General features: G+C 42.0%; 5 protein-coding genes and 1 long non-coding RNA gene across 16 annotated transcripts; 3 read left to right on the plus strand and 3 right to left on the minus strand.

Moving 5' to 3' along the window:
* The first annotated feature begins 3,892 nt into the window (after positions 1 to 3,892).
* Positions 3,893 to 78,278, plus strand: LOC118387924 (tyrosine-protein kinase JAK2-like). Of its 2 annotated transcripts, none has more exons than XM_035776754.2 (24): positions 3,893 to 4,269; positions 21,945 to 22,185; positions 38,295 to 38,418; positions 40,039 to 40,156; positions 47,402 to 47,547; positions 50,312 to 50,603; positions 50,855 to 50,974; positions 59,797 to 59,954; positions 60,037 to 60,148; positions 60,378 to 60,567; positions 61,489 to 61,610; positions 61,853 to 61,987; positions 64,157 to 64,244; positions 66,991 to 67,118; positions 67,497 to 67,635; positions 68,165 to 68,316; positions 68,793 to 68,943; positions 69,211 to 69,344; positions 73,431 to 73,620; positions 73,849 to 73,973; positions 74,249 to 74,421; positions 74,769 to 74,886; positions 75,208 to 75,321; positions 75,902 to 78,278. In XM_035776754.2, exons 2-24 carry the CDS (start codon positions 21,969 to 21,971, stop codon positions 76,007 to 76,009), a joined length of 3,354 nt encoding a protein of 1,117 aa, XP_035632647.1. In that variant the 5' UTR covers positions 3,893 to 4,269; positions 21,945 to 21,968; the 3' UTR covers positions 76,010 to 78,278. The 2 variants fall into 2 exon arrangements, with proteins under 2 accessions (XP_035632647.1, XP_035632648.1); XM_035776755.2 differs by having other exon boundaries at positions 60,381 to 60,567.
* On the plus strand, positions 69,574 to 72,554 carry LOC127931870 (piggyBac transposable element-derived protein 4-like). Of its 3 annotated transcripts, none has more exons than XM_052526007.1 (3): positions 69,574 to 69,771; positions 69,815 to 71,007; positions 71,094 to 72,554. In XM_052526007.1, exon 3 carries the CDS (start codon positions 71,132 to 71,134, stop codon positions 71,828 to 71,830), a length of 699 nt encoding a protein of 232 aa, XP_052381967.1. In that variant the 5' UTR covers positions 69,574 to 69,771; positions 69,815 to 71,007; positions 71,094 to 71,131; the 3' UTR covers positions 71,831 to 72,554. The 3 variants fall into 3 exon arrangements, with proteins under 3 accessions (XP_052381967.1, XP_052381966.1, XP_052381965.1); XM_052526006.1 differs by having other exon boundaries at positions 69,815 to 70,748; positions 70,830 to 72,554; XM_052526005.1 differs by having other exon boundaries at positions 69,815 to 72,554.
* Positions 78,279 to 78,404: 126 nt separating the features above from the next.
* LOC127905950 (relaxin-3-like) lies at positions 78,405 to 84,383 on the minus strand. Its single transcript, XM_052526004.1, has 2 exons — positions 83,520 to 84,383; positions 78,405 to 79,317 (listed from the first exon to the last, which is right to left on the minus strand). Exons 1-2 carry the CDS (start codon positions 83,944 to 83,946, stop codon positions 78,953 to 78,955), a joined length of 792 nt encoding a protein of 263 aa, XP_052381964.1. The 5' UTR covers positions 83,947 to 84,383; the 3' UTR covers positions 78,405 to 78,952.
* A 124-nt stretch (positions 84,384 to 84,507) lies between these two features.
* LOC118387926 (plasminogen receptor (KT)-like) lies at positions 84,508 to 104,679 on the minus strand. 3 transcript variants are annotated; one of them, XM_035776766.2, is made up of 5 exons: positions 104,521 to 104,679; positions 103,971 to 104,085; positions 97,415 to 97,545; positions 85,829 to 85,938; positions 84,508 to 85,143 (listed from the first exon to the last, which is right to left on the minus strand). In XM_035776766.2, the coding sequence occupies exons 2-5, from the start codon at positions 104,049 to 104,051 to the stop codon at positions 85,016 to 85,018; spliced, it is 450 nt and encodes a 149-aa protein (XP_035632659.1). In that variant the 5' UTR covers positions 104,052 to 104,085; positions 104,521 to 104,679; the 3' UTR covers positions 84,508 to 85,015. The 3 variants fall into 3 exon arrangements, with proteins under 3 accessions (XP_035632659.1, XP_035632660.1, XP_035632661.1); XM_035776767.2 differs by having other exon boundaries at positions 103,971 to 104,055; positions 104,521 to 104,663; XM_035776768.2 differs by having other exon boundaries at positions 103,971 to 104,059; positions 104,521 to 104,662.
* A 29-nt stretch (positions 104,680 to 104,708) lies between these two features.
* Positions 104,709 to 117,739, plus strand: LOC118387925 (programmed cell death 1 ligand 1-like). Of its 6 annotated transcripts, none has more exons than XM_035776758.2 (6): positions 104,709 to 104,854; positions 112,445 to 112,504; positions 112,646 to 112,996; positions 113,207 to 113,485; positions 114,206 to 114,334; positions 114,948 to 117,739. In XM_035776758.2, exons 1-6 carry the CDS (start codon positions 104,809 to 104,811, stop codon positions 115,022 to 115,024), a joined length of 942 nt encoding a protein of 313 aa, XP_035632651.1. In that variant the 5' UTR covers positions 104,709 to 104,808; the 3' UTR covers positions 115,025 to 117,739. The 6 variants fall into 6 exon arrangements, with proteins under 6 accessions (XP_035632651.1, XP_035632650.1, XP_035632654.1 ...); XM_035776757.2 differs by having other exon boundaries at positions 104,724 to 104,854; positions 112,449 to 112,504; XM_035776761.2 differs by lacking the exon at positions 104,709 to 104,854 and adding an exon at positions 110,133 to 110,274.
* Positions 117,740 to 129,142: 11,403 nt separating this feature from the next.
* Positions 129,143 to 131,849, minus strand: LOC127931907 (uncharacterized). The gene is made up of 3 exons (XR_008143397.1): positions 131,774 to 131,849; positions 130,839 to 131,283; positions 129,143 to 129,283 (listed from the first exon to the last, which is right to left on the minus strand). It is a non-coding gene; the product is annotated as an uncharacterized LOC127931907 (long non-coding RNA).
* Between the last annotated feature and the right edge of the window lie 12,330 nt (positions 131,850 to 144,179).

Consider the following 144,179-nt stretch of genomic DNA (forward strand, 5'->3'; position numbering starts at 1 on the left):
GTTACAAATATCAGCGTTTTTTTGAAAATCAAATGCCAATCTAAAAGCAATGGGAGATAATGTCAAGATGCTTTTTACAGTGTAGATCTAGTATATAAATTACTTGACTGAGCTGATGAGATCGTGGAATGAGCAGTCAGATAGAACAGAGTAAATAGCATTGGAGGCTGCTGAGGGGAGGACGGCTCATAATAGAGACTGGAACGTTGAGAATGGAATTGCATCAAACCATGTGTTTGATGTATTTGATACCCTTCCACCTTGTGGATTTACCTTTTTTGTCTTGGAGGATTACCTTTGTTCTTGTAGGATTCCTTTTGAGGTTATGTTTTCCTGAAGAACTTCACTTTTTACTTCATTAAATACACCGTCTCAAGTACTGCTGTGTCTGCCTCATCTTCTGGGTTCTGCCGACTATTCGTGGCTCAGTTGGTTAAGTGACTGTTTCTCACTCCGGAGACCCGGGTTCGTAACCGGGTCCTGACAGAGATAGAAGCTGTTTTTCAGTCTCTCGGTCCCAGCTTTGATGTACCTGTACTGACCTCGCCTTCTGGATGATAGCGGGGTGAACAGGCAGTGGCTCGGGTGGTTGTTGTCCTTGATGATCTTTTTTGGCCTTCCTGTGACATCGGGTGATGTAGGTGTCCTGGAGGGCAGGTAGTTTGCCCCCGGTGATGCGTTGTGCAGACCTCACTACCCTCTGGAGAGCCTTATGGTTGTGGGCAGAGCAGTTGCCAGGCGGTTACCACAGGTGCTTTTGATTGTGCAACTGTAAAAGTTTGTGAGTGCTTTTGGTGACAAGCCAAATTTCTTCAGCCTCCTGAGGTTGAAGAGGCGCTGTTGCGCCTTCTTCACCACGCTGTCTGTGTGGGTGGACCAATTAAGTTTGTCCGTGATGTGTATGCCGAGGAACATAAAACTTTCCACCTTCTCCACTGCTGCCCCATCGATGTAGATAGGGGGTGCTCCCTCTGCTGTTTCCTGAAGTCCACGATCATCTCCTTTGTTTTGTTGACGTTGAATGTGGGGTTGTTTCCCTGACACCACACTCCGAGGGCCCTCACCTCCTCCCTGTAGGCCGTCTCGTCATTGTTGGTAATCAAGCCTACCACTGTAGTGTCGTCTGCAAACTTGATGATTGTCATGGGTGAACAGGGAGTAAAGGAGAGGGCTGAGAACGCACCCTTGTGGGGTCCCAGTGTTGAGGATCAGTGGGGTGGAGATGTTGTTTCCTACCCTCACCACCAGGGGCGGCCCGTCAAAGTCCAGAACCCAGTTGCACCGGACAGGGTCGAGACCCAGGGTCTCGAGCTTAATGACGAGTTTGGAGGGTACTATGGTGTTAAATGCTGAGCTGTAGTCGATGAACAGCATTGTTACATAGGTATTCCTCTTGTCCAGATGGGTTAGGACAGTGTGTGGACCTATTGGGGCGGTAATCAATTTGGAGTGGGTCTAGGGTGTCAGGTATGTTGGAGGTGATATGATCATTGACTAGTCTCTCAAAGCACTTCATGATAACGGAAGTGAGTGCTAGTCGCTTAGCTCAGTTACCATAGCTTTCTTGGAAATGGAACAATGGTGGCCCTCTTGAAGCATGTGGGAACAGCAGACTGGGATAGGGATTGATTGAATATGTCCATAAACACACCAGCCAGCTGGCCTGCGCATGCTCTGAGGACGCGGCTAGGGATGTCGTCTGGGCCGGCAGACTTGCAAGGGTTAACACATTTAAATGTTTTACATTTATAGGAGAGTCCGCAGGTTTTGGTTGTGGGCCGTGTCGGTGGCACTGTATTGTCCTCAAAGCGAGTGAAGAAGTTGTTTTGTTTGTCTGGGAGCAAGACATCGGTTCCGCGACGGGGCTGGTTTTCTTTTTGTAGTCCGTGATTGACTGTAGACCCTGCCACATACCTCTTGTGGCTGAGCCATTGAATTGCAACTCTACTTTGTCTCTATACTGACACTTAGCTTGTTTGATTGCCTTGCGGATGGAATAGCTACACTTTTTGTATTCGGTCATGGTTCCGGTCGACCTTGCCCTGATTAAAAATGCTCTTTCAGTTTTGCTCGAATGATGCCATCAATCCACACTTTCAGGTTGGGGAAGGTTTTAATAGTCACCGATACACTTGCTAATAAACTCGCTCACCGAATCAGCGTATACATCAACATCAACAGTTCAGAGGAGACTGCATGAATCAGGCCTTTGTGGTCGAATTGCTGCTAAGAAACCACTACTAAAGGACACCAATAATAAGAAGAAACTTGCTTTGGCCAACAAACACAAGCAATGGACATTAGACCTGTTGTGAGATTAGTCCAAATGTGAGGTTTTTGGTTCCAACCACCGTGTCTTTGTGAGACGCAGAGTAGGTGAATGGATGATCAGACAAGATTCTCTGGTCTGATGAAACCAAGATTGAACTCTGGTCTGAATGCCAAGCGTCACGTCCGGAGGAAACCTGGCACCATCCCTATGGTGAAGCATGGTGGTGGCAGCATCTTGCTGTGGGGATGTTTTTCAGAGGTAGGGACTGGGAGACTAGTCAGGGACGAGGAAAAGATGAACGGAGCAAAGTACAGAAACATCCTTGATGAAAACCTGCTCCAGAGACCTCAGGACCTCAGACTGGGGTCACTTTCACCCTCCAATAGTAGAACAATCCTAAGCACACAGCCAAGACAACACAGGAGTGGCTTCGGGACAAGTCTATGAATGTCCTTGAGTGGCCCAGCCAGATCGCGGACTTGAACCCAATGTAACATCTCTTGAGAGACCTGAAAATAGCTGTGCAGCGATGCTCCCCATTCAATCTGAAAAAGTAGGAGTACTGTATCTGCAGAGAAGAATGGGAGAAACTCCCCAAATATAGGGGTGCCAAGCTTGTAGCGTACCCAAAAAGACTTGAGGCTCTAATTTCTGCCCAAGGTGCCTCAACAAAGTACTGAGTAAAGGGTCTGAATACTTATGTAAATGTGATATTTCGTTTCAAAAAATTGTTTTCATACATTTGGTAAAATTTCGAAAAACCTATTTTTGCTTTGTCATTATAGGGTAATGTGTGTAGATTGATGAGAAAGAAAAACAATTTAATACATTTTAGAATTAGGCTATAATGTAACAAAAGGTGGAAAAAGTCAAGGTGTCTGAATACTTTCTGAATTCTTATTTACAATGTTACATATAACTAACTTTAGGTTGTAGTTTCATATACCAAACCACTGTATCAGTGGCGATTTTGGCATGTAAATCTCAACAATTGCACTATAACGGTGCCAAACGGTGCCCACAAACTGTTATGGCCTACATAAAGCTGTCCCGACAGATGAGCTTAGCTTTCAGCACCATGGAGTGAATCCTTACCACACCTGGCTATCAGTAGAGCCTCGTCTGGCAGCGAAACAGTTCATTCAGCCCCATTGACTGACTTTTTAAAACCTTAGCTGATACGGCTGACTTTCTTAAACAAATGTGGTGCCTACTCACTCCTTGTGGATTTGTGTAAGTTGATAAGAACCCCACTGTCCTTCAACAATAAAGAACACAAACATGAGTTTTGACTTTTGAACCATACACAAACATGATTACATTTTCTGTTCAGAAAATTCATAATGTTTGTTCTCATATCATTATCTATAAGCAAGTGCAAGCAAACGAGCTGCAACCAGGTAGGCCTATTCCTAGCACTTTCAAAATGGATACAGACAGAAATTCAGATCGACTCTTTTTTACATTTTCTCTGAAGGGGCATTTAAAAATGTGGAGCTGAAGTTGTAAACCGTGATTGACCACACACTCCAGTACAGTAGGTGGCGGCTTGCACCTTTAACGTTTGTTTGAGGACTGCCATTACATAATAATAGAAGAAGTCGTGTGTCTCTCTCTCTCTCCCCCGACTGTATTACAGACTACAGTGGCTTGAAATTACACTTTGCTTGGTTTAGTCACGGTCCAGCCATGAGTAACATACTACATATGTCAACGCGTGCGTGCTAATTTATAAACTATAGAGTGAAAACTTTGTGCAAGATAAAGTTTTCTAGAAATCGATTTGGATTGCTGTCAAATGTCAAACTAGCGTTCTACACGGAGTTATCTCGCACCCAGAATGAATCGGAACAACAACCAGACACGAAGGAGACGAAATTAATGGGGAAGCACGCGGACTGCAACGTTAATGTTTTTGACTTCTGCAACAGTCATAACTGTCATTCGGAAAATTGTACTTCCCGGTAGCTACAACATTCAGAACGGACAACGTCCAGGTAAATTACTTTATGCTGTCAATCATTTAGAAGACCAGTTTAGCCATATTGCTGTTTTCCGTGTTATAACCGATACGCTATAAAGGCCCGGGGAAGTTGTGTAGTAATTCATAATTCAAAACCAGAGACGAACTTCAAAATAGATCAAATTGTTAGATGCAGATTACCTAAATATATTTGCACGCTCCTGCCTCTCTCCCTCGCTCTGTCTCTGCCTGCAAGTCTTCTGCGTGTAGAATATGCTGGCACAGTTGTCTTCGGGACAGTCTTTTATTTGTATTCGTATTTAACCAAGATTGCTAAGAACAAGTTCTTATTTACAATGACGGTTTTCAGGGGAACAGTGTAACTGCTTTGTTCAGGGACAGAACGACCCCTCGGTTACTAGTCCAACGCTCTAACCACTAGGCTACCTGCCGCACCGTTTTACTGGCAGGTTGTCTTTTTCTTGCCTCATGAAATTACAGTAGGCTACCGGGAGCCTGTACGTTTTTCAGATGGAAATGAATGTTCCCCCTGCTACGGAATGTTTGTTTGTCTGTTAGGGTAGGCTACACTATGTTTAAAAATAAATCGGACTCGAAACCTCCGGTGATATGAACGGACATCTTACTTGTCTGTAAAGCATTGCCGTTTCTGAAACGGGACTAAAATCCATCACAAGGCTATCAGAACTGTAAATCAAATAATGTCGAGCTGCTGCGGGCAGGCTGCTTGTCTGCTGCCTGCGCGCAGACCACTCTCTCCTAAAACATTACTTTAAAGTTAGTTAAATACCGTGATTTCCCAAGACATTTAGTAGAAATTAAACACATCTAGCTACCATATCATAAACAACGGCATAAAAAACAACACAGCAGCACATAAATCAGCTACGTTTATTATATACTTTAAAAAAAATGCTGAGTATAATTCTACGGTATGAAATGGTACAGACCTAATGCACTTTTATTTCCTGAGAATTGATCAGCTGCATTCTCTCTGTAGAGGGTTGCGGTAGATATAACTTAACTGCCCGGTCCTAGCGGTTATACATATAAGGCCAATATTTGGCATTGTAAATTGACATGGAATTGTATGAATTTTCTTAGAATTTGAACTGAAAACCGTAAAAAAAAATGGTAGCTTAAACATTAAGCAAATTGTCAGTTTGTCTCATCCCTAGTACCCACTGTGCCACCATCAGGACACATTCTATACATTGGCCTAAAATAAGCTACCTCTGTACAGTTTACAACGCTTGCCAAATATCAGAACTCAAAATCAATATAATATGCTTTTGATGTATTTTGGACCATTTGAAGTTGACTACTTTATAAACAAACGTCTTCTCCAGAACCGCTGGACCGATGTTGTGCATTCAGATGATATATACACATCTTAAAACCCAATATTTTCCAAGACTAGCTGAAACAATATGGCCAATGAGTTTGCAATAATGGTTTTTTCCTGTCCCAACAGCGCCACAATGTGGTCAAACACAACCATACGTTTACAGGTTAGCGAGACTCATCCTTGAGCATGTGTGCCAAATTTCATAACTCTGAGTCAAACCGACCAAGAGAGATACAAATGTGGCAGTTGTAACGCCACTGTGTGGTCTATGAAGTGTATACTCTTAACATAGTCTATTAGCTAGAAAGGTAAAGGTACACTGTATTTTGGTACCGTAAAGGAAAGTTTGCTGTTGTAAATCAAACTTTTCCAATGCTTCGTTCCTCTTTTCTTTTTTAGATTCTCCATGACTGTGTAGCTTTTATTTGATTGTTATTTCTCAAAGATTGTATTATTTTTTAATAATGTATGTAGTTTTCTATCTGGTTTTGTTCATTTAAGGTTACACCGAAACTGTTTTTCCATCCCAAAAATTACCGCTTCGACTGACTAAGAATTTTCTATACAGGAAAATCCCAGTAATAGCTCTAATTTCCTCCAGATTAAAAGGATAGTTTGAGTCATTGTGCTAACGCTAGTTAGCATTGGCTTGTGAAATTACCTCTAACTGCCTACCTACTGAACACAGAGAAATAAAAATGGTATCTGCAATGGTATTGTTTTCCATCAAATTATATTCATAAAAAAAAAATTCACCCAAAATTTCCCCCAAAACGTATTTTAAAAAGTGTGGCCCCCTGCAGTACCCCGGGACACCAGTTTTAAAACACCTACCCTAGTTCATTCAATAATGAACCTAGTCTGATTTAATCAAGCTGTAATACACAAATAATTGGTAGATACAGCCTGAGACGTGTGTGCAAAATCATGTTCCTTACAAGCCAGAATGTTGAATAAAATTCAATTTAAACTTACTCTACCGGTTCTCTGTGCTCAAAATTTGTCCCAAACATTTTTACAGAGCCGATAGGTACCAAGGTAAAGTTAGTTTCATATTGGACGTGGATTGTTCTCCTCATCCTCCATTGATTCAGAATATAACATTTTCATTGTCATGGCATGCTTGGTTCAATAGATAATGACGTGAAAAAATATCCAATATAAAACTAACCGGCTCTCTTAAAAAGTTGGGTAAACAATCTTTAGTACCGTTACATCCCTACTATTCAGTAGCCTATATCCCCTGTATAGCCCCCATCTCCCCTAATCTGCATAGCATGTGCTCCTAAATTCGCCGCTATACTCAGAGAATGGTCAAACAATAATACTGCGTGACCCTGGTTCTTTTTCTGTGTTTGTTCCGGACTGCGTTCTCCCCTGCAGCGAACCGCACCACCTTGTTTGAGCTAACCAAGGTGTGTTGTTCAGTGCTCTCCCAAGTGTGGATTGTGTTCACACCATTCCAAATGAACCACACTAAGGGGGTAAACACACCAGAGTTTGGAAAAAACGCTCCAAAATAATTTGGTGTGAAAGCCCCCTAAGGGTGTTTTCACATAAAGTCCTCTTTAAAATTAATTCTGTGTTAAAAATAAGCTAAATAACTATTCTCTTTGTATTCACAATGCCCTAAAAAAGGGAACTGGACCACAGACTTCAAGCGAATCGAACTCACGAGACGGTCTCAGTTCAGTTCGCTTTGGGGGCGGGGGGTGAGTTCTGAGTTCCTTTGGAATGTTCACACTGCACAAAAATGTAAGCGAACTGCACTTGAGTTCACGAAAATGTAATGTTGGGTAAGCAGCATGCTCACAGTAGCTTTACGCAAGCTTTGCGACTTAGACATCCTGCTCATGAATATCACTGTCCATTGGTAGAGCTGTTGTAGAACTCTAGTGTGAATATGCCGCATGCTAGCTGCATGATGTCCCTTTTGACATGGTCAGTTCAGAGGTCAGGAGTGTTTTTAGGAGTTGCAGACCCAGTAGAGTAGATGGAGCAAGCCTTGTGACATTAAGGCAGAGTAGACCGTACAGGACAGCCTACAGGATACAGTCTGGCTGCAGTGATAGTGGTTCTCCCCCAAAGCCCTGATAAGCCGGCATGGACAAACCAGGGTTATGTACGTAGTTCTGTGTGTGTGTGGTTGCGCCAGTGAGGGTGTGTTTGTGTGATCTAGAGTTAGAGCGGTGGCTGAGCAGGGTTTAGGGGATTGTTCGGGAGTGCTCCAGCCCTGCGTGTTTTTAGAGTTTCACCAAAACAGAGACAGCTGAAAGAATACTGAGCTAGGCTAATTGATATCAGCATGGAATGAGTCTGGCTGTGTCCCAAATGGCACCCTATCAACAAGCTCTGTCTCATTGCAGAATGAAATATTTATCCACTTTTCTACAAACCACAGTATGTATGCGAGTGGATTTGAGCTGTCGGCAATCTTGCTCATGGAGCAGTGCTTATGCACCACTCCAGTGCTCCACATCCCTTCCAACCACTCTGCGCTCACGGGGGGGACGACGACGACATGAGCTCCAAATTTGCTCCATTCATTAAAATCACAATTTAACCAACATCTATTTTTTTTTTTGACAACCGGGACCTACCATTTGGTTTTGAAGTATTGAAACCAAACCATATGATTGGAATGAAAAGTATTTTAATCAACATGAGAACGTGAATGTAAGAGGTGCTTATTTCAAGTAGGCTACATGTCATATTAAACAGTATATACGGTGCATTGACATTTTCCACATTTTGTTACGTTACAGCCTTATTCTAAAATCTATTCAATTCTTTTCCCCCCGCAATCTACACGCAGTACCCCATAATGACAAAGCAAAATGTAGCTAATTTATTACAATATAAAAACAAAAATAGTATTCAGACTAGAGGTCGGTCGATTTAATCGGAATGGCCGATTTCAAGTTTTCTTAACAATCGATAATCGGCATTTTTGGACACCAATCATGGCCAATTACATTGCACTCCACGTGGAGACTGCGTGGCAGGCTGACTACCTGTTATGTGAGTGCAGCAAGGAGCCAAGGTATGGTGCTAGCAAGCATTAAATGTTTTTTATAAAGATACGATCTTAACATAATCACTAGTTGACTACACATGACTAATTTATCTAGCTTGTCCTGCATTGCATATAATCGTTGCGGTGCCTGTTAATTTATCTTTGAATCATAGCCTACTTCGCCAAACGGGTGATTTAACGAGCGCATTCGCGAAAAAATCCCTGTCGTTGCACCAATGTGTACCTAACCATAAACATCAACGCCTTTTCTTAAAATCAATACACAAGTATATATTTTTAAACGTGCATATTTAGTTAATATTGCCTGCTAACATGAATTTCTTTTAACTAGGGAAATTGTGTCACTTCTCTTGCGCTCTGTGCAACAGAGTCAGGGTATATGCAGCAGTTTGGGCCGCCTGGCTCGTTGTGAACTGTGTGAAGACTATTTGTTCCTTACAAAGACAGCCAACTTCGCCAAACGGGGAATGATTTAACAAAATCAATTGTGAAAAAAATCACAATCTTTGCACGAATGCACCTAACCATAAACATCAATGCCTTTCTTAAAATCAATACACAGAAGTATATATTTTTAAACCTGCATATTTAGTTAAAAAACAACCAGGTTTGCAGGCAATATTAAACTAGGGAAATTGTCACTTCTCTTGCGCTCTATGCAACAGAGTCCGGGTATATGCAACAGTTTGGGCCGCCTGGCTCTTTGCGAACTAATTTGCCAGAATTATATGTTATTATGACATAATATTGAAGGTTGTGCAATGTAACAGGAATACTTAGACTTATGGATGCCACCCATTAGATAAAATACGGAACGGTTCCGTACTTCACTGAAATAATAAACGTTTTGTTTTCGAAATGATAGTTTCCGGATTTGACCATATTAATGACCTAAGGCTCGTATTTCTGTGTGTTATTATGTTATAATTAAGTCTATAATTTGATAGAGCAGTCTGAATGAGCGGTGGTAGGCAGCAGCAGGCTCATAAGCATTCATTCAAACAGCACTTTCGTGTGTTTGCCAGCAGCTCTTCGCTGTGCTTCAAGCATTGAGCTGTTTATGACTTTAAGCCTATCAACTCCCGAGATTAGACTGGTGTAACCGATGTGAAATGGCTAGCTAGTTAACAGGGTGCGCGCTAATAGTGTTTCAATTGGAGACATCACTCGCTCTGAGACCTTGAAGTAGTTGTTCCCCTTGCTCTGCAAGGGCTGCGGCTTTTGTGGAGCGATGGGTAACGATGCTTCGAGGGTGGCTGTTGTCGATGTATTCCTGGTTCAAGCCCAGGTAGGGGCGAGGAGATGGAAAGAAGCTATACTGTTACACTGGCAATACTAAAGTGCCTATAAGAACATCCAATAGTCGAAGGTATAGGAAATACAAATGGTATAGAGAGAAATAGTCCTATATTTCCTATAATAACTACAACCTAAAACTTCTTAACTGGGAATATTGAAGAACTGGGAATATTGAACCACCAGCTTTCATATGTTCTGAGCAAGGAACTTAAACGTAAGCTTTTTTACATGGCACATATTGCACTTTTACTTTCTTCTCTAACACTTTGTTTTTGCATTATTGCAACTAAATTGAACATGTATCATTGTTTATTTGAGGCTAAATTGATTTTATTGATGCATTATATTCAGTTAAAGTAAGTGTTCATTCAGTATTGTTGTAATTGTCATTATTATAAATAAATAAACTGTCCGGTTAATCGGTAGTGGCTTTTTTTGGGGGGTTCTCCAATAATCGGTATCGGCGTTGAAAACAATCATAATCGGTTGACCTCTAATTCAGACCCTTTATAATGGGACTTGAAATTGAGCTCAGGTGAATCCTTTCCATTTATCATCCTTGAAATGTTTCTTCAATTTCATTGGAGTCAACCTGTGGTAAATTCAATTGATTGGACATTATTTGGGAAGGTGCACACACCTGTCTATATAAGGTCCCACAGTGCATGTCAGAGAAAAAACCAAGCCATGTGGTTGACAGAATTGTCCCTTGCGCTCCGAGACAGGATTGTGTCGAGGCACAGATCTGGGGAAGGGTACCAAAATAATTCTGCAGCATTGAAGGTCCCAAGAACACTGTGTCCTCCATTATTCTTAAATGTAAGAAACTTTGAACCACCAAGACTCTAACTAGAGCTGGACACCCGGCCAAACCGAGCAATTCGGGGGAGACGGGCCTTGGTCAGGGAGTTGACAAAGAACCCGATGGTCACGCTGAAAGAGCTCCAGAGTTCCTCTGTGGAGATGGGAGACCCTTCCAGAAGGACAACCATCTATACAGCTCTCTACCAATCAGGCCTTTATGGTAGTGAGACCAGACGGAAGCCACTCTTCAGTAAAACACAGCCCGCTTGGAGTTTGCCCAATGGCACCGAAAGGACTCTGACCATGAGAACCAAGATTCTCTGGTCTGATGAAACCAAGATTGAATTATTTGGCCAGAATGCCAAGTGTCACATCTGGAGGAAACCAGGCACCATCCCTACGGTGATGTATGGTGGTGGTGGTAGCATCATGCTGTGGGGATGTTTTTCAGTGGCAGGGATGGGTGACTAGTCACATGAATGGAGCCAAGTATAGAGATCCTTGATGAAAACCTGCACAGGACCTCAGACTGGGGCCAAGGTTCACCTTCCAACAGGATAATGACCCTAAGCACACAACCAAGACATCGCAGGAATGGCTTCGGGACAAGTCTCTGAATGTCCTTGAGTGGCCCAGCCAGAGGCAGAGCTCCCCATCCAACCTGACAGAGCTTTGGAGAATCTGCAGAGAAGAATGGGAGAAACTCCCCAAATACAGGTGTGCCAAGCTTGTAGCGTAATACCAAGAAGACTCAAGGCTGTAATTGCTGCCAAAGATTCTTCAACAAAGTACTGAGTACTGACATCAAAAAAATGAAATAACATGCATGGAATCATCTACTAACCAAATAATTTATTAAACAAATAAAAATATATTTTAGGTTTCTTCAAAGTAGCCATCCGTTTCCTTGATGACAGCTTTGTACACTCTTGGCATTCTCTCAACCAGCTTCGTCTGCAATGCTTTTCCAACAGTCTTGAAGGATTTTCCACATGCTGAGCACTTGTTGGCTGCTTTTCCTTCACTCTGCGGTCCAACTCATCCCAAACCATCTCAATTGGGTTGAGGTCGGGTGATTGTGGAGGCCAGGTCATCTGATGCAGCACTCCATCACTTCTTACACACTCTGGAGGTGCTTTGGGTCATTGTCCTGTTGAAAAACAATTGGTAGTCTGTCATGGAAATTCAGTACTGAGAGAGACTTGGTCAGTTCTTCAAAAAATCATTATTTAATATCGATGAATATTTAATATTATGAATTATTGCAGTGATGAGACCGTCAGCCCAACATTCTTGTTCTGAATGTTAGGCTGAGAGCCTTTACAGACGATGCACAGTTTTTATATTGCGCATACCAAGATTGCTTAGTCAGTCATTTCTAACCTTCCCAAAAGCCACCTTGGTTTTCTACGTAGGATGGTGTTTGACTTAGTTACCCAGATGCCAGGAATATGAGACAATGAAGCATTGTTCTACTCCTCTGTAACCCAGTTACAATCACCCTACATTCTGTCACTGGAATGCCATCTGTAGGTTTTATCACCAGGTCAATCAATTGCCAGCTCCAGCTATCTCTAGTAAAACCCATGTCCACGACACCCAGACTAGCTGCAGGAAGCTAGAGTGGACACCATAAAACTCAGCATTAGCAGGACCGAACTATCTTACTCTTTGTTAAGTAAATAATTGTTACATATCCAACAAATAAGGTGAATACATAATTTTCCCCTCAAGTCCCACTATGCCTTGAATTCTAAATAAATCAGTGTCACCAGCAAAACACCACCACCTCCATGCTTCACGGTGGGAACCACACATGCGGAGTAAATCCGTTCACTTACTGTGCGTCTCACAAAGACACGGAGGGTGGAACCAAAAATCTCAAATTTGGACTCATCAGCCCAAAGGTCAGATTTCCACCGATCTAATGTCCAATGCTTGTGTTTCTTGGCCCAAACAAGTCTCTAATTTATTATTAATGTCCTTTAGTAGTGGTTTCTTTGCAACAAATCGACCATGAATGCCTGATTCACGCAGTCTCCTCTGAACAGTTGATTTTACAATGTTTGTTACTTGAACTCTGAATTTATTTGAGCTGCAATTTCTAAGGCTGGTAATTCTAATGAACTTATCCTCTGCAGCAGAGGTAACTCTGAGTCTTCTTTTCCTGTAGCGGTCCTCGTGAGAGCCAGTTTCATCATAATGCTTGATGATTTTTGCGATTGCACTTGAAGAAACTTTCAAAGTTCTTGAAATGTTCCATATTGATTAACCTTCATGTCTTACAGCAATGATAGACTGTCATTTCTCTTTGAATATTTGAGCTGTTCTTGCCATAATATGGACTTGGTCTTTTACCAAATAGGGCTATCTTCTGTATACCACCCCTACCTTGTCACAACACAACTGATTGATTGGTTAAAATGCATTAAGAAGGAGGGAAACTCCACAAATTAAATTTTAACAAGGGACGCCTGTTAATTGAAATGCATTCCAGATGACAACCTCATGAAGCTGGTTGAGAGTGCCAAGAGGGTGCAAAGCTGTCAAGGCAAAGGGTGGCTGGCTACTTTGCAGAATCTAAAATATATATTTTAACTTCTTTTTTGTTTACTACATGATTCTGTATGTGTTATTTCATTGTTTTGATGTCTTCATTATTATTCTATATCTATTATTTATATGTAGAAAATAGTAAAAATAAAGAAAAACCCTTGAAAGTGTTGATGTGTCCTAACCATTGACTGGTACTGTATGTAAATGTGATATTTCATAAAACAAAAACAAATTGTAAACCTGTTTTTGCTTCATCATTATGGGGTATTGAGTGTAGATTGAGGGGGGACATTTGAATACATTTTAGATTAAGGCTGTAATGTCACAATTTTGAAAAAGTCAAAGGGGTCTGAATTTTCCGAATGCACTGTAAACATTCTAAATGTTTCCGTAGCTAGACAGGGAGCCTAAGAAGGAACCAAAATGAATTATTTAGGCAGTATTATTTCAAGTCTATAGTGTACAAAGAAATACATTGTGAAGCGTTTGCGGGTGTGACGGACGAGGTTGGTAAGGAGTCGGGACATTAGGCACTCAGCTTTTTAAAGTTTTTTGGTTGAATTTTTACCCCCCTTTTTTCTCTCCAATTTCGTGGTATTCAATTGTTTAGTAGCTACCATCTTGTCTCATTGCTACAACTCCCGTACGGGCTCGGGAGAGACGAAGGTCGAAAGTCATGCGTCCTCCGATACACAACCCAACCAAGCTGCACTGCTTCTTAACACAGCGCCATCCAATCCGGAAGCCAGCCGCACCAACGTGTCGGCGGAAACACCGTGCACCTGGTGACCTTGGTTAGCGCGCACTGCCTAGGTAAATAAATAAAGGTTAAGAACAAATTCTTATTGACATTGACGGCCTACCAAAAGGCCTCCTGCGGGGACTGGCTGGGATTAAAAATATTGAACTAAACACGCAACACTACATAAAGAGAGACCTAAGACGACAACCTATTAAGTCGGCAACACATGACTACAACATAACATGGTGGCACCACATAGTAGAAACATTATTGGGCACAGACAACAGCACAAAGGGAAGGAAGGTAGAGACAACCATACGTCACGCAATGCAGCCACAACTGCCAGTAAGAGTGTCCATTATTGAGACTTTGAATGAAGAGATTGAGAACTGTCCAGTTTGAGTGTTTCTTGCAGCTCGTTCCAGTCGCTAGCTGCAGCAAACTGGAAACGACCCAAAGATGTGAGTGCTTTGGGGACCTTTAACAGCATGTGACTGGCAGAACGGGTGTTGTATGGGGAGGATGAGGGCTGCAAGTAGATAACTCAGATGGGGGAAGTGAGTCCTAAGAGGGTTCTATAGGTAGGCTTAGGTTTTTAGGCAAAAATAACCCCACTTTAAAAGTGAAAGCTCCTTGAAAGTTGGAATATGCCAGGTCTATTTGGCCAAAGTCAATTATGGCCTATTGTATAGATAATTTAACAAAAATTAAATGAATGCTACAATAACACTTAATTAGCTACCCGCCTCGTTCCTTTCTTTTAGCTTGTAAGTATCCTACACCGTCATGCTTTGGGGATATGTGTCTTTTCAGATTCCAAAATGATTCTTTAGTTGTGGACACTACATCCACGCATTCCCTCTATTGCTCTTGCTCTTGGTCAAATCAAGTAACCTTGAATTTGCAGTTTGTTTCTTTATTAAAATATTTAGCGAACTCCATGGCAGTAGCTATAAAGCAAGGGGCAGCACACAAGTAGACTACAAATTCATGCTGGGCCGGGTACTCCCTGAGCTCGTGAAGTGAGCGCTACTGCAGCGCTATTGGAGTGGGCGAGAAGGCCAAAGCTCCAGCCTTTGCGAATCTCGCTTCACACTCCAGTCAAATTGGGCACGCTCCGCTCCAGCTCCGCTCACATACTCCGCTCCAAACATCAAATTTCAAAGTGTTTTTGATACGCTGGGTTGCTCCTGCTTCTCTGTATCGTTCCATTTCTCCAAATTTCGGCGTTTAGTTCAAGCCCTCATTCCGAATTGTTAAAGGTGCTAGACAGGGGATGCTTTTTTTTATTTTTGTGATTTCAATAAATATCCATAATATAGTGGGGCAAAAAAAGTATTTAGTCAGCCACCAATTGTGCAAGTTCTCTCACTTGAACAGATGAGAGGCCTGTAATTTTCATCATAGGTACACTTCAACTATGACAGACAAAATTAGAAGAAAAAAAATCCAGAAAATCACATTGTAGGATTTTTAATGAATTTATTTGCAAATTATGGTGGAAAATAAGTATTTGGTCAATAACAAAAGTTTATCTCAATACTTTGTTATATACCCTTTGTTGGCAATGACAGAGGTCAAACGTCAAAGTCTTAACAAGGTTTTCACACACTGTTGCTGGTATTTTGGCCCATTCCTCCATGCAGATCTCCTCTAGAGCAGTGATGTTTTAGGGCTGTTGCTGGGCAACACGGACTTTCATCTCCCTCCAAAGCTTTTCTATGGGGTTGAGATCTGGAGACTGGCTCGGCCACTCCAGGACCTTAATGCTTCTTACGAAGCCACTCCTTCGTTGCCCGGGCGGTGTGTTTGGGATCATTGTCATGCTGAAAGACCCAGCCATGTTTCATCTTCAATGCCCTTGCTGATGGAAGGAGGTTTTCACTCAAAATCTCACGATACATGGCCCCATTCATTCTTTCCTTTACACGAATCAGTCGTCCTGGTCCCTTTGCAGAAAAACAGCCCCAAAGCATGATATTTCCACCCCCATGCTTCATAGTAGGTATGGTGTTCTTTGGATGTAACTCAGCATTCTTTGTCCTCCAAACACGACGAGTTGAGTTTTTACCAAAAAGTTATATTTTGGTTTCATCTGACCATATGACATTCTCCCAATCTTCTTCTGGATCATCCAAATGCTCTCTAGCAAACTTCAGACGGGCCTGGACATGTACTGACTTAAGCAGGGGGACACGTCTGGCACTGCAGGATTTGAGTCCCTGGCGGCGTAGTGTGTCACTGATGGTAGGCTTTGTTACTTTGGTCCCAGCTCTCTGCAGGTCATTCACTAGGTCCCCCCATGTGGTTCTGGGATTTTTGCTCACCGTTCTTGTGATCATTTTGACCCCAAGGGGTGAGACCTTGCGTGTAGCCCCAGATCGAGGGAGATTATCAGTGGTCTTGTATGTCTTCCATTTCCTAATAATTGCTCCCACAGTTGATTTCTTCAAACCAAGCTGCTTACCTATTGCAGAATCAGTCTTCCCAGCCTGGTGCAGGTCTACAATTTTGTTTCTGGTGTCCTTTGACAGCTCTTTGGTCTTGTCCATAGTGGAGTTTGGAGTGTGACTGTTTGAGGTTGTGGACTGGTGTCTTTTATACTGATAACAAGTTCAAACAGGTGCCATTAATACAGGTAACAAGTGGAGGACAGAGGAGCCTCTTAAAGAAGTTACAAGTCTGTGAGAGCCAGAAATCTTGCTTGTTTGTAGGGGACCAAATACTTATTTTCCACTGAACAGGCAGTTAACCCACTGTTCCCAGGCCGTCATTGAAAATAAGAATTTGTTCTTAACTGACTTACCTGGTTAAATAAAGGTAAACATTTAAAAAAAAAAAAAAAAAAATCATAAAAAATCCTACAATGTGATTTTCTGGATTTCATTTTCTCATTTTGTCTGTCATAGTTGAAGTGTACCTATGATGAAAATTACAGGCCTCATCTTTTTAAGTGGCAGAACTTGCACAATTGGTGGCTGACAATACTTCTTTGCCCCACTGTATCTGCAGTAATAGTGAAATGATAGTGTTTCACAGGGAGATATGAATGCAGCCTAGTGCAAAACTAATCTTCCCCGCATCCCATTTCCCTTTAACATAGCAGATTTGCGCTAGAGTCTTTTACTTTCAGGTTTTGATCCATCAGCTACAAACGGCTGTAAATCAAAAATGTAAAAACATGATTTAAAAAAAATTGAAAATATTTTGCAGAGATTTAGATGGTATACACACGATTCATTGCTTGTTTTCTCACAAACTTAAATTGAGCGAACAGTGTAGAATTTTAGCAACCAGGAAATAACAGAGCAATTTCCACAATATATCACGGTCAGAATAAATAGCTTTGACTACAGATACCACTCCGGCGGGAGAAATGAATAGGCGAGTCACAGCCAGTCACAACACTGGTGGGCAAGTAATACTGTGAAACACTATCATTCCACTATTAATACAGATATATTATGGACACCATTCCTGTCCACAACACCCTAGCAAACCCAAGCGTTCTTGATGGTAATAACGCTCACTTTTACACCTAGTGGCCTGTTTTGAAGGCATTTCCCGAGGTCCTCAGTACACGGATAAACTTCCAATTTCGAAGTCGATCTCCCTGACCCTATTCCCCTTAGTGCTCTGGTCAAAAAGTAGTGCACTATTAACGGAATGGGGTGTCATTTGGGATGCACCTGTGACTTAACTTTTCCCACCTGTTTGAGTTCAAACAGCTGTAGAAATGAATTTAGCCCATGACAATTGTTCACGTGTGAGACCGAGCAACCACATGTGATGTAGAGTTTAGTAGCCTACATCAGTTGACCACCGCTACTTTTGCTTCTCTTGTCATTTTCAGCTCTGCCTGGGCTACTACCTACGTGATAGGACGTGTACGTGTATGCTGAAAATTCTAGAGAAATGCAAGAATTCTAACAGAGGAAGTGTTTCACATCTAGCAATCTGTGTAAATGGTCACAGTTAGGCCGAAGCTATACGTTACGTGTCGACCTACTTTTATGTTCACTTCCTTTTTCCTGGTATCGGTCTGCAGGGACTCCCCAAATGACACATTGAAGAACTGAAGCACAATAGCAATCCATTGTGTGACGCAATGATAGCTTGAAACATGTTTTGTTTTAACTGCTGGTTAATATGGACCTTGTTAAGCCTACGTTTTGGTTTGCACTTTAATTTCCATCATTATTACTGATGACATGTGATGTACTAGCGTAATGGCAGTGCCCGAGTGCTTTTCAGAAGTCGGCTACAAGTGTAGACTATTCTCACGTCACCAATTCTAGTGCTTCCCATAGGATTCTTGTTCAACAGCGGTGGCAAAGTTAGCTTGGAGTAGTGCGCGTGGCCAATGGCGCCATATTTTCGACCAACACTTTTAGAGGCCTTCCTTTTGGCCGCAGAGATAATGTTGCTGTATTCCCAATCGTGAAATCCATAGATTACGGGGTAAGACTTCCTCAGGCGGAGATGTCAATAAGGAAAACATTACGAGAGAGATCTAAATATCTGACCAAGGCCAGGGAATGTTTTAGCTACTAAAAATGTAGCCTAATTATGGTGTGCTTGTTTTTTTAGCCTCTTGTTTTATATTCTGTATTGATTTCATACATAATGGTATCTGATCAGATTCGCTGTAGAATGCCAACAATTATCTGCCGGCAGGTAGGTAGGCAGGTAGAGTCAGTGACATCTACAGCCACCGTCCTCAGGTTCAGCCCTGATTCATAGGGAAGCTGTAGGGCTGGCACAGTAATTGTGTAATCGTGTAACCGCCTATTATGTGTGAAGTCCGTCATGAAAATGAAATGACCGTCGACAAACTTCACCCAAAAAGCTGCAAAGTAAAAGTAAGCCGAGTTGACATATAACAGCTGATGGTCATTTGACTGACATAAGTCACCCAGAAATCCATTAGTCACAGCCCCAGGAAGCAGTTGTCGGCCCAAAGCTGAGGGTTGGAAAATTACTACGGGATTTCCATGTAGGATGAGTAAACAGATTCAGTGGGAAAGTCTAATCATGTCAAACGGTAGGCTTGTATCTTTTCTCTGCTACAGTTTGTGGATCGTTAACTCTCTGCCTCATCGCCGCACTCACGTGGATTGCTATTTTATCATTGTTTAACAATAAATCTTACCATAAACTGTTATTACGGTTATAGTAAATTATGGTTCTCATAATTGTTGAGGTGATCAGTGTCTGAAATTATGTTTTTGCAACTTTGTTTCATCATGTGAAATATCTCAATGGTCACTGCAACCGTAAAAAATGTGCAACATTTTACTAGTCTGTAACCTCTTTGTTCACAACAGATACTCTATTGTCACAGGTCTACTCGTTATGACATGGGAATAGAGCTGAGTATACAGTAGTTAATACATTGTAGTTAGATACCGTAATAACACATGACCCTTTTCATACGTAAAACACCATTTATTGTAACATTTTGCTACCGACAATTGATAACCTTAAGCGATGATAAGTCATACAGAGCATTCGGAAAGTATTCAGACCCCTTGACTTTTTCCAAATGTTTTACGTTACAGCCTTATTCTAAAATTGATTCAATTGCTTTTTTCCCCTCATCAATTTACACACAGTACCCCATAATGACAAAGCAAAAACCGGTTTTTGATATTTTAGTAAAGGTAGAAAAAAATGAAATCACATTTCCATAAGTATTCAGATCCTTTACTCAGTACTTTTCAAGCACTTTTGGCAGCTATTACAGCCTCAAGTCTTCTTGGGAATGACGCTGCAAGCTTGGCTCACTTGTATATTGGGGAGTGTCTCCCATTCTTTCCTGCAGATCCTCTCAAGCTCTGTCAGGTTGGATGGGGAGCATTGTTGCACAGCTATTTTCAGGTCTCTCCAGAGTTGTTCAATTGTGTTCAAGTCCAGGCTTTGGCTGGGCCACTCAAGGACATTAAGAGACTTATCCCGAAGCCACTTCTGCGTTGTCTTAGCTGTGTGCTTAGGGTCATTGTCCTGTTGGAAGGGGAACCTTCGACCCAGTCAGGTCCTGACCGCTCTGGAGCAGATTTTCATCAAGGATTTCTCTGTACTTTGCTCCGTTCATCTTTCCCTCGATCCAAACTAGTCTCACAGTCCCTGCCGCTGAAAAAATCCCCACAGCATGATGCTGCCACCACCGTGCTTCACCGTAGGGATGGTGCCAGGATTCCTCCAGATGTGACGCTTGGCATTCAGGCCAAAGATGTAAAACTTGGTTTCATCAGACCAGAGAATCTTGTTTCTCAGTCTTAAGGTAACTTTTGGCAAACACCAAGCGGGCTTTCATGTGCCTTTTACTGAGGAGTGGCTTCCATCTGGTCCCTCTACCATAAAGGCCTGATTGGTGGAGTGCTGGTTGTCCTTCTGGAAGGTTCTCCCATCTCCACAGAGGTACTCTGGAACTCTGTCAGAGTGACCATTAGGTTCTTGGTCAACTCCCTGACTAAGGTCCTTCTCCCGATTACTCAGTTTGGCTCCTGTCTCGCTCTACGGACAATTCCTTCAACCGCATGGCTTGGTTTTTGCTCTGATATGCACTGTTAACTGTGGTACCTTTTATATAGACAGGTGTGTGCCTTTCCAAATCATACCCATATTATTGATATTTTAGTCAAGGTAGAAAAATTGACAATAGGTGGACTTCAATCAAGTTGTAGAAACATCTCAAGGAGGATCCATGGAAACAGGATGCACCTGAGCGCAATTTCGAGTCTCATAGCAAAGGGTCTAAATACTTCTGTAGATAAGGTATTTCTTAAAAAAAAAAATCTATAATAAATTACTAAACCTGTTTTGGCATTGTCATTATAGGGTCTTGTGTGTAGTTTGAGGCAAAATTATTTTTTATCCATTTTAGAAAAAGGCTAACGTAACAAAATGTGAAAAAAGGTAAGGGGTCTGAATACTTTCCAAGTGCACTGTATTCTATAGAATTCTCAAACGCTCCAGGAAACCGAAACAGGGTAATGAATTTCAAATGTGAAAACTCCCTTAATTAAATATGGTACATAAACACACTGTACGTGGTTAACCCATTTCCTTTCCCCCAAGGGAATGCATCTGCCAGCGTCTAGTCTCTTGTAGACACAACGAGATGCGGGAGGTAACGAGCAGCATTATTTCCTGAGCTCACGATTTCGCCTGTGTTTGCATCTCTCTAATTTTGTGAGGGGACATTTGGCACATTGAAATCACTTGGCATGTATGTGTTGCCACCCTAGGGTCACACCTACTCATTAAGTCAATTTTGAACTTTTATTATTAAAAAACATAAGTGTCTAACTGTAATTAATTTTTAAAAATGTTAAATAATGTGATATATTTTGGACATATGGCCCAGCCCTAACTGACAGGCATTCACACTTGGAAGTGTATGGTAAGCTTGGTTAGTTATTCTATTCTCAGAAACAGCTATTTATTTTAAATGTTTTATTTTACCTTTATTTAACTAGGCAAGTCAGTTAAGATCAAATTCTTATTGTCAATGACAGCCTAGGAACAGTGGGTTAACTGCCTTGTTCAGGGGCAGAGCGACAGATTTTTACCTTGTCAGCTCGGGGATTCGATCTTGCAAGCTTTCGGGTTACTAGTCCAACGCTCTAACCACTAGGCTACCTGCCGCCCCACTGCTATAGCATAACTGTAAACTAAGCAGAGCAGATAAAGTCAACTGTGCTAACTGACTCCCCTCTGCCCCCCTCCATCTTCCCCTTTCTTTCTTTCTTTCTTTCTTTTGCTCTTTCCCCCCTATTTCTCTCTGCTCTTGCTGTCTTCTCCCCTCGTCTCTAACTCTCCTCACGGTCTTCTTTCTATCTCCTACACTCTGTCTCCTCTCTCCTTCTTGTCTCTTTCTCCTCCATTCTCTCCCTTTAGGTGGATGTATCTGCTGAGCCACACATGGACATGGAGTGTCCAGTATGTCCCTCGTCCAATCAGAATGGCTGTGTCCTAGACCCACTTCATGTCTCCGAGCCCAAACAGGTAGTAGCCCCTCCCTGTCTGACGGTACACCTGTACCACCTGGGCAGGGGCGGGACCGATAGCCCAGACCTCACCTATCCTTCAGGGAACTATGTGGCTGAGGAGCTGTGCATCGATGCGGCCATGGCATGCGGTGAGTGAGACGGTGCATAGAAAAAAAACTGAATGTCTGCTCAATGTTTTTCTGTTCCCAAAGATGATTATTTAATAAAGCTTACAGGGATACTTTGGGATTTTCCCCAAGGCTTTCCTTTTATCTACTTCCTCAGAGTCTGATGAACTTGTGGATACCATTTGTATGTCTCTGTGTCCAGTATGGAGGAAGTTAGGAGTTAGTGTTGCGAACTAGAGATACCAATATCATAGACTGCCATCAGAACCTACACAGGCTCCAAACACGGGTCTAGTGTCTGACCCACAGACAGTCAGTCGCCTGCCCTACAGGGCCTACAGTACCTGATGTCCGCTTTTATTGCCCCTAAAACAAGCATTAAAGAGATACTTTGGGATTTTTGACAATTATGCTCTTGATCTACTTCCCCAGAGGGAGATGTACTCGTCTCTGTGTCCAGTATGAAGGAAGTTGGAGGTAGTTTTGTGAGCCAATGCTAACTTGGCGTCAACGCAATGACTGGCAAGGCCGTTAAGATTAAGGGCATCATTACGTGTTCCACAAACAAGGATAGCAGAACACCAGAGTAATATCAGGATATTTGAGAGAAATCCTGTGGCTGCGCATTTCATGGCGGCTCTTCACAACATTAGCTCTCCTGGGACACATTGATATAGAACGTGTTACGACTCCTAGGAGGGGGGAGATCTATTATTGACAAGGGAATTTAATTGAATTCACCGTTTGTGTACCGTGTCTCCATGAAGGTCTGAACCAGGAGTTTGACATCAGACCATTTCTTACACGAATGTGTCACATTCATTTGTCCTCCCTTCCAGGTCTCCTACTTGGTCATTTGGTACATATATTAGATTCTGTAACTGGAATTATATCTACGACCACCACGCCTAGTGCGCGTAATGGTCATGGAGGCAGGTATTCCAAAAGTTTCCAACAAACTTTTTTTTAACGGTTGCCTATGTTTAAAAAAAACTTGAACCCATTTGTATGTGTATAATTATTTCTGACCATATGTGTTTCTGTGATTTCAATGATGTTTTTTATGCACAAAAGTGAATTGAATGGTTTCCAAACCCCGTCATGTGGGTAATGGTCATGCGAGGTGAAATGTGTATATTTTGGGAAGTGAGCACTCAGTTTGTTTGTTTGACCTGACGAAGATCCGTTTCGGATTGAATCGTAGTCAATGAAGGGATGAATTGGGAGCTTTGAGTGTGCGGGCCTTATTCTTGATTAGCCCAGCACCTATGTTTTTAAGGATGTATGTATGACCACAAACTTTTCTATGGAAGACTTTCAGTCATTATGCTAATGCTAGTTAGCAATTGCTCTAGCGCTAGTTAGCAACTTCCTTCAAACTTCACGCAGAGACAAAAAAATGGTATCCACGAGTTCATCTGACTCTGGGGAAGTCGATAACGGGCCTCATTTCCAAAATACCGAAGTGTCCCTTAATGCTTGTTTTAGGGGCAATAAGAGCAAATGAGATGTACTGTAGGCCCTGTAGGGCAAGCCCATGCCCCTGACAGTTGATGATTTCATCTTTCAGCGCAGACAGCAGCACAGACAGAACCAGACTTTCTCACTGTGAGGAGGAAGTGTAAAAAAAAAAGAAGAAAATATATCTATCCACACACATCTCTCCTCTGCCTTATTTTTCACTAGCACCGAGTCTGACTCCAGTTTACTTTTTCTAAGGGCTTTGTCTAACTATAACTACAGTCATTGTTAACGGCAGTTTACCAAGTTCTCATTTGACGATACAGAGCCATTTTACATCATCAGGCGGAACATTTATTCAATGTAGGAAGTCATTTTTTTGTATATTGGCCTTTATTTAAACTAACCCCCAGGGTGAACCCAATTCGGACGCAAGAACAAAGTGTTGTCTGAAACGTCCGTGTGAAATTTCCCCTGCTGCTGCAAGACTTAAAGATTTAAACATCACTAAAGGAAGACCGTCTGTCTTAACTTTGTGTGGGAACCCACTTCATTAAACAATGAGGACGATTGTAATGTATTCGTTATGGTGGTTAAGGTCCGGTAGTTTAAGAATAATGACACTAACAACACTGAGGTTGTGTGTTTGATTCTGATATGGGACTATTCCACACCTCCATTTAGTATAAGAATCTGTCGAATCCAGTAGTCGACAGTAGTTGATTTGGGATTCAGCTCGTGTGACCCAGCCTAGCCACCATGGGATTAAATCATTATAACCTTAATCTCCTTGGTATGATTTATTCACTGTATTGTGACACGGGTCATATCTGTGCCTGAAGAGAGGCTATGTAAAGACAGATGAATTAATGAAGGAATTATTCCATTCGGCTATTTGATTAGGCGAATGCTGACACAGCAGTGTTGTACTTCTTTCCAGTCGTGGTGTGCAATGTGCGTGACTGGCGGTAACAAGTTGAATACATGAGAGTTGGGAAGTGTGGTCTGTTCGTAAAATATAGAGCAGTATACTTAGACCTAGTGTATCTCTCTTATCACACTTTATTCTTGGCAGTCTATATATGTATACATGTAAACATATATAGACTGTATACATATATAGACTGCCAAGAATAAAGTGTGATAAGAGGAGAGATACACTAGGTATAGATATATATATATATATATATATAACACACACACACACACACACACACACACACACACACACACACAGTTGAAGTCAGAAGTTTGCGTACACCTTAGTTTTTCACAATTCCTGACATTTAATCTTAGTTAAAATTCCCTGTTTTAGGTCAGTTAGGCTCATCACTTTATTTTAAGAATGTGAAATGTCATGTTTTCCTCCAAACATAACGATGGTCATTATGGCCAAACAGTTGTATTTTTGTTTCATCAGACCAGAGGACATTTCTCCAAAAAGTATGATCTTTGTCCCCATGTGCAGTTGCAAACAATAATCTGGCTTTTTTATGGTGGTTTTGGAGCAGTGGCTTCTTCCATGCTGAGCAGCCTTTCAGGTTATGTCGATATAGGACTCGTTTTTACTGTGAATATTGAGCCTTTTGTACCTGTTTCCTCCAGCATCTTCACAAGGTCCTTTACTGTTGTTCTGGGATTGAATTGCACTTTTAGCACCAAAGGAGGTTCATCTCTAGGAGACAGAACGCATCTCCTTCCTGAGCGGTATGACGGCTGCGTGGTCCCATAGTGTTTATACTTGCGTACCATTGTTTGTACGGATGAACGTGGTACCTTCAGGTATTTGGAAATTGCTCCCAAGGATGAACCAGACTTGTGGAGGTCTACAATTTTTTCTGAGGTCTGATTTCTTTTGATTTTCCCCTGATGTCAAGCAAGAGGCACTGAGTTTGAAGGTAGGCCTTGAAATACATCCCATTGACTCAAATGATGTCAATTAGCCTATCAAAAGCTTCTAAAGCCATTTCCCAAGCTATTTAAAGGCACAGTCAACTTAGTGTATGTAAACTTCTGACCCACTGGAATTGTAATACAGTGAATTATAAGTGAAATAATCTGTCTTTAAACAATTGTTGGAAAAATGACTTGTGTCATGCACTAAGGAGATGTCCTAACTGACTTGCCAAAACTATAGTTTGTTAACAAGAAATTTGTGGAGTGGTTACATACAACCTAAGTGTATGTAAACTCCCAATTTCAACTGTATATAGTGTACATAAAACACTGAGTATACAAAACAGAAATAACCCCTGTTGTTTCCATGACACAAACTGGTGAATCCAGTTGAAAACTACAGTATCCCTTATTGATGTCACTTGTTAAATCCACTTCAATCACTGTAGATGAAGGGGAGGAGACGGGTTCAAGAATGTTATTTAAGACGATTGAGACATGGATTGTGTACCATTCAGAAGGTGAATGGGCAAGATATTTAAGTCCCTTTTGAATGGTGTGTGGTAGTGTTAGGTTCTGACCAAACAGTGTAAACTCAAACAGACGAGCATCAACCAAGCTTATTCACCCACTGGGTCATACAGCTGCAAAGACAAGGTATGATTTCGCAAAGCACATATATTTATACCCTCCTAATAAGCGGAGTCAAATCCTTGCACATCTAGACAGCCAATAAATCTCTGTTACTAGTCAGGATCTTAATTGGCTCCTCTCACTGGTGTAGTCATGGCCCTTGCCTAATGCGAGAACCTTCGTGGGCGTGGAAGTATATGTGTGTGAAATAGGACTGTTTCTTCTCACTTTCATGTGACCTCGGGCAGAATCCCTCAGACTGTTGTCCTTTGCCTCCCTCCTTCGAAGTCTTCATATTCAACAATAACATGTTTGGCAAAATGTTACCTTTCTGCACTCCCCTTTTCTCACTCAGTAACTTTCCATACACCACGTTCCTATCCGCGCTTCATTTACCCCAACCTTCCTTATACATGTAAAGTAATCAAGAAGTTCTAGTATTGTGACATAAGTATATTTCAAGCCAGAACCCAACAGTAGTAAGTACCAGGCGCAATGGTTTGTGTCAAGAACTGTAACACTGCTAGGTTTTTCATGCTCAACAGATTCCCGTGTGTATCAAGAACAGTCCACCACCCAAAGGACATCCAGCCAACTTGACACAACTGTGGGAAGCATTGGAGTCAACATGGGCCAGCATCCCTGTGGAACACTTTCGACATCTTGTAGAGTCCATGCCCTGACGAATTGAGGCTTTTCTGAGGGTAAAAGGGGGGTTTCAACTTAATATTAGGAAGGTGTTCCTAATGTTTGGTCTACTCAGTGAATGTCAACCTGCTGTTTCACCCGGCTTAGAGTACCTAACGCCGCAAAATATTTTGTATTTAAAAAAAAAAGTCCTGCCAAAAATAATCGTTGGTGGTATTATAAGCAAATTTACATTACTTTTCACAATTCAAATTGTTTATAAAAATAGGCCTTTGTGACATTCACTGCTAAAATAGACTACATTTGTATGTAATTTTTTTATCTGCGACTCCACAAATGGTCATCCTCGAGTTTTTGACGATAATTTGTTGGTCCACAGAACGGACACGGTTGGGAACTGCTCGTGTACCGTGCCTTCAGAAAGTATTCCTAACCCTTGATTTATTCCACATTTTGTTACAGCCTGAATTCAAAATGGATTAACTAGATTTCCTCACTCATTGATTAAATATAAAAAAAAAAAAATCTTAATAATCTACAATCATTACCCCATAATGACACATTAACAAAAAAATGCTTAAGTTTAAATGCTTAAATTACTTAAGTATTCAGACCCTTTGCTATGAGACTCGAAATTGGGCTCAAGTGTGCATCCTGTTTACATTGAGCATATTTGAGATGTTTCTACAACTTGATTGGATTCCACCTGTGGTAAATTCAATTGATTGGAAAGGCACAGACCTGTTTATGTAAGGTCCCGCAGTTGACAGTGCATGTCAGAGCAAAAACGAAGCCATGGTTGAAGGAATTGTTGTCTCCAGTCCACCTGGCCATGCTGCTGCTCCAGTTTCAACTGTTCTGCCTTACTATTATTCGACCATGCTGGTCATTTATGAACATTTGAACATCTTGGCCATGTTCTGTTATAATCTCCACCCGGCACAGCCAGAAGAGGACTGGCCACCCCACATATGCCAGAAGAAGACTGGCCACCCCAGTCCACCTAACTGCCTGGTTCCTGTTCTGCCTTATTATTATTCGGCTGGTCATTTATGAACTTTGAACATCTTGGCCAGGTTTTGGCCTTTCTTCCTAGGTTTTGGCCTTTCTAGTTTTTCCTAGCCACCGTGCTTCTACACCTGCATTGCTTGCTGTTTGGGGTTTTAGGCTGGGTTTCTGTACAGCACTTTGAGATATCAGCTGATGTACGAAGGGCTATATAAATAAAATTTGATTTGATTGTCTATAGGGCTCCAAGACAGGATTGTGTTGATGCACAGAACTGGGGAATGGTACAAAAACATTTCTGCAGCATTGAAGGTCTCCAAGAACACAGTGGCCTCCATCATTCTTAAATGGAAGAAGTTTGTAACCACCAAGACTCTTCCTTGCGCTGGCTCCCGGCCAAACTGAGCAATTGGGGGAGAAAGGCCTTGATCAGGGAGGTGAGCCAGATACCTGATGGTCACTCTGACAGAGCTCTTGAGTTCCTCTGTGGAGATGGGAGAACCTTCCAGAAGGACAACGATCTCTGCAGGCCTTTATGGTAGAGTGGCCAGACAGAAGCCACTCCTCGGCGAAAGGCACCTAAAAACTCTCAGACCATGAGAAATTACCTTCTCTGGTCTGATGAAACCAAGATTGAATTATTTGGACTGAATGCCAAGCGTCACGTCTGGAGGAAACCTGACACCATCCCTACGGTGAAGCATGGTGGTGGCAGCATCATGTTGTGGGGATGTTTTCAGCGGCAGGGACTGGGAGGCAAGTTAGGATCGAGGCAAAGATGAACGGAGCACAGTACAGAGATCCTTGATGAAAACCTGCTCCAGAGCGCTCAGGACCTCAGACTGGGTGACGGTTCACCTTTTAACAGGACAATGACCCTAAACACACAGCCAAGACAATGCAGGAGTGACTTTGGGACAGGCCAAGTCTCTGAATGTCCTTGAGTGGCCCAGCCAGAGCCCGGACTTGAGCCCGATCAAACATCTCTGGAGAGACCTGAAAATACCTGTGCAGCAACGCTCTCCATCCAAACTGACAGAGCTTGAGAGGCTCTGCAGAGAAGAATGGGAGAAACTCCCGATGCTGTAATCACTGCGGAAGGTGCTTCAACAAAGTACTGAGTAAAGGGTCTGAATAATTACGTAAATGTGATATTTCCATTTTTTTCTAAAAGCTGTTTTTGCTTTGTCATTATGGAGTACTGTGTGTAGATTGAGGAGAAAAAACTATTTACATTTTAGAATAAGGTTGTAACGGCAAAATGTGGAAAAAGTCAAGGGGTCTGAATACTTTGAAGGCACTGTAAATATTTACACCGCTGAGTGAATACTTCATAGAAGCACCTTTTGGCAGCGATTAGAGCTTTGAGTCTTTCTGGGTAAGTCTTTTTAAGAGCTGTCCACACCTGGATTGTGTAGCATTTGCCCATTATTATTTTCAAATTGAGTCACTGTCGTCTTGGTAAGGAACCCCAGTGTACATTTTGCCTTGTGTTTTAGGTTATTGTCCTGCTGAAAGGTGAATCCATCTCCCAGTGTCTGGTGGAAAGCAGACTGAACCAGTTTTTCCTCTAGGGTTTTCCCTGTGCTTAGCTCCATTCCGTGTATTTTTTTAATCCTGAAAAACTCCCCACTCCTTAATGATTACAAGCATTCCTATAACATGATGCGGCCACCACTATACTTGAAAATATTACAACTATCTCACTAAAATGACAAAAAGAAGAAACCCATTTTCTACCATAATTCCCCTTGGATCATTCAATTTGGTTAGTATTGTGAAATAACTAGAACGTTGTTCATCCGTCTTCAGTTTTATCCTATCACAGCCATCAAAGTCTAACTGTATCAATTGGCCTCATTGTGAAATCCCAGAGCGGTCTCCTTCCACTCCGGCAACTGAGTTAGGAAGGACACCTGTATCTGTGTAGTATCTGGGTGTAACGTCACCGTGCTCAAAGGGTTATTTTATATATGTATATGTATATGTATATAAAATAATAATAACCCTTGAATTGCAATAAAATGTCAGTGTCAAATCGCAATACATATCTTATCGGCATCAAAGTGCCGTGATAATATCGTATCATGAGGTCCCTTGCAATTCCCAGCCCTATGACACACGGGAGACTACTCACTGCTCCATATCTGTCTACACTGCAGTACTGGAGTAGTTTAACGTCAGAAGGAAAAGGGGGCGTGTGCCTTTATTTTATTATTTTTTTTCATTTTACACAGTCTGCCAATAGTTGCCCTTCTTTTGCAAGGCATTGGAAAACCTCCCTGGTCTTTGTGGTTGAACGTGTGTTTGAAATTCACTGCTGAAGGACCTTACAGATTGTATGTGTGCGATACAGAGATAAGGTAGTCATGAAACAATCGTTAAACTCTACTGCACACAGTCCCTGCAGCTTATTATGTAACCTATGCACATTTTACTCCTGAAATAAGGCCTGACATAACAAAGGGGTTGAGTACTTATTGACTCAATACATTTCAGCTTTTCATTTTGAATTCATTTGTGTGTAGGCCAGTGACCAAAAATCGCAATTTAAAATGTACGCTGAAGAAGTCAATGGGTGTGAATTCTTTCTGAAGGCACTGTAGATTATACCTCAGTCCCGGGTGTTCATACACTTTACACCGACCTCGGCAGGCTGTCGACTTGTTGCTTTTGTGTTCTCTATTGCTCTATCTCTCTCAAACACACTCAGAATGTCTCCCACTGATAAGCACCCTGCAGCTCTCTTTCTCGCTCTATTGCTCTCACTCTCGCGCTCTATCTCTGTCTCCCACTCCCCCTTTTCCTTCTGACGTTTAACTCCTCCATGGGGCAGTGAGTAGTCGCACTATGATGCCGATACGATATGTATTGCGATTCGACACTGACATTTTATTGCAATTCAATGTTCCAAACATATTGGTCACCATCTTCTCTGCTGCAGAGGGACAAGAGAGACATAACTAATTTTGATCAGTCATGGAAATAAGTGCGGAGAGCAAATTGACACACTATTTAGAAATATGGAGAACTATGAAGGATCATACTGGAATTTTGCTGCAGGTACAGCCAACTAGCGCAAAAATAATAATGCGGTTTCGATGATAATATACACTACCGTTCAAAAGTTTGGGGTCACTTAGAAATATCCTTGTTTTTGATACCGGTAGGGATATCCTTGTCTCATCGTGCACCAGCGAATCCTGTGGCAGGCCGGGCGCCGTGCGTGCTAAACAAGGTTGCCAGGTGCACAGTGTTTCCTCCGACACATTGATGCGGCTGGCTTCCGGGTTGGATGCGCGCTGTGTTAAGAAGCTGTGCGGCTTGGTTGGGTTGTGTATCGGAGGACGCATGACGTCTCTCCCGAGCCCGTACGGGAGTTGAGCGATGAGACAAGATAGTAGCTACTAACAATTGGATACCATGAAATTGGGGAGAAAAAGGGGGTAAAATTAAAAAAATAAATAAATAAACACATCAAATTGATCAGAAATACAGTGTACACATTGTTAATGTTGTAAATGACTATTGTAGCTGGAAACGGCAGATTATTATACAGTACCAATGGCACGTTGTGTTAGCTAATCCAAGTTTATCATTTTAAAATGCTAATTGATCATTAGAAAACCCGTTTGCAATTGTGTTCGCACAGCTAAAAACTGTTGTTCTGATTAAAGAAGCAATGAAACTGGCCTTCTTTAGACTAGTTGAGTATCTGGAGCATCAGCATTTCGATTACAGGCTCAAAATGGCTAGACTCGCCAGTCTAGTCTTGTTCTGAGAAATGAAGGCTATTCCATGTGATAAATTGCCAAGAAACTGAAAATCTTGTACAACGCGGTGTACTACTCCCTTCACAGAACAGAGCCAACTGGCTCTAACCAGAATAGAAAGAGTGGGAGGCCCCGGTGCACAACTGAGCAAGAGGACAAGTACATTAGTGTATAGTTTGAGAAACAGACGCCTCACAGGTCCTCAACTGGCAGCTTCATTAAATAGTACCCGCAAAACACTAGTCTCAAAGTCAACAGTGAAGAAGCGACACCGGGATGCTGGCCTTCTAGGCAGAGTTGCAAAGAAAAAGCCATATATCAGACTGGCCAATAAGAAGAGAAGATTAAGATGGGCAAAAGAACACAGACACTGGACAGAGGAACTCTGCCTAGAAGGCCAGAACACCCATTGACTATCCATTAGAATTAGCTTATTACTATGACCGAAATTAAGGTTCTCGTTAATAAAATAGCCAATAATTATAGCTCAATATGCAAGTAAGCCATTGTGAGTCGGCAAACAATTGAACACATCATTAAAGCCCATTCATGCCTCCCATGTTGGTAAGGTAATGGTTTTCTAAGTTTTTCCCAATTTGTAACTTTTTAGTCATTTCGGTAATAAGGTTGGTGTTTGAGAATAAGAACCTCATTCTGAAGGAATTACATGTATTTGTTAATCTAAGGACTACTACTCCTAGATGATGCATCATAGGTGAATAAAACCAAAATTGTGAACTTCAACTAGTATACCATTTTTATGATTTATGGACAAACTACAGCAACATATTTAGTTTAAAAATAAAAATCTAAAGTACAATTTTATCAAATTTACCCAATTTTATCCAAACGTATTTCAGTAATGAGAATTTGGTTGAGAAGTTACATAATTCAAATCAGACACTGTACCTTACACTAGGCATTTTAGTCTTCCGAATGATAGTTGAGTGTTGCAGATGCATCATGGTTTTATAATTTCAATCTTACTATTTCAATTTGTTACAACCATGGTTAAAACTGTTTTCATGACAATCACCCAACTAACCTCCACCACACAATATGCTCTGCTAGGTTTCTCTTCCTGTTGTCACTCGGCACTGTACTCTCACTTCCTGTTTCTGTCATCTACTTTCTCTTCTTCCTTATGTGTGTAACACACTTGTCTTATAGAGTTTGTTGTTGTTGTAGGTTGAGCTGCAGAGAAAACGTGTTGCTGAGGCCTGGCCCAGGACATCTGAACTTCATCCATTCTCTGGCTTGTTGTATTCTGTTTTTACTAGAGGTCGACCGATTATGATTTTTCAATGCCAATACCGATTATTGGAGGACCAAAAAAAGCCGCTACGGATTAATCGGACGATTTATTATTATGTATGTATTTATTTGTAATAATGACAATTACAAAAATACTGAATGAACACTTTTATTTTAACTTAATATAATACATCAATCAAATCAATTTAGCCTCAAATAAATAATGAAACATACAATTTGGTTTAAATAATGCAAAAACAAAGTGTTGGAGAAGAAAGGCAAAGTGCAATATTTGTAAAAAAAAAAGCTAACGTTTCAGTTCCTTGCTCAGAACATGAGAACATATGAAAGCTGGTGGTTCCTTTTAACATGAGTCTTCAATATTCCCAGGTAAGAAGTTTTAGGTTGAGGTTATTATAGGAATTATAGGACTATTTCTCTCTATACCATTTGTATTTCATATACTATTGGATGTTCTTATAGGAACTTTAGTATTGCCAGTGTAACAGTATAGCTTCCGTCCCTCTCCTCGCCCCTACCTGGGCTCGAACTAGGAACACATCGACAGCCACCCTCGAAGCATCGTTGTCCATCGCTCCACAAAAGCCGCGGCCCTTGCAGAGCAAGGGGAACAATTACTCCAAGTCTCAGAGCGAGTGACATTTGAAACGCTATTAGCACGCACCTCGCTAACTAGCTAGCCATTTCACATCAGTTACACCAGCCTGATCTCGGGAGTTGATAGGCTTGAAGTCATAAACAGTGCAATGCTTGAAGCATTGCGAAGAGCTGCTGGCAAACGTGCGAAAGTGCTGTTTGAATGAATGCATACGAGGCTGCATCTTTCTACCACCGCTCAGTCAGACTGCTCTATCAAATCATAGACTTAATTATAACATAATAACACACAGAAATACGAGCCTTAGGTTATTAATATGGTAAAATCCGGAAACTATCTTTTTGAGAAAACAAAACGTTTATTCTTTCAGTGAAATACGGAACCGTTCCATATTTTATCTAACGGGTGGCATCCATAAGTCTAAATATTCCGGTTACATTGCACAACCTTCCATGTTACGTCATAATTACGTACAATTCTGGCAAATTAGTTCGCAATGAGCCAGGCGGCCCAAACTGTTGCATATACCCCGATTCTGCATGCAATGAGCGCAAGAGAAGTGACACAATTTCCCTAGTTTAATATTGCCTGCTAACATGAATTTCTTTTAACTAAGTATGCAGGTTTAAAAATATATACTTCTGTGTATGAATTTTAAGAAAGGCATTGATGTTTATGGTTAGGTACATTTGTGCAACGATTATGCGGTTTTGTTAAATCATCCCCCGTTTGGCGAAGTCGGTTGTCTTTGTTAGGAAGAAATAGGCTTCACAGTTCGCAACGAGCCAGGCGGCCCAAACTGCTGCATATACCCTGACTCTGTTGCACAGAGCGCAAGAGAAATGACACAATTTCCCTAGTTAAAATAAATTAATGTTAGCAGGCAACATTAATTAAATATGCAGGTTTAAAAATATATACTTGTGTATTGATTTTAAGAAAGGTGTTGATGTTTATGGTTAGGTACACATTGGTGCAACGACAGTGCTTTTTTAGCGAATGTGCTTGTTAAATTACCCGTTTGGCGAAGTAGGCTATGATTCAATGATAAATTAACAGGTACCGCATCGATTATTTGCAACGCAGGACAAGCTAGATAACTACACATGGTTGATGATATTACTAGTTTAACTAGTGATTATGTTAAGATTGTTTTTTTATAAGATACGTTTAATGCTAGCTAGCTCATTGCTGCACTCGCATAACATTGCAGCTCATTGCTGCACTCGCATAACATTGCAGCTCATTGCTGCACTCGCATAACATGCCGTCTCCTCGTGGAGTGCAATGTAGTCGGCCATGATTGGTGTCCAAAAATGCCGATTACTGATTGTTATGAACTTGAAATCGGCCCTAGTTAAATCGGCCATTACGATTAATCGGTCGACCTCTAGTCTTTACTCTGTGACTCAAGCCTCTACTTGCATTTTCCACAGGCCCCTCGCCCTTAGCTTTGTCCCCTGCACAAGGATGTCATTCATAGACACATTGAAACCCAAATATATATATGCGTGTGCAAAAACATACAGGAATATCTATTTACAAGTACAAGTTTCAAGCTGTTGTAATGCCATTTCAGGAGCCTAAAAGAGCTGACTGAGGCTAATATCACATTTGATTCAGAATCGCATAGACTTTGATTGAATTGGAAACCGATGAACACCAACTTTTTATTGATAATTTCCCTCCGACATGACAATGGTATTCAAAAACAAACAGCATTAGGCAGACTACAGTGTTTGTTTAGATAACGATGACATAACCAAGATGGACTTTACCTCCATGCTGGTTGATAGTCCCGTTACCCCTGTGATCTATTCTGGTAGGTTCTTATTTTTCAGAGTAAGTAACTCACGGACACTAGAGAAGCTTTAACCAAGTTTAATTCTTCCCAAAGGTTCTGTACAGCTGTAATTCAGACAGCAAAACATTTCTTAACATCTCACTTTAGGACACTCCTTCTCTCTCCAATCCTTACATCTTATGATTCCACAGAAAGAAGGTAACCAGATACTAAACCCTGATTACTCCCTTAATAAGGGGAACTGACCTCACCTCCTGACCTCTCCTTCCCCTAGTCCACAGATGTCCATCACTCTCCTATCTCAACCGTTGCTCTCCTCCCTTCCACCCAACACATTCCAAAGCTATCGGTCTTCCCACAGAGAACCATTAACTTCTGACTTTTACAACCCAGTCTCTTTCACTCTTCCTATTCAAGGCTTATTCTCTATCATTTATTTAATATCTAAATGTTCAAAGTTTAGCATAATGTGGAAATAGTCAATGGGCCTGAATACTTTTCGAAAATGCACTGTACTTGTATTCCTCACCATAGAGGGCTAGAATCTCTCACCTTCTTTCTGAATCAGTACTTCCCTGAGGGGGAACACCATGGCTCCCAATTATGGCAACCTTTTCATGGGGCTCCTATAACCGGACCCCATTTTTTTTTTTTTACCAAAATAAAACCTTTTTAAGCCGGGCAAAGTTATGACTTTACTATGTGGATTATGATATGGTTATTTGTCTTGGGTCTTTTATGACTTTTTAAACCACTGCAGCGAATACTATGTATGTATAATTTGATGTCGGAAGTTTACATACACTTATGTTGGAGTCATTAACTTGTTTTTCAACCACTCCACAAATTTCTTGTTAACAAACTATAGTTTTGGCAAGTCGGTTATTACATCTACTTTGTGCATGACACAAGTCATTTTTCAATCAATTGTTTACAGATAGATTATTTCACTTATAATTCACTATTTCACAATTCCAGTGGGTCAGAAGTTTACATACACTAAGTTGACTGTGCCTTTAAATAGCTTGGAAAATTCCAGAAAAGTTTTATGGCTTTAGAAGCTTCTGATAGGCTAATTGACATCATTTGAGTCAATTGGAGGTGTACCTGTGGATGTTTTTCAAGGCCTACCTTCAAACTCAGTGCCTCTTAGCTTGGGAAAATCAAAAGAACTCAGCCAAGACCTCAGAAAACAAATTATAGACCTCCACAAGTCTTGTTCATCCTTGGGAGCAATTTCCAAACGTCTGAAGGTACCATGTTCATCTGTACAAGCAATGGTACACAAGTATAAACCACGCAGACGTCATACCGCTCAGGAAGGAGACTCATTCTGTCTCTTAGAGATGAACCTCCTTTGGTGCTAAAAGTGCAAATCAATCCCAGAAAAATAGCAAAGGACCTTGTGGAGATGCTGGAGGAAACCGGTACAAAAGTATCTATATCCACAGTTAAACGATTCCTATATTGACATAACCTGAAAAGCTACTCAGCAAGGAAACAGCCACTGCTCCAAAACCACCATAAAAATTCTAGACTACAGTTTGCAACTGGACATGGGGACAAAGATTGTACTTTTTGGAGAAATGTCCTCTGGTCTAATGAAACAAAAATAGAACTGTTTGGCCATAATGACCATTGTTATGTTTGGAGGAAAAAGGGGGAAACTTGTTAACCAAAGAACACAATTCCAACCGTGAAGCACGGGGGTGGCAGCATCATGTTGTGGGGTTGCTTTGCTGCTGGAGGGACTTGTGCGCTTCACAAAATAGATGGCATCATGAGGTAGGAAAATGACGTGGATATATTGAAGCAACATTTCAAGACATCAGTCTGGAAGTTAAAGCTTGGTCGCAAATTGGTCTTCCAAATGGACAATGACCCAAAGCATACATCCAGAGTTGTGGCAAAATGGCTTAAGGACAACAAAGTTAAGGTATTGGAGTGACCATCAAAGCCCTGACCTCAATCCCATAGATAATTTGTGGGCAGAACTGAAAAAGCTTGTGCGAGCAAGGAGGCCTACAAACCTGACTCAGTTACTCCAGCTGTCAGGAGGAATGGGCCTAAATTCACCCAATTTATTGTGGGAAGCTTGTGGAAGGCTTGTGGTAAGAACTGCCATGAGATACATTTGCATGTTCTTTTTATTTGATTTATTTAATATTTTATTTAACTACGCAAGTCAGTTAAGAACAAATTCTTATTTACAATAATAATATGCCATTTAGCAGACGCTTTTATCCAAAGCGACTTACAGTCATGTGTGCATACATTCTACGTATGGGTGGTCCCGGGAATCGAACCCACTACCCTGGCGTTACAAGCGCCATGCTCTACCAACTGAGCTACAGAAGGACCACTGCCAAACCCTAACCAGGACAATGCTGGGCCAATTGTGCACCGTGTTATGGGACTCCCAATCAAGGTGATACAGCCCTTAATCGAACCAGGGTCTGTAGTGACGCCTCTAGCACCGAGATGCCGGGCCTTAGACCGCTGCACCACTCGGGAGGCCCAAATACATTGCAAATACATGGTCATAGAAGATATTAATTATTCTGATAACGGAAAGTTACTGTTTGACAAAATAGGCATACAAAGACAAATGTAGCAAAGTGTGGAAATGATAACAATTGAGTTAAGGAAATGCAGAAATTGGTAAAAATGCTGACATTTTTGGGTGATTTGTTTTATATGGTTCAATCAGAAGAAAGCCCCATTAAAACCAAACCATAGGGTCATACACTACTCAAAGCATATTTAGAACTTGTATTATTAATACACACATACGCCATACCATCAAAAATGAGACATATATTGTGATATAATATTTTGGCCATATCGCCCAGCCCTACACTAGTCTATCGCAGGGCCTTAGCCCCAATCCATCTCCTTAATGCTGTATGTGCCAAGCAGAGGCATCCTGTCCCACTTTTTAGTGTTTTCGTGTGACTCGACCAGGGATCGACGCCTATGGATATCTTTAGTGTCATTTTTTAAAAACATTTTTCTGTTCTCTCCTGTTTCCCAGGCCTGTCACCAATGTACTGCAGCCTATTTGGCCTGATGAGGGAGAGCGACCGCATGTGGTTCCCACCCAATCACATCCTCAAACTGGACGAATCAGCCAATGAGATGCTCCTCTTCAGAGTAAGGTAGGAACTAGGAAGTGGAATGGGATCAGGGGTCTAGCACAATTTATTTCTCTGTTGAAAAGGAAATATTTAGTTGGCTCAATTCCAATAACCCACCCCCTTAACATTAAAATAACTGTGGGAAAGCAGTGCTCGTCAGGTGGGGGGTGAAGGACACTACTGGTGTCCTAGCTAGCAGCCTCTGGCATTGGGCGAGGCATGTAGTGACCGTAGTATGCAGATAAACCCTACTCTCCTACCGATTGGTTCTCAAAACTCCCAAGGCTCGAATCTTGCTTCAGGAAAGGTGGCTAATTTAAAAATACTAGGATGGAAGCAATTTTTATGAATCATGCAAAACATGTACTGTTAAAAGGAATATGTTCGGTAGCCCGTTACACTCGTACCCTTGTGCGGGTTGAAAATGGCAGATTTGGGCGCTGATAAGTGCCTAAATTGGAACGCATTGGCTGTACAGTAACACACTATAAATGATGTCAGAGCTCAGGTTTCAGCGTTTTCACAGCGCTGTGTGGGTTTTGACTGACAGCCGTTCTGAACTTGAGCACCGCACACTTCAAGAAGCTTTCGTGAACCCTCCTGCTAATTGGGCATTTTTTGTTTTCTGAGGGAAGGGAAGGCTTTAAAATAGTAAATACCACTTTGATGTGCCAAAAACTTGAGTCCAAATATGCACTTCACATTAAAACTTATGTCATTAACAGTCACCGTTTACGATCACTGTTTGACGTGCAGTTACAAGATGACATGGCGTCACACCCTGCGTTGGTTCTGAACAGAATGAGCCTATGTCTATTGTGATGAAAATTTGCCACGGAACTCGCACCTGAATGCACGCAAGACTCCATTCTATGTGCACCAAAATTACCATCTGGTTCTCTGAATCGCCCTGTGAATGCCTAGCACTGTAAGATCCTATTTTATAACTCACCTAGTCATGTTGGCAACAGAACAAGATTTCAAATGATGCCCACCTGACCCAGATAGCTGTTTATAATGGGCCATTTTTTGGGATTGCGTGAACAATAACCGTACTTGTTTGATGGCGGGGACGCGGGGTTGTGTTCCAAACAGAACAACTACAAGTGTGCTTGCTATAGTTTCTCAACGGCATAGCTAGGAGAGCTAAAAAAAAAAAGAGCACATAGTTGAATACTCTTCTTTGAGTCATTAAAGTACATTGCGGATAAAAAAGACATGTACCTCTATGGATGTGTAGCTGATCTGTTTGTGGACCCTAAAACATTTGGTATAAATATTAGTTCAGTTCAGTAGCAGTGGTTTTAATTGTTCGTACAGGCAGAAAATGCCTGTGTGAAGGAAATGTGACATGTCAAACTGCTATTATGGAATGAAAGTCCTAGTCCACATTGAACCACAGCCAGAGGATGTGTCCTGGCAGTTTTGTTGTTTTGATGTTGTCATTTGTTGCTGATACGGTAAGTACGTATTTCTTGCATAAGAAATATAAGGAAAGCTATTACTGCCACCTGTACAGGCTAGTCATCCTTTGCATGGTAGACTATCCATTGGCTGCTTTTATTTATCGCTCTAACTACTAGTTGCTCCGTTTTCATTTGCCGCCACCCTGTTTCTTCCCCCCCCCCCCTCTCTCTCTAGGTACTACTTCCCTGGCTGGTATAAGAACCGAGTCTCCTGTGCCCACCGCTATGGGGTCAACAAAGGGCTGGAGAGCCCCGTCTTAGACGACACCGTCATGTCCTACCTCTTTGCTCAGGTTAGTCTCGACTTTGGCATTATTTTTTGCCTGGTTTGTTTTCAGTCTGGTAGAGTGAAATTCAAGAGCGCAAGATGTAAATTCATAAAGAGTCTCAGGGTAGGAGTGCTAATCTAGGTTCAGCTTTAAATTAATCGGCTCTTCTACTCAGGGTTGCTGTGTAAATATGGGCTCTGACCAGACCACAGGCTATATTTGGGGTAATGGTCTCTATAATCAAAGCACCTATCAGCAAGGCTTATAGAGCTTGTGTTGTGTAAATCATTGCTTAATCCACCCATTGGGTGGAAGGGTGGTAGGGTACTGAAGAAAGGGGAAGTGATATTGGGAGGCAGGGTGAGAGGCACAGTGGTGTTTTTTTGTGTGTATGTGTGTGTGCTATCTCACGTTTTAACAATGTTTATGTGAAGATTTGTGAACCAGGGGGCCCTTTTGATCTACGCTTATCCTTTTCACTTTACTATGAGAGAATATGCTGTCAATTAAAGGGGCAATACGCAATTGCTGCATCCCAATTTTGGACTTATAAATAAATTATATACACTCATTGATTCTTGAAGAATATAACTTAGAGATGCCTCATGAGCTTAGTTAAACTTCCATACATCAGAACCCAAAAGATTAGCTTGTTTTACCCAATGTTTGTAAAAATGTCAAATGTAAATAAACACAGTATAGCTTCAAAATATGCTTGAAACTATAATTCTGATTACCTTGGATAGGCAGTCCTTGCATCAATTACACTGTCTATGAATTTAAGTGGTTACATTTCTCCTGGCCTTTTTTTTTTTTACCAGAACAGAGGTGGGATGTGCTTTATCTTTTCAACTGCGGATTTCCCCTTGAGTCTGTAGTGTGTCTTGTCTTTGGCTATGCCGGATTAAGTGATATGACATGCTATTCTATAAAATCCTTTCTCTGTAATTATTATTACCTGATTGAGCTAATCATATAAATGTAATTAACTAGAAAATCGGGGCACCACAAAAGAGCGTTTATAGAGCTGTTATCTTCCGAATAAACTCTTAAAGACCTAGTAATATTTATCATCAATAGCAGTCAATATTAATCGTCACCTTATTTCAGTCTCATCTGAAATTTGCAATTTCTTGGTTCACGAACCCTGGCTAACAAGTTGAATCAGCAATACAAAATTGGGTTTAATTATTTATTTACCAAATACCTAACTAATCACACAGAATTACATATACACAGAATGCAAATTATGTCATACAGAAAACGTCCCTGGTGGACGGAGCCGATATAACGGCTGGTTACACAAAGGAAAGGGGGTTGGGTTTGAGTGAAAGAGCGGGAAGACTGAGGAACAAAGGGAGAAGCCATGCTATCGTAAATACAGTATCTTATGCATTCTAAATGACCGTCCATTTGGAAAAGGAAAATGCAATAAATATTTACTCTGATCTGCGCTTCGGTAGGTTGGTCCTAGATGCTGGCGGTGTTGGCCAACAGAGATCTTCCTGTCCTCAGAAGAATGTCCAAGGCGGTAAATTGGATATGTTGTCGTATCGACGTTGTGTGTTAGGCTGGATACGTCATCCGTCCTTTCCTAGCCCACGTTTACAGCGGCCGCTGCTAACTCAAAGGCTAGGAGGTATCACTTCTGTAGTGAATAAGAGTTCAATGTTCATACCATTCGCAACCAAAGCTCACGCTGATGTTGGCTTCGTTCTGTAGTTATTATCTGAACCATTCTGACATCGGATCGTCATCCTAATGTACCCGGAACAAGAGGTTACATTTTTGTCAAGGCTTTATATAGAGGAGGGAGAAGGGTGTGTTTTCATAGTTTTATAGCCCATGTCTCTTTACAGGGGTGGGTCACTGATTGAGCAGAGCTCTAACTTTTTGAAAACACAATTTTCTCATTTGGAAGCTAAAATTACATTTAATCTTTTCACAAATAGTGTCATATTTAAACATTTAAATTGCACAACAATTGCATGTGAATCTGATAACTAGAATGTGTAGACTTTCCCAGATACAGTTTATGTTGTCCTGTCATCAGTCATAATGTCTCAGATGACAACTGAACTTATATCATATTCATTAAGTACCAACGCATATTTCCAGAACCACACGGGGGGACCTAGTGAATGACCTGCAGAGAGCTGGGACCAAAGTAACAAAGCCTACCATCAGTGACACATTACGCCGCCAGGGACTCAAATCCTGCAGTACCAGACGTGTCCCCCTGCTTAAGCCAGTACATGTCCAGGCCCGTCTGAAGTTTGCTAGAGAGCATTTGGATGATCCAGAAGAAGATTGGGAGAATGTCATATGGTTAGATGAAACCAAAATATAACTTTTTGGTAAAAACTTGTGTTTGGAGGACAAAGAATGCTGAGTTGCATCCAAAGAACACCATACCTACTGTGAAGCATGGGGGTGTTTTTCTGCAAAGGGACCAGGACGACTGATCCATGTAAAGGAAAGAATGAATGGGGCCATGTATCGTGAGATTTTGAGTGAAAACCTCCTTCCATCAGCAAGGGCATTGAAGATGAAACGTCGCTGGGTCTTTCAGCATGACAATAATCCCAAACACACCGCCCGGGCAACGAAGGAGTGGCTTCGTAGGAAGCATTTCAAGGTCCTGGAGTGGCCTAGCCAGTCTCCAGATCTCAACCCCATAGAAAATCTTTGGAGGGAGTTGAAAGTCCGTGTTGCCCAGCAACAGCCCCAAACATCACTGCTCTAGAGGAGATTTGCATGGAGGAATGGGCCAAAATTCCAGCAACAGTGTGTGAAAACCTTGTAAAGACTTACAGAAAACGTTTGACCTCTGCCATTGCCAACAAAGGGTATATAACAAAGTATTGAGAAACTTTTGTTATTGACCAAATACTTATTTTCCACCATAATTAGCAAATAAATTCATTAAAAATCCTACAATTTGATTTTCTGGATTTTTTCCCCCTCATTTTGTCTGTCATAGTTGAAGTGTACCTATGATGAAAATTACAGGCCTCTCATCTTTTTAAGTGGGAGAACTTGCACAATTGGTGGCTGACTAAATACTTTTTTGCCCCACTGTATCACCAGTAGTACATTTACTGTTATTTCCTATAATGTGTAGGTGATCCTTTCTAACGCAGCTTTTCTGAAAGGTATTATGTAGTAGAACTGCGTAGGTGCTGCTCTCCACTTTCTGGAGGACCGAGTTTTGAAATCTGTGGAATTAGAGTATGATAGTTAAGGAGATGGAGAACATTCTGCCGTTTTGATTGCAAATATGCAGACTGAGTCGAAAAGAGATCACACAGAAGGCTGTTGTATAAAACCCCTGCCTCCGGATTACATCTTCAAACTAAGGGCAAACATGGCATCTGTGACAGAGGGGGAGAAGTGTCCATCCATGTATAAGGGTAAGATAGTCTAGCTAGCTACATTTTTCAGATATTACATGTTTCTAATTTTGTCAGTCATTTTCTTTTTAAGTTAGTAGCTAACATTAGCTGGCTGGCTCCCTAGCTAACGTTACGTGTTTGATCTGTGTAGTAATATTTGTATCTGTTAGCTTGCTAACATTGAACCTTGTTGGTTAGCTACCTGCAGATTCATACATTATGAGTTTAGATTATGGTTCATTGTTTAGCTAGCTACATGTCTAAACGAAAGACTCCACTATGCAAGTAACCATTTCAATAGAATGATGTAACTACAACAACTGTTGATAGACGTAGCTGGTAAATTCGCTCTGGCTATCTACTCCGATTTCAGAGCACTCTTGTCTGAGTGTGCCAGAGCGCAGAATAACTGACACATTTACTAACGCTCAACACCCTTTGAATTTGGCCTGTGTCATGCAGCGTGAGGTGCATGGCCGCAGATGCATGGCACCACAATGGGCCTCAGGATCTTGGCACGGTATCTCTACATTTAAATTGCCATCGATAAAATTCAGTTGTGTTTGTTGTCCATAGCTTATGCCTGCCCATACCATAACCCCACTACCACGATGGGGCACTCTGTTCAAAACGTTGACATCAGCAAACCGCTCGACCACACAATGCCATGCATGTGTTCTGCGGTTGTGAGGCCGGTTGCCAAATTCTCTGAAATTACATTGGAGGTGGCTTATAGTAGAGAAATTAGCTTTACATGCTCTGGCAACTGCTCTGGACATTCCTGCAGTCAGCATGCCAATTGCACACTCCCTCAAAACTTGAGACATCAAGTGTGACAAAACTGCACATTTTAGAGTGACCTTCTATTGTCCCCAGCACAAGGTGCACCTGTGTAATGATCATTCTGTTTTATCAACTTCTTGACATGCCACACCTGTCAGGTGGATGGATTATCTTGGCAAATGAGAAATACTGACTAACAGGGATGTAAACAAATTTGTACACAGAATTTGAGAGAAATACGCTTTTTGTGCATGTGGAACATTTCTGAGCTCTTTTATTTCAGCTCATGAAACATGGGATCAACACTTCATGTTCCGTTTATATTTTTGTTCAGTGTAATTGGAAGCTCCCTTAACGACCAGATCCAGGTACATTTGATACTTTTCAGAATGGCAGAATTTAACTAACTACTCTACCAAGTCAACAGCCTTCAAAGGGAGAGATGGGTACTATACTAAATCACTATACTTAATCTTAATCAGTAACAAAAATGTTTTAATTACTGAGTTAACAAAACACAACTTCTGTTCACAGGGAGGCCACTCTCCCCCTTTACTTACACCTTACTTGTTTTAATCTACCCCAACGTTTTACTGTATGTACTATCACCAATCTCTGTTGGATATTCACTATTTGCTTCACACTCCTTGTGTATTATTTTGAGATGAATAGGTTTTGTACCCAAATTATAAAATACATCAGCCAGATACCAATGTTCACCAAATTAAAACTTAGTGGGTTTTTTTTGTGCCAGATACCGCACAAAAACAAAAATGTTGAAGGCTAATTTACCCCATTCTGACAGAAGTTAAACTATTTCAGAATAAAGAATGAATAAAGTCTCACAAGATTGAGCGTGTGAGGAGTGTTTGGTCATGCCAACAGATTATCCAAACACAAAATCGGTTCTACCCCAGCTACAATAAAGAATAAGCCCGGTATTGTTACTGGACCTATTGTAAACTGCATGGGTAGTAGTTCCATTGCTCTTGACTCCACTGAATGTAATGATTTTTCTCGTTGTAAAGGTAGCCATTTTGAGGCCAAATATCCCTATGCTTTCTTTGCCTCCAACTCTGGACATTTTCATGAGTTTGCTGCTGCTCACTAGTCAGTGAAGAAAGTGAGTTGGCGCAGAGAGCCCAGGCACCACCGTACATTCTCACCCAATGGCCAAGTGCGTGGCATCAGTGTGCTTTTATTCTCCCTACTCTCAAAACCATTACCAGTGCTTAGGGTATGGGAAGGAGCGACAACACGCACTGCAGCACCGTGAGCTGAATTTGATTCCGCTCTCGATGCAGCTTGCACTATCTGTTCCCAGCTGGTGTGTTGATCCACCACGCTGGCCATAGCAGACTTAATAGTGGGTTTCAAACCTGTCACAAATTCCTTCACTAGCATCAAAATTGCCAGCCAGAGCCACATTTTTGTGCCCTATGTTTTTTCCATCCTATCGCTCTTTTGGACCCTGAATAAATTTACTGGTTTTGTTCACATCTAGTCTGAACAGAACCTTCCCTGCAGTGGTTAAGAATCCCCCGCTACATGTGAGGTTGTTGGATCACATGCCTCGTGGCTGTAAGACCAAGCAGGGTTTTTGAGGTGCTTGGAGTTGTGCCAAAATTGCTCTAGGCAGGAGAGGGCAGAGAACGGGATCATAAGCGCCCGCATGGAAACCAAAAATTCAACCCTCTTTTTCTAATGAAGCTGACGAATTCCTGACCCTATTTAACTTCTTTCATTACGCAATGCATTTCCTCAATACTTGGCAGCTGGTACGAACCGGGCTCACCTCTCTATGGTTTCCAGTCCAATCCAGCCCAGGACTACTATGTTGGATTTGATTTGTATTATTTTCCAGAGCCTTCGAGGTCCTGGTTCTGTTGATTTCAAAATGTTTCTCTAGTCGCCTCATACTACAAGCTGACTCTCTATCTTTAATATGAGATTTAGCGGTTCTACCTTGCTGTTGATAAAACAACGCCAGGTTCTAAGTTTCTGGGACAAACTCCCATCGGACTCCAAAGAAAGCTACATTTAATTAAACCACACTGGGTCATACAGCTGCAAAAGACAAGTTACAGAATCTCAGAACATATATTTATCACCTCTGTTTTCCCGGACAAGCCCTCCCCCTCCTGAGTTTAGGAGGTACAATGAATCTCTGGCTAGGGAGGTGGTGTTATCATCCCAGCCCGAGTCCAGAATCTTTGGTACTCTTCCACGCATCTCCCGGTCTTCTTATCAGTAGGGAGTATACATTCTTGCACCTTGCCGCAGTCCATTCTTAATTATCCTCTCATACACGGAGGGCTATTTGAGAAAAAGCAATATATTCATGGTTACCATGATGCAAATCATAATGAGTGAATATAATACAACACAGTTAAGCTATAAGACACAGGGCAGGTGTTCGCAATCTATTATCTCTACCATTTGACTCCTGTCTCACAGGGGCATCTATCAAACCCATAACATGTTATTCACTATTGCTAGGATGCTTATATGATTATAAACATACTAAAACATGCTCAAGTCAATTAGTCACTTTCCGACAGTAGTTTAGGACAAGTTAGGCCCTGGGTTGCTGTAAGGAAAGGGGTGTTGACTCTTTAGTACACATTCTGAGAACTGAGGTACCTGGTTTCCACGTATCTATTCGAAAGTTGGGTAATGTTCCTCAAGATGTTCTGTCTGGTTCGTGCATTAGTTATCTAGTCGAGGCCGGTGTCTGTGGTTTTAGTTGATGTTATCCACGTAGAATTTAGAAAGTGAAACTGTACTGGCTAGGGTTTTAATAACCGCGAGGGCCCATGGGGACAGAGAGAGGCATGACACTGATAGGGCTGAATAACTACAGATTTGAGGCTTGAACAACTGCTTTGTGCCTAATCAGATGGTCTATCTGCCGTTTCTCTTCTCTCATGTCATGTCAACGTTATCCCTCTCCCCCTTTTTTTTTCTTACTCTTCTCCCCTTTTCTGTTTTCACCTTATGCCACCTGTACCCTGTATCTGCCTGCCTATTTACTTCCTCTGCCACTTCTTCCTTTCTGGCTTGTACCTCCCTCCCTTCCTCCCTCCCTCAGTGGCGTAGTGACTTTGTGGATGGCTGGGTCAGTATCCCAGTAAACCATGAGGCCCAGGAGGAGTGTCTTGGCATGGCTGTGTTGGATATGATGAGGATGGCTAAGGAGAGCAGCCAGGCTCCTGTGGACATCTTCAACGACACCAGGCGAGTACACTGGAGGAAGATGGAGCATATTGAACCTCAAAGCAACGAAAAATGTATGAGGAATCGTTTGGTAAACAAAGCGGCGTTCACACCGGTCAAACCAGGTGGATTGCATAGGCTCCGCTGTGGTCCCTAAAGATATAGGGATGTTAACCCTGTGTCCTGGCTAAAATGTTAACCTGACATTTGTATTTCCTTCCTGGCCACCTAATCATCCCTAAATCCCTAGCTTCCAATTGGCCTTTTTACCCATTCATTTACCCGTACATTTTTTTTTTCTCACACTTATTCCCAATTCATTCCGCCAAGACAATGTGCTGTAGGACGTTGGTACCTAACCAGGCGCTAATGCGTCTCTCACTCTCACTCTCACTCTCACTCACTCTCACTCACTTACTCACTTACTCACTTACTCACTTACTCACTTACTCACTTACTCACTTACTCACTTACTCACTTACTCACTTACTCACTTACTCACTTACTTACTCACTCACTCACTCACTTACTCACTTACTCACTGAATGACAAATGAATGAATGGGCAATAATTATGGAAGTTACTTCACAATCAAATTTAAATGAGGCCTAAATGAATGATGAGGATGAAGAGGTTGATTTAATTCAGAACAATAGTGTAATTGATGAGTTTGTTATGCCTATTTATCAGTGTTGGCTTATGTTAATAATTTGACCACGCACCTTGCAGGTTGATACATTCTCGTTTACGTTTTATTTGGTAAAAATAAGCTGTTATGGTACTGTTTTATTTACTAGGACTCTATTACTAATCAAATGTATTGTACAGGAAATGAAAACATGCTGTGTGTTGCAGTAGGCCTTTAGAATAACGCAAAACATATCCTTGACTCGATCCAAGTTGATGAGTGGGAAACAAACGATGCCAGACAGCCGGCACATCCAACCTACTCCTAAACTACTCCTAAACTACACCTAAACTACTCCTAAACTACACCTAAACTACTCCTAAACTACTCCTAAACTACTCCTAAACTACTCCTAAACTACACCTAAACTACACCTAAACTACACCTAAACTACTAAACTACACCTAAACTACTCCTAAACTACACCTAAACTACACCTAAACTACACCTAAACTACTCCTAAACTACACCTAAACTACTCCTAAACTACACCCAAACTACACCCAAACTACACCCAAACTACACCCAAACTACACCCAAACTACACCCAAACTACACCCAAACTACACCTAAACTACACCAAAACAAATTTAACACGTAGTAAGAGTTAGCCTATAGACCAGATTAAATTGACAATCTGATGAGTGACAATATTAGGCCTATCGGTACTCAAATTGTACATGAAGAGATGGGCGCATCTTGTAATTGACAGATGCAGGGAAAGGAGCATTGCTTTATCAAATCCTTCTTCGGTCACATGCAGGTGAAACATTTTGATTTCTAGTATCTGAAAGAGCATATTCTTCAGTTTCTGTGACACTTTGTCAAAAACTCAAAATTCAAGAGGTGCAGCTATTTTTCCAAATGTCACTTTTTAGAAGACTAACCGTGCTGTCCATGCATTCAGCACATGACCAAGCGGAATTATGTTTTTAGATTTTTCTATTCATTTTCAAATTAATTACATATCAAAAGCTGAAATGGATAGATTTTTTTTAACCAAATGTATGTCCTAAATAAAAAAGCATTATGTTTTGGGCAAATCCAACAACACATCACTGAGTACCACTCTTCATATTTTCAAACATGATGGTGGCTGCATCATGTTATGGGTATGCTTTTCATCTGTAAGGATTGGGATTTTTTGTTGATGAAAAATAAATGGAGTAGAGCTAGGCACAGGCAAAATCCTAGAGGAAAACCTGGTTGTCTGCTTTCCAACAGAAATAAGGAGATAAGTTAACTGTCCTTTCAGCAGGACAGTAACCTAAAACACAAGGCCAAATATACACTGGAGTTGCTTAGCAAGATGTACCTCCTGAGTGGCCTAGTTACAGTTTTGACTTAAATCTATGGCAAGACTGTCAAGCAATGATCAACAACCAACTTGACAAAGCTTGAAGAATTTAAAAAAATAATAGTGGGCAAATATTGTACAATCCAGGTGTGCAAAGCTCTTAGAGACTCACCCAGAAAGACTCACAGCTGTAATCACTGCCAAAGGTGATTCTAACATTGACTCAGGGTTGTGAATATTTATGAAAATGTGAGAGTTCTGTATTTCATTTTCAATAAATATGCAAATACTTCTAAAAACATGTTTTCACTTTGTTGTTATGGGTATTGTGTGTAGATGGGTAAGATTAAAAAAATAAATATTAAATCAATTTCGAATTCAGGCTTTAACAAAATGTGGAATAAGTAAAGTATGAATATTTTGTGAAGGCACTGGTCATGCAAATCAATGAACATATAAACTCTTAGTGTGTGTGAGATTATCAGTATTGAAAATGTGTTCATGACATCCTTTACAGAACATAATAAACCCATGTCATTAAATATTTCATGAGACACGGTGTCCGTACTCACCCGGGCCTCCTTTTCTCACTCCATCACACCACACCTCCCTCCAACCCAGCCCATGTATTTAAAATATATATTATTTTCTGTTAGTTGCTAATTTTCACATTTTTAAAAATGTCCTTTCTTAAAACATGATATTGTATCACATAATTCATATCTTGGCTGCTATTGATACTAGTATTTAATGCACCCAATTGTAACTAAACCAATCCCATTCTGCCCCCCCCCCCACAGCTATAAGTCATTCCTGCCCAAGGACATACGTGCCCGTATCCAGGAGTACCACTTTGTGACCCGGAAGAGGATCCGCCATCGCTTCAAGAAGTTCATCCAGCAGTTCTGCCAGTGTAATGCCACCGCTCGCGATCTCAAGCTCAAATACCTGGCAAATCTGGAGATGCTGCAGCCAGCCCTCTACTCCGAGTGCTTCCGTGTCACAGAGCCCTCGGCTGGAGAGGTCACCATCGTCGTCACGGGTAACAATGGAATTCAGTGGTCCCAGGGGAAGGATATGGAGATAGAAAAGGTAGGGAGAAGTAGCATTCTCTTCTCTTTCTATTCTTCTCTTCTTGGAAACGGCATATGCCGTGCTGAAACGACCACAAAATGCCTATGATTGGTTATGTGTTTCAATTGTTTCAATTGTCTCAATCATTTCATAGTTTCATAGAGAGTAAGCAGAAGAGCGTTTGAATGTTGTGCATTCAGGATTGCTGCTACTGTATGTGACTTCTCTTTCTTGCTCACTATCTCTCTCTCTCTCCCGGTGTCTCTCAGGGTTTCCAGACGTACTGTGATTTCCCCGAGGTCATAGACATCAGCATTAAGCAGGCCAACAAGGGCGGTGCTATCGAGAGTCGTATCGTCACCATCAACAGACAGGACCATCAGACTCTGGTACGACCACCCTGCTAACCTAACTCATAGAGGGACAAGATGAACATATTGAACACCTTTCTAATATTGAGTTGAAACCCCCCCCCCACTTTGCCCTCAGAACATCCTCAATTCGTTGGGGCATAGACTCTACAAGGTGTCGAAAGCATTCCACAGGGATGATGGCCCATGTTGACTCAAATGATTCCCACAGTTGTCAAGTTGGCAGGATGTCCGCCGGACCTTGGATCTTGATGCACACGGGAAACTGTTGTATGTGGAAAAACCCAGCAGTTGTTGCAGTCCTTGACACAAACTGGTGTGCCTGGCACCTACTCCCCTACCCCGTTCAAAGGCACTTTAATCTTTTTGTCTTTTCCATTCACCCTCTAAATGGCACTAATACACAATCCATGTCTCAGTTAACTCGAGGCTTAAAAATCCTTCTCTAATCTGTCCCCTTCCTTTCATCTACACTGATTTTGAAGTGGATTTAACAAGTGACATCAATAATAGATCACAGCTTTCACCTGAATTTATCTGGTCGGTCTTTGTCATGGAAAGATTTGTGCACTCAGTTTATAAACTCAGCAAAAAAAGAAATGTCCCCTTTTCAGGACCCTGTCCTTAAAAGATAATTTGTAAAAATCCAAATAACTTCACAGATCTTCATTGTGAAGGGATTAAAAACTGTTTCCCATGCTTGTTATGAACAATTAATGAACATGCACCTGTGGTAATGGTCGTTAAGACACTAACAGCTTATAGACAGTAGGCAATTAAGGTCACAGTTATGAAAACTTAGGACACTAAAGAGAAAGATGCCCAGGATCCCTGCTCATCTGTGTGAATGTGCCTTAGGCATGCTGCAAGGTGGCATGAGGACTGCAGATGTGGCGAGGGCAATAAATTGCAATGTGAGACGCCTTAGACAGTGCTACAGAGAGACAGGACAGCTGATCGTCCTCGCAGTGGCAGAACACGTGTAACAACACCTGCACAGCATCGGTACATCTGAACATCACACCTGCTGGTCAGGTACAGGATGGCAACAACAACTGCCCGAGTTACACCAGGAACGCACAATCCCTCCATCAGTGTTCAGACTGTCCCCAATAGGCTGAGAGAGGCTGGACTGAGGGCTTGTAGGCCTGTTGTCTAGTGAGGAGGACCTGCCTTACATCACCGGCAACAACGTCGCCTACGGGCACAAATCCACCGTCGCTGGACCAGACAGGACTGGCAAAAAGTGCTCTTCACTGACGAGTCACTGTTTTGTCTCGGATTCGCATTTATCGTTGAAGGAATGAGCGTTACACCGAGGCCTGTACTCTGGAGTGGGATCGATTTGGAGGTGGAGGGTTCGTCATGGTCTGGGGCGGTGTGTCACAGCATCATCGGACTGAGCTTGTTGTCATTGCAGGAAATCTCAACGCTGTGCATTCCAGGGAAGACATCCTCCTCCCTCATGTGGTACCCTTCCTGCAGGCTCCTCCTGACATGACCCTGCAGCATGACAGTGCCACCAGCCATACTGCTCGTTCTGTGCGTGATTTCCTGCAAGACAGGAATGTCAGTGTTCTGCCATGGCCAGCGAAAAGCCCAGATCTCAATCCCATTGAGCACCTCTGAGACCTGTTGGATCAGAGGGTGAGGGCTATTCCTTGGTGGAAGAGTGGGGTAACATCTCTCAGCAAGAACTGGCAAATCTGGTGCAGTCCATGAGGAGGAGATGCACTGCAGTACTTAGTAAATCAAATCAAATCGAATCCAATTTTATTTGTCACATACACATGGTTAGCAGATGTTAGTGCGAGTGTAGCGAAATGCTTGTGCTTCTAGTTCCGACAATGCAGTAATAACCAACAAGTAATCTAGCTAACAATTCCAAAACTACTACCTTATAGACACAAGTGTAAGGGGATAAAGAATATGTACATAAAGATATATGAATGAGTGATGGTACAGAGCGGCATAGGCAAGATACAGTAGATGGTATTGAGTGCAGTATATACATATGAGATGAGTATGTAAACAGTGGCATAGTTAAAGTGGCTAGTGATACATGTATTACATAAGGATGCAGTAGATGATATAGAGTACAGTATATACAGTGCCTTGCGAAAGTATTCGGCCCCCTTGAAATTTGTGACCTTTTGCCACATTTCAGGCTTCAAACATAAAGATATAACTGTATTTTTTTGTGAAGAATCAAAAACAAGTGGGACACAATCATGGAGTGAGACAACATTTATTGGATATTTCAAACTTTTTTAACAAATCAAAAACTGAAAAATTGGGTGTGCAAAATTATTCAGCCCCTTTACTTTCAGTGCAGCAAACTCTCTCCAGAAGTTCAGTGAGGATCTCTGAATGATCCAATGTTGACAAAAATGACTAATGATGATAAATACAATCCACCTGTGTGTAATCAAGTCTCCATATAAATGCACCTGCACTGTGATAGTCTCAGAGGTCAAAGCGCAGAGAGCATCATGAAGAACAAGGAACACACCAGGCAGGTCCGAGATACTGTTGTGAAGAAGTTTAAAGCCGGATTTGGATACAAAAAGATTTCCCAAGCTTTAAACATCCCAAGGAGCACTGTGCAAGCGATAATATTGAAATGGAAGGAGTATCAGACCACTGCAAATCTACCAAGACCTGGCCGTCCCTCTAAACTTTCAGCTCATACAAGGAGAAGACTGATCAGAGATGCAGCCAAGAGGCCCATGATCACTCTGGATGAACTGCAGAGATCTACAGCTGAGGTGGGAGACTCTGTCCATAGGACAACAATCAGTCGTATATTGCACAAATCTGGCCTTTATGGAAGAGTGGCAAGAAGAAAGCCATTTCTTAAAGATATCCATAAAAGTGTTGTTTAAAGTTTGCCACAAGCCACCTGGGAGACACACCAAACATGTGGAAGAAGGTGCTCTGGTCAGATGAAACCAAAATTGAACTTTTTGGCAACAATGCAAAACGTTATGTTTGGCGTAAAAGCAACACAGCTCATCACCCTGAACACACCATCCCCACTGTCAAACATGGTGGTGGCAGCATCATGGTTTGGGCCTGCTTTTCTTCAGCAGGGACAGGGAAGATGGTTAAAATTGATGGGAAGATGGATGGAGCCAAATACAGGACCATGCTGGAAGAAAACCTGATGGAGTCTGCAAAAGACCTGAGACTGGGACGGAGATTTGTCTTCCAACAAGACCATGATCCAAAACATAAAGCAAAATTTACAATGGAATGGTTCAAAAATAAACATATCCAGGTGTTAGAATGGCCAAGTCAAAGTCCAGACCTGAATCCAATCGAGAATCTGTGGAAAGAACTGAAAAGTGCTGTTCACAAATGCTCTCCATCCAACCTCACTGAGCTCGAGCTGTTTTGCAAGGAGAAATGGGAAAAAAAATCAGTCTCTCGATGTGCAAAACTGATAGAGACATACCCCAAGCGACTTACAGCTGTAATCGCAGCAAAAGGTGGCGCTACAAAGTATTAACTTAAGGGGGCTGAATAATTTTGCACGCCTAATTTTTCATTTTTTAATTTGTTAAAAAAGTTTGAAATTTCCAATAAATGTCGTTGATCCCACTTGTTGTTGATTCTTAACAAAAAAATACAGTTTTATATCTTTATGTTTGAAGCCTGAAATGTGGCAAAAGGTCGCAAAGTTCAAGGGGGCCGAATACTTTCGCAAGGCACTGTACGTATACATATGAGATGAATAATGTAGGGTATGTAAACATTATATTAGGCAGCATTGTTTAAAGTGGCTAGTGATATTTTACATCATTTCCCATCAATTCCCATTATTAAAGTGGCTGGAGTTGAGTCAGTGGGTTGGCAGCAGCGACTCAATGTTAGTGGTGGCTGTTTAACAGTCTGATGGCCTTGAGATAGAAGCTGTTTTTCAGTCTCTCGGTCCCAGCTTTGATGCACCTGTACTGACCTCGCCTTCTGGATGATAGCGGGGTGAACAGGCAGTGGCACGGGTGGTTACTGTCCTTGATGATCTTAATGGTCTTCCTGTGACATCGGGTGGTGTAGGTGTCCTGGAGGGCAGGTAGTTTGCCCCCGGTGATGCGTTGTGCAGACCGCACTACCCTCTGGCGAGCCTTACGGTTGTGGGCGGAGCAGTTGCCGTACCATGCGGTGATACAGCCCGACAGGATGCTCTCGATTGTGCATCTGTAGAAGTTTGTGAGTGCTTTTGGCGACAAGCCGAATTTCTTCAGCCTACTGAGGTTGAAGAGGCGCTGCTGCGCCTTCTTCACGATGCTGTCTGTGTGGGTGGACCAATTAAGTTTGTCTGTGATGTGTACGCCGAGGAATTTAAATCTTACCACCCTCTCCACTACTGTTCCATCGATGTGGATAGGAGGGTGTTCCCTCTGCTGTTTCCTGAAGTCCACAATCATCTCCTTAGTTTTGTTGACGTTGAGTGTGAGGTTATTTTCCTGACACCACACTCCGAGGGCCCTCACCTCCTCCCTGTAGGCCGTCTCGTCGTTGTTGGTAATCAAGCCTACCACTGTTGTGTCGTCCGCAAACTTGATGATTGAGTTGGAGCGTGCGTGGCCACGCAGTCGTGGGTGAACAGGGAGTACAGGAGAGAGCTCAAAACACACCCTTGTGGGGCCCCAGTGTTGAGGATCAGCGGGGTGGAGATGTTGTTGCCTACCCTCACCACCTGGGGGCGGCCTGTCAGGAAGTCCAGTACCCAGTTGCACAGGGCGGAGTCGAGACCCAGGGTCTCGAGCTTGATGACGAGCTTGGAGGGCACTATGGTGTTAAATGCCGAGCTGTAGTCGATGAACAGCATTCTCACATAGTTATTCTTCTTGTCCAGATGGGTTAGGGCAGTGTGGTTGAGATTGCATCGTCTGTGGACCTATTTGGGCGGTAAGCAAATTGGAGTGGGTCTAGGGTGTCAGGTAGGGTGGAGGTGATATGGTCCTTGACTAGTCTCTCAAAGCACTTCATGATGACGGAAGTGAGTGCTACGGGGTGGTAGTCGTTTAGCTCAGTTACCTTAGCTTTCTTGGGAACAGGAACAATGGTGGCCCTCTTGAAGCATGTGGGAACAACAGACTGGGATAGGGATTGATTGAATATGTCCGTAAACACACCAGCCAGCTGGTCTGCGCATGCTCTGATGTTGCGGCTGGGGATGCCGTCTGTATCTGGTGTGGCCACCAGCTGCATTGACTGTTACTTTTGGTTTTGATCCCCCCTTGTTCAGGGACACATTGTTCCATCTCTCTTAGTCACATGTCTATGGAACTTGATCAGTTTGTCTCAGTTGTTGAATCTTGTTATGTTCACACACATATTTACACGTGTTAAGTTTGCTTAAAATAAACACAGTTGACAGTGAGAGGAAGTTTTTTGCTGTTCATTACCCTACAGCCACTTGTACACCTTGTATGTGTGGAAGAGTTTCTTGGGTCAGCGTGGCGGAGGTGACGCTGCCTACCCTCACCACCTGGGATCTGCCCGTCAGGAAGTCCAGGATCCAGTTGCAGAGGGAGGTGTTCCGGTGTCCTAAGCTTGGTGACGAGCTTGGAAGGGACAATAATGTTCACCGCTGAGCTGTGGTCAATGAACAGCATTCTCACATAGGTGTTCCTCTTTTCTTGGCGGGTTAGGGCCGTGTGAAGTGCAATTGAGATTGTGTCGTCTATGGCTCCATTGAGAGGGTTTGCAAATTGGAGTGGCTCTAGGGTGTCTGGGATGAGGGTGTTGATGTCTGCCATAATCAGCCTCTTTAAGCACTTCATGATTACAGATGTGAGTTCTGCAGGGCGGTAGTCATTGTGGCATGAAGCCTTAAAAGTTATTGGGACCAGGATTGATGGTGGTCATCTTGAAACATGGGAATTACAGACTGGCACAAGGAGAGGTTGAAAATGACTGTGAATATCCCTTCCAGCTGTTCTGCACATGCTCTGAGAATGTGCCCTGGAATACTGTTGCGCCACACAGCCTTGTGGGTGTTGACTAGGACTGTGGTGGTAATTACATTTTGTCAGCCAGTTATCTTACGGTAATTGACCGTTAATTAACAAACACATTCAGCATCTCCAGGCCTCCATGCATATAAGCTGCTCATCTGCGCACTTGGAACATATACATATTTAACCATTTCTAATAAATCAATGTAATATAATACCATCACAATAAATGCATTATTTTAGGCAGGTCTAAAGAAACATGATATATGATAAATGTGTTTCAGAAGAACAGGATATGAGTTGGCCTACTGTATGTTATCTTGCTATGCACCATGCCATAGGCTGTAGGCTTGTTCATTTAGCAGACATGATATGCTTATGTCCCGTGCCAAATCTATGACTGTATAGTAAGAAGAATATAATTGAGGTTGGCGAGATAAAGTGTGAAGGATATTTTTCCCATTCCGAAGCGGCTATGTTGAGCATAAAAGTGATCATTTGAAACCGGTCCTATAGGCTATCGGCTTTAGTTGTGAGTGATGCAAGTCTTAGAATGTCTTACAAATCAGAACGTATATGGGCTGCATAGTGCAACTATAGGCTATTGATGCGTTTGAGAAAGTAGCCCAAAAAAGTTGCGCTCTGTTCTTCGTCTCAGGCTGCACACGCTGTGATCATCAAGTGATCATATTTCCGCCCGTCGGACTATTCCAGGGCCGGCACCAGAACAAATCATTTGGGCGGCATTTGATTTCTATAGGAGGGGCATTAAAAATAATAATAATAACCCCCCCATGGGACCTCTTGTGTGCGCTAATTTTGTTATTGGGTGTCATAATGAAGACCATAAGCCGCGCGTGAGTTTCAAGTTTAGGGAAGCTTACAATTTCTCCTAACATGTCTACCTACTGTATCTGTGTGCCAGTTATGATTCGTGGAACAATTTTTGGGGAACAATTTATTTTCAATAAATAATATCATTGTTTCTCAACATTATTGTCACATGGTTAATCATAATCTGAATTAAAATGATATTAATCTAAAAGTTCAAATTCAACTAATGCAGGATCAATCGGTCTTTGCCGTATGGACACATTGATACGCGGCTAAAGGAATTAGGGCGTGAAACTCAGAGAGCCTACAATGCAGCAGTGGGCCTATAACTTCCGTCGTCAAAAATACATCGGCCTAAAGCTGACAAATAAAAACAGGACATTTCCAGATTAAAATCTAGGTTCTTTCAATCACATTAATCTTTCTACTCCTCCTGTTTGCCTCCCTTTGATTCTGACCTGTCTTGAGCTATCGCTCGTGAAGTGCAACTATGTATCAACTGAGCAGGTTGGCGTGCTCAGGCGCAGAGAAACCACACACATGCTCATTGCTCACATGGAGCACTCCAAACAAAAGGCAATGAAAAAAAAATGGACAAAACACCTAAAATGATGTTTATGAAATGATTAACCAAAAGTTGTTTCTCACAAGTGTAGCAGGTGGTGAACTCTGCATTCAACGTTTCCTCTCTGGGAATGAGAACGGTAAATTACTGCAGCACATGCAATAACATACATGAATGTCACCAAATGACGGGGATGAACAGGGAAATTTACTAGGCCTACGGGTGTCTTGGAAATTCAGTACTGAGAGAGACGTCATTTCTTCAAACAATCATCTCTTTATTTAATATCGATGAATTATTGCGATAATGAAACCGTCAACCCAACAGCCTTGAATAAACAATCAAAAGGAAAACAATTCACACAATGAAACAATGAATGTGCAAGAATAGGCGGGAGAGAGAGAGAGCGAAGCACATTCTGAGAGCAGTGCCTGCATTCTGGAGAGCAGTGCCTGCATTCTGGAGAGCAGTGCTTGCATTCTGGAGAGCAGTGCTTGCATTCTGGAGAGCAGTGCTTGCATTCTGGAGAGCAGTGCCTGCATTCTGGAGAGCAGTGCCTGCATTCTGGAGAGGGGAAGGCCATATATTTGCCACACACCCCTCCCCTTGTGTCATTATCTAAACACATTTTAAGATGCTTTTCACTGACAGCCGCAAACAATAATCAGCTTGGCCTATTGCCACACGCACTGGCCGAATTGCGGGCTTCCCAAATAGGCATAGGCCTATGAGCTTGTGATTTTAAAACAACCCACAGCTATTTTGTTTCAAAGAAGGTTATGATCCTCTGTGGCTAAGTCAAGCTCTCTGATAAAGTATTTGGAGTGATTTTATTTAGACAGGAGTAATTGTAGAATTTTGGCAAAATGTAAATTTACTTGAGGGGAAGTCAGCATCTGAACAGTGCACTATGCACCCACCAACTTTCCTTTCTAATTCGAAAGTGGCTGAAACCAGAGATCTGTATATAATGATGAAATACGCATGTCTCCCCCCTAGCAATGTGAGTCGTTGTCCCAAAGGCAGGAGTGCAGGCGACAATCTTAGGTGTGCATATTACAGTATACCCATAGAAACGCATTGGGCTTATTTATTCGGGGAAGATTTTTGCAAGAGGGAACCCTCTCGCTTCGCCTCTTCCTCTCTGCTGAAACTAGCGAGCGAAACAACAGAGCCCCTTTCTTACTATATATAGCCCATGTGTCGGATTAACCGGATTAATTACGTTGGCCATGTCAGGTTGCTGGTTCATATCTGGCTCAAAGTAACAACGAGGCCTTTTCCGTTAGAAAAGCATGTCAGAGTACTGACCCAACCCTCTCTTTTCCTCCATCTTCTTTAAACTGTCTCTCTCGCGCTCTCTCTCTCTCGCTCTCTCTCTTGCGCTCTCTCTCGCGCTCTCTCTCTCTCTCTCGCTCTCTCTCTCTCTCGCGCTCTCTCTCGCGCTCTCCCTCGCGCTCTCCTCTACTACACAGGAGCTGGAGTTCCGTTCCCTGTCCGAGGCTCTGTCCTTTGTGTCCTTGGTGGATGGCTACTACAGGCTCATAGCAGACTCCCACCACTACCTGTGTAAAGAGACGGCGCCCCCTAAACTGCTGGAGGACATTCGGAGCTACTGTCACGGCCCGGTTTCGTAAGTCAAGTGTATGTGCGTACGCTCACGCTCACACTCGACCATGACTGAACCCATCTGTCCTCTCCATCTCTGTCCTCAGGATGGAGTTTGCGACCAGTAAGCTGCGACGGTCTGGGAATCATAAGGGTCTGTACATCCTCCGCAGCAGCCCTAAGGACTACAACAAATACTTCCTGACCTTTGTAGTGGGGGTGAGTACAATGCATGATACTGTTGCTGTGTGACCTGATGGATTGAGTGGCCCCAGAGTCCCCTGACCCACTGCTCTAACTTTAAAACTAGAACTATTCATGTTTAGTCCAGAACAGACTTATGGTAGCCTTTCACCTCATGTGAACATTTTATAACCTTACTGTCAAAAGTGTATGTCTGTCTCTGTGTGTATCTGTCTTTAACCTGTTCCCCCTCTATTCTCTGAAGCAGAGTGACAGCCTGGTGGAGTTTAAGCACTGCCAGATAGTGAAGACAGACCAGGGAGAGTACGTCCTCTCTGGGGCTAAGAAGAGCTTCAGCTCTCTAAGGGAGCTGCTCCACTGCTACCAGAAGGAGGCGCTGCGCTCTGACGGATACATCTTCAAGTTCACCAAGTGCTGCCCGCCAAAGGCTAAAGGTGAGAGGTCAGGGGATAAGGAGCAACAATGGGTCATAGCTGTGTTTTTGTGTTTATAACATAAACTGTCCTACTTGATTTCATTGACCAATGTTAGCAATTTGGGGAAACGTTTGGGCTCGCTCTCCAGCCACACTTGACTCTCGATCTATATTCTCACAGGAGTTTAATAAACAAATAATGCACTATCCTTCAAAAGGAGACATGACACACTGATCGAGATCCTTGATGAAAACCTGCTCCAGAGCACTCAGGACCTCGGACTGGGGAGAAGGTTCACCTTCCATCAGGGCAACGACCCTAATACTGAATACTTTCCAAAGTGCGATTTAAATGTACCGATTCTAAAAATATTTCATGTTGCTAAAATGCTGTCGGTTCCACTTTGAATGCAACTATGATTAACGCACAGAAGTTATTTTCAAAGAGATGGCTATCAACAAGCGCTGCAACACAAAACACAGTTCCGCTCACCAGATGATGATGATCATTTGGAACTTCTTGTTCAAAGTTAGGAAGAAGCTAACAAATTAGTAACAACATAGTCTTTGATACCTGCTGCAACCGCTGCAAACTAGCCAACAACAAAAGCTAGCTAGACTGTGGGAAAACTACTGCTCGCTGTTGCTCAGTGACCTGTTTCCTTACGTTTTTGTAAAAACGGTCCCACCCATTAAGTCCAAATGTGACTGGTGGCATTTAGTCTTGAATTGGACTTGTATTTTTCTGGTCTTGGCTCGGTCTCGGACCTCTTGTCCCCCTCCTGGTCTTGACTCACATACAATAACAAAATGTATGTACCCCACTAGCTGCGTTCTACCCTATATTCACAGGTAACTTAAGGAGTTACGGGGGAGACTAAGACAATCTCTTTATATACCCCTAACTCTACATCTTCATCTCTGTCCCATCTTTCTGCAGACAAGTCTAACCTGTTGGTCTGCAGGGGTAACCAGGGTGCTGAGGTGCCGCTCTCCCCCTCCCTCCACAGACACATTAGCCAGATGGTGTTCCACAAGATACGCAAGGAGGACCTTGTCATCGTAAGATGCCTCTCTCAAACACTATTTTTCTACCTATCCATATTCCTCCTCACTCATTACTAAAAATTAATAGCTCTGGTCAATTAGGTTGAGAGCAGAGGCCACTGGGTTCTGTACAAACACACACACACACACACGTACAAAAAATACTTCTGAAGAGGCGATTATTGGGTAGGTTGGGGGTAGTAACAGACCTGCCACTTAAGCACCAGGGAATTGATTGTGTTCCCTGTGTGTTACAGAAAGATAGTCTGGGTCAGGGAACGTTCACGAAGATCTTCTGTGGCGTGAGGAAGGAGCTTGGGGACTATGGAGAGATTCACCAGATGGATGTCATTGTCAAGATCCTGGACAAGGCCCATCGCAACTACTCCGAGGTTAGTTATGAAAATGACTCTCACGTCAGTAAGAGATTCATCTTAACTTAGTCTTTGATTTGAAATCAATGCATGAAAAAGTGAAGACTCCGTTTAAATCCAAGTTAGGATATGACCCTAAGAGAGCTGTCGTGTTCAGGAGCTAGTCTTGATTTGAATAAAAGTCTGCATCCGTTTTTGAAAGCAGTGGTGTAAAGTACTGAAGTAAAAATACTTTAAAGTACTACTTACAGTTGAAGTCGGAAGTTTAAAACTCGTTTTTCAACAACTCCAAAAATGTATTGTTAATAAACGATAGTTTTGGCACGTCAGTTAGGACATCTACTTTGTGCATGACACACGTAATTTTTCCAACAATTGTTTAAAGACAGATTATTTCACTTACAATTCACTATCACAATTCCAGTGGGTCAGAAGTTTACATACACTAAGTTGACTATGCCTTTTAAACAGCTTGGAAAATTCCAGAAAATCATGTCATGGATTTAGAAGCTTCTGATAGGCTAATTGACATAATTTGAGTCAATTGGAGGTGTACCTGTGGATGTATTTCAAGTCCTCATGGGAAAATCAAAAGAACTCAGCCAAGACCTCAGAAAAACAATTGTAGACGTCCACAAGTCTGGTTCATCCTTGGGAGCAATTTCCAAATGAAGGAAGGTTCCACGTTCATCTGTACAAACAATTGTACACAAGTATAAACACCACGGGACCATGCAGCTGTCATACCGCTCAGGAAGGAGACTCATTCTGTCTCCTGGAGATGAACGTCCTTTGGTGTGAAAAGTGCAAATCAATCCCAGAACAACAGCAGAGGACCTTGTGAAGATGCTGGAGGAAACGGCTACAAAAGTATCTATATCCACAGTAAAACAAGTCCTATATCGACATAACCTGAAAGGCCGCTCAGCAAGGAAGAAGCCACTGCTCCCAAACTGGCATAAAACAGCCAGACTACGGTTTGCAACTGCACATGGGGACAAAGATAGTACTTTTTGGAGAAATGTCCTCTGTTCTGATGAAACAAAAATAGAACTGTTTGGCCATAATGACCATCGTTTGAAGGAAAAGGGGGGAGGCTTGCAAGCCGAAGAACACCATCCCAACCGTGAAGCATGGGGGTGGCAGCATCATGTTGTGGGGGTGCTTTACTGCAGGAGGGAATGCTGCACTTCACAAAATAGATGGCATCATGAGGTAGGAAAATTAGGTGGATATATTGAATCAACATCTCAAGACATCAGTCAGGAAGTTAAAGCTTGGTCTCATTTGAGGCTTCCAAATGGACAATGATCCCAAGCATACTTCAAAAGTTGTGGCAAAATGGCTTAACGACAACAGTCAAGGTGTCACAAAGCCCTGACCTCAATCCGATAGAGAATGTGTGAGCAGAACTGTGATGAAAGACATAAAAGCTGAAATAATTCATTCTCTCTACTATTATTCTGACATTTCACATTCTTAAAATAAAGTGGTGATCCTAAGACAGGGAATTTTTACTAGGATTAAATGTCAGGAATGGTGAAAAACTGAGTTTAAATGTATTTGGCTGAGGTGTATGTAAACTTCTGACTTCAACTGTAAAGTAGTTTTTCGGTATCTGTACTTTACTATTTATATTTTTGCCTACTTTTACTTCATTACATTCCTAAAGAAAATAAATGACTTTTTACTCAGTTAATTTCCCCTGACACGCAAAAGTACTCGTTACACTTGGACAGGAAAATTGTCCAATTTACACACTTATCAAGAGAACATCCCAGGTCATCCCTACTGCCTCTGATCTGGTGGACTCACTAACACACACATGCTTCATTTAGCAAATTATGTCTGAGTGTGGCCCTGGCTAAAGAAAAAAAGAAAATTGTGCAGACTGGTTTGCTTAATTTAAGTAATTTGAAATTATTTTTACTTTTTCTTTTGTATATTTTAGCAATTCCATTTACTTTTGATATATTTCAAACCAAATACTTTAGACTTTTACTCAAGTAGTATTTTACTGGCTGACTTTTACTTGAGTCCTTTTCTATTAAGGTATCTTTACCTTTACTCAAGTATGACAATTGGGTACTTTTCCTACCACTGTTGAAAGGGACCGGAAAATGTTGTTTTGCAAATGGAATTTGTTAATTTACTATGTTTTGCATTTTCAATTGTGTCTCTCACCAGTCGTTCTTTGAAGCCGCCAGTATGATGAGCCAGCTGTCCCATAAGCACATGCTCCTCAACTATGGCGTGTGTGTCTGCGGGGAGGAAAGTAAGTGACATCCCACAATTCAGTTATTCTGTTCCTCCCGCCGTTTCCTCTGATAGCCTACCTCTCCCTCCCAACCATAGCCCCTGAACTCTCCCTACTTCCCTGCCCTCTCTACAACACTGTTGACCTTTGTCTGTCTCTGCAGTCAGTGTCGTCTGTCTGAGGATCAGTGAAGGTGTCTATTATGATGGGATAAGGGTGTTTTTCTAACGGAGTCCTGCTGAGGCAGGATTGAACACAACAGGGTCATGTTCATTAGGGCACGTAACAGAACACGAAAATGTGCTTTTTTTATTGGACAAGTCCAGGTAGTCCCTCCCTTTTTTTTTGTCAGTTTTCTTCCATTTGGTGCCTAATGAACATGACCTTGGCCACATGGTCCTTGTTCTCTGTGGGTTAGCATCAGGGCCAGCATTGGTCACCACACTGTCTGCCTGGACTAAAAGGCTTACAGTAGCTGTGACCTGTGACTACTGAATGGACTGATGCCCTGGGTTTAATCCTATGATGTAATGACTGGAGCAGGCAAGCTAATACATCAAGTGCTGCCACAGCATATAAAGCAGGCCTTGCTCTATACACGGTGTGTACAAACCATTAAGAACACCTACCTTATGTTATTTTTAGTATTACATTGTTATTGATTACTGCATTGTTGGGTTTAGTGCTTGAAAGAAAGGTATTTCACTGTACTTTCACTGGGCATGTGACATTAATACTTAAAACCTAAGGATAGAAAGGATGGCCTTTTCCACATTCTGTGGCATAAGAAACCCTTCCACATATACAAGGTGTACAATAAGTGTCTGTAGGGCACTATAAACTGAGTGTACAGTCGTGGCCAAAGGTTTTGAGAATGACACAAATATTATTTTTCACAAAGTCTGCTGCCTCAGTTTGTATGATGTCAATTTGCATATACTCCAGAATGTTATGAAGAGTGATCAGATGAATTGCAATTAATTGCAAAGTCCCTCTTTGCCATGCAAATGAACTGAATCCCCCAAAAAAAACATTTCCACTGCATTTAAGCCCTGCCACAAAAGGACCAGCTGACATCATGTCAGTGACCCTCTCGTTAAAACACAGGTGTGAGTGTTAACAAGGACAAGAACTTCAAGGAGAGCGGTTCAATTGTTGTGAAGAAGGCTTCAGGGCGCCCAACAAAGTCCAGGAAGCACCAGGACCATCTCCTAAAGTTGATTCAGCTGTGGGATCGGGGAACCACCAGTACAGAGCTTGCTCAGGAATGGCAGCAGGCAGGTGTGAGTGCATCTGCACGCACAGCGAGGCGAAGACTTTTGGAGGATGGCCTGGTGTCAAGAAGGGCAGCAAAGAAGCTACTTCTCTCCTGGAAAAACATCAGGGACAGACTGATATTCTGCAAAAGGTACAGGGATTGGACTGCTGAGGACTGGGGTAAAGTAATTTTCTCTGATGAATCCCCTTTCTGATTGTTTGGGACATCCATAAAAAAGCTTGTCCGGAGAAGACAAGGTGAGCGCTACCATCAGTCCTGTGTCATGCCACCAGTAAAGCATCCTGAGACCATTCATGTGTGGAGTTGCTTCTCAGCCAAGGGAGTGGGCTCACTCACAATTTTGCCGAAGAACGCAGCAATCAATAAAGAATGGTACCAACACATCCTCCGAGAGCAACTTCTCCCAACCATCCAGGGACAGTTTGGTGACGAACAATGTCTTTTCCAGCATGATGGAGCACCTTGTCATAAGGCAAAAATGATAACTAAGTGGGTTGGGGAACAAAACAGGAAACTCCCCAGACCTTAATCCCATTGAGAACTTGTGGTCAATCCTCAAGAGGCGGGTGGACAAACAAAAACCCACAAATTCTGACAAACTCCAAGCATTGATTATGCAAGAATGGGCTGCCGTAAGTCAGGATGTGGCCCAGAAGTTAATTGGCTGCATACCAGGGTGGATTGCAGAGGCCTTGAAAAAGAAGGGTCAACACTGCAAATATTGTCTCTTTGCATCAACTTCATGTAATTGTCAATTAAAGCCTTTGACACTTGTGAAATGCTTGTAATTATACTTCGGTATTCCATAGTAACATCTGACAAAAATATAAAAAGACAGAGGCAGCAAACTTTGTGAAAATTAATATTTGTCATTCTCAAAACTTTTGGCCACGACTGTACAAAACATTAAGAACACGTGCTCTTTCCATGACATCGACCGACCAGGTGAAATCGATATCCTTATTGATGTCACTTGTTAACTCCCCTTCAATCAGTATAGATGAAGGGGAGGAGACAGGCTAAAGAAGGCGTTTTAAGCCGTGCGACATTTTGAGACGTGGATTGTGTATGTGTGCGATTCAGAGGGTGAATGGGCCTTTGAATGGTGTATGGTAGTAGGTACCAGGCGCACCGGTTTGAGTCCAGAAGTTTAACGCTGCTAGCTTTTTCACGATCAACAGTTTCCCATGTGTGTTATAATGGTCCAACATCCAAAGGACATCCAACCAACTTGACACAACTGTGGAAAGCATTGGAGTCAACATGGGCCAGCATCCCTGTGGGTAGATAGAGATGGAGATTGGATGCTTTTACCCAACAGTCCTTATTAACCATTAGAAGCTTGGAAATGGCTTGCCCTCATCGCGGCAATATGGAGTTCTATGGCAGTTTGAAATCCCCTTTTTGTACAATTTGGCACATATCACTGTATTGTGCTGCGGTAGTACAGCTGTGATTGTTGAATTATAATCCGTTGCTTTTCAGACATGATGGTGCAGGAGTATGTGAAGCTTGGCTCCCTGGATACATACCTGAAGAAGAATAAGAGCTCTGTGAACATCACCTGGAAGCTAGAGGTTGCCAAGCAGCTAGCCTGGGCTATGCATTACCTGGTAACACCAATCCAATCAGTTATACAGTAACACATTTAAGAAGTTTCATTGCCACATACACCACATAGGTGGAAACAATGACCTAGTAAGACCCTAATCATCACCTCCTAGAAGAACCTCCAGGGTTCACACACACACACAAAATGTATGCAATCACTGTAAATCGCTTCGGCTCAAAGTGTCCGCTATGTGACCTGGGTGGTCTTAGCAGTCAGGGCCGCTGCCTACAACACCCATACCAGAGTTGACATGGGTTTGAATCTGACCCACAGTCCACTGTGAAGCTTGATGATTAGTTGACTATTTCAATCAGCTGTGTGTGGGGCACCGTAATGGTATTATATTTATTTGCAGTCTGTCATATTCTGTGTGTAACAGGAGGATAAGAACCTGATCCATGGAAATGTGTGTGCCAAGAACGTCCTGTTGATCCGAGAGGAGGACAAGAAGACTGGGAACCCTCCCTTCATCAAACTGAGTGACCCTGGAATCAGCATCACTGTCCTGCCCAAAGATGGTGGGCACCAGCTCTTGTGTATCAGTTATTACTAAGAAATGATACTTTACTGAACTTATGCATGTTCTTTACAGTGCAATTTTACAGGGCATTTAGAACCAAACAAGTCTTCCTCAGGCGGTGTTAATGCAAGGTATTCACCACGTATAAAATATTACAAAGGAAACAAATACTGCGTTGTTAGAGGACACTCCTCTCTTCGCCACCATTCCTCTCTCCTCCACCAAGAGGAGATACTAGGAAATAAATTAAAAAAAAGGGGTAACCATGCAGAAAGCATGCAAAGGTAGAAACTCCAGACATTTTTCAAAGCGCTTTTCTTTTAAGTAATGTCGGCTATTTCTGTGGCTATTGCAGTGGCAATTATTTAAAAAACGAAAGAAACAAAAATATCCCTGAACTTATGCAGTTCTTCTCTCTCTGATTTATTCTTAACCCTCACCTGAAGAACGGTAGGGTAAAGCTGACTACTGTATAGTCCATTGTCACAGGGAAACTCATCCTCCTCCTTCTTCTTTATAACCTCTAGTCTTGGTGGAGCGTATCCCCTGGGTGCCTCCAGAGTGTATAGAGGTGCCAAGACACCTGACTCTGGCCACGGATAAGTGGGCCTTCGGCACAACCCTGTGGGAGATCTGTAGTGGAGGAGACAAACCACTCAGCACACTGGACTGCTCCAAGGTAAAGACTGGGGGAGGTGTTGTTGTTGGGCAATTCATATTAATCACAGCAATAATAAATAGTTCATTTAGTTTGAAGGCCAAGTCCGAGCCATAATGGCCCATAGGGCAGGAGGAGCCTATCTCCTGTTTCTGTAGCGTTGGTTGTATAGCACACTGTAAATTACACCCAAATATCAAGGTAGTTCACAAGCAGGAAGTCAAATAAAAGGCAGGAAATGAAAAGCTTTTGAGCTGTTGTAGGGTTTCGTTCCTCTGTTGTGTTATGTTTTGAGGGCCATAGTTTGTGGTCTTCTGAAAATGTGTATAATGAATCAAATCTATTATTGAAACCAACATGTTTTGGCACTCATGTCTTCAATGTATTTTCCTTGCTAGAAATACCTGTTCTATGAGGACAAGGAGAAGGGACATCGTGGATACTATATAATGCCAACATTGTGTACTCGCTCTGATCTTTATTATCTCCCTCTGTAGAAATGCCTGTTCTATGAGGACCGCCACCAGCTGCCTGCTCCGAAGTGGACAGAGCTGGCCAATCTCATCAACAGCTGTATGGACTATGAGCCCTCCAACAGACCTTCCTTCAGAGCTGTCATCAGAGACCTCAACAGCCTCTTCACTCCTGGTCAGTAGCCCTCATCTTTCTACTGATCTGCCGACAGACAAAGATGTCATTCTAGTCATTTTACTAAAACCTGATGACGTTCCAATGGCTCAGCGTGTTGAACCATGGTGCTGGCAACATTAGGGTTGTGGTTTCGATTCTCGAGTGGACTACTTATACTGAATATAGGGCGATGGGTCATTTTGGGTAGCATATTATTATTGTTGTTTAGTTGATTTACAGAAGGTCTCGTGGATTGATTGTGTTCCGTCCTGTCTCCTGTCCCAGACTATGAGTTGCTGGTGGAGAGTGACATGGTGCCCAACAGGACCAGAGGGTTTGGGTTCCCAGGGACTTTTGAGAACCAGGAGCCCGCTCTGTTTGAAGAGAGACATCTCATCTTCCTCAAGCAGCTGGGGAAGGTTAGACGCGCGCTAGCTACACACACACACACACACACACACACACACACACACACACACACACACACACACACACACACACACACACACACACACACACACACACACACTCTCTCTCTCTCTCTCTTCATTATGCTAGTTTATGCACCGTCTGTGGTTGTAGTTCCCCCCTTTTGTAGTTTTTCCACCCCCTTTTGTAGTTTTTCCACCCCTCTTTTGTAGTCCCCCTCTTTTGTAGTTTCCCTCCCCCCCCTCTTTTGTAGTTTCCCACCTTCTTTTGTAGTTTTTCCACCCTCTTTTGTAGTTTTTCCACCCTCTTTTGTAGTTTTTCCACCCTCTTTTGTAGTTTTTCCACCCTCTTTTGTAGTTTTGCCCCCCTCTTTTGTAGTTTTCCACCCTCTTTTGTAGTTTTCCACCCTCTTGTGTAGTTTTCCCCCCTCTTTTGTAGTTTTTCACCCCCTCTTTTGTAGTTTTTCCCCCCTCTTTTGTAGTTTTTCACCCCCTCTTTTGTAGTTTTTCCCCCCTCTTTTGCGCCGTTACATTGGGACATTTGAGCCCATAGACTTGCCCGTAACTTGCAAAGAGAGAGGGTAGAGCTTCTTCCTTCTGGTTCCCGATCCTTCTCTTAACCAATATGGACCCAGAACATCTGAACATCTGACCAATTACACAAGACTTAACCCCTGTGTTTGTCTACGAATAAAAAGTGACCCACCACTATGTTTAATAGCAGAGAAAACCACCTAAATTATATTTTTTCAACTTGAAATTGGTTGACTTTTCCTAGACTGACCCCAACATTAGAAAAAAGTGAAACATCATCTTTGTTCATATTTCCATGAAAGCTGTACACCACCAGGGTACAAAGATTGTCTCAGGGTCATTTTTGACCCGGCAGTTATAAAATCATTTACACACCACAAAAACCAGACACACACACACACACACACACACAATGAGAAATTGAGATTGTATGCTACTGACAAAACTGAAGCCATGAGTGCACGTTTTAGTGCCCAACAGGTCGTAGATCAGATTTTTTCAGATGTCCAGGAGGAACAAGAGAACAGGGATTTAGAAGAGGAGGTATCTGAAGAAGAAGATGCGGAAGAAGAAGAATTACAACCCAGAGCAGATACATCATCTTCAGATGAAGAAGACATCCACACAAGCTGAAAGAGACAGTTTTTTTTGTTGTTGTCAAAGAACAGCTAAATAACATGGTCCTTGTCACCACATGACAACCAGGGCAGGATGGCAACACAACAAGGACAATAAGGATGACCCCAGGGCCCACAAGACATGCAGTTGACCATGCCCAGGTCATCGCCTCAACATTCTACATGTGCATCACACCAGCCATTGAAAAAATCTTCCTGGAGATGACAAATTTGGAGGGTTTCTGTAAGTATCAAGACAACTGGAAAAGGATGAGTTTGACCTGCGTGCCTACATAGGGCTGCTAATCTTAGCGGGTGTGTATAGGTCCCGAGGTGAGGCTACATGTAGTCTCTGGGACGCAGAGAGTGGAAGGGCGATTTGTCCGTGCGAGAGAAACTGGCGGCCATAAGAGAGGTCTGGGAGAAGTGGGTGGAGCGTCTGCCAAATGTCTACAACCCTGGGCCTGAAGTAACAGTGGATAAGCAACTGGTTCCATTCAGAGGTACATTTTTATTTCTCTAATGTAAGTGATTTTCACTGTTAATTCTATTATGTATTGTTGCAATATCATTGATTTATATGACACAGGGAAGCGGACCAGAGGAGGCCCGGATAAGAACCAGGGGATGCAGGTTGTGCTTGATGTGACAGATGGACTGAGGGGGCACAATGTCACGTGTGACAATTTCTTTACTTCTTATGAACTCAGCCAGCAGCTCCTGAAGAGGAAGATCACCATGGTTGGCACAGTTAGAAAGAACAAGCCTGATGAGCTCCCTCCTGCACTCCTCGCAACAAGGGTGAGAGAGGCCTTCTCATCAAAGTTTGCCTCCACCACCACTCTAGTTTCTTACCTCCCAAAGAGGAACAAGAATGTGGTCCTCATGAGCACACTGCACAAAACGGCTAAGATCAGTGATCGTGAGGACAGGAAGCCAGCCATCATCCGGAACTACAACCACAACAAAGGAGGTGTGGACAACCTGGACAAGGTGATTGGAACGTACAGCTGCAGGAGGATGACTGCCCGCTTGCCCCTGGTCATCTTCTATAACGTCATTGATGTGTCATCGTACAATGTCTTTGTGATATGGAACAAGATCAACCCTACCTGGATGCCTGATAAGCGGAACAAGAGGGTGTTCCTGGAGCAGCTGGGAAAGGCACTTGTAACCACACACATTCAAAGAAGGGAGCGCCTCCCTCGCACAGCAGCGCTTGTGAAAGCTGTTCGGGGGGATGAATCTTGTCCTGATCCACCTGAGGCTGCAGCTGAGGCAGGCAAGAGGAGGATATGCCAATTCTGCCCCCAAGAGAAGGACTAAAACAAATACTATGTGCTGCACGTGAGAAATACATCTGAAAAGTCCATGCACACACACTTGCATACTGTCCTACATGTGCTAATTAGAGTTGATTGATTTATGTTCTTCACAGTTTTGTTTTGTATCTATTATCTTATTTTCTTATTGTTGTTGTTTATGCACCTTGTGGGTGTGGACAATGGTTCAAAAAATGGGAGAAGAATAGTATTTTGTAGTTGAATTCCTCATTGTACAGTATATAAGAATATATCACTATGTTGCCAAAAAATACTTTTTCCCTTCAATAAAATGCATTCAAAACTACTTTCTGCACATTTCTGCTACTTTCTTTGGCTATCCAAGTGCTATCGTTTGCTAAAAAATGTATGTTTACACCTATGCAGTACCTTTAGCAATAATAATAATAATAATCCTCTACTTAGGTAAAGAAAACAAGTGACAAGTGACAGGTGAGTTGTAATACATACGAGTGGTGTCCTCTGATTAAATGCAGTCTTTCTGCATTGTGAAGAGGGAAAACCCAGATATTCACAAAGGCTGATGAATGACAGGTTCTTTTCTTCATGCTAAATAGATTTGTGGTTTAATATTCAATTATGCTGCTTTACTTTAGGGGTCTAGTGAAGGCAGGTAATTTTTGACCGTTTGGACAAGTGGAGTGTACAGAATGTTTAAGACTACACAAGGGTTAAGTTCTGGGTTAACCGAGATGAATAACTCACACTCTCTCCATTCTCTTCACGGTTGACTTTGTCCTCCTCCCAGAGCTCTTTCTTTCCTGGACAACACTTTCTTTCTCAACTAACATCAAGGCGGTGGCTCTCTCTTTCTTTCTCATCCGCTTTCTTTCTCTCTCTCTTTCTCCTTCTCAGGCTCTTTCATCTCTCTCTTTACTTTCTCTCTGGGCTCTTGTGCTTTAAACTCTCTCTTTCTCCAGAACGCTTTCTTTCTCTTTCTTTCTCTCTCGTCACCCCGCTTCCGCTCTCTCCACTGGCTTCTTTCTCTCTCTTTTTGCTCTCTGTGAGGGGAACTCTTTCCAGGCTCTGATCAGGCTCTACACTCAAACAAGGGCACTTTCATTCTGGCCTCTCGCCTCCCTACCACTGAGGAAGTACTTTCTCTCTCAGCCCAGTCAAAACTCTTTGGCTTTGGAACAAACTCCCTTTCTTTCTCACTCTCTCACCTTCTTTCTCCTTTAGGATAAAGTAATCTTTCTCTCTCTTTTAGATGCACTTTGTAAAGTGGCTTTCCACTGGATGTCATAAGGTGAATGCTTTCTAAGTCGCTCTGGATAAGAGCTCTGTTAAATGACTCTTTCTTTCTCAAATGAATGACTTCTGTCTCTTTCTTTCTCTCTCTCTTTCTTTCTCTCTCTTTTCTCTCTCCTCAATTCTCTCTTTCTTTAGGGGTCTTTGAAGGCTCTTTTTCTTTCTCTTTCTTTCTCTTTTCTCTCTTTCTCTCTCTCTTCTCTTTTCTTTCTCTCTTTCTCTCTCTTTTCTCTTTCTCTCGCTTTCTCTCTCTCTCTCTCTCTCTTTCCGTCTCTCTTTCTTTCTCTTTCTGTCTCTCTCTCTCTCGCTCTCTCTCTCGCTCTCTCTCTCAGGGTAACTTTGGCAGTGTGGAGATGTGTAGGTACGATCCTCTGCTCGACAACACAGGGGAGGTGGTGGCAGTCAAGAAGCTGCAGCACAGCACAGCCGAACACCTCCGAGACTTTGAACGGGAGATCGAGATCCTCAAGTCCCTCCAGCATGATAACATCGTCAAGTACAAGGGAGTGTGCTACAGCGCTGGTGAGATCAGTATGTTTTTCAAAGTGTGATGACCACAATCTTCTCTCGGGTCATTGTTTCTTCAATATTCAACTGTTGAGATGAATCATGCTACTATGTCCCAGCTTTGTACGGTACATGACCATCATAACAAGAGCTTTCAATCACTGGAAATGAGTGCAAGCTAAAGTGTTGTAGTGCTATGCATCTGACTGCTGTGCTGTTTATTCAATTCTAACCACATCCTAGGTCGGAGGAACCTGCATCTGATCATGGAGTACCTCCCCTACGGCAGTCTGAGAGACTACCTCGTCAAGAACAAGGATCGCTTCGACTACAAGAAACTCCTGCTCTACGCCTCACAGATCTGCAAGGTACAGGACTGTTACAGCACAGTACATTGTAATACTGTGCAAATACTTGAGAAAGACGATTGACCTTTTTTCAAACTTTTGCAGTGGAGAGCAATTTTCCATTAAAACCAATGGAGAAGAACTGACAAGAATGTTGTTAAACTCTGTTTCTACTACTTGATTAAATTGAATGCAGGCGGCCCCTTGCTCATCAGGAGACTGGTGTTTGTTACTGTGGACTGTCATTTTTATGACTTCACAGGAACTCACTGAACTCTACTTGTGTGCTCCTGCAGGGCATGGACTACCTGGCGACCAAGCGCTACATCCACAGAGACCTGGCCACCCGTAACATCCTGGTAGAGAGTGAGCTGAGGGTGAAGATAGGAGACTTTGGGCTCACCAAGGTCCTGCCTCAGGACAAGGACTACTACACCGTCAGGGAGCCGGGAGAGAGCCCCATCTTCTGGTGAGAAATAATACTGCAACTTCTTTAACAGGCAGTGGGAGAATAGTGGTTACGACAGTAGTCGATTGTTACTTTTATTAATGAAGTTAGTCACAAATGAGCTCACTAATTGGCAAGCACCAATACCAATCCTACAATTTGAAAAAAAGGATTGACTGTTTATTAATGTTGTGGAAACTATTTTGACTGTATATTTGACTTAGATACCCTTTATAACCCTTTTTTAAAGGATCTCTTTAAAAGCTTTTTATATCACCGCTGTGTGTATGTTTTATATATATTTGTAAGCTCATTTGTGTGTATGCTTATTTGCATTTGTAAGTTCATGTTGCTTCGTTGTGTTGAAGGTATGCCCCCGAGTCGCTGACTGAGAGCAAGTTTTCAGTGGGCTCTGACGTGTGGAGCTTTGGAGTGGTCCTGTACGAGCTGTACACCCACAGCGACAAGGACTGCAGTCCTCCAGCCGTACGTCTCTGTACCTTTTTTTAGCTTTCCTCTTCTACCTCACACGGTCATTCTTCGTCTCTCATCACTTTTCTCAACTGTCTCCCTCAACCGTTCTCGCTTTTGATACTGCCAAACTTGTACAAAAGTGCAAAGAGCTTGATTAAGACTTGTCATTGTGACCATTAAAGACTATTTCTTGTACCATGTGGTGTCTCTGTATATGGTTAATAGAAATGAGCTAATTTGATTAGTTTACCTACCATCCTTAAACAGCTGTAATTAACCTAGCTCTTACTCCTCCCCCCCCCCAACCCCCAACCCCCAACCCCCAACCCCCAGGTGTTCATGGATAAGATGGGCCGTGACAAGCAGGGTCAGATGATAGTGTATCACCTCATTGATCTCCTTAAGAGAGGATACAGACTCCCTGCTCCCCAGGGCTGTCCTGAGGAGGTGAGGCTGACCGTCTGTCTCTGTCTGTTTCTGTGTCTTGTGTGTATCTGATTGCCATCTAAACAAAATCGTACGGCAACCTAAACGGAGAGCTCGTAGCGAGGAGGACTGCTGCTCTGGACTGATGTGTTGTGGGCTTTTTTCCCAAGTGGGTGCTACACGTTAGTTGTGGTGGAATACGAAGTCCAGGCTACAGAGAGGCTGAGCTGTGGACGACATCAGGGCCAGCAAGCCAATTGCATCATTATATTTCTATGGCATCAACTGACATCACCATCATCTAACTCCGTTTTGGAGCCAGAGATCGCTGATCTGCTGAGGGAGTCCTGCTCTGTGGCTATGACAATGTCGTCCTGTCCTTTTTTTGTTTTGTTATGTTATACTGTATGTGTAACCCAATTCTGCCTATTCTGGCGAGGTCTACTGTGTAGCTTGTATGTTAATGTTGTTAATGTTAACTTTTTTGAACCATTTATTAAAGAGGACTTTTGTGTGTCATCCTCAATGATTTTAAGTGCATTATCCATTTGTGGGCTTGTATTGCGTTTTAAATTGTCAAATGTATCTATTTACTCCTCAGATCCACAACATGATGACAGAGTGCTGGAATGGTGACCCAGGTCTGCGGCCCACCTTCAAGAAGTTAGCCCAGAGTGTGGACACGTTCCGGGACAGTGAAGAGGGCTGAGGAACCCTTCCTGGAGGGCTCTACTGGAGGTGACCTGGCCCAGCCCACATGATCACCTTGTCCATTGTAAAACGTTTTGCTACGGTGTGCCCTAATCAATAGAACCCTGACGACGCCTTAACTCTCAAAAGACTACGACAATGGAGTCACTTGAGCCAACAGTCTTCTGGAGCAGATAGGAGGAGCAAACGGGGAGGATTACCAATGGCATTCTGGGAGAAATCACAAAAAGACAATATTGAAGTCTGTCTTTGTGTGCGATCCTAGTCCCTTTTTTCCACTGATTTGGGGAAGGGAAATGACCACATGCTGTTCCTATGCTGTTGTGTTTTCTCCGTACCTATTATGACTTATTTTGGGCTCTGGCCTCAGACTCCAGCACAGGCAGAACACACTCAGCTGTTGTTAATGCTGATGCTAATGGCAAGCACAGAAACACGTCAAGGATAGCAATACGGAAGACGTGCATTTAGTAAAGACGTTAAGACTGTTCCATCTGCCTGCCTCCCTCGACTCAAGTGGATTATGTCAAACCACTTTTCTCTTTGTCACGGTAATCCACATTGTGTTAATGTGCCATCATCTCACCTGCTGACCTCCCATTGGAATATGAATATGAACTTCTGCCGGATCAGTAGTACGTATAAGAACGTGGACGAGACTGTTTTGTCTGTCAGTATATTTAGGTCGTCTGTCTTCCTTTTTTTATTGTAGGTTGTTATGGCAGCCGTGCTGACTGTCATAGATGATGTCAATGTCAAAACTTCGAAGGTTAAAGTGTTTTGAGTGAACATATTTGTTATTTTTCATTTAAAAAAAGTGATAATCTATGATCATGGTGAGGAAAGGGTTTTAACATGTATTTATTTAATTGTTTTATACGAGTGCATACCTGTTTGCGAGTTGAACGTAAGTGTGCTGGTGCTGCATTTGAGTTATAATGCTTAGGCTAGATTGATTGTAAAATATCAGCTATTTTATATCAAAGCAGTCGTACAGTATTAAAGGGTATGTTATTGCAAAACGGGTCAGAAATAGATTTTATTGCTTTTAGTGCCATGTTTTATTTATTTGTGAGAGACAAATGTTTAACTGCCATTTTATTTGGTTGTATTCATCCTCTTGAGTGGAATGTTGGTGACAGTGGCTCTTTCATCTCCATCCACGCCGTCAGCCCTCAAAAAAGGTCACTTATGCACACACGTGCACAGACCTGGGTTCATATACATGTGTGTTTGAGTGTCTGAGTGTTTCAATTACTTTTTTCATATGTATTTGAGTATTTTCTAAATACACAGAACAAAACGATTACTTATTCAAAACTTTCCTGTGACGCTATTTGAACCCCTTTTCAAATACTTTGATGCTCCGTGTCCAACGAGCTTTTATGAAATTGTTTTTGAAACAACATGGCATCTTGTCCCTCTCATGAGACACCAATGTAAAGTATGGGCTTCATATTGCGATTTAATAAATCAAATGAGACCTGCATAGCTTCGATTTCAAACTAAACTTAACTACATTCACAACTATTTTCAAATGCACACCAAATAATTCTAATATTTATTTGAAAACACTGTCTTTCATATGCTTCCAATGATGTTTTTTAAGTCGTTGTAAATACGTGCAAATCTTTCCAAATAGTATTTTATTTTAAATACATTCCAAAATATTACTTGTCAACTACTTGTTCTTTAAAAATAAGATGCTCTTAAATACTTGTTTTGAAATGTATTCGCACACACCACAGAGAAACTTGTATCTATTTAAGGCTCTGACTGGTGACTTGTCAATTACTCAGGTGTAGTAGTTCTACAATCAAGGAATGGTCTCCCCACGGAGAAAACTGTGGTGATGTGTTGAGGCTAAATGGGGGTAGGATCCTCATAAACCAGTGAGTCCCTGTTAAAACTAGCTGTGTGAAATTCCTCTCGGGTACACCGTGGTTGTGGTGGTAAGTGTAATGTTCTGTGGAGGTATGGTAGTCATTGCGTCTGGATCCTCCTGTCCTCTTGGCTGACTTAGCTGGTGGCCCAGACCTGCAGCTAGTTGTTATTGTTTCCATGGTAAACCAGGAGAGTAGTGGGGGGAGAGAAGCTAAGGGAAAATAAGAGCTTATTTTTTCCTTATTGCCTGACTGTTACCATGGTGTCAGCTACAGTAAACATTGAGTAATGGCTAACCATAATGTGGTTTTACCCCAGGTCGAATGCAGACATGACATTTATTTATTTTTGATGAACCTAATAAATACCAATGTGTTATTATATAGCGAGGACATTTTTTTGCTTTTCCATTTAGTGGATGAGACATTGACGTGGACAAGATGTGATTTCCAAAATAGACTTTATATTGATGTTCAATGAGTTGTACATTTACATACACTTAACATATGTTCACGGTATTTCAATGGGGTATTCTTGGTGGGGATGCATTTTTCAAGTCATTCAAACAATTGTATTTCTCAGGGAAGTGCATGAGTGCTCTTGCTTCAGTAATTAATTTAATGATGAAACAACATTTGACATGCAAACTGCAATTGCAAACTATTTGCCTTGCACATTATACAGAAAAGCGTACAAAGCCATTTAAACAGCTAACCCAGCATTTCCCAAACCTGGTCCTCGGGACCCCAAGGAGTGCACATTTAGTTTTTTTGCCCTAACACTACACAGCTGATTTGAATGATCCAAGCTTGATTATTTGAATTAGCTGTGCAGTGCTAGGGTAAAACCCAAACTTGGGGTCCCGAGGACCGAGTTTGGGAACCCCTGAGCCAGCCTGTGTTGAAATTTCTCCCATCAACAACCTAGTCAAACACTGAAAAGAAAACAGCTAACCTTTCACCCACACTCCAATAACACAGAGAGGTGTGTGTGTGGTCAGATAAACCCAGGCTCGGGCAGCTCTACCTCCACCATCCTGTTGCCCACTGCCTCAGTCTCAGCACAGACGCCCAATGTCATTCTTAGTGCAACCCTGGTTGCAGCACATGCCAGCTACGCCCAAGGAAAAGTTGCTCTTTCGCCTGTTGCGGCGTTGCCAATTGATGCTTGGGCTCCTGGCCAGCTCTCTGGCTCCCCCCTCTCCTCCCAACACCGATGCATGATTCTGGAGCTCTTCACTGGGGTCGAGGTTGGCCGCGGACCCCCTATGGTCTCCCACTCCACCCAGGAGTGAGAGGAGTTCAGCCAGGGAGGTGGGGGATGAGGAGGAGAGCTGGAGAGGGTGGTCTGCTACTGTGGCCTGGTCCAGACCATGAGGCCAGTTGAGTCTGCTGTCCTCGCCCTCTCTGACATGGAAGAGATCTGGAAGAGGTCAGAGCATAAGGGGGGACAGTCAGTAGGGGTGAGTACACCTCTTGGTTGTCATCATCCAATCAAGATGAGCTGATAACTATCTGATCAAGTATTGTTGCTTCTATAGGTTTTGAAATGTCTCCTTTCTGCCGACTGCCTCTTCATTGTGACCAGATTTCCTCATCCCTCCCTGTATGCAAACTAATCCAGCCTGCCTTGGACCTTCCCTTATGACACAAGCTGTGTAAATCAACGGGGGAAAAAGCATACTTTTATACTCAATAGTTATACTCACATAATTACGGCCTACTTTTGTTACTCAACAATTTAATACTGGGCTTAACACTGTCCCGATAACCTCGTCAGCTTTTTTTATTCCAAATTATTTGTAATTGCGGAAGTGGCCTCGCTCATGCTTACAGAAAGCTATGCGCCTTTACGAATCAGTTTGGACATCTTCTGCACTTTATTGCTAGATATTAGTCTGGAAAATGCTCAGATTCACAGAATATAATAGAACAGAATTCAATAAAGATTTTGCCTTAGCCTACACTAGACCTAAACAGTTCTACCAAAGGAACAGAAATGTAACATGCTGGGAGAATGACTGTGGTTCCTTCCAAACAATTGATCAGTGATAATTCCGAAACAGTCACTTTCACTCAGAGGGTTGATAGACTGATATAGGCCTACTACAAATGTGTTGGGGATGATGTGATGGACGATGATGGAGTCGCAGTAGAAGAGCGCAGTGCCTGACAAGTGTATGGCAAGGTACATTACATGACCAAAGGTATGTGAACACCTGCTCGTTGGGCATTAATATGGAGTTGCACTCCCCCCTGCGATAACAGCCTCCACTATTCTGGGAAGGCTTTCCACTCAATGTTGGAACATTTGCTTCCATTCAGCCACAAGAACATTAGTGAGGTCAGGCTCTGATGTTGGGCGATTAGGCCTGCCTCTCCAGTCGGTGTTCCAATTCATCCCAAAAGTGTTCAATGGGGTTGAGGTCAGGACTCTGTGCAGGCCAGTCAAGTTCTTCCACAACGGTCTCGACAAAGCATTTCTGTATGGACGGGGCCATTGTCATGCTGAAACAGTAAAGGGCCTTCTCCAAACTGTTGCCACACAGTTGGAAGCACAGAATCGTCTAGACTGTCATCATATGCTGTAGCATTAAGATTTCTCTTCGCTGGAACTAAGGGGCCTAGCCCAAACCATGAAAAACAGCCCCAGACCATTTTTCCTCCTACACCAAACTTTACAGTTGCATTGGGGCAGGTATTGTTTTCCTGGCATCTACCAAACCCAGATTCGTCCATCGGACTGCCAGATGATGAATCACATCACGCTTCACCCATCCAGAGAAGCATTTCCACTGCTCCAGAGTCCAATAGTGGCGAGCTTCACACCACTCCAGCCGACGCTTGCATTGCGCATGGTGATCTTATGCTTGTGTGCGGCTGCTCAGCCATCATGGCAAGCCATTTCATGATGCTCCCGACTAACAGTTATTGTACTGACATTTCTTGCAAAGGCTGTTTGGAAATTGGTAGCGAGTGTTGCAACTGAGGAAAGACCATTTTTACGCACTGCAGCTCTCGGCGGTCCTGTTCTGTGAGCTTGTGTGGCCTACCAATTCACGGCTGAACCGTTGTTGCTCCTAGACAATTCTACTTAAGATAACAGTACCTATTTGACCGGGGCAGCTTTAACACCTGTCAGCAACAGGTGTGGCTAAAATATCAGAATCCACTAATTTGAAGGGGTGTCCACATATTTCTGTGTATCGTGTATATATTGTAGGCCTAATTTTCCACCTGTAGGCTACCTTTAGAGCCAGAGTGGATTTTTATACAATTTCCATAGACAAGCCACTATTATATACTGGACAAACACAACATGTAGTGTTTGTTTCATGAGCTGAAATAAAAGAGCACAGAAATTTTCCATGTGCACAAAATGATTTCTCTCAAATTTTGCACACAAATTTGATTACATCCCTGTTAGTGAGCGTTTCTCCTCTGACAAGATAATCCATCCACTTGACAGGTGTGGCATATCAAGAAGCTGATTAAACAGCATGATCATTACACAGGTGCATTTTGTGCTGGGGTCAATAAAAGGCCACACAACACAATGCCACAGATGTCTCAAGTTGAGGGAGTGCAATTGGCATGCTGACTGCAGGAATGTCCACTGGAGCTGTTGCAAGAGAATTTTATGTTCATTTCTCTACCATAAGCCGCCTCCAATGTCGTTTTAGAGAATTTGGCAGTACATTCAACCGGCCTCACAACCACCAGACCATGTGTAACCACGCCAGCCCAGGACAACCACATCTGGCTTCTTCACCTGAGACCAGCCACTCGGACAGCTGATGAACATTTCTGTCTGTAATAAAGCCCTTTTGTGTGGGCCTATGATCTCCCACCCATGGCTGCTCCACTGCCCAGTCATGTGAAATACATAGATTAGGGCCTAAGTAATTTATTTCAGTTGACTGATACTTTATTTAAGAAAAACTCAATCAAATCGTTATTTGTTGCATGTTGCGTTTATATTTTCGTTCAGTATAAATACCACTTTTTTAAATATCTGATAATAGCAACATGAATTTGAACAGAGCCCTATCTGTAACGATGAAGCGTTACAAGATTCCGCAATAGCCTATAAATGTAAAGGTCATTTCAGAATGAACCGATATAAGTAGTCTACTGCAAATGCATTTTCCGCTAAAGCGGGAACATACATTTTCACATTTCAACCACGATGCAAAGCTGCATTTCCGAGATGCGGTTCGAATACAGCCAACAATACAAAAATGTTAATTAAACGGTCAGCATTTCATTATCTTTATCATCCACAGCGCTGTCCAGAATGAACGGTGGGCGTTGGTGGGATCATGGGATGGCCACAATACTGCAACCAGCTCCAAATAAAAATGGGCTCTGGGTTATCCCATTCCCACTCCTGCTATTACAGTCATTGACCTTTCTTTAATATGTTTTCAAATATTTGATGTTGCGCTGGCATTGGACATGTGAACCCTTTTTCGTGTATTCGGAACGATATCTTCGTAAAAGTCTTTATTTCTATACTTGTTATCCAATTCCGATTGGACTATGGCATCCGACCACAGTGCCAGAAGGCACTTGGTTTCTATTGAAGACCATGATCTTAATTCTGGAGGATTTGTAGAGGTAACCTGTCGTTGTCCATACTTAATACCTCGACTGGCTGTGTGATGTATTTTATTGAGGGCGGGACAACCGTGAAATTGGCCAAATTTCTAGGCTATGCTTTTGTTGTCAGGATTTGTTTATACTTCGAGAATATCCTTACAAGATGCGTCTTGGCTACCTCCGGAGGTGGTCAGAAAGATCTGATCAAAATAAGTTCACAATGAATATTTTGATTGTCTATTTGCCTGTCGACAAATATGGGCACAATCAGAATGTGAACAAGAGACAAGAGACCAGGGGTATTTTAGAGCCAGGTATAAACGAGACGAGTGAGACACTCATTATGTATTTATTTTAATCTACACTTTAATGCATAGACTCATGTGAATACATACAATGATAGTGAAAATCCCCCAAAATGCTGGGTTCTTTTTTTAATTTCAGTAAAAATCAGAGGTTACTGCACGGACAGCTATCACGGTCAGAAACCGTGCAGAGTACATTGCAGGTCCACCGTACTAATAATTGAAAGCGCTCTACACAACTTTTACATAATAAATTACAAAATAATGTTGATTGCGTTTCAATTAGTATACTTCTCAGTAATCAGTCCAACAGGGTACCATATTTCTACAGAGGAAAAAGCAGCTATCACTATTTTCTAATTCTCCAACCAAAAAACTGTGGGTGGTTCTGAAGTAGGCTACTATCACGCTGAAACGTCTCTCCATCGTTCTCTGGGACAGAATTGACCAAATGTACCAAAATCTTGATTGAATAGATGCGCCTTTCTTTCAAAAACCTAGACTGCAAATTTTGATTTTTAGACCATAGCTTGTTGTATCTTTTAAAATCGAAAACAAGACTGAGTAGGCCTACCAAAACGATTTAATGCGGTGCCCAAGTCACATGAGATTTACACAATACGTCTTCCTGCAGCTGCGGAGAAAAGTACAAGTTTGACCAGTTCAACATCATCGACAAGTGTTTGCATGAATAACCTTAAAGATGTAAGCTACTTACCCAAGTCTTCATCTAAGGACCGTTTCCAACGGGACCCGCCGCACGTGAAGATAACGGCTCTTATGAACTCTCTGCCGCACAGTTTCATCCCATTGTCTCGCGATAGGCTTTGAGTGCTTGTACACATTAACAAAGTACCAACACACACAAGGATGACAAAGGAAAGCTTTGGTAGCATGTTCAGTTTAGAGCTGGTTTCCTTGTGAGAGAGATTAACTAAAGTTACACTACAGTGTGTGGTCCTGGTGCAGGTGTGTTCTGAGATGCTATGCTGTTCAGTGAGTCCACGTTCTCTTGTCAATGTAGACTTCAATAGGATGTCATTAGGTACCTCACTATCCCGTGATGCTTCTTGTGGTCTGTTTGCTACTGGTCCATCTTTTATAGTCACTAACCCCACACCATTACCATCCTGGGTGTGAGTCATATTACTCGACACTCCATCCACCTCCGCTTGATAACAACCCCCAACAATTGCACACAGGCTTGCAAGAGTGGCCCTGGAAGATGTTTAGGGGTGGAGGTGCTTAAATTTTTTGGTACTCTCATACAGGATTAGTAAAGTCCTAGTGCACTACTTTTGTAAGAAAAAAATATATATATAAACAACTTGAAATTCTGATTCATCAGGGGGGCTGCAACACGCTCAGAACCCCTACTTCCCTAGTCGCGTGTGCATGCTCTCTCCTACACATTCTTTGTGTGTAAAAGGATTCCAGACACTTTAGATACATAATAAATAATGAAATCATGTTTTTTTTTATACGTATTCTGGGTATAAATCCTTTCATGTAGCAGAATTACAGTGAAATGTCACTGTTCAGATTTGGTGTTTGGAAACAGCTCAGAGCTATACACTCGAGACTGCTTCCAATCAAATCTTCATGTGCAGTAAATGATGACCGGTACTGTGATCGTGGAAATTGATATGATTTTTTCCTATTCCAGAAAGTAAACTTTGTCATGAGAAATATCCACATGGTCCTGCTTACAGACAATCATATTTTATTAGTAGTATCATCAGCAGTTGACTTCTTTTACACAATGTTTACAAACTTTTGACAGTAGTGCAGGGCTGAGTAGTGACTGCTTACCATTCATCTTAGGCATTTGAAGTCCATTTTAATGTGGCCACAAATTCTAAGGCTAAAATGAAACAAACCCAATTTTCCATTAACTATATATCTGAACACCACTGGTGTAGATAATTCTAAAACAAGGCAGATTTTGATCACAACAGTCATTCCTAGGTCAGCCCAATAAGTGTCCTATGTGCATGGCTGGCTGTGTAATTTCGCATTCACGTGCTATCGGAATGATCAGAAACGCTAAAATATCTAACTAGGTACTTGTATTTACAGAGTTTCCGATCATTTCGATAGCATGTGAAGACCTGATGAACGTTGATCTTGGGGACCGAGGAGCATCACTCACTCACTTCCAGGGGTGGAGATCAGAGGGGTGTGACACTGGACAACACACCCATCATGACAGTGTCATTTCTCAAAGAGGGAGCCGAGGGCGGTCTTGGCTCTTCTTGCCTTCTCAATGCTCTCGAAGTTGGGCACACCGTGTGGAAGGTCCAATCGGTCGTGTTCTGAGACCATGATGCTCTCCGCCTCTCCTGGGGACCCACACGGGCAGGAAGTGACATCAAGCAAGCGAAGAATACTTTATTGTTCATTTTCTTTTCAGATCACAGAAATTAGGTTATTGCTTTCATCCAAAATACTGATATCAAACTGTGGTGGTCTGCTGTGGGTATTGTTGAAATCACATCTACTCTATACTGTAGTAACTGACTACAGCAAGAATTTGGTTCCCACATTTAATGTATCTTTCAATTTATCTGAGGGTGGATATGCCTTGGAAGGTTTCTTGTTGGCTGAAAGAAAATCAAACCCAAGTATTTTTGTGAAGCAGTGAAGCTTTCGGAAGTGACTAAAAGCAGCCCAGGGTATCCAAATGGCTTTCTCCATACCTAATGAGCATGGAACCCAATAAACAATGTCCCAGAATGTTTGAAGTTTGACAGAGAGAAGTCACACAAATCAAAGCAAGATCTGTCTTTTTCTTCTTAAGGTGATTTTTTTATAACTGAAATTAGGTGATTGACTACCCTGTCTCGGTGAAATCACTAACAGATGTGATTGTGAGCTAAAATACCCCTTTCACATGACCGAGCTGAGCTGTACTGCATTGACCTGGTTACGCATCCACGGTGAAAGGACAATGAAAATAAAACATGAGTTTTCAAAATATGTTTTGGGTCAGCTGTCTGTGCACATGCTAGAGGGAGAAGTACTTACCCCTCATTCGGTAGATTAGCGTTCCATACGCCATGTCCATCTGATAGGCCAGGACAAAACTGAGAGGCACGACAGGGGCAAAGAGAACAGGCTTCTTCTTCTTAATGGCACTGCAAGAGTGGGAGATAGTGGAACATTAGACTGTCACAGAGAGAAACTAACAATTACAAGGGAACTGCACCCGCTGGGCTAAGTTTTTTGGCTTGCTCCTCAAGAAATGCTGGCAGGCCATGACAGAAGCCAAACGTGAGTTGGCTTAGGGGTGTGGTTTGATGTGGGTGTGTCCTTTCCACCACCAAGACACCCATCTGTCAGAACCTTGCCCGCAGCTGTTTTCCCCCACTCAATCAAAACAAATATACCTCCTGCGGGTTGAGTTCAATAACTACAGGCTAGATGTATGTGAGATGCCGGAGAAAACTTTGAATTGGTCAGTAGCCTACAGAGTAATACGAGAAGAATGCAATTGCTGAACTTACCTAGCTAGATATTCTAAACTGTGTTTTTTTGATAACTTTCAAATGTAACAGGTTCATGTAGAATAAGCAACCTTTTATATCACACCATAGAAGCAGTGTCATGCTAATATATAACATTGTGCACCTTTCATTCCCAGCCGATACAGATACTGTGCTTATTGTCATTTTGTCTGGTGGTAATGGGGCCACCTTGGCCAACATGTCAGTGGTCATACCTTCCTTGGTGGTGTCCCATATACACAACAGGAGTTCCATGATCCTGGTGCAGAATACACACGGTTTCTCCCTCCCCATTTTGACTGATTTTGACTTAAAAACATTTAAGGCCTTGATTATATAAAGTGATCTATAACACCTTAGTACGCAATGCTTTATGCTAGAAGCAAGCTGCAAAATGCCAGACGTGACTCCGATGCATATGGGACATCTTTGATTTGACATTCAGAGGCTGCGCAGCAACCTTCTATAGCCGAGAAGACAAAAAAATGCACTTTGCTTTGGAAGTAGTGTGTGATTTTGTCACTCAATTGATGTCCAACATTTCAACAGGCTATTAAACAACATACTACACTCTAAATCAGTCAGGAGCAAGCCAGGTAGCCTAATTATTTAGGCTATTTATTATTATTATTATTTTGAGGCTATTGCCTGCCATTTAAGAAATTGTGAAGAATTTGTGACACTACAGCACGTGTCAAACTCATTCCTTGGAGTATCTGTGGGCTTTTGCTCCACTAGGTCATTAATTAGTAAGGAACTCCCCTCACCTGGTTGTATAAGTCTTAAGTGGGGGGAAACCCCGCAGACAACCCCGCAGACAACCAGCCCTCGGTGGAATGAGTTTGACACCCCTGCACTACAGGCTAGAAGGAACGCTCAGCATTTCGACAACACAACAGCATCCCTATACATTTCACATTTAAACTGTATTAAAATACATTTTACAAAATTATTACTTAGAATTAAATAATTAAATGAAAAATGCCTTACTAGGCTACACAGTGCCTTTTTGAATTCACTTTTAGAAACACAAGTTTGGACAGTCTTTGGTTTGAGGATCATGCGGTGAGCTATGCATGCCTTGTTTGTTAATTTAGCCTAGCAGATGCTCTTATACTCCCATGCCCTTATCACACGCAACACAACAATATCATGGAATAAAATTGATTATTTAAAAAAGGATAGTTAACAGTTACAAGCGCATATAGGCCTACTGGATTATATGTGGCCGCCATGTTAAAAAAACAAATGGCTTTTTGCAAATGTATTGATAATCAGATACTTCAGTTGTAACTGGTTCTGTTGCACTACATCTCTTGCTCTCGGCCATCCACGTTATGTTTTTATTATTATTTTGGTTACAGGGGAGGGTCACTTTTTTCTTCAAGCATTTAGGGAGGGTAAGATTCTTCAAATAGCCACCCTTTGCCTTGATGAACTTCTTGCACCCTCTTGGCATTCTCTCAACCAGCTTCACCTGGAATGCATTTCCAAGTCTTGAACGAGTTCCCACATATGCTGAGCACTTGTTGGCTACTTTTCCTTCACTCTGCGGTCCGACCATCTCAATTTAGTTGAGGTCAGGGGATTGTGGAGGCCAGGTCATCTGATGCAGCTTCTCCATCACTCTCCTTCTTGGACAAATAGCCCTTACACAGTCTGGAGGTGTGTTGGGTCATTGTCCTGTTGAAAAACAAAAGATAGTCCCATCAAGCGCAAACCACTTGGGGTGACATATCGCTGCAGAATGCTGTGATAGCCATGCTGGTTAAATTGGCCTTGAATTATTTGATCTGTATTGTAGGTTAAGGGCTTGTAGAGTTGAAGTCGGAAGTTTACATACACCTTAGCCAAATACATTTGAACTCAGTTTCACAATTCCTGACATTTAATCCTAGTAAAAATTCCCTGTTTTAGGTCAGTTAGGATCACCACTTTATTTTAAGAATGTGAAATGTCAGACTAATAGTAGAGTGATTTATTTCAGCTTTTATTTCTTAATTCACATTCCCAGTGGGTCAGAAGTTTACATACACTCAAATAGTATTTGGTAGCATTGCCTTGAAATTGTTTAACTTGGGTTAAATGTTTTGGGTAACTTTCCACAACCTTCCCACAATAAGTTCGGTGAATTTTGGCCCATTCCTCCTGACAGTGCTGGTGTAACTGAGTCAGGTGTGTAGGCCTCCTTGCTCGCACACGCTTGTTCAGTTCTGCCCACAAATTGTCAATAGGATTGTGGTCAGGGCTTTGCGATGGCCACTCCAATACCTTGACTTTGTTGCCCTTAAGCCATTTTGCCACAACTTTTGAAGTATGCTAGTGGTCATTGTCTATTTGGAAGACCCATTTGCGACCAAGCTTTAACTTCCTGACTGATGTCTTGAGATGTTGCTTCAATATATCCACATAATTTTCCTCCTCATGATGCTATCTATTTTGTTTCCTGCACCAGTCCCTCCTGCAGCAAAGCACCCCCACAACATGATGCTGCCACCCCCACAACATGCTGCCACCCCCATGCTTCACGGTTGGGATGGTGTTCTTCGGCTTGCAAGCCTCCCCTTTTTCCTCCAAACATAACGATGGTCATTGTGGCCAACAGTTCAATTTTTGTTTCATCAGACCAGAGGACATTTCTCCAAAAAGTACGATCTTTGTCCCCATATGCAGTTGCAAACCGTAGTCTGGCTTTTTGATAGCGGTTTTGGAGCAGTGGCTTCTTCCTTGATGAGCGTAGATATAGGACTCATTTTTACTGTGGATATAGATACTTTTGTACCTGTTTGCTCCATTATCTTCACAAGGTCCTTCGCTGTTGTTCTGGGATTGATTTGCACTTTTCGCACCAAAGTACGTTCATCTCTAGGAGAAAGAACACGTCTCCTTCCTGAGTGGTATGATGGCTGAGTGGTCCCATGGAGTTTATACTTGCAAACTATTGTTCGTACATATGAATTTTTTTATTTTTTTATTTCACCTTTATTTAACCAGGTAGGCTAGTTGAGAACAAGTTCTCATTTGCAACTGCGACCTGGCCAAGATAAAGCATAGCAGTGTGAACAGACAACACAGAGTTACACATGGAATAAACAATTAGCAAGTCAATAACACAGTAGAAAAAATGGGCAGTCTATATACAATGTGTGCAAAAGGCATGAGGTAGGCGAATAATACAATTTTGCTGATTAACACTGGAGTGATAAATGAGCAGATGGTCATGTACAGGTAGAGATATTGGTGTGCAAAAGAGCAGGAAAGTAAATAAATAAAAACAGTATGGGAATGAGGTAGGTGAAAATGGGTGAGCTATTTACCTATAGACTATGTACAGCTGCAGCGATCGGTTAGCTGCTCGGATAGCTGATGTTTGAAGTTGGTGAGGGAGATAAAGTCTCCAACTTCAGCGATTTTTGCAAAACTGTTAATTCGTTCCAGTCACAGGCAGCAGAGTACTGGAACGAAAGGCGGCCAAATGAGGTGTTGGCTTTAGGGATGATCAGTGAGATACACCTCCTGGAGCGCGTGCTACGGATGGGTGTTGCTATCGTGACCAGTGAACTGAGATAAGGCGGAGCTTTACCTAGCATGGACTTGTAGATGACCTGGAGCCAGTGGGTCTGGCGACGGATATGTAGTGAGGGCCAGCCGACTAGAGCATACAGGTCGCAGTGGTGGGTGGTATAAGGTGCTTTAGTGACAAAACGGATGGCACTGTGATAGACTGCATCCAGTTTGCTGAGTAGAGTGTTGGAAGCCATTTTGTAGATGACATCGCCGAAGTCGAGGATCGGTAGGATAGTCAGTTTTACTAGGGTAAGCTTGGCAGCGTGAGTGAAGGAGGCTTTGTTGCGGAATAGAAAGCCGACTCTTGATTTGATTTTTGATTTGAGATGTTTGATGTGAGTCTGGAAGGAGAGTTTGCAGTCTAGCCAGACACCTAGGTACTTATAGATGTACACATATTCAAGGTCGGAACCATCCAGGGTGGTGATGCTAGTCGGGCATGCGGGTGCAGGCAGCGATCGGTTGAAAAGCATGCATTTGGTTTTACTCGCGTTTAAGAGCAGTTGGAGGCCACGGAAGGAGTGCTGTATGGCATTGAAGCTCGTTTGGAGGTTTGATAGCACAGTGTCCAATGACGGGCCGAAAGTATATAGAATGGTGTCGTCTGCGTAGAGGTGGATCAGGGAATCGCCCGCAGCAAGAGCAACATCATTGATATATACAGAGAAAAGAGTCGGCCCGAGAATTGAACCCTGTGGCACCCCCATAGAGACTGCCAGAGGACCAGACAGCATGCCCTCCGATTTGACACACTGAACTCTGTCTGCAAAGTAATTGGTGAACCAGGCAAGGCAGTCATCCGAAAACCGAGGCTGTTGAGTCTGCCGATAAGAATATGGTGATTGACAGAGTCGAAAGCCTTGGCGAGGTCGATGAAGACGGCTGCACAGTACTGTCTTTTATCGATGGCGGTTATGATATCGTTTAGTACCTTGAGTGTGGCTGAGGTGCACCCATGACCGGCTCGGAAACCAGATTGCACAGCGGAGAAGGTACGGTGTGATTCGAGATGGTCAGTGACCTGTTTGTTGACTTGGCTTTCGAAGACCTTAGGCAGGGCAGGATGGATATAGGTCTATAGCAGTTTGGGTCCAGGGTGTCTCCCCCTTTGAAGAGGGGGATGACTGCGGCAGCTTTCAATCCTTGGGGATCTCAGACGATATGAAAGAGAGGTTGAACAGGCTGGTAATAGGGGTTGCGACAATGGCGGCAGATAGTTTCAGAAATAGCGGGTCCAGATTGTCAAGCCCAGCTGATTTGTACGGGTCCAGGTTTTGCAGCTCTTTCAGAACATCTGCTATCTGGATTTGGGTAAAGGAGAACCTGGAGAGGCTTGGGTGAGGAACTACGGGGGGGGCGGAGCTGTTGGCCGAGGTTGGAGTAGCCAGGCGGAAGGCATGGCAAGCCGTTGAGAAGTGCTTATTGAAGTTTTCGATAATCATGGATTTATCGGTGGAGACCGTGTTTCCTAGCCTCAGTGCAGTGGGCAGCTGGGAGGAGGTGCTCTTGTTCTCCATGGACTTCAGTGTCCCAGAACTTTTGGAGTTGGAGCTACAGGATGCAAACTTCTGCCTGAAGAAGCTGGCCTTAGCTTTCCTGACTGACTGCGTGTATTGGTTCCTGACTTCCCTGAACAGTTGCATATCACGGGGCTATTCGATGCTATTGCAGTCCGCCACAGGATGTTTTTGTGCTGGTCGAGGGCAGTCAGGTCTGGAGTGAACCAAGGGCTGTATCTGTTCTTGGTTCTGCATTTTTTGAACGGAGCATGCTTATCTAAAATGGTGAGGAAGTTACTTTTAAAGAATGACCATGCATCCTCAACTGACGGGATGAGGTCAATGTCCTTCCAGGATACCCGGGCCAGGTCGATTAGAAAGGCCTGCTCACAGAAGTGTTTTAGGGAGTGTTTGACAGTGATGAGGGGTGGTCGTTTGACTGCGGCTCCGTGGCGGATACAGGCGATGAGGCAGTGATCGCTGAGATCCTGGTTGAAGACAGCGGAGGTATATTTGGAGGGCCAGTTGGTCAGGATGACGTCTATGAGGGTGCCCTTGTTTACAGAGTTAGGGTTGTACCTGGTGGGTTCCTTGATGATTTGAGTGAGATTGAGGGCATCTAGCTTAGATTGTAGGACTGCCGGGGTGTTAAGCATATCCCAGTTTAGGTCACCTAACAGAACAAACTCTGAAGCTAGGTGGGGGGCGATCAATTCACAAATGGTGTCCAGGGCACAGCTGGGAGCTGACGGGGGTCGGTAGCAGGCGGCAACAGTGAGAGACTTGTTTCTGGAGAGAGTAATTTTCAAAATTAGTAGTTCAAACTGTTTGGGTATGGACCTGGAAAGTATGACATTACTTTGCAGGCTATCTCTGCAGTAGACTGCGACTCCGCCCCCTTTGGCAGTTCTATCTTGACGGAAGATGTTATAGTTGGGTATGGAAATCTCTGAATTTTTGGTGGCCTTCCTGAGCCAGGAGTCAGACACGGCAAGGACATCAGGGTTAGCAGAGTGTGCTAAAGCAGTGAGTAAAACAAACTTAGGGAGGAGGCTTCTGATGTTGACATGCATAAAACCAAGACTTTTTCGATCACAGAAGTCAACAAATGAGGGTACCTGGGGACATGCAGGGCCTGGGTTTACCTCCACATCACCCGCGGAACAGAGAAGGAGTAGTATGAGGGTGCGGCTAAAGGCTATCAAAACTGGTCGCCTAGAGCGTTGGGGGCAGAGGATAAGAGGAGCAGGTTTCTGGGCATGGTAGAATATATTCAGGGCATAATGCGCAGACAGGGGTATGGTGGGGTGCGGGTACAGCGGAGGTAAGCCCAGGCACTGGGTGATGATGAGAGAGGTTGTATCTCTGGACATGCTGGTTGTAATGGGTGAGGTCACCGCATGTGTGGGGGTGGGACAAAGGAGGTAACAGGGGTATGCAGAGTGGATCTAGGGGCTCCATTGTGAACTAAAACAATGATAACTAACCTGAACAACAGTATACAAGGCATATTGACATTTGAGAGAGACATACAGCGAGGCATACAGTAATCACAGGTGTTGAATTGGGAAAGCTAGCTAAAAACAGTAGGCGAGGCTAATCAGCTAGCACAACAAACAGCAGGTAAAATGGCGTTGACTAGGCAACTGGGCCGACAGATAAACAAACAAGCAGAATGGGGTACCGTGATTAATGGACAGTCCTAATGGACAGTCCAGCGTGCGTCAGCTATATAGCCAAGAGATCAGTGTCCAGGGGGCAGCGGTGGATGGGCAGGGAAGCTGGGCTGGCGAGTGTTATCCAGGTTTTTAAAAAACTAACAATGACTAAATAGCTTGTAGCTAGTTAGCGTCTGGAGGTTCTTGAGTGTGTCATAAAAATAAAATAAAAATTAAAAGTAATAGCGATTCCGTATCACAGTGGGTGAGGCAGGTTTCCGGAAGGTATAAACAAAATAAAAATCAAAGAGAGATAGAAAGTAAATGGGTTCAGAGTGTTTGGGATGCGGTGATTCAGATGGTTAGCAGGCCTGTGCTAACAAGCTAACAGTTCGTAGGCCCGGGCTAGACAAGCTAGCCGTTAGCAGGCCGAATTAGCAAGCAGGGAGATAGCGAGGGCTTGAGAGCTAACCTTTGGGGGACGTCGCGATGGAGTCTGTTTATTCCTCTTCATGCGGTGACATCGACAGACCAGTCGTGGGCCCGGGTAATTGTAGCCCAGGAGTATGCTACAGGTGCTCTAGTACGCTAGGTGAGCTGGAGACACAGCGTTTCAGAAAGCTCGCGGGCCTTGGCCAGCAGATGGATCTTTGGCGATGTCGCAACGAAAAAGCCTGTTGAAACCACCTCGGACGATTATGTCGGCGGACCAGTCGTGATGGATCGGCGGGGCTCCGTGTCGGCAGTAAAGGGTCCAGGCCAATTGGCAAAAGAGGTATTGTTGGGCCTCTTCGGCTAGACGGGAGATGGGCTTAGCTCAAGGCTAACTGGTGCTGGTTTGGGACAGAGACGTTAGCCAGGAGTAGCCACTCGGATTGCAGCTAGCTAGTTGCGATGATCCGGTGTAAAGGTTCAGAGCTTGCGGTAGGAATCCGGAGATGTGGTAGAGAAAGAGCAGTCTGATATGCTCTGGGTTGATGTCGCGCTGGTGTCCTAGTTAGCTTTGAAGACCGCTAGCAATGGCTAACTGAGTACTAGCTAGTAAGTTTAGCTGGCTTTCTGAAAAGTAAAGTATAGAAAAAGCAGATCCGTACCACATTGGGTGATGCGGGTTGCAGGAGAGTATATTCAGCTCTAGTTGGAAAGTGAGATTAAAATATGTACGAAATATATACAGAAAAAAAAACGAAGAAAACTATATTTACACTAGACAGGACGGGACAAGACAAAACACACGTCCGACTGCTACGCCATCTTGGCAGAATGTGGTACCTTCAGGCGCTTGGAAATTGCTCCCAAAGACAAACCAGACTTGTGGAGGTCTATTGGCAGATGTCTTTTGATTTTCCCATTATGTCAAGCAAAGAGGCACGGAGTTTGAAGGTAGGCCTTGAAATACATCTACAGGTACACTTCCAATTGACTCAAATTATGTCACTTAGCGTATCAGAAGCTTCTAAAGCCATAACATCATTTCCCAAGCTGTTTAAAAGGCAGAGTCAACTTAGTGTATGTAAACTTCTGACCCACTGGAATTGTGATAGTGAAATAATCTCTAAAGAATTGTTGGAAAAATTACTTGTGTCATGCATAAAGTAGATGTCCAAACAGACTTGCCAAAGCTATAGTTTGTGAACAAGAAATTTGTGGAGTTGTTGAAAAACGAGTTAATGACTCCAACTGTATATTTTGATCATTATCACTGTCATCACTAGCATAGCTGACGATAGATACCCTAAACAGCACTTCATGATGACAAAAGTGAGTGCTACGGGGCGATATTCATTTTAATCAGTTACCTGCTTTCCTGGATACAGGAACAATGGAGGCCATCTTGAAGCATTTGGGGACAGCAGACTAGGATAGGGAGATATGATGTCCGTAAACACTCCAGCCAGCTGGTCTGCGCATGCTCTGAGGAAGCGGCAAGGGATGCCGTCTGGGCCGGCAGCCTTGCGAGGGTTAACAAACTTAAATGTCTCACTCACGTCAGCCACGGAGAAAGAGAGCCCACAGTCCTTGGCAGTGGGCCGTGTCGGTGGCATTCTGTTATCCTCAGAGCGGGCGAAGGTGTTTAGCTTGTCTGGAAGCAAGACGTCGGTGTGGCTGGTTTTCCCTTCGTAGTCTATGATTGTCTGTAGACTCTGCCACGTACGTCTCGTGTCTGAGCTGTTAAATTGCGACTCCACACTGACATTTTGCCTGTTTTGATTGCCTTACGGAGGGGAATAACTACTGTTTGTATTCGGCCATATTCCCAGTCACCTTGCCATGGTTAAATGCGGTGGTTCACGCTTTGTTTTGCTCGAATGCTGCCATCTTTCCACAGTTTATTGATTCGGTTAGGTTTTAATAGTCACAGTGGGTACAACATCTCCTATACACTTCCTGATGATATCAGTCACCGTATCAGTGTATTCATCAATATTATTCTCGGAGGCTACCCGGAACATTTCTTAGTCCGCGTGATCAAAACAATCATCAAGCATGAATTCCGATTGGTCAGACCAGTGTTGAACAGTCCTTAGCACAGGCACGTCCGGTTTGAGTTTATGCCTATAAGGAAGGGAGGAGCAAAATGGAGTCGTAATCAGATTTTCCGGGGGGGGGTGCCTTGTAGGCATCCCGGAAGATGGAGTAGCAGTGGTCCAATGTTTTAGCAGCGCAAGTACTACAGTCAATGTGTTGATAGAACTTCGGTAGCATTTTCCTCAAATTTGCTTTGTTTGCTTTCCCCAGTTACAATAAATGCAGCCTCAGAATTTGTGGTTTCCAGTTTGCATAAAGTCCAGTGAAGTTCGAAGGTCATCGTTGTATCGGCTTGAGGGGGAATATACACGGCTGTGACTATAACCAAACCTCTTGGGAGGTGATACGGTCAGCATTTGATTGAGGTATTCTACAGTAGGTTGGGTGAACAAAAGGACATGACTTACGGTATGTTATCACAATAACAGTAGTTAATCATGAAACATACACCCCCGCCCTTCTTCTTTCCAGAGAGATATTTATTCCTGTCTGCACGATTAACTGAGAACCCAGCTGGCTGTACTGACTCAGACAGTACATCCTGAGAGAGCCATGTTTCTGTAAAACAGAGTATGTTACAATCCCTGATGTCTAGAAGGAAATCCTCGCCCTGAGCTCGTCAACTTTATTATCCAGAGACTATTAGAGCATAATATACTCGGAAGCGGTGGATGATGTGTGCACCTCCTGAGTCGGACTGGAAGTCCACTCCTAATACCTCTTCTCCGCCGGCGGTGTTTTGGGTCAACCTCTGGAATCAGTTAAATTGCCCTGGGAGATACGAACAAAGGATCTGATTCGGGATGCTGGCGAGTTACCGTCACTCTGATATCCAAAAGTTCTTCCAGGCTGTATGTTATAACACAACAAAAAAAGATGGGCTAATAATGTAAGAAATAATACATTAAAAAAACAAATACTACAAAGTTGCCTAGGGGCTAGAAGTATGGCTTCCCCATCTATCGCCACCATTTTCTCAAACCACTAGATGTTCATTTTTGCAACGATGGGGCACACAGTTTAGCTGACATTATCAACACTGGCCAAGGCTTAAAGCCTGCATACACACAAACTCACTTCCTTGACAACAGCTCTGCTCTGTGAAGCGCAAGAATGAATGAATGCACTGACTTCTGCAGTGGCCGTATTGCAATAAATGCTGTACGGCCACTGCAGACGTCGGATTGACGGTGCAATGCCTTTTATGTTAATGATGGCCAAAGACAAATCAACAAATACTTAGAACAATCATTGATATGCTCGAAAACAAATTATATTGCTTTACACAACACGATGGGCGGCATTGTATGAGTTGTGTGTTTTGACAAAGAACATATCTACCATCTACATCAACCTGCATGTGAATAACAGGTCATGTACTGCATACAACACAGCCTTGACACTGCTGTAAATAAAACAGTGTTGTTGCTTTAAAGGCCACTGCACTTCACATCATTCAGTTACCCCCTGACCCTTTAGATCAGTGAGCCTCTCACACCTAACATGCAGGAAATGCAGCCACTCAGGTCTGCAAGCTGTGGCAGCAGCAGTGTGCCGTTGTACGTTTCTGAGAATCAAACCATCTGTTAACACTTCATTTGAACTGTACATCATAACAGCGTCATAATGACATAACAAAAGTAATAAGTCAAGATATCATTTGTCATGTCATACTTATGCCAATAGTGTGACACTGACGTACAGTACAGTTAAAATAAAGTGCCAGCTTAATACAAATATTTATGAATCGAAATGGCCTCATCCATGTCCTATCTATAACTATTGAAGAACAGACTTAATGTGAACAAACATGTTGTAGGCCTACTGGCCTACTTAACACTACGGAGAACCCACCCGATGGTGAGGCCTAGTGCGGCCAGGCTGAAGAAGGTGCCGTAGTATTTGAGGAACTCCCTGGACCAGGCTATCTGCATGGCCATCTGTCTCTCTCTCATCTGATTCTGCATCAGGATCTGTCTCTCCATCTGGGGTCAGGCAGGAAGGTCAGAAACACACTTTGTCAGAGCTTAGAGTGGGCAAAACTGGTTGCAATGACATCATTACACTCAGTAAGAAATCAGTTTGTTAAGCAGCAGAACTGAGCAGGCAAAACTGGCTGCATTATGACGTAAAAGGAAGTTTTCCAGCAGCAGAAAGCAAAAATTACAGCCCAAAGTATGTCTGGTTGCTAAGAATAAAGATCCCTCCCAATGTGTTCTCCATGGGTAGTTCCATCTCATTTCAACAAGCAATGACACCAACAGTCTCAGATAGGGTCTGTAGTTAGAAACAGATAAGATTAGCATTCCTGAAACATTATTTTATTGAAATTGTATTTGATCTCTAAATTAAGCTAATTGATTACACCGAAATTGTCCATTTTAATTAATATGATCTTTAATAAATATAGTTCTTAACATTCGATTTGGACCATCATTCTTCCTAACAATGAGTATCCAATAAAATGGTCAAAAGCCATTCACACCACAACAACCAGTACACAGTCTCAGTTCTGTTTGACAAGTATCCTGTGAATCTGGTAATGTTTTATTTTATACCCCCTTTTTATCCCCAATTTCATGATTACAATCGTCTCATTGCTGCAACTCCCCAATGGGCTTGGGAGAGGCGAAGGTTGAGTTATGCGTCCTCCAAAACCTGACCCGCCAAGCCGTGCTTCTTTAAAACCCTCTCGCTTAACCCGGAAGCCAGCCGCACCAATGTGTCGGAGGAAACACCGCTCAACTGACGACCGAAGTCAGCCTGCAGGCGCACCGGCATGACACAAGAAGTCGCTAGAGCACGATGAGCCAAGTAAAGCCCTCCCAGCCAAACCCTTGAATTGTGAGGTTGACAGCACAATGTATTTTCACCATTAACAAAAGCTATTGGTTAAATAACATGTTGTGATCTATTTAAAACACAAGAGACCAGCAAAATTGAAAGAAATATCAGGAACAGCAGCATCTAGAGGGAAAAACTTGGTACTTTCACACAAATGTATTGTAAATAATGAAATCAACTTCAATGGCTAATTTCTCTGAACAGTGGGAAAAAAACATCACCAGATTCACAGGGAGTACATTACAAAAGGTTGAAGCAATACTCCAAGCAGCAGCTCCATACTACTTGTCAGACAGAGAACTGATACTGTATATTGGTTGTTGGGGTGGGATCAGTGGGTGGCTTTTTAAAATGTTATTGGATTCCTCATGTCTTACTCATTGTTAGGAAGAATTATGGTCCAAATCGGATGTTAGGTACTATATTTATTGAAGATTATATGAATCCTATAAATTACAAATGGCCAATTTGGGTGGAGTCTATTAGCTTATTTTCTCAAAGATCAAATCATATTTCAGGAATGCTAATCTTATGGTGGGTGTCAAAATCCTCTTGTGCTTTTTGAGGTGGAATGACTCCCATGTCATAAAACATTTTAGAAAAAGGCTGTGCCGTTATCCTCGCGTGGTGAGGAATTGAAATGCATTGAAAACAGGGGTTATACATTATATATTACTTTAACAAAATCTCTCTCTCTGACCAATTGTATTAGCATAAAATAGAATTGTAAAACATTTGAGCATACAATAAAGCTCTGTATTAGAATTTTTATGTTATACAGTTTTGCTCATTTCTATCAAGGGTGTCAATTTCGGACCCCACTGTAAAAAGGACATCAATTATAGTATGTCATGCAATGATGATTTATGACAATTTATATTGTTTTGGTCATTTGTGGCAACATTGAATATTGGAACGGTAAGTGGGCCAGAATTGACAGAGCACTAAGACAACATGGTAAAGGACATATAATGACAACAAAAAAATATCACTGACATTGTCTGAACATTTAGGAATGGTTAAAAAAAAAAAAAAAAAACAAGCTCAACGGCGATCGCCATTGAAAGTTATTTATAGTGTAGGACAAGGCTTAATCTAGTCCAGACAATTGTTAGATTCCAAGATTTCAAATGGAATTTCATAAAAACATAAAGCTTTACATTTCTGCATGTGGTGATCTGAATGACGAGAGGTAGAGTGAGACTGATTGGCTCAATTTGAGACACATTAGTCATTACTCAATTGATTTTAGAGTCACACAACCCATTGTGAAGAAGTTACATGACCAATCAATCATGAAAGCCATTGTGTCCTCAAGAAGCTGGAAGTATCATGTCTGCCTGATTGCCCAAGTATCATTAACGCCATTAACAGAGTGCTGCTGAATAGAGCATGGAGGGAGATGGAGGTGTTGTGACGTGAGAAGGGTGGCACTCGTTGGTAGTTCCAGCCCGAATAGATCACCTCCTCCAACCAGGCCTTTCACTGGGCCGGGTCAGAGTAGAAAGTGAAAAGTAATCCAGTGAAGGTGTCCCAAATGGTATCCTAATAATAAATAGTTGATTGGATTTATACAGCGTTTTTCTACCAACTGAGGTACTCCTAGCGCTTTACATAGGTTGAAACTCACCTAATCCACCACCAATGTGCTGCCCGGCGACCATTTTTGTGCCAGAACGCTCACCACACATCAGCTATCTGGTGGAGAGGTGAGTGATACGGCAATTAGAAATGAGGGGGATGACTAGGAGTCCATGATGGAATGGGGCCAGGTAGGACATTTTTCTAGGACACCAGGGTTAACCATCAGGGTCGGCAGGGTAGCCTAGTGGTTAGAGCGTTGGACTAGTAACCGAAAGGTTGCAAGTTTGAATCCCCGAGTTGACAAGGTACAAATCTGTCGTTCTGCCCCTGAACAGGCAGTTAACCCACTGTTCCTAGGCCGTCATTGAAAATAAGAATTTGTTCTTAACTGACTTGCCTAATTAAATAAAGGTAAAATAAAAAATAAATTAAAATTAAAATCAGGCAGGTGGGGAATTGTCATCTGCAGTAATTTAAATGGGCTTGACACTTTAGATTGTATGGCCACCAGACATCGATTTCAGCATGTTTTGCCACCAACAACGTTGCGTCATCAAACTGGAGATGGCTAAGGAAGCAGAACCCCCCCCCCCCCACTAAAAAATGGAAACACCACAGAGGAAAGATGTACAGTTAAGATAAAGTATAGGGTATTTTAAAGGCTTATTTTCAGCAGTGTGTATTTTTATTAGGTCCACGTAAGTAGTGGGCCCTCAGAGCGCAAAAGGGGGTCACCAGTGCATTCGGGCAGATAGAAAGATTTCTTCTCGTGTATACCACATTGATGTCCGAGTAAGGCATTAGGCCAATGTTTTGTAGGACTTTGATTGCATGGGGCTATACCAAATCCCTGCAGCCAAGACATAGGCCTATGAAGAACCTTTACCAACTCAAGCTTTAACGCAAAGTCATGCTCAAATATAATCTGTTCTGAATAGTCAGATAGGGGGTTAGGGATCGGGAAGCCAGGAGGCGTGGGGAAGTCGAGGGAGGAGGAGTATGGAGGTGACAAAGCGGTTATTAATCTGTGGAGGAAGTTAAATGACATTTCCTAAAGGCCGTGTGGAGGGATGTTCTTGACTGAGCATTAAACCAAACGCAAACAATAGAGACCATCTCAAATAATCAAGACAAGTTTCTAAAGCAACTTTTATTTTTAGTGTTGAGCCTAGTTAGGAGATAACCTTATCACCATCAAAAAGTTTTATCACCATCAAAAAGTTTTATCATCTCACATATCATCATACGCAGGGAAACAATTTGAGCTTTGTGAAAGACCAGACAGTGGGGGTGTGAATGACTGTCTTCAAATACTAAATTATGAGCAATAATCATCTAGATTCAATGCTGTTCCACCTTCCTCATAACATCAGGCCACACACACACCCCTATAATTTGAGGGCTATTTTTCCCATATTTTGATAATGATGAATAAAAATGTCATAGCCTTCAATCATGCACGACACACCATAAAAACTGACCATTTAATAATCAAATCATAGACAATAACATAAAACGTTTTTGAGATTCCACAACAATGAGCAGTGACGTAGGTTTGACATCTTAATGCAGGAGAGAGGGAGAAGACATATGCTAGATAAACCAGCTATCCTTTTAAAATTGCCAGGTCGATTCCATTCATTAACAAGTGTCAGATAGTAATTTACATCGACAAGGAGATGGCTACAGTACAGTAATGTTCTATTTCTAGGTGATTGTGTCCTCACATTACGTTTAAGAATGTAAAAAAGAAAAAAAGAAAGTTGCATTAGGCACATGATAACACAATGGCGTTTTACAGTATGTATTTTTACAACAATGATGTCTGGCGTTAATAAGTTTCACCACCTATGGGCACTTCTGCTACAAACAATGATCACAGGTGTTGTTTGCCTCACAGGCAAAAATGCAAAATGTATTCTTCTACAAAATGGAGGGAAAAAGCTTTTTAACTTGTTGCAAAAAGCCACCTCTAACGATTGCAATAAAATCGTTGTTTTACAACCTGCTTAAACTAGCCCCGAGAGGATGGAAGCACCTCAATTCATCTTAGAGACTGCGGTTGCTGTGATATTCTAGAATCTAGGGGAAACTACTGAGCACAAATAATATGTGTGCTACTCAGTGGGCAAAACTCGTTTAAAATACATCTTTACAACCAGAAACCTGGCAAAACTGGTTGAGAAGATGCCATTACAACCGTTGTAATGACATCATTTCAACCAGTTTTGCCCAGTTTTACCCACTGGGTAGGCAGGCACACCTGAAACGTCTATACCTTCCCTCCAAGATACAGAAATATATAATGTCCACAAATTGTATAGGTTTATATAGGAATCTTTGTAATGGCTTTTGCATTCGTGAAGACATAACAGACCAGGGGTGTAAGCACTTTGAGCCATTTACACTTTTCTAACATCAATAAGGCAGTGGTTCTCAAACTTCTCCTGGGGACCCGCACCTGTTCCATGCATTTGATCAATTTTAAAGTTAGCACAGCTGATTCAACTTGTCAACTAAACATCAAGCCCTTGACTAACACCATGCCCAAACTGGACGCATATCGATTTTGTCCCCCCCACACCAAACGCGATCACGACACGCAAGTTGAAATATCAAAACAAACTCTGAACCAATTATATTCATTTGGGGACAGGTCAAAAAGCATTAAACATTTATGGCAATTTAGCTAGCTAGCTTGCAGTTGCTAGCTAATTTGTCCTATTTAGCTAGCTTGCGGTTGCTAGCCAATTTGTCCTGGGAACTAAACATTGAGTTGTTATTTTACCTGAAATGCACAAGGTCCTCTACTCTGACAATTAATCCACACACAAAACTGTCATCCGAGTCATTTCGAGTTCTCTCCTTCCTAGGCTTTTTCTTCTTTGGACTATGGCCATTGGCATCCAACTTTCCTTACAAGGTGTATTACCACAACCGACTGACATCAGTTCATCTTTCAATCACCCACGTGGGTATATGCTTCCAAAAGCCAATGAGGAGATGGGAAAGGCAGGACTTGCATCGCGATGGACTTCTAGTTGCTTGTCAATGCAGACGCTCATGGGCACACGCAAGCAGTGTGGGTGAAATTATTGAATAATATGTACGTGTAAATGTATTTTGCAGCGCTCGCGACGCGTTTGGGTAGTGTGTAAGTGAACCAGGTGAGCTAGTTCAGAGCTACAACAAAATTGTGAATCTTCTGGGGGCCCCGAGGAGAGGTTTGAGAACCACTGCAATAGGGGGCAATCAGTGGTAAAATTGGTTGAGTAGCCTATGATGTCAAATCAATTAACTTAATAACACAAACATTAAATAGATTATAAACTGCTATATCCCCATTTCAGGTAAGTCTAATGTTGAGGCCATGGGAATGTAATCAGACATTTTATATAATTACCTTATTTTGAAAAGCCCTGGAACCACACTTCTTATAGGCCCCATGCATATCAAATGTTTCTCAATTCATCGGCCTACATAACGGTAACTAAAATCATCTCCTTGGCTTCCAACTGGTGAGATATAGTGAGGTAGTCTAATTCAGGGGTTCTCAAACTTCATGAGGGAGGGGTAGGGGGAGACACCCAAGCCCCCATTTTGGGAACCACTGGTCTAATTGACAAGTACATTTAAAAAATTACCTTTATTTACCTACGAAAGTCCGTTAAGAACAAATTCTTATTTACAACACGTGTAGCATCATAGGCTATTTTTTTGGCTGCATTTACTGCTATGTGCGGCGGCACTGCCTCCCAGAAGTAGAAAACATACATAGGATGACTTAACATCTTAGATAATGTAAATATTCTCTAAATAATGACCATAATTGTAATGTTAAAATTTTTACTGGTACGTATGACCGGCATGTCAGTAGAGATGATTCAGACTCCCGTGTATAATCTGTACAAGAGTATTATCCCACCCTCTCACATGGGGAAATTCATTGGAAACTTTGGTAGGCTATGTATAAGCATCTCACCTGGAGCCGTGCGTTGTGCAGCATGAACTCCTGCTGCTTCTTGAAGTTCTGGTCCATAGATTTAGACAGCATAAAACCCATGGTGCTGGTTTAGATAATAAAATGAAGCCACGTGCTATGAGATAAAGCAAGGGTCAGGGCTCTGGGTTTATCCTGGCCTGGAAAAACTCAGGGCCCTATTAAAGCAAGATGTGCACACGACTGTAGGTGGCTGGGCCACCAACAAAACAATGAGGATTTCTATGGTAGCAACTGCTGCTAGCTAAACAATATATGTAGCTATAGAGCACTGCTCAATGAATGACATTCCATGGGTGCAAAAATACGTGTGTTAAATTTATAGCTAGCTAAAACTGTTTATAAACGTGTGACACTCGACGCCTGCTTACAGTAAGTGGCTAGCTAGTGGTGCATTGAATCATTATTAGCTAGCAAAGTCAGCTAGCTACTATTAGTAGTTGGCGCGTTAAGGCAAACATTTCCACATTTGAAATTATTGCATACGGTCTTGAAAAGGCACGTCGATTCGCTGTGGCAGTGAAAAACATACCTTTTATTTTATGTCGCTATTCTATAAATGTATTTCGCTAGTTAGTTATGATTCATGTGTGCTGCTCCGCTAAAGTTTCCTTTTCCCAAGTTCTATGGGCATGTTCACGGAAGCAAGCAAGCATGCGCTTTCCACAACACACAGGCGTCTCACTCATTGGTCAGAATTTTGACATTGAGGGACTTATTTTATGCTTTCCGGAATTGAACCGGGCAAAAGCACGAACGCGGGGAGGGAGGAGAAGGCAACATGATGCATCGCTTTTTGCATAATATATGATTGTTATTGATGAAGATCATATCCAATTTTATGACCAATTTATGCAGAAATCCAGGTAATTCCAAAGGGGTTCACATATTTCTTCTTACCACTGTATCTGTTTTCGAGTGCACTTGAAATATTCATCATGCAATATGAATTGCCTTGGATCGTATGAAGCGGTAACTTAATTTAGCCAATGTATTGAAAGCTAGACAATGGTAGTTTGACTAGCCAGTACATGTCAATTTTGTATTGTATTTCATTAACTAGCTCTCTCTCTTGTCAGTGAATTCACATTTTTAATTATGTTTTGTCTTATTTCAAGTAACTAGCTGCAGGCTAAAAGAAACATTGAATGATATACTTTGCATAGAAACCCAAATAAAAGCATGTAGATAGAACGATGTGTGTGTGTCATGTAGGCTAGAATGGAGGTTTAAAAACGACAGTTGCATATGCGCCAATACATATGGCATTGTTTACTGTACACATTTTTAACCAGAAAGAATTAAGAACAAATTAATATTTACAATGACAGCCTACTCCGAACAAAGCAAACACTGGGCCAATGTCTCAGGCCCAGTATTTTAAGTATCTAATATAATATAACCTAGGGTCTGTATCAAGATACAGATGCATGTCTTAGAATTTATTCAGACCCCAGAACTTTTTACCATGCATTTTGTTACATTAAAAACCTTGTACTAAAATTATTAAAATTGTTTCCTTACCCATCTATCTAAACCAGATAGTTCTCAAATGACAAAGCAACAATAGGTTAAGACAGTTTTGCAAAGGTATTACAAATGAAAAAACGAATCACATTTGAAGTGCATAAGTATTCAGACGCCTTTGCACTCAAACAACGCAATTTTTGAAACTTTGGCAAAGGGTAAAGTTAGAAAACGTAGTCTTCTTGGATTATAGTTTTGGAAAAAGAAAACTTGTTTGGAGATCAAATGTTTCGTCGTTGCGGGAGTTTCCATATTTTGTCATTTCTTCAAAGCAGATCCTTTCATCAGCTCTGTCAGGTTGGAAACGCAATGCTGCATAGCTATTTATACACCCGGGTCTCTGGCTCATTGTTCTGTGGTTGCTATTCAAAATAACTGTTCGTCACGGTTTATGTCACTGGCTGGTTAACCACTCAGGAACATTGAAACATTGAACCTGGAATGACAGTACAATAGCCACATTTTCTTTGTTTGAAATTGTTTTATCTTGGCATTTACTTTGTGTATGTCCTGTCGGAAGACGTGAACCTAACTCCTGTCTGACGTCCTGAGTACTCTGGAGCAGGTTCTCTGCTAAGGATCTCTCTGTACTTTGTGTAACAGTACTCTTCTGGCGTTGTGTACATCAGTCATCGACACGGAACTCCAATATGTAGCACCAATCATGTAGCTTTATGGTGCTAAGAGATTGAAATGTAAACTGATAAGAACGACACAAAATTGCACGTCATGTTCAATGGAACTGTCTCACCATAACTTTGTCTATCACAGCAAGACTGGTTTGGTGCTTGTTCAGCATCCAGGATCTAAACAGTTCTATAAAATAATACAATTTAAGTACGGACAAATACAATATCTCAGGCAGTATTTTAAGTATCTATATATAATATAACCTAGCAATCAAGATACAGTGCATTCGGAATTTATTCAGACCCCTTTACTTTTTCCGCATTTTGTTACATTACAGCCTTGTACTAAAATGGATTAAAACATTGTTTCCCCCCCATCTATCTACACACAATACTCCACAATGACAAAGCAAAAATAGGTTAAGACAGTTTTGCAAAGGTATTACAAATAAAAAAACGAATCACATTTTCAGAAGTATTCCCCTTTATCTTATGTGCTGATGTTTGAATAACCATTTACGAACTTTTGATATAAATTGTACACCTAAATCATCACTTGAGAGCATAAAATCACTTTTGACTCTGTCGGTTTTGATGGGGACCAACAACTTAGCTGGTTTGGTGCTTGTTCACTGGGACGATTCTAACTGGAACATCCCCCTCTGTCAGTAAGCAAGCTACGCTAAACCAGCCAATAAGATGCCATGTTGAGTAGGTGAAGGCAAGACAAACTCAAACCAAAAACCCATTGGCTTAACAATAAAACTCCTGTCTGGCAGGGGAATCACTCTGGAAGGTTCTCTCTAAGGATCTCTCTGTACTTTGCTCCGTTCATCTTTCCCTCGATCCTGACTAGTCTCCCACTCCCTGCCGCTGAAAAACATCCCACAGCATTATGCTGCCGCCACCATGCTTCACTGTATGGATGGTGCCAGATTTCCTACAGATGTGACGCTTGGTATTCAGCCGAAAGAGTCCCATCTTGGTTTCATTAGACCAGAGAATCTTGTTTCTCATGGTCTGAGAGTCTTTAGGTGCCTTTTGGCAAACTCCAAGTGGGCTGTCATGTGCCTTTTACTTAGGGGGGCTTCCGTCTGGCCACTCTACCAGAAAGACCTGATTGGTGGAGTGCTGCAGAGATGGTTGTCCTTCTGGAAGGTTCTCCCATTTCCACAGAGGAACTCTGGAGTTCTGTCAGAAAACCATTGGGTTCTTCTTCTTTCTCCCCAGATTACTCTGTTTTGCCGGGCGGCCAGCTCTAGGAAGAGTCTTGGTTGTTCCAAACTTCTTCCATTTAAGAATGATGAAGGCCACTGTGTTCTTGGGGACCTTCAATGCTGCAGCAATTTATTCGCACTCTTCCCCAGATCTGTGTCTCGACACAATCCTGTCTCGGCGCTCCATGGACAATTCCTTCGACCTCATGGCTTGGTTTTTGTTCTGACATGGACTGTCTGTGGGGCCTTATGTGTGCCTTTCCAAATCATGTCCAATCAATTGAATTTTCAACAGGTGGACTCTAATTGAGTTGTAGAAACATCTCAATGATGATCAATGGAAACAGGATGCACTTGAGCTCAATTTCTTTCGAGTCTCATAGCAAAGGATCTGAATACTTATGTAAATAAGGTATCTGTGTTTTTTAAAATACATTTGCAAAAATGTCTAAACCTGTTTTTGCTTTGTAATTATGGGGTATTGTGTGTAGATTGAGAATCATTTTATTGATCCATTTTAGAATAAATAAACAAAATGTAGAAAGGTTTAAGGGGTCTGAATACTCTCCAAATGCACAGTAAATCAGGTGCCATGGAGGGCACAATCTTACAATATATTTGATTTAAGCCTTATTTAACTAGGCAAGTCAGTTAAGAACAAATTCTTATTTCCAATGACAGCCTGTGTTAACTGCCTTGTTCAGGGGCAGAACAACAGATTTCTACCTTGTCAGCTCGGGGATTCGATCTCTAGCAACCTTTCGGTTACTGGCCCCACACTCTAACCACCTGCCACCCTACAAAATTGCAGTCGAGGAATGAGAGCTTTACCATTTATGCCAAAAGCCTGGGCCTCTGATGGAGACAAGAACTGTCATCAACGCATGCTTCAGTATTCCCCCTTCTCTCTGTGTATGCCCAGGTCCCATAGGCATATCGAAAGGATCCCACCCTGGTCACCAATGTACCTGACTGATGTAGAGAGAGACAAGGGCCTGATGTAGAGAGAGACAAGGGCCTTAGCATAATGCAATCTAAAGCTTGTGTGGTCCAGAGATGAGAACTCTGGGCTCCTGACAGGGAGATTAGAATTCTCCCCACTGCGTGTTACAATAGTAAAATAATCTGTTTTGTCATCTGTTAAACTGATTGTACATAGAATTTAGTCTTTGAGATGCTCAAACAAGCACGTGTATCTGTAGTGGGTGTTTTTCAACTCTAAAAGGCACTAGACTGCGTAAGACAAAATCCACAAAGAAAAGACAACAGGCAAATGCATATGTGGTCCTAATGCCTAAATAGTGACTGCAAGGCTAGTTCAAACTGCAGTAGGATGGTTCTCCTCACAGGTGAGTGAATCAGCACTATTGGTGCATATTGGTGAATAGCACTTGGTTGATCTATGGGAGCGGGACACAGGAGAGCTGAATAGATAGTGAGAGACAAGAATTTATCAAATAAATCATCAATGTAGCTTGTGAGCTAGAAAATGAACATCCTGACAGTCTGAGGTAGGCTGCACTGCATTCATCCTACTATTGATAGGGATAATGTCTAATTTCATATTTGGCAGTATGAATGAAATCAGTGGGTTACGCCTGGATGACTGTATTAGATTTACACTACTTGTCCTATACATGGCTAATTTAGGAAAGGGACCATTTTAACTGGCTTGCTAGCCACCGGAGAACAACAACAACAACAACAAGAGGCAACTATTAAAAGCTTTTCTGTCAATGACGTTTCTGTCTATCTTCTTACTGTACTGTCTTTGATAGTACCTGGGATAGTAAACGAGTTTTGATTGGTTTACAGGTTAATACTCAGCTGCGTTTGTCTGTCCAGCCACATACAGTAATTTGAAAAAGTGCAAGAATTGACTAAGCCAACAAACTAAATAAATAAATATACACAATATATAAATAACAGCTCCTCCCTTGACAGAGATCGATCATCTAAAAACTAAAGCAGATAGCTTGATACGGCCCACCTGAGGTATAATAAGAACAGGGCCCTCCTATAGAGGAAGGTTCATAGGGATAGTCAGATAGCTTTGTTTGAGGAAATGGCGCCCACTAGTAAAGATTCTATTATATTTTATTCATGATGACATTTTATTTTTTTATTTCACCTTTATTTAACAAGGTAGGCTAGTTGAGAACAAGTTCTCATTTACAACTGCAACCTGGCCAAGATAAAGCACAGCAGTTCGACACATACAAAAACACAGTTACACATGGAATAAACAAACACAGTCAATAATACAGTAGAAAAAAATCTAATATATACAGTGAGTGCAATTGAGGTAAGATAAGGGAGGTAATGTAATAAATAGGCCATGGTGGCGAAGTAATTACAATATAGCAATTAGACACTGGAATGGTAGATGTGCAGAAGATGAATGTGCAAGTAGAGATACTGGGGTGCAAAGGAGCAAGATAAGTAAATAAATACAGTATGGGGATGAGGTAGTTGGATGGGCTATGTACAGGTGCAGTGATCTGTGAGCTGGTGTGGGAGATATGGGTCTCCAGCTTCAGTGATTTTTGCAGTTCGTTCCAGTCATTGGCAGCAGTTCTTTTGGCTCACTTCCTGTTCAGGCTATTCATAGTAGACTGCTGGGCTTGCCCCTTCAGTGTAAATTCAGAATTTTTCCTTGTAAAGGAAATAAGGGATTACTAGGCTACTCGCCAACTTTGTGTCCAGCCAAAGTGAAGGCATTTCACATGCACAGTCACTATCAGGAAACTGCATGGCTTGGGGGGAGGAGAATTACAGTACGGGAAGTAGATAGGAATATAAATACTGCTCTACATAACAATATATGTTACAGCTGTGATATGATTATGAAAGAGCCTCTGAAGGAACAAGAAATACTTCTATTAAGGTAGAAGACTGCATGTACTGCATTTAGTGAGTGCTGAACTTCATTTTGTTTATATGCCAACATATTTGGCTTAATTGCTTTTATTTTAAAAGGTGGTGGTAGATTATGCAGTCTCATGAGATGCTTCTAAAGTTATCTTTAAGTGTATGCAAGTAGGGTAATAATGGTCTAGTATCTTTTTTTTAAAAATCCATTATATTCTTTGATGACTTTTACTCAAAGGCGTTCCCAAATCCACTATTCTCAGGTTAGATATAGAAATGCTATTGTTAAGTTTCAATATCTGCTCTGCACAAATCTTTTTCATGTTTTTCTACATATATATTTTCCATGGTATATTATTGTGATGTGATATAGTCTTCAAATCGACTATATCGCTTATCCAGATTTTATATATATATATATCAACTTTTTTTGATCAATTGCTTTATTATATGTTCAAGCAAAAGGCAGAATAAATCATTGGACAAATAACAATTAGAATGTCAGCACACCCCAACATATTTTTGAACGTGGGTTTATTGTATTGATTTAAAAGTTGAATTTATGCAATTCACTAAGCCTGATGTGTTCCATTTGTTTTCATCCTCTATTCTTGACCAAGTGTGTGTGTGCGGGCATGCTGACTCATACCTGTATGGTCTAATCATGAGGTTGCTGTCAAGTTCAAATGATTACTTGTGCATTAAATGTTTGCAACATAACAAGAGATTCATAAATATAGTGTATTCAGAAAGTATTCAGACCCCTTGACTTTTTACTAATGTTACGTTATAGCCTTATTATAAAATTGATTAAATACCAATTTTCCTCATCAATCTACACACAATACCCCATAATGACAAAGTGAACACAGGTTTGTAGAAATGTTAAAAAATAAAAAACAGATACCTTATTTACTTAAGTATTCAGTTCCTTTGCTATGAGACTTGAAATTGAGCTCAGGTGTATCCTGTTCCCATTGATCATCCTTGAAATGTTTCGACAACTTGATTGGAGTCCACCTGTGGAAAATTCAATTGATTGGACATGATTTGGAAAGGCACACACCAGTCTACATAAATTCCCAAAGTTGACAATGCATGTAAGAGCAAAAACCCAAGCCATGAGGTTGAAGGAATTGTCCGTAGAGCTCCGAGACAGGATCGTGTCGAGGCACAGATCCGGGGAAGGGTACCAAAAAATGTCTGCATTTGAAAGTCCCCAAGAACACAGTGGCCTCCATCATCCTTAAATGGAAGAAGTTTGGAACCATCAAGACTCTTCGTAGAGTTGGTTGCCCTGACAACCTGAGCAAATCAGGGGAGAAGAGCCTTGGTCAGGGAGGTGACCAAGAACCTGATGGTCACTCTGACAGAGCTCCAGAGTTCCTTTGTGGAGATGGGAGAACCTTCCAGATAGACAGCCATCTCTGCAGCACTCCACCAATCAGGCCTTTATGGTAGAGTGGCCAGACGGAAGGCACATGACAGCCCACTTGGAGTTTGCCAAAAGGCACCGAAAAGACTCTCAGACCATGAGAAACAAGATTCTCTGGTCTGATGAAACCAATGCCAAGCATCACGTCTGGAATGAACCTGGCACCCTCCCTACAGTAAACCATGGTGTTGGCATCATCATGCTGTGGGGATGTTTGTCATTATGGGGTATTGTGTATAGATTGATGAGGGGGAAAAAACGATTTAATCCATTTTAGAATAAAGCTGTAACGTAACAAAATGTGGAAAAGTCAAGGGGTCTGAATACTTTCCGAATGCACTGTAGGCCCATATTCTTTTTCCTTTGGATCACCAGTTGCTGACTCGCTAGGGAACAAGCTCAGACCAGCCTTATAAAGATGTAGGATCTTCATTTGATCACTCTTGTTGCTGAGTATTTTCCTGCTCAGCAGGAAATTAAAACTTAGTGTATTTAAAAGGCTTCTAAAGTTGAATTTCCACTTTGAAATTTCAGACTTTATTTGCCCTAACGAATAATGTGTTAACCTCTACAAAAATGTCCATTCATTACAATCCACATAATACTTCACATGTCCTGTTGCTGCAGGATTATTTTCCTGCTGTAGCAAACTGGCTCCAATTAAGGTCCGACATCTGTACAGTCGTTTTGGTGTGTTCTGTTTAAATAGACTGACTCATAATTCCACTTACAAAAGGTTGTGGTTGCAACATTTCAAATGTTTTCTCTCTTCTCTAGTTAGAATGGAGCAGGCCTTTCTTTTGGTTTTACAAGTAGTCTTATGGCCCACTCTTGCAGGTATGTTATTGATGTTTTTAAGTACTCAATAAAATACAATACAATAGAGACTCAGGGCCACATTTTTACATTTTTTTGTTTGTTTAGTTCATAGAACCCCACCCCCCACACACACAACTCTCGTTCTCTCTTTCCACACAGCCCTGTTCACAGTGGAGGTGGACAGTCCATTCCACGTGGCAGAGTTCCGCGGTGTAGTCACCATGGGTTGCAGGTTCCAACCTGGGGGCCAGGGCCCAGACTTGTCAGTGATATGGCATCGCATCTGGCCTCCTCCAGTTGTGGAGGTGTACAGGCTGGAGAACAGACAGGAAGACCTCACTTCCCAGAATCCCCAGTACCGTGGCAGGGTACGATTGGTGACAGAAGAGATTACCAATGGGTGGGCCAAGATAGAGGTGTCCATGCTGAGGATCAATGACTCTGGGATCTACCAATGCCTCGTGGAAATGGCGGGAGCTGATTACAAACAGACAACTTTGACTGTTAAAGGTCAGTCATGAATCTGTCAGTGTAACAGGACATTACTCTAGGCTAATTCTAATTTCCAGTCTTTCAGTATTGAGTAAGAAACATTAAGGAACTTTTAAAATAATTGTGGTAACACTTTAAGTTGCTCGTAAAACTAAGTAGTAATGCTGTAATTACACTCTATGTTCATGTTGTTGAATAGTAAAGTTTTTACGTTCATCTATCTTTTAGCCTCCTATAAAACTATTGTTAAAAGCATGAAGAGGCGTCGGGGAGATGAGGTAGAGCTGGTCTGTGAGTCTGAGGGCTATCCTCTGGCCACGATGACCTGGAAAGACAGGAGTCTCGGGAACATAAAGTCCAATGACACCACTGTTCGAACTCCAGACCAGCTGTTCCAAGTCACCAGCACGATAACCGTGAAATCCTCTGACAAAAACAACTACACCTGTGCCTTGGTGGAGGAAGGGGAAGTTCCAAAGGGTCCGTCAGCCAGGTTTGACATCCCAGGTATGACGTGAATTTTGATCCCGTTTGATAACCCTTTATTTGAAGGGTACCTCAATAAGGACTTCATAACACATGAATAACTCATACATAACACATGAATAAATCATACATAACACATGAATAAGCTGCTTATGCACTGCTTATAAATGTGTTATCTCCTGTTTTTTTTATTTACACTTTGCAATGTCTGGCCTCACACCGATACCCTAGAAATGAGACTCGGTGACATTGTACTGACTGCACAAGGTAATGGAAACTAGGAGGTTATGGTGAGGCCTTACACTATTTATTTATTTTACCGTTGAGTGTAGATGTGTTGTTGATTTAAAAGGTGCTATATAAATGGGTGCATTCCTCAATTTTTCATGGTGTCAAAGCGTAATATTTACCCTTCCATTCAACAAAACACATTTGTAGGAGTTCTACGTCAACGCGGGAGGGAAAAGGCTTTAGAGGTGGCAATGGAGATGGTGGAGATAAAGAGCATCCATCTTTCCATGAAAACCACATTTCACATGTCACTGTTGGTTAAGATTTGGGGAAGTTCTGTTCGCACCGGCCTGTCTGGTTATTTCCAAAATGCTTGTTGGTGTTTTGAACTTCTCACTGAGACCATTTGCAACTTATTGTTATGTATTATGTGTTACATCAGCCAAATATATATGTCTGATGATTCAAAATAACATCATTTGTTAGACTCTCAATCTTTTTTCTTCACAGATGAAATAGACCTACCACTAGCAATGCATAGTAAAAGTAAATGTGACACCCTTTCTATTGCATTGGGCACATCACTGACAGTGGCCATGGTCATTGCTGCTGCCATCTTTGGCTATCGCAGACGGAGAGGTAACTTTTCTGCTGTTCTTACTTGATTTGCACACATTTCTGTCTCAGGTTATACTACAAAGAGTTGCTGTTTGTTGGTTGCTGAGAGAGAGACTAGATGATGTACTGTAACCTCTAAAGGTGTAGAGATGCTGTTGAGACCAGAATAATCAATGAGATGGTGTTTTTCTGACTCATGATCTTGTGACAATGACTTAGCATGTGAGAACATGTGTGCGCACATTCTAAACCTATACGAAACTGCTACGTGTGAAAACACCCCCACAGACACGCTTTCTCTTTTTGTGTCAGGGGGATTTTAAGTCTTGTAAAGTCATGTGGGTGGTTTCTCAATATAGGACTAGTCATTCCTTATATTTAGAATAGTTCCCTATCAATCTTTTGGTTAAATCTTTACGGTATTGCATAGTATTTTAAGACTGCGTGTTAAAATGTGTTAGTAACAGGAAAGTCCCAAACTGCCTTTGACAGTAAATACGAGACACTGACAAATCCAGTTACTACTTAGTAAGTGATAACTGTAGTAGGTACAGCAAAATATCTCTTGCAACATGGAATGAAACAGAATATAAACTATTGTAAACTATACCCTGCTTTATCTTTCTGCTCACAGGGAGGCCCGGGGATCCCAGCACCCCAAGCACTAACACCCTCCTGGCTCAGCAGAGATGGGACCTGGACCCCTTTTAGTGTCTAGCAGCTTCAACTGGCCCTGGTGATAAACTGTCGGAGGGTCACACAGATGACCTGCTCCAGGAGGTCATAGAGAAGGAGCTTGTCAGGACTGTGCTGGCGCTCCTCATTGAGACTGTAAACTGTGTGCGAAGGACTGAGAGCACAAAAGGACACATGCACGCACGTACACTCACATTGACTCTGTCAGATAAAGTTGAATCATGTTACATTTACTGATACCTCAAGGGACATGTTTTACGTTTCTATGTTAACACATTTCACATTTGTTTTGATAACAACAAACCACTGATAATTGTGCTTATACCCAGTGGCGATTTTAGCATGCAAATCTTGGTGGGGCAAATGCCACAATTTTTTTAAATGCATGCCAGCAAAGCCACAACGATACACAACACTAAACAATACATTAATTGCACTATAACGGTGACAAACGGTGCCCACAAACGGTTATGGCCTACATAAAAGCTGTCCCGACAGCAGAGCTTTGCTTCTGCACCATGAGGTGAATCCTTACCACACTTGGCTATCAGTGCAGCCTCTTCTGGCAGCGAAACAGTTCATTCAGCCCCATTTACTGACTTTTTAAAAACTTAGCTGATATGGCTGACTTTCTTAAACTCACCCCTTGTGGATTTGCGTAAGTCGATAAGAACCTCATTGTCCTTTTAATAGTAACGAACTCCAACATGAGTGTTGAATTTTGAACCATACACAGGCATTATGACATCGATGTTCAGTAAACTCATAATGTTTGTTCTTATCATTAACACTTCATTCTAAGTGCAAGCAGACGAGCTGCGACGAGGTAAGCCTTTCAGTTCAGCACTTTCAAAATGGACACCAACAGAAATTCAGATCGTGCGAGACATGCAGTTAGCCTAGCATTTGAAGTATTTTATTTGGCCCTATGTGGTCTAAAAAGGAAGGAAAATACAATCATAGACAATATACCGACACACTGACAGCGCAAACAAAATGACCCTTGCAATATATACTGGAAATATACATTAACTTTTTGTTGAAAACAAATATTTGAATGGGAAGAGCCAGTCGCTGGCAAACAGCGTTTACAGACCGAAAAACATTATATAGTATCCCCTCCTCAAGAAGAAAAGCACATGAGCTAATTTATGCAGAAGCTTACAGGATGTTTTTGGATTCACCATTGATTGTTGTGCTATGCTCACTTGAACAGGAAGGTGGCACGGTGTTTCTTCTTGTGGTAAAATGTTGTAATCAAAGGTGCTTTCAAGACAACTGGCAACAGTGACAAAAACGAGGTTGAATCACGACGTCAGTGATCTTCAGGTCGGAACTCTAGTTCCCGGCTTGGAATTCTGAGTTGGATGACCGTTCAGAATGTATTTTCCCAATCTGAGCATGTTTCCACTTGTCTTGAACTCACTGAAGTCTGAGATTTCCCAGTTCCGAGTTTCCAGTTGTTTTGAACATAGCAGAAGTCATGCTGGATTGACAGCATGGCCAATGTATTCAACCTTTTCTGGCCCATGGTGTTGCGAGTGAATGTTTATCCTTTTAAGCTTGAAAAAGACACAATTTCAGACAGATGTTTTAAATCCTTAACCCCAGACTTGGACCATACACCCTGTCCACTGAATAGCAGGCAGGGGAAGCAAAATAGTGATTGCTTTGCAACGCTTGTAGTTAGCCACTGATTCCTTCCCAACCACTCGTTGAATTTGCGATTTCCGACTTGTTGTATAATGTTTATGTCCAATGGCCGTTTAGCACCGATACATTATATCTATAATTTATCTTCATATGAAAAGGATTTGACCATACATTGTCGAAGTGATTCATGATGATAACTGCTTGTCTAGCAACTAGCTAAGATTTTGAACGTAGCATCAGTTAAAATCAAAGCTATAACATGATTTGACATAAATTTATCTGTGGCCAATGACCTTGAGCCTTCTTGGATGGGCACTTCTAATGTAAATCTATGGCAGCACCCAAGGGGGCTAGAACTGCCTAGCTCTCCCTGTAGATTCTGCAGCGACGTAGTGTCCCCATGAGTGACAGAACACTGAGCCAATCACGGCGCAACTAGAGAACATTGTCAATGCCTACGCTCTGTATATTCCTCTGGTTGCCCCTCCACCACAGAAAGCACTGAGCTTGGCTGAAACACTTTTTGGAGCTGCCTTACTCAAGAAACAATCCATGTTTGTAGGCTGCTTTATTAACTCTATGTGACATGAATGAATTACCTTTTTTTTTTTTTAATTGCTTAACAGGTGGGGCTCAAAACAGGTGGGGCTCTGCCCCCTCCTGCCCTGGATGACGGGTCGCCACTGCTAATACCACATTTACTTGCTGTAAATGCTGTACCTTTACTATGTATAATACAGAGATAATTACATGTTTATGTAGAAATGTCCCAGGTTGGGGGATGATATTGAAAAACCAGTTCACCTCCATGCTCACCATGAAACTCCCGAAAGCAAAATGAGTGATTTCAGCCACAGTTTTAGTATTGCTCATATTAATGCAGTTATTTACAGTACCTCAAGGATTTTATGCTGTTTGATCCTCATTATGAGTCTAACCATTCGCTGACCACACAGTTTCATTTTCAGTCCAATGTACCATTTCCTGTAAAACAAACAGTCTAAAGACAGCTGTGCCAAAGCAAGGAAATGCTCTTGATTTTCCCCACAAAATAAAACATTCAGTCATCAAATCAAACTCAGTCATCAACTCTGCTCTTCTTTCTAATTCCCATAATTTAACATTGTGAAACAACTGACACATGATGTGCCTTGATAACTGTTTGCTGTTTGTGACCTTATGCTTTTCTACACAAGGAAACAGAAAATGATTTCCCAGTATCTCCACCCTGTGAGGATCTTTTCCTTGTTGGTGTGTCTTACCTCGGATATCAATGTCTTTCTTCTGTTGTCTCCAATTTATCGATTGTTCTACCATGGTGTTAAATAACATACATTACATTTACATTTAAGTCATTTAGCAGACGCTCTTATCCAGAGCGACTTACAAATTGGACATACGCCATTAGTTTGGAAGGGCATTTTTCAGAAGGGTCCCAATTAAAATGCTCTCTTTCCTCTGCATATCAAACAAATGAAACAGTGTGCAGTGAATTACTGTTGTTGCATTAAACTAACAACCAAAGTATGATTATCCTACTGAAAGGTCTGGTGGTTTCCAGTGCCTCTGAACTCCACTGTGAAGAGCACCCATTAGTGGTTAGCACCCATTAGCACCCATTACTCATTATTACAATGCTCAGCTCAAAATGGGAGTCAAGCCTGGGCTTCTGAGGCTAGAATAAATCAAGAGTTATTTGTGTAATGTATGTGATGTTGATGAATATATGCCGAGCATCATAACATAAGAGCTTGGTAGTCAGGAAACCCATACGCCAGCAATGTAACAAATCGATACGAGTCATCAGATCTAATCTTAAATACATATATGATCTATTTTATGTTTTGTACACGCCTGTAGCGTCCAAACTGTTTGGGCTACAAACCCCACTATGGAAAGGGGAGACTCATGAACGACAATGGTTTTCTCCATTTTGCTCTACATCACGGGACTCGTCTGAAAGTAACCTGTTTTTTTTTTTAATTATGGAGGTAGTTTTGTGCCAACAAAAATAGGGGTTAAGTATGTGTCCAGAAAATGGAAATATTTCCTGAGCTTTCATATATTTGATTGATATAGGACAGACATTTCAAAATCTTATTCATTACAATACATTTTTTGACTGTCGGTTTTACCATTTATGCGTTATTCAATTCATTTCACTGCATTTCAATATATTTTTGGGGATACAATACAGGGGTCAAATAGCTAAATGGGCCTAAGTGGAGCACACTTTTTTTATGATGTCATTTCTCAATCAAAGTTTGTACTGATGGATGCAGCCTATTGAAAATCATTGTAGAATAAGCCTATGCATAAAATGCATCCTCCAATTGCAAAGTTTTCATATGCCCACACATACAGTTTAAGTCGGAAGTTTACATACACATACACAGCGTCATTGGAGTCATAAAAACTCGTTTTTCAACCACTCCATAAATTTCTTTTTAACAAACTATAGTTTTGGCAAGTCAGATAGAACATCTACTTTGTGCATGACACAAGTTATTTTTTCAACAATTGTTTACAGACAGATTATTTCACTTATAATTCACCGTATTACAATTCCAGTGGGTCAGAGGTTAACATACACTAAATTGACTGTGCTTGGAAAATTCCAGAAAATTATGTCATGGCTTTAGAAGCTTCTGATAGGCTAATTGACATCAGTTGAGTTAATTGGAAGGGTACCTGTGGATTTATTTCAAGGCCTACCTTCAAACTCAGTGCCTCTTTGCTTGACGTCATGGGAGAATCAAAAGAAATCAGTCTAGACCTCAAAAAAAATTGTTGACCTCCACAAGTCTGGTTCATCCTTGGGAGCAATTTCCAAATGCCTGAAGGTACCACGTTCATCTGTACAAACAATAGTATTCAAGTATAAACACCATGGGACCACGCAGCCGTCATAACGCTCAGGAAGGAGACATGTTCTGACTCCTAGAGATTAACGTACTTTGGTGTGAAAATTGCAAATCAATCCCAGAACAACAGCAAAGGACCTTGTGAATATACTGAAGGAAACAGGTACCAAAGTACCTATATCCACAGTAAAACTAGTCTTATATCGACATAACCTGAAAGGCTGCTCAGCAAGGAAGAAGCCACTGCTCCAAAACCGCCCTAAAAAAGCCAGACTACGGTTTGCAACTGCACATGGGGACAAAGATAGTACTTTTTGGAGAAATGTCCTCATGTCTGATGAAACAAAACTAGAACCGTTTGGTCATAATGACCATTGTTATGTTTGGAGGAAAAAGGGGGAAGCTTGCAAGCCGAAGAACACCCTCCCAACCGTGAAGCATGGGGGTGGCAGCATCATATTGTGGGGGTGCTTTGCTGCAGGAGGGACTGGTGCACTTCACAAAATAGATGGCTTCATGAGGTAGGAAAATTATGTGGATATATTGAAGCAACATCTCAAAACATCAGTCAGGAAGTTAAAGCTTGGTCACAAATGGGTCTTCCAAATGGACAATTACCCCAAGCATACTTCCAAAGTTGTGTCAAAATGGCTTATGGACAACAAAGTCAAGGTATTGGAGTGGTCATCACAAAGCCCTGACCTCAATCCTATAGAGAATTTGTGGGCAGAACTGAAAAAGCATGTGAGAGCAAGGTGGCCTACAAACATGACTCAGTTACACCAGCTCTGTCAGGAGGAATGGGCCAAAATTCACCCAACTTATTGTGGGAAGCTTGTGGAAGGCTACCCAAAATGTTTGACCCAAGTTAAACAATTTAAAGGCAATTTTACCAATTGAGTGTATGTAAACTTCTGACCCACTGGGAATGTGATGAAAGAAATCAAATCTGAAATAAATCACTCTACTATTATTCTGACATTTCACATTCTTAAAATAAAGTGGTGATCCAAACTGACCTCAGATAGGGAATTTCTACTTGGATTAAATGTCAGGAATTGTGAAAAATTGAGTTTAAATGTATTTGACTAAGGTGTATGTAAACTTCTGACTTCAACTGTATTGTCAGAAGAAAAATGTATATTTTTAATCCGGAGCACATGGTTATTCATGAAATATATTTCTTTACATTTTCCGGGGAAATGTTCAAACTGCATGCCAATCATTTGATCTCAGTCAGTTTCATGGGAATATGCATTTAGATATTTTACTTCAGTGCGCTAAATCAGGGTCACACAGAGTGTTTATTGGTAGTCTTAAACATGTACTTTGAAACAAAGGTATACACTTCACACACAGTTATGAGCTTTAAAAAAGTATACACATTTATCATGTCAGATATAGAGTTAAAATGTATTCAATTTAGACTTTGCATCCCAATATTAAACTTTATATACTGTGTATTCGGAAAGCATTCAGACCCCTTCCCCTTTTCCACATTTTGTTATGTTATAGTCTTATTCTAAAATGAATTAAATAAAACAAACTCCTCATCAAACTCCTCATCCACCTGTGGTAAATTTAATTGATTGGACATCATTTGAAAAGGCACACACCAGTCTATATAAGGTCCCACAATTGACAGTGCATGTCAGAGCAAAAAAACACGCCATGAGGTTGAAGGAATTGCCGGTAGAGCGCCGAAACAGTATTGTGTCGAGGCACAAATCTGGGGAAGGGTACCAAAACATTTCTGCAGCATTGAAGGTCCCCAAGAACACAGTGTCCTCCATCATTCTTAAATGGAAGACGTTTAGAACCACCAAGATGGTGGTCACTCTGACAGAGCTCCAGAGTTCCACCGTGGAAGGAAGGACAACCATCTCTGCACTCCACCGAATCAGGCCTTTATGATAGAGTGGTCAGACGGAAGCCTCTCCTCAGTAAAAGTTATATGACAGCCCGCTTGGAATTTTCCAAAAGGCACCTAAAGGACTCTCAGAACATGACAAACAAGATTATCTGGTCTTCATGGCTTGGTTTTTGCTCTGACATGCACTGTCAATTGTGGGACCTTATATAGACAGGTGTGTGCCTTTCCAAATTATGTCCAATCAATTCAATTTACCACAGGTGGACTCCAATCAAGTTGTAGAAACATCTCAAGGATGATCAATGGAAGATGAGCCTTCCAACAAGACAATGAGTCTAAGCACACAGCCAAGGCAACACAGGAGTGGCTTCGGGACAAGATTCTGAATGTTCTTGAGTTGCCTAGCCAGAGCCTGGAATTGAACCTGATCGAACATCTCTGGAGAGACCTGAAAATAGCTACGCTGTGGGGGGGGGACAAATTTCATACATTTTCAAATAAGGCTGTAACAAAATATGTAAAAATTTAAGCAGTCTGAACTTTCCGAATGCACTCTACATCACAGAAGACTGAAATATAACAAAACCGTTTGATATAGAAACACTGGACGTCCGGCATGGTTTAAAAAAAAAAAAATAATGATGAAATTCTGTAAAAAAAAAACGAAAAAACATTCCACCCCATATGAGGCCACTAGTGGGCGATTTGACATATGACTTAAGGAAAGGTCTACAGCTTATGGTGTTAACAAACTATTAGTCTTTCTTTTAGGCCGATTTTTGTTTCAATCAAAACATAGGCCTATATCCTGCCTAGTTGGTCACACTGAGGTAATTTTCCAGAAATATTTTTACCAGCTCCGTATATTCTCAATTAGAAAAAAAATAGGGAGCGCCGCTCCTCCGACTACATCCCTAGTAAACATTTACCATGACTGGCAGAATACCCACTATTTGCCCTTTATCAACACAAAACCACGTCAGCCCATCCTCTTTATATTTACTGTACATTGTGTGCAGTCAAATATCAGAAACTGAGCTACGTTTTTTTTGCAGGTCTTTTGCAGGTTTTACATACCTTAAGGGAAGAATTCGGCAGTACCTGTATGGTTAGTGAGAAAGTCCATATTGCAAATGTACGGTCCCTTACTAGACGTCCGAAATCGTTTGTAAAATTCATGGACGGCGTCGGGCCGAGCGGCAGGGCCGGACCTACCAGGAAGTCATCAAATGAACGTTGTCGGACATTCGGTTTCCGTTTACAAAAATAATAAGATTTATGTCATTTTTCCCATGTCCCGGAAATTCCCACAAGAGGGCATAAGCAATCATATGGCTATTGCTACAAAACATCACGATTCACGACGGGGCCTTATCTCGAAAACTGAAAATATTTAGAAGCCGAAACTCGGTGAGCGTAGGGGCGGCATAATGGGCAGTTGGCCCCGAACAAGATGGCGTCTAGGCCTCAACGGTTTTTGAGTTATGGCCATTTATCTGGGATTAAAGGTCCAAAATGAAAATAGAGAAATTATTTTTCCACTTCACGTCAAAGTCAAGGAGCCTCCGGTGTCAATAAAAAAGAACCAGCCATTTATCTATCGTCATTTAAGAGAAATCGCATAACGACACCTTGGTGATGTTCACGGATAGGTGTTTTTTTTTTCAACGGTTACAGATCCAGTTGCAGGTTGTTCTTACGAATCTTTTTAAAGTGTGCTGCGGAGCTCTGCGAGATTTCTGTGATTTTCTATGATTTTCTGAAATAACACACACTCACTAAACCCTCCGTAAATAACTCAGTTCTTAACGTAAAGACTTAAAACTCGGGATTCTGTAAAGGCATACCCCAATCATGATATGAGTTTATTTATAGCTTCCTGTGCCAACCGGAAGTGCCTTTAATGGTGTCACAGTGGCAGTTTCCATGGGTTAAAAAGGTCAGATCTTTTCAAAACTTCATATGTGTGACTAGGTAACCCTCATGAACTGTAAATCAGTCATTTCTCCCAGCAGATGTCAAAGAAAAGCTCTCACACGCACACACAGCAAGGATGGAGTGAAAAGTGTGGTTCTTAAAGACACAGAGAGCAGGCAATGGCATAAACATAATGTCTAGGCCGTGCCGAGTTCAACGAGATATCCCGCTTGACCGTAGCTCGCTCGGTCTGAGCGCAGCGACCATTAGAAAAGTAGGCCCAAATGAAGCCTGCCCTACAACGTCATTTGCTTTTGGGTGACAGTGAGAGAACCGTTAGGTGAGAAGCACAATTCGACCTCAGGTATGTTCCTAAGGTCCTTCCGATCCGTGCAAGCCTAACGTTGACAGTGTGGCATTAACCCTTAATAGTTAAAAGATGGTGTTTACTTCAAAAAGTTTGCATTGATTTCTCTCCCCATAGGAATACATTGCCTTTACCCCTAAATTCAACCTGAAGTCTATATGGGTTATGAATGCCGTATGAACCTGTCTTTGGTAACAGTCCATCAGGCCAGTATGAGGTCTACCTGTGTTGATTCTAAGCTTCCTGGACCAACCGGAAGTGGTTAAAATCACCCTAAAAGTGTTTTTCCATTACCTGCCTGCAGTTTGATAGACATAGTGCATTCAACCCTGTGTAAATCAGTCAATTCTTAACGTAAGGACTTAAAACTCAGGATTCTGTAAAAGCATAGCCCAGTGAGGATATGTGTTGACTTATAGCTTCCTGTGACAACCGGAAGTGCCTTAATTGGTGTCTCAGGGGCTGTTTCGAGGGGTTAAAAAGTCAGATCTGTCCAAAACTTCATATGTGTGATTAGGCAACCCCATGAACTGTAAATCAGTCATTTTTCCCATAAAATTTCAAAGGAAAACTAAATCACACAGACACACAACTTGGAAGGAGGGACGTATTGGGGGTTGTAGAGACAGACAGTGCCTCCAATAGTTAGCTTTGTTCGAGCTAAAAGAACCGTCAGACCTAGAGTTCCGAAACTTTAGAAACCTGTTCTAGACCTCGGGTCGATAGTGCGTGGTGAGTTAGGTGGCTCTAGAAGGTTCTCGACCGAGAAATAGCCTCGTACATTTGCAATGATTTCAATTCATTTTGACCATTACGAAAATGGCGACATTTAGAAAAGTCTCAGAGACACAAGACTAGGTGCATTGGAACCGGCTCGGCCCATAGAGACGGACCCCAACGTTTCGGTCCGATAGCTCATTCAAGGACCCCATAGCAAGGCATGGAAAAAGTGGATTTTCAGCACCAATTAGGGTTTTACTCGGGCACCGAAGGACCTATCGAGCCGAAACTCGGGATTCGGGGTCGCCTCACATAGGCCTTCACATAATGTCTGACCTGGACCCGCAGCTAGAACGTAACTATGTGTTTTACGTTTTTATTATGTTTTAAACTAATGGCGCTGTGAATTATGGGCCTGCTCTGACATATGTGATAGTTGGCTTCTAAATGAGTTGGAAAAAGTGGGTTTGGTGTCAATTGGTATCAGTTTGGTGTCAGAATGACATCTAATTGACTGGTGGACACTGACTTGCTAGTTGACTTTTGTACATTAGCAATATGTTTAAACGGAGAGGGACCATCACCAAAATGGCATTCTGAAATCAACACAAAAATGGCATCACCATAGTCTCCAGGCTGTGCAGAGTTCAACGAGACGCCCGCTTGACCGTAGCTCGCTCTGAGTGCAGCGACCTTGAAAAAAAAAGAAGGCGCAAAAGGAAGCCTGGCCCTCAATGTCATTTGCTTTTGGGTGACAGTGAGAGAACCGTTAGGGTGAGAAGCACAATTCGACCTCAGGTACGTTCCTAAGGTCCTTCCGATCCGTGCAAGCCTAACCTTGACCGTGTGGCATTAACCCTTAATAGTTAAAAGAAGGTGTTTACTTCAAAGAGTTTGCATTGACTTCTCTCCCCATAGGAATACATTGCCTTTACCCCTAAATTCAACCTGAAGTCTATATGGGTTATGAATGCCGTATGAACCTGTCTTTGGTAACAGTCCATCAGGCCAGTATGAGGTCTACCTGTGTTGATTCTAAGCTTCCTGGACCAACCGGAAGTGGTTAAAATCACCCTAAAAGTGTTTTTCCATTACCTGCCTGCAGTTTGATAGACATAGTGCATTCAACCCTGTGTAAATCAGTCAATTCTTAACGTAAGGACTTAAAACTCAGGATTCTGTAAAAGCATAGCCCAGTGAGGATATATGTTGACTTATAGCTTCCTGTGACAACCGGAAGTGCCTTAATTGGTGTCTCAGGGGCTGTTTCGAGGGGTTAAAAAGTCAGATCTTTTCAAAACTTCATATGTGTGACTAGGTAACCCTCATGAACTGTAAATCAGTCATCTCTCCCAACAGATGTCAAAGAAAAGCTCTCACACGCACACACAGCAAGGATGGAGTGAAAAGTGTGGTTCTCAAAGACACAGAGAGCAGGCAATGGCATAAACATAATGTCTAGGCCGTGCCGAGTTCAACGAGATATCCCGCTTGACCGTAGCTCGCTCGGTCTGAGCGCAGCGACCATTAGAAAAGTAGGCCCAAAATGAAGCCTGCCCCACAACGTCATTTGCTTTTGGGTGACAGTGAGAGAACCGTTAGGGTGAGAAGCACAATTCGACCTCAGGTACGTTCCTAAGGTCCTTCCGATCCGTGCAAGCCTAACCTTGACCGTGTGGCATTAACCCTTAATAGTTAAAAGAAGGTGTTTACTTCAAATAGTTTGCATTGATTTCTCTCCCCATAGGAATACATTGCCTGCACCCCTAAATTCAACCTGAAGTCTATATGGGTTATGAATGCCGTATGAACCTGTCTTTGGTAACAGTCCATCAGGCCAGTATGAGGTCTACCTGTGTTGATTCTAGGCTTCCTGGACCAACCGGAAGTGGTTAAAATCACCCTAAAAGTGTTTTTCCATTACCTGCCTGCAGTTTGATAGACATAGTGCATTCAACCCTGTGTAAATCAGTCAATTCTTAACGTAAGGACTTAAAACTCAGGATTCTGTAAGTTTCTATGTCAATCAAGACATGGGTTTACTTATAGCTTCCTGTGCCAACCGGAAGTGCCTTTAATGATGTCACAGTGGCAGTTTCCAAGGGTTAAAAAGGTCAGATCTTTTCAAAACTTCATATGTGTGACTAGGTAACCCTCATGAACTGTAAATCAGTCATTTCTCCCAACAGATGTCAAAGAAAAGCTCTCACACGCACACACAGCAAGGATGGAGTGAAAAAGTGCGGTTCTCAAAGACACAGAGAGCAGGCAATGGCATAAACATAATCTCTAGGCCGTGCCGAGTTCAACGAGATATCCCGCTTGACCGTAGCTCGCTCGGTCTGAGCGCAGCGACCATTAGAAAAGTAGGCCCAAAATGAAGCCTGCCCCACAACGTCATTTGCTTTTGGGTGACAGTGAGAGAACCGTTAGGTGAGAAGCACAATTCGACCTCAGGTACGTTCCTAAGGTCCTTCCGATCCGTGCAAGCCTAACGTTGACCGTGTGGCATTAACCCTTAATAGTTAAAAGAAGGTGTTTACTTCAAATAGTTTGCATTGACTTCTCTCCCCATAGGAATACATTGCCTGCACCCCTAAATTCAACCTGAAGTCTATATGGGTTATGAATGCCGTATGAACCTGTCTTTGATAACAGTCCATCAGGCCAGTATGAGGTCTACCTGTGTTGATTCTAGGCTTCCTGGACCAACCGGAAGTGGTTAAAATCACCCTAAAAGTGTTTTTCCATTACCTGCCTGCAGTTTGATAGACATAGTGCATTCAACCCTGTGTAAATCAGTCAATTCTTAACGTAAGGACTTAAAACACAGGATTCTGTAAAAGCATAGCCCAGTGAGGATATGTGTTGACTTATAGCTTCCTGTGCCAACCGGAAGTGCCTTAATTGGTGTCTCAGGGGCTGTTTCGAGGGGTTAAAAAGTCAGATCTGTCCAAAACTTCATATGTGTGATTAGGCAACCCCCATGAACTGTAAATCAGTCATTTTTCCCATAAAATTTCAAAGGAAAACTAAATCACACAGACACACAACTTGGAAGGAGGGACGTATTGGGGGTTGTAGAGACAGACAGTGCCTCCAATAGTTAGCTTTGTTCGAGCTAAAAAGAACCGTCAGACCTAGAGTTCCGAAACTTTAGAAACCTGTTCTAGACCTCGGGTCGATAGTGCGTGGTGAGTTAGGTGGCTCTAGAAGGTTCTCGGACCGAGAAATAGCCTCGTACATTTGCAATGATTTCAATTCATTTTGACCATTACGAAAATGGCGACATTTAGAAAAGTCTCAGAGACACAAGACTAGGTGCATTGGAACCGGCTCGGCCCATAGAGACGGACCCCAACGCTTTCGGTCCGATAGCTCATTCAAGGACCCCATAGCAAGGCATGGAAAAAAGTGGATTTTCAGCACCAATTAGGGTTTTACTCGGGCACCGAAGGACCTATCGAGCCGAAACTCGGGATTCGGGGTCGCCTCACATAGGCCTTCACATAATGTCTGACCTGGACCCGCAGCTAGAACGTAACTATGTGTTTTACGTTTTTATTATGTTTTAAACTAAAGGCGCTGTGAATTATGGGCCTGCTCTGACATATATGATAGTTGGCTTCTAAATGAGTTGGAAAAAGTGGGTTTGGTGTCAATTGGTATCAGTTTGGTGTCAAAATGACATCTAATTGACTGATGGACACTGACTTGCTAGTTGACTTTTGTACATTAGCAATATGTTTAAACGGAGAGGGACCATCACCAAAAGTGACATTCTGAAATCAACCCTAACGAGCCATGGAGATGAACCAGAATCACTGCCCAGCTATCCCGAGTTCATCGGGCCAGTCAATTTCACATTCCTGCAGGATTTTTATAGCATGACAAATTCGTGATGGTACCTGCCCATTGAACCATATTGCAAATGCACAGTGACTTTGCAAAAGTGAGAAAACATAAACAAATGGACATGATGAAATCAACACAACGAGTGATGGAAATGTACAACTATCACTGCTCAGCCATCCTGTGTTCATCAGACCAGTCAATTTTGCATTTTTGAGCATGTCAAATTTCATATGGTAAATGCACATTGAAACATATTGCAAATGCGCACTTGCAATATGATTCTATAGTGTAAAAACATCACCTAATGGACATGATGAAATCAACACAACGAGTGATGGAAATGTACAACTATCACTGCTCGGCCATCCTGTGTCCATCAGACCAGTCAATTTTGCATTTTTGAGCATGTCAAATTTCATATGGTAAATGCACATTGAAACATATTGCAAATGCGCGCACTTGCAATATGATTCTATAGTGTAAAAACATCACCTAATGGACATGATGAAATCAACACAACGAGTGATGGAAATGTACAACTATCACTGCTCGGCCATCCTGTGTCCATCAGACCAGTCAATTTTGCATTTTTGAGCATGTCAAATTTCATATGGTAAATGCACATTGAAACATATTGCAAATGCGCGCGCACTTGCAATATGATTCTATAGTGTAAAAACATCACCTAATGGACATGATGAAATCAACACAACGAGTGATGGAAATGTACAACTATCACTGCCGGCCATCCTGTGTTCCCATCATACCAGTCATTAATATCAGAATGACCGAAATGCATTTCAACCATATTTTTATTTTTAAATTACACAGTTGAAACACAACAATGCACGCGCATTTGCAATATGATTCTATAGTGAAAAACATCACCTAATGGACATGATGAAATCAACACAACGAGTGATGGAAATGTACAACTATCACTGCTCGGCCATCCTGTGTTCATCAGACCAGTCAATTTCACATTCCTGCAGGATTTTTATAGCATGACAAATTCGTGATGGTACCTGCCCATTGAACCATATTGCAAATGCACAGTGACTTTGCAAAAGTGAGAAAACATCACCTAATGGACATGATGAAATCAACACAACAGGTGATGGAAATGTACAACTATCACTGCTCAGCCATCCTGTGTTCATCAGACCAGTCAATTTTGCATTTTTGAGCATGTCAAATTTCATATGGTAAATGCACATTGAAACATATTGCAAATGCGCGCGCACTTGCAATATGATTCTATAGTGAAAAACATCACCTAATGGACATGATGAAATCAACACAACAGTGATGGAAATGTACAACTATCACTGCTCGCCATCCTGTGTTCATCAGACCAGTCAATTTCACATTCCTGCATTTTTGAGCATGACAAATTTCATGATGGTAAATGCCCATTGAACCATATTGCAAATGCACAGCACTTTGCAAAAGTGAAAAACATAAACAAATGGACATGATGAAATCAACACAACAGGTGATGGAAATGTACAACTATCACTGCTCAGCCATCCTGTGTTCATCAGACCAGTCAATTTTGCATTTTGAGCATGTCAAATTTCATATATTTTAAATTTTGAAACATATTGCAAACAATGCACGTGCACTTGCAATATGATTCTATAGTGAAAAACATCACCTAATGGACATGATGAAATCAACACAACGAGTGATGGAAATGTACAACTATCACTGCTCGGCCATCCTGTGTCCATCAGACCAGTCAATTTTCCTGCAGGATTTTTATAGCATGACAAATAGCATGACAAATTTCATGATGGTACCTGCCCATTGAACCATATTGCAAATGCACAGTGACTTTGCAAAAGTGAGAAAAACATAAACAAATGGACATGATGAAATCAACACAACAGGTGATGGAAATGTACAACTATCACTGCTCAGCCATCCTGTGTCCATCAGACCAGTCAATTTTGCATTTTTGAGCATGTCAAATTTCATATGGTAAATGCACATTGAAACATATTGCAAATGCGCGCGCACTTGCAATATGATTCTATAGTGAAAAACATCACCTAATGGACATGATGAAATCAACACAACGAGTGATGGAAATGTACAACTATCACTGCTCGGCCATCCTGTGTCCATCAGACCAGTCAATTTTGCATTTTTGAGCATGTCAAATTTCATATGGTAATGCACATTGAAACATATTGCAAATGCGCGCGCACTTGCAATATGATTCTATAGTGTAAAAACATCACCTAATGGACATGATGAAATCAACACAGAGTGATGGAAATGTACAACTATCACTGCCCGGCCATCCTGTGTTCCCATAGCGAGCATTAATATCAGAATGACCTGCAAAATGCATTTACAACCATATTTTAATTTTTGGGTTACCAGTTGCACAACAATGCACGTGCATTTGCACATGATTCTATAGTGAAAAAACATCACCTAATGGACATGATGAAATCAAATCAACAGGTGATGGAAATGTACAACTATCACTGCTCGCCATCCTGTGTTCATCAGACCAGTCAATTTCGCATTCCTGCAGGATTTTATAGCATGACAAATTCGTGATGGTACCTGCCCATTGAACCATATTGCAAATGCACAGTGACTTTGCAAAAGTGAGAAAACATAAACAAATGGACATGATGAAATCAACACAACAGGTGATGGAAATGTACAACTATCACTGCTCAGCCATCCTGTGTTCATCAGACCAGTCAATTTTGCATTTTTGAGCATGTCAAATTTCATATGGTAAATGCACATTGAAACATATTGCAAATGCGCGCGCACTTGCAATATGATTCTATAGTGAAAAAACATCACCTAATGGACATGATGAAATCAACACAACGAGTGATGGAAATGTACAACTATCACTGCTCGGCCATCCTGTGTCCATCAGACCAGTCAATTTTGCATTTTTGAGCATGTCAAATTTCATATGGTAAATGCACATTGAAACATATTGCAAATGCGCGCGCACTTGCAATATGATTCTATAGTGTAAAAACATCACCTAATGGACATGATGAAATCAACACAACGAGTGATGGAAATGTACAACTATCACTGCCTCCTGGCCATCAGAATGACTGTGTTCCCAGGTGATGGAATTTTCAATCACCAGTTCCACAACATGCATCCATCAGAATATTTTAAACAGTCCAAAAGCACTGACTGCCCCCATAAACAGATGGCCGATTTACAATAAAGGAGTCATCCTGTATATTTTTATTTTTTTTGGGTTACCAGTTGCACAACAATGCACGTGCATTTGCAATATGATTCTATAGTGAAAAACATCACCTAATGGACATGATGAAATCAACACAACGAGTGATGGAAATGTACAACTATCACTGCTCGGCCATCCTGTGTCCATCAGACCAGTCAATTTTGCATTTTTGCAGGATTCAAATTTCATATGGTAAATGCACATGGTACCTGCCCATTGAACATATTGCAAATGCGCAGTGCAATATGATTCTATAGTGTAAAAACATCACCTAATGGACATGATGAAATCAACACAACGAGTGATGGAAATGTACAACTATCACTGCTCAGCCATCCTGTGTTCATCAGACCAGTCAATTTTGCATTTTTGAGCATTTCAAATTTCATATGGTAAATGCACATTGAAACATATTGCAAATGCGCGCGCACTTGCAATATGATTCTATAGTGTAAAAACATCACCTAATGGACATGATGAAATCAACACAACGAGTGATGGAAATGTACAACTATCACTGCTCGGCCATCCTGTGTCCATCAGACCAGTCAATTTTGCATTTTTGAGTAAGGTCAAATTTCATATGGTAAATGCACATTGAAACATATTGCAAATGCACGTGCACTTGCAATATGATTCTATAGTGAAAAAACATCACAAAATGGACATGATGAAGTCAACACAACGAGTGATGGAAATGAACAACTATCACTGCCCGGCCATCCTGTGTTCCATCAGAGTTCATCAGAATGACCAGTCAATTTTGCATTTTGCAGGATTTTGGGTTACCAGTTCAAATTTCAATGCACGTGCATTTGCAATATGATCTTCCAAAAAATCACCTAACGGACAATGAAATCAAAAAATGATGGATAAAAAATCCTGATAATAAAATTGCAAGCAAGTATATTCATACAGTTCTTAAAAATATTGCAAATGCATTGCAATATGATTATATAGTGAAAAAAACATCACAAAATGGTCCATGATGAAGTCAACTTTTTAAGGGTGATGGAAAGGAACAACTTTTTACAAAATTTTGACAAAATTTTTGATTTTTGACTTTTGACTTCCTATGAAATCATATTGGAATTTGGCCCACAAAAATATTCCTTATGCGCATGTAAAAAAAAATAAAAAATTATGATAATAAAATTGGACAAAAGTATATTCATACAGTTCTTACACATGTGTAATTGACAAAAAAATTGAAAGAATTTCAAAAAACGGTCCAGAAAGCACTTTTTTAAGGGTGTGTGAAGTTTTTTACAAAATTTTGACATTTTTGACTTTTGACTTTTGACTTCCTATGAAATCATATTGGAATTGGACAAAACATATTCCTTATGCGCATGTAAAAAAAAAAAAATTATGATAATAAAATTGGACAAAAGTATATTCATACAGTTCTTACACATGTGTAATTGACAAAAAATCGAAAGAATTTCGAAAAACGGTCCAGAAAGCACTTTTTTATGGGTGTGTGAAGTTTTTTACAAAATTTTGACATTTTTGACTTTTGACTTTTGACTTCCTATGAAATCATATTGGAATTGGACAAAACATATTCCTTATGCGCATATAAAAAAAATTAAAAAAATTATGATAATAAAAATTGGACAAAAGTATATTCATACAGTTCTTACACATGTGTAATTGACAAAAAAATCGAAAGAATTTCGAAAACGTCCAGAAAGCACTTTTTAAGGGGTGATAAGTTTTTGAAAAAAGTTCATTTTTTCAAAATTTTACTTTTGGACATTAATTTGGGTTACATATCCAATATGAAAACCCCGGTGGGAGCGCATTTGCCCCTGTTGAATTTTAAAGTGTTACAACTGGCAATTACCATATGGCATTTGCAATACACTTTGATGAATCAACGCCGAATTGGGTGGTATTGGCCAATGTGTATATGGTTTGTCCGATGCCAATGACATGCCATTCATTTTTTTGTCCAATACAGGGGGCCACTTTGCTGAACCAGGACATTTACATTTACATTTAAGTCATTTAGCAGACGCTCTTATCCAGAGCGACTTACAAATTGGTGACCCACAAGGGTGTGTGCTCAGCCCCCTCTGATACACCCTATTCACCCATGACTAGATGGCCACACATGTCTCCAACTCAATTATCAAGTTTGCAGAGGACACAACAGAAATAGGCCTGATTACCAACAAGGACGACACAGTTACAGAGAGGAGGTCAGGGCTCTGGGAGTGTGGTGCCAGGAAAATAACCTCTCACTCAATGTCGACAAAACAAAGGAGCTGATCGTGGACTTCAGCAAACAGCAGAGGGAGCATGCCCCTATCCACATTGACAGGACTGCAATGGAGAAGGTGGAAAGCTTCAAGTTCCTCGGCAAACACATCACTGATGATCTGAAATTATCCACCTACACAAACAGTGCGGTGAAGAAGGTCAAACAGCACCTCTTCTACCTCAGGAGTCTGAAGAAATCTAGTTTGGCACCAAAAACCAGTCGGGCTGTATCACCGCCTTGTATGGAAACTTCACCGCCCGCAACCACAAAGCTCTCCAGAGGGTAGTGAGGTCTGCCCAACGCATCACCGGGGGCAAACTACCAGCCCTCCAGGACACCTACAGCACTCAATGTCCCAGGAAGGCCATAAAGATCATCAAGGACAACAAACACCCGAGCCACTGCCTGTTCACCCCGCTATCATCCAGAAGGTGAGGTCAGTACAGGTGCATCACAGCTGGCACTGAGAGACTGAAAAACAGCTTCTATCTCAATGCCATCAGAGTTGATGGCACCCGGTTACGTAACCCTGCACCTTAGAGGCTGCTGCCTCATATACGTACATAGACTTGAAATCACTGACCATTATAATAATGGAACACTAGCACTTTAATAATGTTTACATCTTTTTTTCTCATCTCATATGTATATACTGTACTCTATTCTACTGTATTTTAGTCTATGCCACTCAGACATTGCTCATCCTAATATTTATATATTCCTTAATTCCATTATTTTACTTTTAGGTTGTGTGTATTGTGTGTATTTTTGTGAATTGTTAGATATTACTGCACTGTTGGAGCTAGAAACACAAGCACTACACATTTCACTACACCCGCAATATCTGCTAAACATTTTATTATATTTGAAAGATGGAGTTGTCTCCCAGTGTCTGTTGGAAAGCAGACATAACTAGGTTTTCGTCGATGGTTTTTCCTGTTCTTAGCGCTATTATGTTTCTTTTCATCAAAAATGTCCTAGTCTTTGCCGATGACAAGCATATCCATAACATGATGCAGCCTCCACCATGCTTGAAAATATGAAGACGGTGAATTTACCCCAAACATAAGGCGTTGTATTCAGGACATATTTTTAATTTCTTTGCCATATTTCTTGCAGTTTTACTTTAGTGCCTTATTGCAAACAGGGTGCATGTTTTGGAATATTTTTTATTCTGTACAGGCTTCCTTCTTTCAATCTGTCATTTAGGTTAGTATTGTGGAGTAACTACAATGTTGTTGATCCATCCTCAGTTTCGCCTATCACAGACAATAAACTCTGTAACTGTTTTGAAGTCACCATTGGCCTCATGGTGAAATCCTGAGTGGTTTCCTTCCCCTCAGGCAATTGATTTAGTAAGGACACGTATCTTTGTAGTGACCGTGTGTATTGATACACCGTCCAAAGTGTAATTAATAGCTTCACCATGCTCAAAGGGATACTCAATGTCTGCTTTAAAAAAATGTTTTACACATCTACCAGAAGGTGCCCTTCGTTGTGAGGCATTGGAAAACCTCTCTGGTCTTTGTTGTTGAATCTGTGTTTGAAATTCACTGCTCGACTGAGGGACCTTACAGATAGTTGTATCTGTGGGGTACAGAGAGGAGGTAGTCCTTCATTATTGCACACAGAGTGATCCCATGCAACTTATTATGTGCCTTGTTAAGCAAAGGGGTTGAATACTTATTGACTCAAGACATTTCAGCTTTTCATTTCTAATTAGAATGTACAAATGTCTAAAAACATAAATCCATTTTGACATTATTGTGTGTAGGCCAGTGACACAAAATCTTAATTTAAAACATTTTAAATTTAGGCTGTAACACAACAAAATGTAAAAATATTCAAGGGGTGTTAATACTTTCTGAAGGCACTGTAGTTAGTTGACATGTTACTGATAGTACAGTACGTAGCGAGTCCATCTGTAAATGATTCACAGACCATCCAAATAAAGTGTTACCCAGTTTTGTTCCACCATCTTGGTTTGTACAGTGGATCACTCTGAGAAAGATACATTAACCCAGTATCCACCAAGTTAGTCAAACAAACTGACCCAAACACCACTAATAATAATGTGTCACTGTTCAATGGAGGTGTCACGTTCTGACCTTTATTTCCTGTGTTTTGTATTTAGTTAGTATGGTCAGGGCGTGAGTTGGGTGGGCAGTCTATGTTTGTTTTTCTATGTTTTGGTTATTTCTATGTTTCGGCCTAGTATGGTTCTCAATCAGAGGCAGGTGTCATTAGTTGTCTCTGATTGAGAATCATACTTAGGTGGCCTGGGTTTCACTGTGTGTTTGTGGGTGATTGTTCCTGTCTCTGTGTGTGCACCAGATAGGACTGTTTTTGAGTTTTCACATTTCTTGTTTTTGTTAGTTTGTTCATGTGTACCTTAATGTATTAAAAGTACCATGGACAATTACCACGCCGCGTATTGGTCCTCTGATCCGTTTCGCCTCTCCTCTTCGGAAGAAGAGGAGGAAATTCATTACAGAATCACCCACCAAAATCGGACCAAGCGGCGTGGTAAAGGACAGCGACGACAGCAGCAGCATCAACAACAGAGACCACCATCACAGGACTCCTGGACATGGGAGGAGATACTGAACGGAGAGGGACCCTGGGCACGGGCTGGGGAAAATCGCAGCCCCAAAGCAGAGCTGGAGGCAGCGAAAGCTGAGCGGCGGCAATATGAGGAGCCAGCACGGCAGTGCGACAGGTACGAGAGGCAGCCCCAAATTTTTTTGGGGGGGGGGCACACGAGGTGTGGTACTAAGCCAGGTAGCAGACCTGAGCTCACTCCTCGTGCTTATGATAAGCAGCGCATTACTGGTCAGGCACCGTGTTATGCGGTTAAGCGCACGGTGTCGCCAGTGCGTGTCCATAGCCCGGTGCGCTATAGGGCAGCCCCCCGAGAGTGCCATGCGAGTGTGGGCATTGAGCCAGGGCGTATGGTGCCTGCTCAGCGGGTCTGGTCGCCGGTACGCAGTCTTGGTCCAGGTTATCCTGCGCCGGCTCTGCGTGCTGTGTCTCCGGGGCGCTGGGAGGGTGCAGTGCGTCCTCTGCCTGCGCTCCGCTCGTACCGGGCAACTGTGGGAGTGGAGCCTAGGGGAGAGGTGCGTGTAGTAAGCACTAGATCTCCCGTGCTTACCCACAGCCCGGTTCAACCTGTGCCTGCACTCTGGAGGGTCCGGGCTAGAGTAGTTGTCCAGCCTGGGGAAGTGGTGCCAAGGTTGCGCACCAGAGCTCCAGTGCTCCCTCACAGCCCGGTCTTTCAGGCTCCTCCTAACACCAAGCCTCCTGAAGGTCTCCCCAGCCTGGTGGTTCCTGTGGCAGCCCCACGCACCAGGCTGTCTCTCAGTCTCCTCCCTGCAGGTGCTCCTGCCTGTCCGGCGCCGCTGCCGGAGCGTCCCGCCTGTCCGGCGCCGCTGCCGGAGCGTCCTGCTCCGTTGCCGGAGCGTCCCGCCTGCCCGGCACCGCTGCCGGAGCCTCCCGCCTGTCCGGCGCCGCTGCCGGAGCCCCTCAGCCCAGAGGCGCCAGAGCCCCTCAGCCCAGAGGCGCCAGAGCCCCTCAGCCCAGAGGCGCCAGAGCCCCTCAGCCCAGAGGCGCCAGAGCCCCTGCCCCTCTGTCCAGAGCTTCTGCCCCTCTGTCCCGAGCTGCCCCTCTGTCCAGTGGGGTCATTGAGAGGGGTTGCCATGGTGAGAAGGCCACGGAGGCGGACAATAAAGCGGACTAAGACAATGGTGAAGTGGGGTCCGCGTCCCGCGCCAGAACCGCCACCGCGGACAGACGCCCACCCAGACCCTCCCCTATAGGTCAAGGTTTTGCGGCCGGAGTCCGCACCTTTGGGGGTACTGTCACGTTCTGACCTTTATTTCCTGTGTTTTGTATTTAGTTAGTATGGTCAGGGCGTGAGTTGGGTGGGCAGTCTATGTTTGTTTTTCTATGTTTTGGTTATTTCTATGTTTCGGCCTAGTATGGTTCTCAATCAGAGGCAGGTGTCATTAGTTGTCTCTGATTGAGAATCATACTTAGGTGGCCTGGGTTTCACTGTGTGTTTGTGGGTGATTGTTCCTGTCTCTGTGTGTGCACCAGATAGGACTGTTTTTGAGTTTTCACATTTCTTGTTTTTGTTAGTTTGTTCATGTGTACCTTAATGTATTAAAAAGTACCATGGACAATTACCACGCCGCGTATTGGTCCTCTGATCCGTTTCGCCTCTCCTCTTCGGAAGAAGAGGAGGAAATTCATTACAGGAGGCCTTGCCTGTCTGAGGGAGAAGTGTAGGCAGAGGATTTTAACAATGTCAGGGATTCCTGCGACGCCCACAATACTAACATTACATTGTTTTACATTACTCTTGTTGTCTTGCTTTATTTTCAGTATGAGGTTCTTGGATGTCTTCCTGTCACGCTAGTAAACAAGCACTCCAAATTACCAATTAAATTGGCATGGCCCAAAAGGTCCACAATTAGGTTGTGGATTTTACAATGAAGGGGATTTGATGTGTAAACAGTCACATGTGCACACACTCACATGTGTTCTGTACACACACAGGGGCGGTTTCACGGACACAGATTAAGCCTAATCCTAGACTAACTTGCACTTTTAAACTGGACTAAATTAAATGGCATTTCTCAGATGGTTCAATACTGTCTCAGACTTGCCCTAGTCTAGATTTAAAAAGTCTGATTTCCAAAAGGACGAATAGAGTTAAGCTAGATCTAAGTGAAGCCTTAAATGAAACCCGGCCAGAGGCATGTTTAACTTCAGATTAATGGATGTTGGTCCCCAGGTTGACCTTGGCAGTGGAGGAAAAAGGATTACCTGGACTATTTCAATGATGATCAAAGAGCATCACCAAGACCATCCAGAAAGGTGGTTATAGACAGGATCAACCCTACGAATGACTTCTAAGTAATCAATTTTCGTGACTATTTCCATAAAGAAAATGTAGCTCATTTAATTTGTTTGCTTGAGGCAAGGCTTCCATCTGACTCTCTTAGGGAAGACACTCTCTTCCCTACAATTACTGATCACCTTCAGTTTTTTGGCATCTGGAACCTTCCATCGTGAAACAGTAGTTTTGTGTGTAAGTGAACCAACTGTATGCAGCATCATTCAAAGTCTGTAATGCTATATGTGAGCTGAAAGACAATTACATTAAGTTCCCTGATGCTGGCGCCCAAGCCAACTACAAGGTCGAGTTCTATAAATATGGGAACTTCCCTGGAGTCATTGGCTGTATAGCGATCGATGTCATATTCCCATCAAGTGTCCCTGGTTCTAAACAAATGTATAAAGTGCTCTAGGACCTGAGCAGTTTCTAGTGTCTCAGAAACACATTGCACTTTCAACCAAGAAGATGCTGCATTGTCATGATTGGAACAGCAGTTTTTCACAATTACCTCAAACCTGATGAATCCTCGCATTGAAGATGAGGATGACCCAGATGTTCCCATGGTTGAGGAAGACAATGACAGAAATGGACGAGCCTGCAAAGATAGCTCAAGTGATTGAAGCAAACAATAGCATGGATTGGTAACAAAAGGTTTTTACTTCCCAAATGGAAATATTGTGATCTCAATATTTGGTACTACTGCTGCTTCATGTTCCTCTCCTCCTCCTTCATAGACAACTCAACATAAAGGTTTGCATCTTTATATCATTCTCTCCTTTTCAATACATTAGTTTGCACTCATGAAATTCCATTGCCAGGTTCTCATGCATGCTCAGCCTCTTTGTCTTTGTCGTCAGGCCCAGGTTAGTGACAATCTTTCCCCTGACTGCTGCAGATGTTAATCTTAATCCTGTTTTCCACCTCCAAGCTATGGTGATCATCTGCCTCTAGAAAATGATTACATTGCTGCATTGGAGATCATTATTTCTTCAAGAATTAAGTTCATTACCTTATTTTTATTATAGGAGTGCAAGAGATGACTGACAGCATTACATATTCCCTGCAGTCCGGGATGGAACATGTTGAATGAATGTGTCCTACCAAATGAGGAATGGAGCGGTCCCCGATTTAAAATGTACAAAAAGGTAATCATCGGGGATACCTTCCAAGGGTTGCTGGCTATCAATGATCTCGGTCGACAAGTCCAGGTCAAGAGCAGGTCCACAAAGCCCAGCCCATCAGATGCTACAAACTGCTGGAGCTGAAGAAGAGCGACGTCACACTCACTGTGCCCCAGTCCCCCAACTTTTCTGACCATTTCCGCATGTAATGGCTGAGGGAAAGATTTTGTGTGTATATATCTCTGTGCTCCGTTTTGTTAGTCTGCCTTTTTAATTAGTTTGTAGCTGTACATTAACTGCTCCCTACGAGCAACAGCATCTGTCTTCTTTAAGTAGACTTTTATGTTTTTCCTTACAAAGACAAGACAATATGTGACTCGTTTCAGGAAACTAGGTGTATGTTGCACTTCACAGTAGCGCCATTTGAATATAAACTTGTTTTTTTCAATCAAAATGCATTTGCCTTAATGAAAAACTTGTATGCCATCTGTAAAAACATAGAATTGTTCAATTATGGGCCTAGTTGATTTAACCATAGAAAAAGGCAACAATCTTCCCACTAGCCATGATTGGTTGAGATAATGAGTGGGCTGGACATACCGAGAGATGGATTCGGATTGGTCTGCCATGAAGGACTCTTCTGTCTAACATGAGCTGGTCAGTATGCGTAGGTAATCCTTTCTAACGTGCCTTTTTGAAAGATATCACTTAGTTGAACTGCATAAGTGTTGCTTCCCACTTTCTGGAAGACATAGTTTTGAAATCAGTGGAATTAGAGTATGATTAGCTAAGGAGATGGAGAAAATTCTGGTGTTTAATTGCAAGTATGCAGACAGAGTCAAAAAGACAAAGAAGGCTGTTGTATAAAACATCTATATCCAGATGACATCTTCAAACTAAAGGTAACCATGACATCCGTGACAGAGAGGGAGAAACGCTCATCCATGTATACAGGTAAGAGTCTAGCTAGATACATTTTCAAATATTACACATTTCAACTTTTGTCAAAGTCGCTTTCATTTCAAGTTAAGGTGTACTGTTAGCTAGCTAGCTAATGTTAGCTGATTGGCTAGCTAGCTAATGTTACGTGTATGATCTGTGTAGTGATATTATTCATATCTCAGAGCCATTTGCATTGCTAGTAATAGCCTAATGTTAGCTAGCTAACATTGAACCTGGTTGGTTAGCTACCTGCAGATTCATGCAAGGTAGTAACGTTTTGAGCTGGGATTATGGTTAACTGTTTAGCTAGCTAGCTACATGTCGAAACAAAATACCACTATGAAAGTAACTATTTCAATGGAATGTTTATGATGTCACTGCGACAACTGTTGATAGACGTAGTTGTTAAATTTGCTCTGGCTATGTACTCAGAGCACTTTTGTCTGAGTGTGCCATAGCGCAGAATAACTGACACATTTACGATCGCTCAACACCTGTTGAATATGGCCGGTGTCAGTAAACGTTGGCAAAAAAAGCATAATAAAATTGTTGCCAGCAGGAAAGTTACAGTCACCAACACTGGATAACATAAAAACAGCCTAATCAGCTCTGCTCGCCTCGAGTTAAATGGTCAGAGTGAGCTGTTCTCTCATTTGTGTCTGGAAGTAGCTAGCAAGCTAGCCAACATTAGCCACTTAGCTTGGGTGCTGTTGTTAGATCAGAATGCTTGGATCAACCCTACTCCTCGGACCAGGGCATCCAGTGTGAGCTCTGAGCCCTCCGAGAGCGAAACGCTCTGAATTTATGAACGGACAATCTGACAATGCTCTGAGTTTACCAACACCCAGAGCGCACTCTGGTACTCCAGATTAAATTCACAAACACACCCGTAGTATGAGCCAGCCTTTAGTCTTGAAATGTTTGGTTGTTTAGTACATAGCCTCACATGTGAATCCTTAAAGAGATGGGTGGGGCTAAAGCTTAAGAGGGTGTGAATGATGCTGAATAGGTGTCGACAAAGAAGATCTCTCCAGTAGGTACCAAACATTCAAGGGCCATTTTCTTAAAAGTGAGGTTACAAGTTGAACAACTTTCAAAGCAGAATTACTTTCACATTGTTCCTCAACTGTAGTGTATGATATACCACTTTCTAGCTCTAACTCTCTACTTTTATCCTATGTAAAAACACAATTTAAAATTCTGCTACATAGGACCGAATCGAGCCGGTCAGTCACATAAAGAAATTATATTAGAAATGATGTATGATATTCCTTGTGTTACTTTTCTGTCACATAAAAAGCATGAGCGAATAAACTGTAAGCTATAAAAAGAAATATTGGGTAAAACACCAACCTTTGGCATCCTTGTGCCACTGTTAATTTCTGTCACAAAATATATTTAGTCTCCACTGTGTTGTGTTACACAAGAAAGCTAGCATTTCAAGGTGACTCTGATTTGTAAAGGTGGGCCAACAAAAATACAACAGCTTACCTGAAGTTGTTGGAGCATCCTTTTGTTTACTTTTTCATTTGGGTTGAATTCATTACAAATGAAAGTCTAGGCTATTCTTTTTCTGGTTTTCGGTTGATGAATCATGCTGTTTGTTCTCCATAATTGGGTGGTTTGACACAATTCCTTTTAATTAAGAGTTTTTGAACATTTTATTTTACTTCCATCCATTGTTTGGTTTAGGTGACTTGCTTATGTGTTAGTGTCCCATCCCTGGTTTCTGAAACATCCTCAGGTCAGCACCAAGTGTACATCGGTAATCTAATTAGGCTTCACAAAGATGAACTGGTTAGTCCTTACTTAACTTAGCCTGGGACTTCCTAGTCTCGTACTAATTCATTTGTAGTTGGGCAAAGACTAAGAAAGAATTAGCCTAGTCTTGATTCAAATGAAACTTTGTCTGGGAAACCACCCCATGCTGTATACAGATTATAATACTGTCTTAGATTCTCTCTGAAACAGTGTAAGCACAAAGGATTCAAATACTCTAGAGATCGTACTGATGCTTGGATTTGTCCAACTGAGTCATTGATACAACTTCAATAATGATCATTTTTATATTAGTTTGTATTAATGTTATCGCTCTTGTTATGTGACCCCAGCAACACTACTGTGCATACCCAGCAATGGGAACTACTGATAGCTTCATAAAATCCTTTAAACCTAATCATAAGAAGCAGCAAGGGTACATCAAGCTGAAATGAGTTCAGTGTCTTTGCACATTGCTTGTCTGTTCAGCCTAATTTGATTGTATCCCGTATCATCGTCACACAGTAGGCCTGTTTACGTCTCAGAGTGCCTTTAAGTGTCATTGAATGGGTTGGGTTTCAATGCTCATTTCTAATTGAGATTGCTCTGTGAATACTTTGTTTGCATACCATTCCAAAAATGTCCCCGTGTTAATAACAGCTCCTAATGGTTATGTACACCATTAATATGTACTGTGACTTGATAGGCTGATGAAGTTAGACACAATGGGGCGGCTGGAAAATTAGATTCATGAAGTGTTGTTCACGGTTACATCGCAATATGCAGCTTATAACAAAGTCCCAAAAATGAAGTAGAAAGTAGAAATGGAAGCAAAGCAATTAGATACTATTTAAGATGAATAATACAAGTAAGCTCTTTCTGTTTTCTTTCATTACACAAATAAGAAACACAAACTTTTTTTTAGAAAACAATGCATTTTATTTTTACTGAAGCCAAATGTACAGTGTAAGAATGCTGATCACACACTCACCAGACATGAATGTGTGTCATGCTTTTACTTCAGGCCCTGGAGGGAGAGGACATTCATTATGTTTTAACACATGGATAAACTAGTCATTCCTCTGGAGACAGAGACAGACACTTTCTCCGTTGAGGAGAGACGGCGGTATAAAGTAGACCAAATCAGTCTAGGGTGTTTTGGGGTCTGGAGGAGCGTAGGAAATCACTGTGTATGTGTGTTTGTGTTTGTGTGTACGTGCCTGCCTGCCTACCTGCATGCCTGTGTGCCTGCCTGCCTGTGTGTGTGTCCCTTGCTCCCTGAATCTCCATTATCAGAGACACAGCAACACTGCAGATTAAAATGGAGTCCCATCTCCTGAAGCAACCATGTCAATATAGATTAGAAGAACTTCCATTGTCCAAGAGGGTCAACCCCCCCCACCACTCAATCACCCACTCATCAGCGCAGACCGGGTTGACTTGAAGCTACATTAGACAAAGAAAACATTACCTTAATAACATTTTCAATTAACCCTCATAGCCAGATGCTAATGGTACATGAAGTCCCAAAATAATAATAATAATTTCTAATTACAGTATTGTTTAAAGGCCCTTGCAGGTCCAGAGACATGAATAATGATAGTCTGAATTTGGCCTCTGCAATTTACATTTTTGGCTATCTATACATAGTGCTCATGAGTATATAAATGTTCTATATATTCAAAGT

This window comes from Oncorhynchus keta, chromosome 9, assembly GCF_023373465.1.
Source record: "Oncorhynchus keta strain PuntledgeMale-10-30-2019 chromosome 9, Oket_V2, whole genome shotgun sequence".
In the NCBI taxonomy this organism is placed as follows: Eukaryota; Metazoa; Chordata; class Actinopteri; order Salmoniformes; family Salmonidae; genus Oncorhynchus; species Oncorhynchus keta.

Coding starts and splice junctions, on each gene's coding strand:
- LOC118387924 (XM_035776754.2), top strand. CDS start 21,969: ATGGACATGGAGTGTCCAGTATGTCCCTCGTCCAATCAGAATGGCTGT. Junction 50,975..59,796: donor GACAGGACCATCAGACTCTG/GTACGACCACCC, acceptor TCTACTACACAG/GAGCTGGAGTTCCGTTCCCT. Junction 67,119..67,496: donor CCTGGGCTATGCATTACCTG/GTAACACCAATC, acceptor TGTGTGTAACAG/GAGGATAAGAACCTGATCCA.
- LOC127931870 (XM_052526005.1), top strand. CDS start 71,057: ATGTATTGTTGCAATATCATTGATTTATATGACACAGGGAAGCGGACC.
- LOC127905950 (XM_052526004.1), bottom strand. CDS start 83,946: ATGACTCACACCCAGGATGGTAATGGTGTGGGGTTAGTGACTATAAAA. Junction 79,318..83,519: donor GTCCTTAGATGAAGACTTGG/GTAAGTAGCTTA, acceptor GACCTCTTCCAG/ATCTCTTCCATGTCAGAGAG.
- LOC118387926 (XM_035776766.2), bottom strand. CDS start 104,051: ATGGGTTTTATGCTGTCTAAATCTATGGACCAGAACTTCAAGAAGCAG. Junction 97,546..103,970: donor TGCACAACGCACGGCTCCAG/GTGAGATGCTTA, acceptor GCCTGACCCCAG/ATGGAGAGACAGATCCTGAT. Junction 85,144..85,828: donor GCTAATCTACCGAATGAGGG/GTAAGTACTTCT, acceptor GTGGGTCCCCAG/GAGAGGCGGAGAGCATCATG.
- LOC118387925 (XM_035776757.2), top strand. CDS start 104,796: ATGATTGTTATTGATGAAGATCATATCCAATTTTATGACCAATTTATG. Junction 104,855..112,448: donor CAATTTATGCAGAAATCCAG/GTAATTCCAAAG, acceptor TTCTCTAGTTAG/AATGGAGCAGGCCTTTCTTT. Junction 113,486..114,205: donor AGCCAGGTTTGACATCCCAG/GTATGACGTGAA, acceptor TTTTCTTCACAG/ATGAAATAGACCTACCACTA.